The sequence below is a fragment of the Macaca nemestrina genome, chromosome 10, assembly GCF_043159975.1.
Source record: "Macaca nemestrina isolate mMacNem1 chromosome 10, mMacNem.hap1, whole genome shotgun sequence".
Taxonomy (NCBI): domain Eukaryota; kingdom Metazoa; phylum Chordata; class Mammalia; order Primates; family Cercopithecidae; genus Macaca; species Macaca nemestrina.
In genome coordinates, this window is record NC_092134.1 from 134957930 (window position 1) to 135102108 (window position 144179).

The 144179-nt window shown below is 49.2% G+C and overlaps 1 long non-coding RNA gene and 1 pseudogene across 1 annotated transcript; one reads left to right on the forward strand and one right to left on the reverse strand.

Moving 5' to 3' along the window:
* Positions 1–23487: 23487 nt before the first annotated feature.
* Positions 23488–64161, reverse strand: LOC139356895 (uncharacterized). Its single transcript, XR_011609406.1, has 2 exons — positions 63922–64161; positions 23488–23669 (listed from the first exon to the last, which is right to left on the reverse strand). It is a non-coding gene; the product is annotated as an uncharacterized lncRNA (long non-coding RNA).
* Positions 64162–73408: 9247 nt separating this feature from the next.
* LOC139356498 (zinc finger protein 669-like) lies at positions 73409–74341 on the forward strand (annotated as a pseudogene).
* Positions 74342–144179: the final 69838 nt, after the last annotated feature.

Below are 144179 nucleotides of genomic sequence, written 5' to 3' on the forward strand. Positions count from 1 at the left end.
GCGTTCGGATTTCAGCATGGGGCAGGCACAGCCCTGAACACTATCACTGAGGTAAGTCCCTGTGCGCCCTGCCAAGCGGGCGCCCGCTGAGGCTAACCCGAGGGCCCCGGCCCTTTTTATCTACCAGTGCGCTAGAAACAGGCTTTTACAAATACCCTGAATGAGAGCTTCTCGTTCTTTTCTCCCCCCTGGAAAAGTAGGTTTTTAGACTGAACATTTTTGATCTCACTCCCAAAAAAGTTTATCGCCTCTTCTGTGTGGCCACCGGCCCGGACTTAGCGTGGCCAAGACCCCGGATGTGCCCGTGAGTACCTGCAGCGCTGAGGATGGCTGGGCCGCAGTCTCCTGTGATTGCACCAGCATTAAAATCCGCTTTTTTTTTTTTTTAATGTTGAGCCTAAATTTTCTTTGAGCCTCCAATTCCCATTATGAGGAGCCCCTACCTTGATGCTGAGGGTAGAAATTGAACTGAATATTTTATAATTGTAGTCATTGTCCTGAACGCGCCATTGCATTTGTTGTCTCTTTGGTCTTGGCTGTTGACCTCATTTTCCCGTTTGTAAACTGGGGATGTTCAGTTACATCCAAGGCAATATTGGGGCTAGTTTAGTTTTTTTGCCAAGAGACAATAATGAAACAAACTTTTCTGTTGGTTTTTTTCTTTGTGAGACAAGGTCTTACTCTGTCACCCAGGCTTGAGTGCAGTGGTGTGATCTCGGCTCACTGCAGCCTTGACCTCCTGGGCTCAGGTGATCCTCCCACCTCAGCCTCCCGAGTACCTGGGACCACAGGCACATACCGCGATTCCGGGCTAAAAGAAATATATGCCTATCCTCATGTTTGTGTGTCACACTTGGTGATTCAGGTGGGAATCTGAAGATCCGTACCTAACACAGGAAGCATTTCATTTTTTTAAAACTTGATGTCTAAAATTTTTCAGAAATTCTCAAGTTTTGATTTTTCTTCTGCGACTTAGTTCTCACGAATATTTTTCAAAGTTTTTTTTTTTTTGTAAACCCTTGGCATGCAACTTATTTCTAGCACTGGTAGTTAAAATAACAAGCTTTTAACATACAGCTCATATGGTTAGAAATGCTTAGCACTCGTTTCTTGCTTTTCTGAGTGTCTTAAACTTTCTTTGTGAAGGAAACCTGCCCAGGTTTTCCCGTGTTCACTGGCTTTGGGGGCAACTTTCACCTTATTTTTGGCAGTCACTAATCTCTGACCTAGGCATTGCTTCAGTAATCCTGGTGACGGGCGTCACGGCTTTGCTGCTGTGGGTCCAGCCCGGCTCTGGACTGACCTTCATGCTGGGAACGTGAACATGAGTGTCTGTTTCACAGAGGGGATTCCAGCATGGCTTTCACTGCTCTTTCACCAGCTTTAGCTGGATTTTTGGGTCTGTGAAAGTTGGGTGTGCAATGGGAGGGATTGAAGCTTCTTTCTTCCCTAATCGTTACCTAATTGGCACTTGCCCAGAGGGAATGGGTGGAGAATTTGAGAGCAGTCACTGCAATTAGCTGAGCATCTGAAGATGTGGGACAAAGCTGGTGTTCATCTCCCTGTGACTTGTTATTTTCAAGTTTCCATACAAAGCGTAGATGCTTGTGGTATGTGATGTACACTTTCATTCAGGAAGAAAATCTCTCTTTAATTCCAGCGTCCTCTGCTATAAATAATTTTTTTTTTTTTTTTTTTTTTTTTTTTTTTTTTTAGATTGTAAATATGTAACAAACGTGTAGGGTCAAAATTTGAAAACCAAAACACGTGAGGCAAACACCCCACAAATGGTCAGTTCCACCCGCTTTGAGGGACTGTGTGATTTATTATGTGATTGTTTTAAATTCAGTTTTTCATTCATTCGAGTTTCTGAAAGCTAGGTTAAAAATTTTTGTTTTCTTTCTTTTTCTTTTTTTTTTTTTTGGAGACAGGGTGTCACTCTGTTTCCCAGGCTGGAGTGCAGTGGTGAAATCATGATTCACTGCAGCCTCGACCTCCCAGGCTTAGGCGATCCTCCCACCTCAGCCTCCTGAGTAGCTGGGACTATACGTGCATGCCACCATGCGTGGCTAATTTTTTGTATTTCTACAGAGATGAGGTCTCCCTGTGTTGTCATGGCTGGTCTCAAACTTCTGGGCTCAAGCAATCCCCCTGTCTTGGCCTCCCAAACACGGGGGTTACAGGGATGAGCCACTGTCGGACCTTAAGTTAACTGATTACAATAGAGAAAGAACTGGAACGTGTAGTTAGTTGAGCCTCCCGTTGGCCAGGCACAGCCACCTTAGTGTGTATGTGTGTCCTCATTGCCCTTCTGATCCTGAGCTCCAAGGAATGAGGCGGTCTTGGGAGTGCTGTGGTTCCAGTCTCGTGATGGGTGAGTGATGCCGGCTGAGGTGATCGAGGTCGCCCTGGCGAATGCTGCAGCTGCTCAGGAGCCGGGGCAGGGACGAGAAAGCCGCTGAGGATCCCTCTATGGACCCCTGAAGGGAGAGGGACCGAGATGTGAACATGGCAGCTGTTTTCTCCAGAGCCCTGTTTACTGACGGCCAAACAGGGTGAATCCTGAGAAGGTTTGAATTTGCGTCTGAACTGGGCTCGTCTGGTCGTAGAACAGGAGCTGGTGGCGAACTCGAAAAATGAGAGCATGAGGCGACTTGACGTGGGTGACTCCAGGTCACTCCAGCCACTGTCCTGAAGCCGTCAGAGGCTGAGGACGTGTGGGAGTGAGCGTCTCTTCCCTGTCTGGCCACACCCTCTGTGACCCATGACTCCTGGCCTGGCCCTGGGCAGCATTTATGTTTGGGGTCTGTGGATGGCTCCAGTTGTTCAGTCAATTTGGTGATTCTCATGGGGTGATTGTGCCCCAGGGGATGTTTGCACTGTCCAGGGAGGTTTCTGGTTAGAACTGGGAGAAGGGATGCTCCCAGCACCTGGGACTGGACACAAGGGACGCTGCGGAAAGTTCCTCCAAGCACAGGGCAAGCTCCATAGTAGGCGTCTGGCTCAGGACCTGGTCGTGTTGCACTTCAGAAGCCCTGGGCGGATCTAATGTGCTGAAGTCATCATCTGCTTTAGACACGTGTGTCCTCATCCTCATCCTCACTGATGATTTGCTTCTTGCCAGCATTGATGCTTAGCTGACGCCGTAGCCCCTCAGAATCTATGCGGTGCTGGCGAGTGGGTCTTCCGGGCAGAACGGAATGAATGAAATACCTCAGAGCAGGTGCTACATATTCTCAGGATATGGCTGCAGGGAGTTTGCGTTGGACTCCTTTCATTCCTTAGCGCTGGCTGGTACATTACTCTGTCCTGTAAGCTTGATCAGGTCACATCAGAAACACAGTAGGTGGGTGCCATGCTGCTGTCAGGTGTCGCGAAGGTGGCGGTGACCACAGCCTTGTAATTCCTTGTCATAGTGGCCCCACCACAGACCCAGGGGCCCGGGTCTGTTTGGTCTTGAGAGTTTTATGCTTTTCTGGGCAGGGTCTCCCCTGTCTTGAATCTTCCCTCCCCTTTTTTGGAGACTGAAGGAAGGAAAAAGAGCGATAGGGAAGAGGGGAGAGAGGATTTGCAGCAATGTGGCCATTCCCACAGATTTCAATGTGGAGTTAAGGAGCTGAGACCCCCCCACCTGCCCTCTTGTGTGCCTCAGGCCCCTCCTGGCCCCGGGTCACCCACACCCTCTGGCTTCCAGCCAGAGCTTCTTGGAGAAGCAGCCAGTTCCCCGCAGCCAGTCTTGGTCCAGCCAGTCTTGGTCAGTCCTGAGCTAGGGTATTCCACAGTAAAGGAGTGACATCACCTCTCTGAAAAGCATAAGATAGAGCCCCCCACATGGTGGTGCTGAGGGGGCCACATCCTGGGCACCAGGCCAGCGAGTATCCCCAGATGAGTGTTTCTGGCTGGGAAGCAGGCTGGCATTTGGATTGAAGTCCTGCAAAGACTGCCATGGCCAGAGCCTGTACAGAGCAGCCCAAGAGCTGGGCATGTGCAGAGCCTGGGTGGACGTGGAGGCCATGCCATGGGGCACAGGGGTCCCTGTTCACAGCTCACCTCGTGGTCACCCAGCACTGACCCACCCACCTTACCCTCCTACCCACAACGCTGTGAACTCACCTGCCACGGATCTCCAATCACTGTCCAAAGCCCTCTGCCCACACTCGGGCTCCTGGCCTTGGGATGCTTTGGGCTGCACCAGGGCTGCAGAGCCTGGGTCGCTCAGTGTCCAACTCTCCCGGGGAGATGTGGGCCCCACCCTGTGTCCCAACAGTAGCATTTCTGCAGCAGATGTGGGGATATTCACAGGAAGAGGGACACATCCAAGTCCATAAATAGTTGGTTTTGCCACCAAGTGGATGACAAAACACCTTGCTGTGTGGGGCCGCTTGGACGTGGGAACAGTGGGCGTGTGGACCTGTCCTACTGTTACCTTGGTTAACACCCTGAGGTGGAGTCTGAAAAACCCCGGGGCACACGGGCTTGAGAACCGCTCCCAGTTCTGACACCAGAGCCCATTTCCCAGTGGAACCCCAGAGCAGCAACTCAGGTTCTTGCTCGCGTGTGTGGCTTTGTGTGCGGCTTCCCGAGGGCAGAAATGGCAGCCTCCCGCCAGAGAGCAGAGATGCGGCCAGGGGCTGAGTGTGGCCCCCCGGTAATCCAGCTGCCTGCCTCCTTCCCTGCCTGCGCGTGGAGGCCTCCTCTGCACGATGACGGTGGTCACTTGGTGTGGTCCTTACAGCTGTGGGCCCCATCCCACTCATCCTTGCCTGCCTGCAGAAAGCTACAGGACTGGCTTTGCATTTAAACGTCCTGACCGCCCTGGCCTCCCTTACCCACAATGAGATGCCGAGAGCTGAGCTGTCCCGCTCGTGACTAACTCGCCACTGCCTGCAACCTGCTCTGCTGCTTGCCTCACACCCACCCTGCTGTGCTGCCTGCAGGCCTCCCCTTTCACGAGGACCTGGGCTGTGCCCAGGCAGCCTCCTGTGTCGCTGAGGCCTGTCCTGCTCCCACACAGCCTCCAGAGCTTCCCTGGGCCCCTTGACCCGCATGAATGGGCTTCCCCTGGTGACTCAGGCCCCTCCTGTCCCTTCCTGGACCTCAGTGCAGGCCCTGGGGCTGGCAGGTGAGCACCCAGCACCCCCGCTAACGGCTTGGCCCTGCTGCTTCAGGCTTACAAGAGCGCGTGCGACATGGCCAAGGTAGGAAGCCACCATCAGGAGCTTTGCATCCCCCGTGTGTGGTGCCGGCCACAATTAGCAACAATGTCCCGGGCACAGAAATAAGCCTGGGTGCGGACACTGGCCTGAATGCTGTTGTCCAGGTAAGAGAACCCCGTTTCCTTCCATTGCTTTCTTTCCCTTATTTTAGCAACTTGTTTCTTCTGTGCTAAGAATGAGCCAGATTTATTATTACTCTTTCCCCCCAACCCTTTGCTAGCTTGGCTTTATGTCGGTCACACTGGCCAGAACGGGGTAAATTTTTAGCTTCTCTGCCTTAGGGAGAGCCTATCTTTATTGATTGAAAGCGAGATGATATATCCAGTCCTTGGGGTCCTGTTTCTATGCCACCTAGACTAGGGGAGCGTTAGCACCATTTCTCTGGAGCCGGCCTCTCCTGCCTGCGTTGACGAGCGAGGCTGCAGGGCCAGCTGCGGGAGCCTGCAGGAAGGGGTTTGAGTGCCTGGTACCTACGAGCTCTGGGACAGAGCCGGGCCCACTGGGGGCTGCTGCCTGGAACCGTAGCCTTCCTGGTGTGATGAGAGGTTCTTTAGAGAGCTGAAATCATGCCCTCCTTGGCAGGCAGCTTCACCAACATGTGCTGTGGGGGGAGTGGATTCTGCTGGTCATGGGCGTGGTGCTGACACCTGCATGGTGGCCCCTCCAGTCCCTGATAAGCTGACCCACCTCTATGGTCAGGTAGTTCCACAGGCCTTTGCTGCAGAGAGGGTCCTCACTCAGCTGCAGACGGGATGGTGGCCACCTTGGCACGTGGGGTCACGTCAGTGGCTTGGCCGCCTGGCGCTTCCTGCAGAGCAGCCGCTGGCCTTTACCTTAGATGTTCACATCCAGAAGGGCTCCAGAGTTTGCGGTGAAAACTCCCAGCCCTGTTGAAGACTCCTTAGTTCAGCTTGGCACAGAACCTCGGAAAACAGTACTTCTGCTCCAGGTTCTTCCTTCAGAACTGAGTTCCAGTGCAGGGAAGGGAGCAGAGGGGCCGTGAGGTCAGCTGAAGCCTCGTGTGCCTCCCACTCGAGCTGAGGGCCGTCTCTCTCCTGGGCTTTTCCCTGTTGCTTTCCCTAGTGCTATGCTGGCCTTGCCGAGGCTGGCCCCGGCTCGTTTCCTGGACTTCCTTGGGCCCCGCGCTTGACTCCTGTTCGTTGAATGCCATTAGGGTCCGGTCATTGCTGACTTCACTCTCCTTCAGCACCTTGTAGATGTCCACACGTGCTTCCACCTTCGCACCCCGCACGTGGTGCAGCATTACCCCGGCCAGCCAATTTTTTGGTCAGACACTGTTTATCAGGCCGTCATAGGAGATTCCATAGAAAGGCCACAGGTCGAAGAGGCTATTACTCCCAATCACGCAGGGGCCGTGGCTCTACACCCCTCCTGTGATATTGTTAATATCCTAGGGAAGAGAGGATGATACTACACCCAATATCGCAGGGGGTGTACCCCCACCCAGTGATACTGTTCTTAATGTACTCCACCCCCCACCACCAGGGATATTGTTCTTAATATCCAGGGGAAGACAGGATAACATTATGCCCAATATTGCAGGGCAGTGTACACACCCTCTGTGATGTTGTTCCTCCTATCCAAAGGTAGAGACGATGATATTACTGGCCATATCGCAGGGGGTGTACACCCTTCTGTGATATTGTTTTTGATATTCAGTGGGGGAGAGGATAACATTAATCCCAATATCGCAGGTGTACAGACGCCTGTGATGTAGTTCCTACTGTACAGGAGAAAGAGAAGAATATTGCTCTCAGTATCGCAGGGGGTGTAACCACCCTGCCCCCTGAATATTGTTCCTAATATGCAGCAGGGTGGAGGCTGATAGTACTCCCAATATCCCAGAAGGTGCACACACACCTGTGATAGAGTTCCTAATATCCAGCGGGAAAGAGGCTGATTTTACTTTCGATACCACAGTGGGTGTACACCGCCCCCAACCCTGGGGCATCGTTCCTAATAACCAGGCGGGAAGAAGATGACACGGCTGACAATATCAAAGGGGGTGGACAATTCTTCTGTGATACGGTTCCTCTTATCCAGGGGGTGAGTGGACGACATTACTCCCAATAAAGTAGGAACCTTACAGCCACCCTGGGATTTTGTCCTTAATATCCACAGGGGAGAGGTGATATTACTACCAATATTACAAGGGGTGTACACCCCTCCTGTGATACTGTTTCTTATATCCAGGAAAGGAGAAGATGGCGTTACTACCAATATTGAAGAGATGTACAACCCCCATGGGATATTGTTCTAAAGATACAGGTTGAAAGAGGTTGAGATTCCATCCAATATAACAAGGGGTATACACCCCGCCTGTGATATGCATCATAAAACCTAGAAGAGAGAATGACATTGCTTCCAAAAACACACGGTGTGTACACCCACCCTGTGATATTGTTCCTGTCATCTAAAGGAAGAGATGATGATGCTACTCCCACTACCAGAGAAGGTACACACCCCCCTGTGATACTGTTCCTCATAACTTGTGGGCGAGAGCATGATATTACTTCCAATATGACAGTGGCTTGACAGCCAGTCTGTGACATTGGTTCTGCACACCAACTCCGCGCCCCTCGTTTCCCATGTGTTCTCTCCTCACTGTTGGAACCTCGGGGGAGGCTTTGTCTTTGGTTACAGATGAAGAGATGAAGGGTCTGAGAGGTTAAGTTACTGGAAAGGGGTCCCGATCCAGACCCCAAGAGAGGATTCTTGGATCTCACAGAAGAAAGAATTCGGGGCAAGTTCATGAAGCGAAAGTAAGTTTATTAGGAAAGAAAAGAATTAAAAGAATGGCTACTCTGGCCGGGCGCAGTGGCTTACTCCTGTAATCCCATAACTTTGGGATGCCGAGGCAGGTGGATCATCTGAGGTGAGAACTTCGAGACCAGCCTGGTCCAACATGGCAAAACCCTGTCTCCACTAAAATACAAAAGATTAGCTGGGTGTGGTGGCAGGTGCCTGTAGTCCCAGCTACTAGGAAGGCTGAGGCAGGAGAATCGCTTGAACCCAGGAGGCGGAGGTTGTAGTAAGCCAAGATCACGCCACTGCATTCCAGTCTGGGCAACAGAGCAAGACTCCATCTCCAAAAAAAAAAAAAGAATGGCTGCTCCATAGGCAGAGTGCCCCAAAGGCTGCTGGTTGCCCATTTTCATGGTTATTTCTTGATCATACGCTAAACAAGGGTTGGACTATTCATGAGTGTTCCAGGAAAGGGGTTCCAGTAATTCCCAGAACTGAGAGTTTCTGTCCTTTCCTTTTTAGACCATGTAGGGTAACCTCCAGATGTTGCCATGGCATCTGTAAACTGTGGTGGCGCTGGTGGGAGTGTCTTTTAGCAGCTAATGCATTATAATTAACACATAATGAGCCATGAGGACAATCAGACGTCACTCTCGTGGTCATCTTGGGTTTGGTGGGCTTTGGCCGGCTTCTGTACTGCAACCTGCTTTATCAGCAAGGTCTTTATAACCTGTATCTTGTGCCGACTTCCTATCTCCTGTGACTAAGAATGCCTAGCCTCCTGGAAATGCGGCCCAGCAGGTCTCAGCCTCCCTTTACCCAGCCCCCATTCAAGATGGAGTTGCTCTGGTTCACGTGCCTCTGACAAGTTGGCGTGGGTTGAGCGTTCCCTAGTGTGTGGTTGTTGGAGCTGTTCCTAGGAGTAAGAAGTATTGTCAGTAGGAAATAGGCCTCTATTAGCCCTGGGGCTGGCACTCTGCCCCAGTAGGTCGACCTCATTTTAGTGGTGACCAAACTGGGGCTCAGAGAAATCAACTCCCTCACCCCGCACCCCCAGACTGTGAGTGGTGGGCTGGGGTTTGAATGTGGGGCTTGAAGACCCATCATCTCCTCTGGTCCCCCAGTCTCTGCTGCCCAAGAGGAACAGGATCCCAGGATCCAGGGCCCTCATGGCACCAGCCAGGGTGGGTGGAGATGGGGAGGCACAGTTCCAAAGCCCCCCGGACTCTGAGGCAGGTCGGGGGCCAAGAGCAACCCGGACCTGCGGACCCCACCCTGAGAAGAATGGCTGCAGGCTGGGCCCAGCGGGCAGGTGGTCTGTGTCCTCAGTAAACGTGACGGCGCTTCCCGCTGCTCCAGCCAGGCCCAGCCGTCTTCATGTTTCCAATCATGTGGCCTCCAATTCCCAAGCTCAACCCACAGAGACAGCGATCTGGGGTCAACATGAATGAGGCTTGTCAGCAGGTCTGACCCACTGCTTCCCGCCAGCCCCGCGGCCGGCTCTGGAAAGCTCTCTGCTGCCCCCTGGTGGGGAGGCTCGGGGCAGGGCTCTGGCTGCAAGCATGGGGCTCCCCTGTGGCGCTCCCAGAACCTCCCGGCTCTGTCACCTCTGCTGGGTGGAAAACCAACCCAGGACTGAAGCAGCAGATGGGTGCCTGATTCCTTCTCAGAGCTCCGCCCACTGGCAAGTCTCCCTCCGGGCCTCAGTTTCCCCTTTCATTAAGCGAGGGGCTTGGGGGATACCAAGGAGGGGTAACTGCTTAGTAACGATGGGAGGTTTCTTCTGGGGAGATGAATACATTTTGAAAGTAGATGGCGTGAGTGGTTGCATAGGACTGTGAATGCACAATTGCCACCACATGATTTGTGTTGAAATAGTTAATCACATGCGATGTGAATGTCACCTCATTTAAAGTGTTTAAAAGAGGGGCCTGGGAGAGTGCAATGTATGTAAGAATCACGTGGGACACCCACAGTCTCTGAACCTCGGTTTCCTTGCCGTAAACTGGCAAAGAGACCGTGTGAGCTGTGTTCCCTGGGGCCAAGAGATTCCAAGAAGGAAAACCTGGGACTCCTGGGACTGGGATGAGGGCCGGGGGCCGGAAGAGGAGGGGTATGTGGGGGCGGCTTGGGGGACAGCCCAGATAAGGCTTTCAACACTGGACAGCAGTGTCTACACCAGGCAGTCTTTGTAGATCCCTGCATCTCACTTCCCGCAGGGCTGACCAGTGGCCAAAGGTGGGACTGGCCAGGCTTGGCCCAGCCAAGTCTGGGAGCAGAGGACACTGAGTGAGGGATCCCGGGGCCACCCTCACGGGCCTGTGGCTCTCCTGACATCACAAGAGAGGACAAGGAGTTGACTTTGGGTCCTAATGGGGGACACCTTCCTGGCAGCAGGCTGGCAGGGTGTTGTGTTGGTCAGTGTACTGGGCTCTGTGTCTCCCCCACTACCTGCTGTGTGACGGTGGGCCAGACACTTAACCTCTCTGTGCCCCTGTTTCTTCAATGGTGAACAGGGGCACTAGCAGCCCCCACATCTGGGCACAGTGGCCTGAAGGTTAAAGGCAAGGGCGGCACGAGACCTACAGCAAAAGCTCCGAGCAGGGAGCTGCCCAGGGAGTTCCACCACCATCTCCCCTCTGGCCGCCAAGGAAACCGAGGCTCATGGTGACCTGGCCCAGGTGTGTTGGACTCAGGGTCCTTCCCATCCCCAAGATCAGAGGGCTGCCACCAGAAAGGAGCTGGCCCCTAGACACGCCCCAGGAAGCACACAGGGAAGGATGCCCTGGGGACTTCGGTAGGTTATTGGGGAAAAAAAAAAAAAAAAAAAAACAACCTTTATTGCTATTTGACCCCTGCTTTCATGCCTCCATTTCCCAGAAAATGAGCCATGGAGACACCAGGAGAGGCAGGAGACCATCCTCCTTGCACAAAACCCACTCTCTCAGATGCTGTCCTCAGCGAGGGTGGCTGGGGGCCAACCTAAGTGGGCCCACCCGCAGAGTGGCAGAGGAGGCAGGTGGACCCTGCGGACATTGAGCTCTGTGGCGAAGGTCCTGGCCTTCTGGTAGAAGAAGAGCGACTTCTCGTGGTCCAGGAGAAAGTTGTGGGAGATGGTGGCCGGCCACGTGTAGATCTTCAGCTGTGCCTCCTTGTTGCCCAGGTCCACGGTGAGTGCCAGCTTGGTAGTACCTGGCTGCATCAAACGGGTCCTGAAGGGGACAGGCCATGGTCAGCAAAAGGGGGACTCGGAGCCTGTCTTCCCAGAGGCTGTTCCTGTCTCCGGGTCCTTCCATATGTCCAGCCAATCCTGGCTCACCCCATGAGCCCTGAAGCCTGTGACACTGCTGTGGTCTCAGCTGCAGGAGGTGGGGATGACCCTGACACCCCTGGAATACTTCCTGAGTGTCCCTACGCCCCCACTCACATGAAGCCTCCTGCCCCAGTCCCACCCTCTCTGCAGGCAGTGGCTGCTCTCCCCATGGGCTGAGGTCAGGGCCGATCCTGCCTGCTCTGAGAGTTCCATGCAGGACCCATGGCTCCAAGCCCCAGCAGGGGCACAGCGTTGAATGACCCAGGCTCCCCTCTGGCCCCTGTCCTTGCTGACCATTTCCAGGCCCTCCACGGGCCAGGCCAGGTACACAACCATCTCCCAGGTGTCCCCTCTGGCAATGTTCCCTGAAATATTGACGGAGTGTGACTCCCCAGACATCCACTCTTGTTTTCAATGCATCTTTGGCTCAAACTCACCATCCCTGGGTTGGCCTCCCATACCTCCTCCTTGACCGTCCCGTCCCCCACCCGGCTTCTCCCCAGGTGCCGCCTCCACATGGGGGTCACCCAAGGGACCTAAGACTCGAGCCTAGCCTGTCCCCCTTTACCATCTCAAGATGGCTCCTAGGGCCAAGGACAAAGTCCAAGATGCAGCAGTCCATTCCCTGACTGCCCCGCCCCACACACGGAGCAGGGGCGTGAGAAGGCCCTGAGTCACCGCCCAGCCGAACACTGGACTCTGTGCTGGGTGTATGGCTGAGCCTAACATCCTTGCTCCCAGGCTGAGGGACCTGGGAGTGAACACTGACCATACAGGGTGGCCCGGGCTGTGGTAGAGGGAAGCCCAGAAGCCTGTGGGGGGCCCAGGAGGCCCCAGACTCAGCCAGGGGTGGGAGGCAAGGGCTTCCTGAAGGAGTGGGGGCATCCCAAGTAAACAGGAAGGAGCCAGCCAAAGCATATGTCTCTGCGTATGCGTGTGTGTGCGCCTGTGTGTGTCCTCCAGGAAGGAGTTGCTCAGTGCAGGCAGGCCTGTGCCTGTGTGTATGCCTGAGTGTGTGTGTGTCTGTACATGTCAATGTGCCTGTAGTGTGTGCAGCAACTAGTGAGTGGCAGGCTGAGCCAGGACACACCTAATCCACCCTATTCCAGGGCTCACTCTCATGTGTAGACTAAAGGGGACCCCATTTTAGAGGCAATCGGCAAGGATGCCCATTTACCCCTGCCTCTCCGCCAGCCTTCCAGGCCCCATCCAGCCTGGCTTTCTCTCCCACTCCTCTGGGCCCTGGGTCCAGAGCCTCCTATACAAGGAGGGCGTGGCCTTGGAAAGACAGCCTCCCTTGGGAATTCCGAGGGGGCCTTCCTGTGGGAAGCTGGCCTGTGCTGACAGTATAGTCACAATGAGGCCCAGAGGGCTGTGCCCCTCGCCCCTAACCGTGGACTTTGGCCTCTCAGGTACTACTTGGCCCTTTCCTTCCTCCCTCCTGGGCAGGCGGAGTGGGCGGCAGGCTTGACCAAGAGAGAGAAAGGCCTCTTCTGGGAGGCCCGTCCCCTGGATTCCAGGTGAGCCCCTGAGCAGTGAGCAGCGTCCCTCTGGGCCTGACACCTGGCACCTCCCTGTCTGGCTGGGACTTGGGAGGCTACCTGGACAGCTTCTGAGCACCAGGTGTTGCCAGCACTGGGCGGGGGCCTCCCGGGCAGCCCCAGGCCTGTGGTGGGGGATTCGGGGTGGGGTCTTAGGGCTGCCCCTGCTCCTCATGTTGTTCTAAGGCCCCCAAGATCTCGGTCCCTGGACTGGAGCGCCCTGGCCCCTCAGCCCATAAGGAGCACTGATGCGGTGCCGGTGCGATGCTGAGGAGGGGCGGGCACCTGCTGGCCAGAGGGGTGCAGATATCCCAGGTCTGAGTCTGCCAGTCCCAGCTCTCCACCCTGCAGGGCTGGGGGCAGAGGGAGTACAGGTCCCAGCACCTTCCCTCGAGACAGACCCGACCCAGCAAGGCCTCAATCTGGCTGGCTTGGGCCCCGCCCCATTGCACCTGCCCTGCGCTGGGGTTTCCCTGTCTGTGAAGCACATGGTAAGACACTGGCCCCACCCCACCCTTCCTGGGTGATGTGAAGATTCAAGGTGTCTCGGGACTCCAGGAAGGAGTTGCTCAGTGCAGGCTGGCACCCTGGGCAGGCTTCCTAGAGGAGGCGCTGGGATTTGGGTTGGATCTTGCAATGTGGATTCAACATGAGGATGATGCCATCCTCCTAAGTGTCCTCCCCCCCGACCCTGTTTTTGTTAAATGCAACTTGACACTTGACTGTCAAGACTCAGCTTTGGCGTCACCTCCTCCAGGAGGGCCTCCCGACTACGATCCCCCTTTACCCAGAGGCCACCATTGCCCGCTCATGTGTCAGCCTCCCTGGCTGAGACTGAGTTCTTGAGGGTGGGGCCTGGCCACCTTGGGAGCTGGGTTGTATCTGCTAACCTTGCCGGCTCCTCCAGCTGGGTGCAGAGCTCCAGGGAGGCCACTGGGTCATTCCTAAGGAAGGCTGGAACCCAGGACTCTGGGGTCTGGGTGGAGATCCCACTCCAAGGGGACCGGGAACACCTGGAGCCCTGCCCCTCCCACCCACCTTCAGGTCGTAGAAGATGATGTCGCCGAGCACCAGGTACACCTTCAAGTAGTAGAGGGTCTCCTGGTCGAACTCCAGCGGCGAGTTGCAGAGCGACAGGGCCTTGAGGGTAGAAGTGCTCCGCCAGCTCGCCGTCGCCCAGCCGGTGGTGCAGGGCAGCCAGCCGGTGGTAGGCCACGTACTCATTCAGCCGGTCCCCTGGGGTGCAGGCCAAAGGGGCAGGTGTGAGGACGTGGCTCCCTGGGGCAGGCAGGGCACAGGCCCCTCAGGAGCAGGTATGCAGACCTCGGGCAGCACCTGGCTTGCCTCCAGGCACCTGTGGTCACCTGGGAAGCTCTGTCCAGTCCCTTCCAGGTTCCCAGACTCACTTTCCCATCTGCAAAGCAGAACTAATAAGGCCTGCCCCCGTCTACTGTGAGGCTTTGGCAAGTCGGACTTGGATGGCCCAGCTCTGCCTACACATAGCCACCTGCCTTTGCTCACTGGTTTTAACCAGGGGAGCCCAAAAGCCATGCAGTCCAGGTGCTCCCGGGCACCAGGGCTCCAGGCAACCCACAGACGTGACATCCGACTCCTGGGTGTGTCACGATCAGAGCCCCCTACCCTGGGAAGTCACTGCGTGCCTGAGCTCCAGGTCCCCCCACAGATGCGCAAACCCACCTAGGCTGTCTCTGATATCCTCCCCTTTTCAGGGCGAGTGCCGTGGAGCCTGCATTCAATGCATTCCCACACAGCTGCACACCTACTGTGTACTGGGACCCGGGGCACAAGGCGCTGGGGCATGTGGCCTGCCCAGGGCTCCCTGTGTCTGGAGGAAGACAGACAACCCTGGCACAGCACCAGGGGATGCCCAGCCTTAAGGGGCAGGCTGCTGGAAGGGGAACTGGGACTTCATCAGCCAGAGAGCCGTGTGGTTGATGAGGGTGGGAAGGGCACAAGAGAAAGGGAATATGCCATTCAGCCAGGCACAGGGGCCAACGAGATGCCTGGCATGTCTGGAAGGCAGAGGCCACACTGGGCAGCCCTTGTGGTCAGCAGCGGGAAGAGGCAGAGGAAGCAGAGCTCAGCCAGGCAGGGGGCTCTGCACCGCGTGAGAGACCTCGGGATGTGCCCCACGGCTGGACTGGGAAGCCAGCTGGGCAGATGTGCCTGCCTGGACAGGAGACCAGGAAAATCTGGCAGGTGTTTCAGCTCCTGCCCTGAAGACCTGGAGGCTGGGCTCTGGCAAAGTGTGGCTCCTGGCAGGGTGGGGGCTCAGGGGACTTACCCAGAGTGATGCTGAGTGCTAGGGCCATGTGGGCAAACTCCAAGCCCTCATGGGGCTCCTCCAGCGTGGCCAGCAGTGCCACCAGCTTGTGCACAGCCGCAGCTCCGCCTTGCGGTTCCCCGTAGTCACTGCCAGGAGCAGCGCCCGGTCCTACCACACAGGCAGGTGGGGTCAGGCGTCCCGCAGCACCCACCTTGCCCAACGCCCTCCTCAGAGCTCGAACATGTGCTTGGAGCTTCCCACGCCCCAGCTACCCCTGGATCTCGACACAGCTCTGTGCTCTGGGATAACGCACGGGTCAAACGCCCAAGTTAGGGGCTGAAGAGTCACCTGAGGCCCATCCAGCTACACCCGGCAGCCTCAGACCAGCCTCTCCCACCTGCGCACCGGGGGTCTGACTGGGGGGAGCCGGCACTCCTCTCTGCTCTAAAAGCACCACATTTATCTGTGCCCAGGGCTGAGCCACACCGTGAGCTCAGAGGAAGGGAGAAGCCGTCCCCGCTTCGGGCTGCATGCAGTCCTGGGCCTCCCACTGACATGCTGTGCCCTTTGACATGTCCCTGTGCCTGAGCCTCAGTTTCCTCATCTGTAAGATGGGACAGGACTTCCTGCTCATGGTTGCTTGAGATCAAGTGCAAGGGTAAGGCCATTGCCATGTCCAGGCTCCAAGCGTTTGTCCTGGGCAGGGGGCACAGTCAGTATCATTCCTGGTGAGACCACTAGGAAACTAAGCATGTGCATGGGTGGCCCTGCCTCCAGGTGCGAGGCCTCTGCCCTGCCACACCTGTGCCTCAGCCCTCCAGGTGCCCCCCTGAGGCTCACCCACATCAGCCCACAGGCCAGCTCACCCGGTAGAAGGACACGGCTTTCTCCCGCTCCCAGGCCCATTGATAAAGATGTCTCCAGCTGCCTCAAACGGCTCCAGCCCCAGGCTGAGGTCGCCTGTGTACAGGGCCACATTCTGTGCCCCTGAAAGGAGGCAGAAATTCTCTCAAGACCCACACCTGGCGAGGTGGCCATGCCCACCTTCACCAGCCTCCTTCCTGTCACACACTGCAGGTACACCTGAGCATTTATCAGACCCTAGGCATTAGGGCTGCCCCCACCACTGGCATGAAGACAATGAACTGATGAACCTGAGTGACAGGAGATGACTGAGCAGCTGCAGCCCGGGAGCCCGACACCTGTGAATCCTACCACCAGGGCTACCCCTAGCCCACTCTCCCTGCACTCAAACCAGTCTCCATGGCCCCCAGATTGCTGGAAGCCCATCCCCTGGCTCCTTTCTGCATTGCCACATCCCTGTCACAGCTCCGGGCCACACACCAACAGTGTTTGTGGGTGGGCCTGGTCCCTTCTTGGCCATGAGCTCTTGATCCCTCTCCTCAGCTCAAGGAGGTATACAGCACGTGCTCAATGATGAAAGCTTCATCAGGTTCGTGGGCTTCACAAGTTGTTCCAGATCACACTGTTTGGGAAAGCCTCTGTAAACAGCCGCTACGATAGATGCATTTTGTAAGGAGATGTGCCACGTGTCGCCTGGAGCAGGTTCTTCTGTGTGTTAACTGAGTGGCCACATTATTTGAGCATGTGCTGTATACCAGCAGGTGCTGGGCACTGAGGGGCCACGCCTCTGCCCTCAGGGAGAAGATGCTGGCCACTGGGGGAGGATATGAGGGAACCAGTTGGACGGAGGGAAAAGGCATACAACAGATGCTCAGCAGTGGCTTAGGAATGAGTGGATGGATGGATGGATGCTTGGGTGGATGGACAGATGAATGGGTGGGTGGTTAGAATGATGTGTGTATGTATGGGTGGGTAGACAATGTATGGATGGGTGGAGGGTAGATGATGTATGTACATATGGATGGATGGGTGGATAGACAAATGTATGGGTAAATGGACAGATGAATGGAGGGATGTATTAATAGATTGGTGGGTAGATGGATGGATGGACGAATGGGGGAATGGATGGAAGGATGAAGAGGAGGATGGATGATGTATGGATGGAAGGATGAACAGGTGAATGGATGGACGGATGGAAGGATGAACAGGAGGTGAGTGGATAGATGGATGGAAGGACAGACAGGTGAATGGATGGATAGAAGGATGAACAGCTGAATGGATGGATAATGGGAAAATGGATGAACAGGTGAACAGATGGATGGACAGGTGAATGGATGATAAAAGGATGGATGGATGATTGATGGATGGATGGACCCACAGGTAAACAGATGATGGAAGGATGAATGGATAGATGGGTGAATAGATGGATGATAAAAGGATGGATGAATGGACAGATGGATGAACAGGTAAATAGATGATGGAAGGATGAATGGATGGATGGACAGAGAGTGAACAGCACAGGGGCCCTCCTGCAGCCCTTGCCACTCACCTGGATGTACAGGTCCACCAGCTCGCTCTGCCGCAGGATGTAGTAGATCTTCCCTGCTTGCAGCCAGGCATGCGCCGCCTCCTTTTTCTTCTGGAGGTCAATGAAAATCCCCAGACTTCGTTTGGTGTAGTCCAGAGCGGATTTGTAGGCCCTGGAATCAGACACGGTGTCAGAACAAGGGCTCTCATCCTCCTGGAACCAGTCTGCCTCCTCCTGGGTCTGGTGACAGATGAATCTGGAATGTGGGGACTGGGAATGGCCCTCTTGTGTGTGCAGTGTTCTGCCCTTCCCAGGCTGCTGGGAGGGCCAAGGTGAACACACACGGCATGGAAAAGATGAAGGACATCCTTCTGAGGGAATCGAGCATCGTGCTGCCCTGTGGCAGGAGGAGTGTGCTAGTCCATCTCCCCTCCTCCCAGACATGGCCTGTGTCTTCTCCAGACGCACCAGGAGCCGTTAGTGTTCAGTGGCTATCTAGGCCGATGGTTCTTGAGATGTGCAGACATCGCAGTCACCCCGAGGCCTGTCTGTATAGCTTGCTGGCCCTGCCCCCAGAACTTCCGGCTTCACAGGCCTGGGGCAGACCCTAGAACTCCCACTTGCCACAAGCTCCTAGGTGACATGGATGCTGCTCTCCTGGTCCAGGCACCACACTTTGAGAAGCATGGCTCTAGCACACTGGCCCATTTTCCTTCTGTGAACCTGAGGCCAAGACTGGAGCCAGTCTCCCAGGTCGCCATGGAATCTGGCTCCTTCCCTGCTCTCTCAGTAAGTCTGACACTCGAGGAGGTGTAACTGCAGCAATGTCACCAGGCCCTGTGAGTGGGGTGACCAGGGCCATGGTTACCCCACCACATCAGGATGCTCGGGGGAAGCCGAGTGGGCCACATATGGGATGTGAGACCTTGAAACCCTGCCCCAGGGAAGCAGGTGACACAACTGGCTCTGTCTTCTGTGGAAAGAAGCCACAGGTGGCTGCTGTGGTCACATTTAAGGGGACAGATGAAGGCCAAGAGTGAAGACTTGGGGCAGGCAGAGGTCAGATGACAAAAGCCACCCTAGTAGGAAGAACAGCCCAGACTGCACGTACTGCCTCTGCTGGGGTTGAGATGACCTTTGGGGAGGTGTGCAGGCAGGGATGGGAAGACGTGTCACCCAACAAGGGAGGCTCAAGCTGGGACTCATGGGCCATCTGCAGCCCTGGGATGACCCCAGGCCCAGCAGCTCAAAGAATCTGATGCCAAGAAACCAAATGATCCCAAGGACAGGGGCTACTGGGGCCCTGGGCCAGCTTCCCTGTGCCCCCCTCCCTGCCCTGCTACCCCACCCCCTTTGTGCCCCTCCCCGCAGTGGGGGCTTGGGCGCTGGGTTCCTGGAGGGTCTCCTTCCAGTCAGAGAATGCCCCTGGGGAAGAAGCCTGGGTCTGAACCCCCACTCTCCTTGGGCAGATGTGTGGGACTGGGGCCCCTTCACACGATCCTTTCCAAAATCTCATCCCTCCTAGGGCCAGGAGTGGGTGACAGGCCTGTGCTGGGAAATGGGCAGATTTAGCCACAGCCCCTGGGGCTCTGAGCCAGGCCACAGGAGGCACCTCTAGTCTCACTATGCCATGACGTCCATCCTGGGAGGATGGACAAAGCACTGCAAGGCAGAGGGGATCCGCAACAGCATCCCTTGTCTTGGTCATTTCCCTAGACTCAACTTCCTCATCTATCCTCTGCAGCCTAGATTTCGGACAGCCCTGCCCACCTACTGTCCGTTCACTGCTCAGTCTGCAGTGACTGTTCTATAGCACTCCATGGCTCCCCAGTGCTCTTGGGGAAAAGGCCAAGCCACAGCCTAAGGCCCCAGGCCCTGCTTAGCTCTCCAGAAGAGCTTCTCACCATCCAGCACCCAACCCACCCACTCCCAACTCTGCACCTCCCTGCGTAAGCCCGACTGCTCACACAGGCTCACACTCCCGCTCACTCACCACCATTCACCCACCGCCACTCATCCTCACTAGCTCACCCCTGGGCCTTCACACAGGCTACACCACCAGCCCCTCCCCGCCCCCACCACCACCACCTATTACTTGACTAAATCCAATCAACCCTGTGGTCCCAGACTGAAGAGTCTTCCCGAACCCGGGGCCAAGTGCTGCCCCGCCATCACGCCACTCACCCTTTTGTGGCTTCTCTGGCCTGAAGCTCACATTCCTACATTCAGCCACTGCCACCTGAGGACCCCACAAGCCCCATTTGTGGGTGGGGCCTGGCCCACTCTGCACAACAAGCTTTTGCATGAACCGCTCTGCGGCTTTGGGCAATCACCTGCCCCGTGTCCTCTGTGAAGTGGGATGACAGGTGCACAGGCTGCCGAGATACCAAGCAGATAACACCGGCACAAGAACCGGCATTCAGGGCCTGGCTCATGGAGGGGCCCCAAGTCCCAGCTCAGCAGAGCCTGCCTCGACCCCAGGGTTATGTCTAGGGATTCCCAGCACGCAGGCCTTTCAGTGCTCAAGGCAGGATGGTCCCTGGGCAAACCAGGAAGAGCTGGCTGCCCCAGTAGGCACAGAGGGCCTGGCCCTGCATGGGAACGGCCTGTCTCCAGGGCACTTGCCAACATCTGCTGTTGGCCATGACTCAGCACTTTCGATGGTGGAAAAACCACTTGTTTCTGAATCACAAATTCCAGGTGTGCCCTGACCCGAGTGGCCCTGGAAGGTGCACAGGACAACCCGGGGTACCCACTCTCCACGTGGCCCATCTCCACGGCGACCAGACGGGCCCACTCGTAGTAACCCTTGCCCTGCTGAGCCGGGCCCTGGTGGGTGAAGTCCCGGCCACACTCCCTGCAGGGCAGCCTCGAGAACAGCCTCATGGCCTCCAGGAGGTAGTGCTGGGCCAGCCTGCTGGCACCCGCGTGCGGGCACAGGGCCCCGAAGTTGGCGAGCACCACTGCCTGGTTCCTCCTCTGGTCCAGGTCCCGAGCCACCCGTAGGGCGCGGTAGTAGCTCTCGGCTGCCTGCCTCGTCCGGCCCGTTCTCTTCAGAGCCACGGCCACCATGTTGGCATTCACGCCCTCCTGGTCCTCGCTGGCCACCACTGCATCCTGGACAGACTGCAGGATGTTCAGGGCCGCTGGGCTCTGCCCCTGAAGCACGTGCAGCCAGGCCACAGCCACCAGGCGGTCCATGATGGCACGGACTCCGGCAACAGCACTGGCTTCCACCGCCTGCGTCATGAAGGTGATGGCCGGGCCGTGATAGCCCCGGTGGCTGTACAGCTGGGCCAGGCTGGCGTGGAGAAGTCCGCGCATTGCCTGGCCTGTGCCCGGGGTTAGGGAGGCCAGCGCTCGCCTGAGGTAGTGGGGAGGCTGTGGGCTGAAGGACGTTCTGGAGCACCAGGTTCACGCTCCTCAGTGAGCCGGCCAGCGAGTCCTGTGCCCTCAATGAGGCCACCTTGACACAGCTCAGCACCAGGTGGGGCAGGCACTTGCAGCTGCAGATGTCAGCTAGGAGTAGGTGACAGTCTGAGAGCCACGCAGCCTCTGGGGCTCCCGAGTCCCTGTGCAAAAGCAGTAGCCGCTCTAGGACGGGCAGGGCCTCCTCGGGCTGCTTGAGGTGCACGTGGTGCCTGGCCAGCAGGAACCAGGCCCGGGCCTCGGCCTGCAGGCTCTGGCCACCCACTGCCCACCGTAGCACCAGCTGCAGGAGCTCCCCCTCCACCTCGGTGCTGCAGATGTGGCCAGGTGTCCCCAGGAGCAGGGCCACAGCTTTGGGAACCACCTGTGTACACTTCTCCCAGTTCTTCTGCTTCCAGTAAATACTGGCCAGGTTGGCGGACACAGCCACCACCAGGAACAGGTCCCCAAAGCTGCCCTCCAGGGCCCCCGGTGCTTCCTCAAAGTACACCCAGGCCTGGGACAGCTTGAGCCTCCTGCTGCACAGCCGCCCCAGGAGGAAGCAGAGCCTGGCCAGGGCCGTGACGAGGCCAGCTTTCTTGGCCACCCCTCGGGCCTGTGCCAGTTGCCCAGTCAGCTCCTCGTCGCTAAAGCTGCAGAACACGCTGCTCAGCCATGGCAGCGCCACGTCAGCTGGCCTTGTACCCGGGGGCGTTCAGGAACAGCAGCAGTGAGCTCAGGGCCTCTGGGTCCTCCCAGTCATCCTCAGCTTCCAAGCAGAAGGAGGGCTCCTCGGGGTCCTGCAAACTCACGTTGCTGGATGCTGGGGGCAGCCTGGGCAGGTCTTTGTTATATTGTTCCAGAACATTCTTCATCTTCTGCAGGGTCTCCTGTGGCCCCGGGCCCAGGCAAGGTGGAGGTATTTCTGCAAGTCACAAAAACACCTAGATAGATTAGAGTCCAGCAGTGAGTCCTTGGTCCACTGGGGACAGGGTCCCCGCATCCCCGCCCTCTGTGTCCCTGGTGCAGCTTGCCATGAGCCCTTGAGAATTATGTGCAATGCAAACCCAGGGCCTGGAGCACGTAGGAACTCCGGCACTATGGGGACAGAATACGCAGGCCTGTGGCCCGACTCTCCTACAAAATCACCCTCCTGTCCTGCTTTGTCACCCACCTGACGGCATGGTTTTAGGGCACTATGTCAGCTCAGTGATCCCTCAGAGATGCCTTTTCAGGCCCCCCGATGGGGTACAGGAATCCATGAAATCCTCAACAGCCAATCAGAGCTATTGATCAGCTCAAAAGTTGCTATGCAAAATTGGTAAAGCCACTGATGGCACAGGACAGGGGTGTTGTAGCCATGTACCCAGCTCCGTGCAGGGAAACGGACCATCCCTGCAGGAAGGATGGGAAAGCTTCCAGGCCCCTGTGGCCACCTTTACCTTGGATGGTCTGAAAACCTGAAGCCCACAGTTCCTAAAGGGTTAACAAAGGCCAGGCTGCTCAAGCAGCCCGCTGACGCCTGCTGGCTTCTTAGCCAAAGCCCCCTCCCAGAGGTGAGCAAACAAGCGCATTTCCTGTTGGAAAACCTGGGATGAAAGGAGGCATTACTGGGAAGGAAAAAACCTAGATTTAAACAGACTCTGTTTCAAGCTCACATGTAAAAGGTATTTTCAATACAAACTGTCTCCTTATTCGTCTGTAAAGCCTTGGAATTAAAAAAATAAATGTGATTCAGAGACAAATGTCTGACTTGACTACACTAGATTAGCTAAGAAATCTCCCTCACTCGGCAGAGGCACACAGCCCCTCCCAGCCACTACCCTGGCCTCCAGGGCAGCTGGAGAGCCACGTGCCATTGCTCCAGGGACTTTGGCAGAGGGTGGAACTACCCTGTCCCTGAGGCAAACCTACAACAGCCTTCCCTTCCCCAGTGGCTTCCCGGGCTGCCTCTGGGACCTTGTGCCTGCATCCCAAATGTACTGGGATGGATCCCATTCCCAGGGAACTTCCAAGGGCCCTTGGGGCGTCCACATCACCAGGCTGTCCACATACGGACCCTGTGTGATGGGAAGAGACAGAGCCATAGAGGGGAGAAGGGAGGGTCTCCCTGAATCAGCCCCTCAGGAAGGAGCAGACCCTTCAGGGACCTCAGTTGAGGCCCCTGGAACCTAAGGCTCTCAATTCTGCCACCCGCTGAGGGCAGTGTGGCCTCCCATCTCTGAGGCAGAGCACAGGGCGAGCTGCAGCTTCTCCAGGTCATGAGAAAGGAACCCACAGCTACACGTGGGCCCCAGCAGTGGAAAGGATGCCCCACCTCGCTCGGGGACCAGGCGGGGGCCAGCATGTTCACTGGAAGAAGTGTGGGACCCCACAGCCTCCAGTGCCAGAGTAGACGGGAGGTTCAGGCCCACCTCAGGTGACGTCCCCCAAGCCCCCAGCCCACACCGCAGAGGGGTGACAGCCAGATCCAATGCCCACCGTACTCAGCTCTGTGACTTCCCCCAGCATTACTCCAAGGCCCAACTCAACCAGAGGAAGCCTGAGCCACCGGCAAAACCCACCTCGTTCCTGCGGCTGCTCGGTCTCAGCTTCCTCTACTGAGTCTGGCAAGGGAGAAAAAAGAAGCCATCAACACCCCCAGCCAGCGCCTCTGGTCCCACGTCAGCTTGAGCTGGGTGTCGGTGCTGCAGGGTGAGAGCATTGCAGGGTGCAGGGGTTGAAAGTCATATCATCCTCTTCCCTCCTGGATCATGGGAACATCATCACTGGGGGGTGGACACTTTCTGCGATATTGGGAGTAACATCGTCTTCTGTGCCTTGGAATATTAAGGGCAATATCACGGGGGGGGGCGTGTACATCTTCTGCAATATTGGGAATAATATTATCCTCTCTCCCCCTGCAAATTCGGAAAGCTATCACAGAGTGGGTGTTCACCTCCTGCGATATGGGGATTAATACCATCTTCTCCCCTTCCGGATATCAGGAAGAGTGTCACATGGGGGTGTACAGTGTCCGCGATACTGGGAGTAATATCAACCTCTCGGCCTTGAGATATTAGGAACAATATCCCAGGCTGGGTGTATGCCTCCTGCTCTATGGGGAGTCATATCATCCTCTCCCTTCCAGGATATTAATAACAATACCACAGGGCGGGTGAACACAGCCTGTGATACTGGAATTATTATCCCCTTCTCCCCCTCTGGATACTAGGAACAATATCACAGAAGAGCTGTACCCTCCTTGCGATATTGGGAGTAATATCATACACTTCTTCTGTGAATATTAGGAGCAATATCACCGGGTGGCTGTCCGTTCATTGCTATGTTGGGAGTCATGTCATACTCTACCCCCCTGGATGTTAGGATCAGTGTCACGGGGTGAGTGTACACCTACTGCGATATTAAAACTAATATCATGCTCTCTGTCCCTGGATATTAGGAATGACATCACAGGTAGGTGTACACCCCCTGCGGTATTAGAAGCAATAATATTATAAATTAGTAAACATCAATGATCGATTTTAATAATTATCAGGCTGGTCTCAAACTCTTGACCTCAGGTGATCTGCCCGCCTCGGCCTCCCAAAGTGCTGGAATTACAGGCATGAGCCACTGCGTCCGGCCAACACTTCTTGACATCTCTTTTTGGACCTCAAATTTAGCATGCCCAAAACGTACTTTTGATTCCCTCTGCTATAACCCACTCCTCCCAGTCTTCCCGATCCCAATAACAGCATCTCTAGTCTTCCAGTTACTCAGGCCAAAATCCTTGACATCATCCTTAAAACTTCTTTTTCTCTCTCTTGCCATCCAACCCATTTAAACTCTTCTTTCAAAATATATGCCAGACCTAACCACTTCTCACCTTCCTCATCATTTCCAACCAGGTCCAGCCCTCATCATAGCGCTCTAGGTAACTGCAAAAGCCTCCCAATCGCCAGGCACAGTGCCTCACGCCTGTAATCCCAGCACTTTGGTAGGCCAAGGCAGGTGGATCATGAGAGGTCAGGAGTTCAAGACCAGCCTGGCCAACATGGTGAAACCCCCCCTACTAAAAATACAAAAAATTAGCCGAGCATGGTGGTGGGTGCCTGTAATCCCAGCTATTTGGGAGGCTGAAGCAGGAGAATCACTTGAACTCAGAAGGCAGAGGTTACAGTCAGCCAAGATCGTGCCATTGCACTCCAGCCTGGGAGACAAGAGCGAAACTCCATCTCAGAAGGTTTAAAAAAAAAAGCCTCCCAACCCACCCCTCTCCTTCCGCCTTTCACCCTACCCTGCATTCTACCTTCCACTCTCAAACATTTCAGAAAAAAAAAAAAAATTATATCCACAGAGAGAGAAAGAGAAAGTACAAATGGGGTGAAATGTTTGGGGAATCTGAGGGAAGAGCATACGGGAATTCTCTGTACTATTTTTGCAACTTTTCCAAAAGTCTGGATTATTTCGAATTCAAGAGTTAAACAAAGAAGAAAAATAAAAAACCCACTATCTCCCTTTGTGAACCCATCCTGTCTTTCCCCTGGCAACTGAAGGACGTTCTCAACTAACACATCTATTTTTTCATGAACAGTAAAAGAATCCTTGCCTAGATTTGTCTTTCTGTGCTTGGCAGTAGAAGTGTGTGTGTGTGTATTTCATATATATGTGTGTGTGTGTGTGTGTGTGTATGTGTGTGTGGTATATATAGAGAAGAAGAAATATATATGTGTGTGTATATATATAAAAATATATATTGCATATTGACAATGGTAATGTGTATATATAAATATATGTGTGTGTGTGTGTGTGTGTATAATACATACCCCATTAGCCTGTCCTTAACCAGTTCTAAACTTAGTGGGAAAAACAGATACCTAAGCAGAGGATTTCAAAATAATATGATGAATATTTTGACAGAGGGATGCGTTGCTATGGAACACGCTGCTAAGACACAAAACCTCCGAGATGGGACAATGAATGAACTAAGTTTTGTACCTATAGGCACCCCCACTGATATCCTCACAAACTTTTATAGTTACATGCATTTGCTTCCCCCGGGACCCCCATTTCATAAGGGTTAGTCCTAGAGCCTAGTAAGTTCCTACTACAGCTGGCACACGTATGCCATTCAAGAAACAGTGGCTGAGCGAATGACGAGTTAAGAACCATTTGTCAGCCAGTGCTCAGTAATACAACACGCACTGGTATGCAAATTATATTTGTGTTGAAAGCAAGGGCAGGATCACAAATTGTCATTCCAGAGAAAGCAAACCTCAAAAACTTCTTTACCCTACTAAAGCACATTATAAGAAGTTCCCCTTATATAACAGAAAACCTCCTCATTCGTTACCAATGGCACATAAACCTAGTACACCTCCGCCTCTGATGACATCTCTTCCATCCCCAGGGCTAGATAAAGGAGGTTCTGGAAAACCTGGTAGTTGTGAAGGTGGCTCCCAGCTCTGACAGTCTTGAACCCTGCGGGCGCGGAGGTCACACAGCAGAACAACAACCGAGGGAAGCATCAGCAGGCTCCGAATATGTTTGAACCTGAGACGGCAAATAAGCTGCAACCAACTGAAAACACCAGAGATTCACGGTAGCCACCTGAGGGGTTGTGCTTTTAAAAAACAAAAACAAAAACAAAAAATAAAAAGTAAAAAAGTGAAAAAGGAAGGGGTCAAGAATCCATCAGGTCTGACTGAGACATGTATCAGTGACTAACACCACATATGGCAAAAGTACTCCGGTGCACTTTGGGTCCCCACAGCTTCAGCAGTATTCAAAGGTGTGTGTTTCCCTAAGACTAAGCCACAGGAATACCCCCAGCAACTCTCCAAGGAGAAACAGCTCACATGGATTTGGCTAGAAATACAGTTGTCTTTAACAAATTAACACTGAATAAATCCTGACTTACTAGAGCCTGCGAGAATGACATTCTCAATGATAACAGTTATCACTACAATCTCCAAACATCTGCGATCCTGCAAGGAGGAACTGTGACAGCGCAGGCCACATGTCCAGAATGCTTCCCAGACTGCCTGTTACAGAATAAAAGAAATGAAACCCCCCCTAAGAATGTCTTCACTCACATTTAGCCAGTTGTTCCTTTGTGTATCTCTGTGCTAAAATGGCCATTCTTCCCCACAGCCTGAAGTCCTATGCTAAAATAAATGAGACTCACATGAAGCCAGAAACGTGCAGATGTGAGGAAACCCGCACAAACGAAATGGGCTGGAGAGTGTGGCCAGGAGGATGGTACTTCCCAGGAAGCAATTACTTCATCTCTGCCCACGAAGCAGGCAGCTGTCACTGTCCCCCAGGCCCACGCCAGCCACTCGAAGTAGGTTCTAACCAAACTACCTCCAACAATCAACGTAAATACACCACACAATTGGCTTCTGAAAGGACACCTTGCAACCAACAAGAAACTGTAAGCACAACTTTGAAAAACTGTGCAACTGAAAACCTTGGAAAGGGATAAACATTGCCACATTTTGACTCAAATACTGTTACATGGTAGCACTGCAATAATTCACTGAAACGAAAGAATGAATGAGGAATACCTTTATATAGGAATCAGAGGAAGCATGACTAATTATTTAAAGAAACAGGTCAAGAAACTGCTAGGTTCAAATGCTACCGTGAGACACTGTCATGGCCTTAGGCAAATTCACTTCTCTTGGTCATGTTTCTAGGCTCATCAAAAACCAGCTTTGGACTAAGGAACCTGTTGCTTTCCAATGCCTTCCTTCTGCGATTCCAGCCCAGATTTTAGGACTGCTCTCCCACTTGGTATATGAAAGCGCTTTCAGTGTATAATAGCAAGAATACATTTCTGTGTTGAATGCGGTTTGGGACCTACTCTATGAGGAAGAACATCACCATGTAACTGTAAGCATGACGACAAGGCGCACTCTAGATAAGGATAACACATAAGATGTGGCCACACGCCTGTGCGTGCCTGGCAGGCAGATGGGGAAGTCTCATTTCGTAAGGCCAAGGGGGCCGGCTGCACCTTAACATCCTCAATCCACGTCAAGTTCACAACGTCCTTCTGACATCAAACCACAGGTATCACATACTTTTCCATCCTTTCTACCCAAGATTAAAATATGCAGAGCACCGTGATAAAGACGCCTCCATCACCAGCATGTTGGCTCTCGTTCTGTAGAATTACATACTTTCAGTGCAAAATGATCACCAGGCTGCAGCGGCAAGCAAGACTGGCCTCCATGGGGACAGCAGGCCCTGCAGCAGCCACCACTCCTGTCACCACAGTCTGATGCAGCTGCAGAGAAGCTGTGGCTGAGGCCATTCACTTTGTGAGAGAACCGCACAGGAGGGAAAAGGTAGGGAAGGTAGGGAAGAGGGCCATGTCGGCCTCTGAGTCCAAGCCAAGCCAATCCCCTGTGACTTGCACGTATATGCCCAGATGGCCTGAAATAACTGAAGAATCACAAAAGAAGTGCAAATGCCCTGCCCCGCCTTAACTGATGACATTCCACCACAAAAGAAGTGAAAATGGCCAGTTCTTGCCTTAAGCGATGATATCATCTTGTGAAATTCCTTTTCCTGGCTCATCCTGGCTCAAAAACCTCCCCCACTGAGCACCTAGTGACCCCCCTATTCCTGCCCGCCAGAGAACAACCCCCTTTGACTGTAATTTTCCTTTACCTACCCAAATCCTATAAAACAGCCCCACCCTTATCTCCCTTCGCTGACTCTCTTTTCGGACTCAGCCCGCCTGCACCCAGGTGATTAAAGAGCTTTATTGCTGACACAAAGCCTGTTTGGTGGTCTTTTCACATGGACGTGCATGACAGGCAGGTGCAGAGCCAGGGAAAGACCTGTGATGAGAACAGAAAGGAATGCGCCTCCCTGTACACACTCAGATTTTATGACAATGTGGGCAGGGGGCTGAACTAGATGCCTAAGAACATTCCTCCAAGTTATTTTGCTGATTTGCTAAATATTCATGTAAAATCTGAACTCAGACAAAAATTTTTTAAATCGCTTCAATCAATATCTTTGTCTGGTGCTCAGCATCATGTCTACATGATCATCTAGAAAACCAACTTCTGTTCTAAGGCTCACATCTTCCTATGAAGTCCCAGGGACTTTACAAGGGAATGCACCTCTCATTCGCATCAAGAACACACACAACTACCATTAAAGAAATGCTTGATTTGCTTACACCATTTTTTTAAACACCCAGATTTGAAATACAATTGAGAAGACAACTTTTTGATAGCTCTGCTTTGGAACTGCGAACTGCGGATGGAGAAAATAACCTGCCGTGATTTCTAACCAGTCAACAACCCGTCTTCCGTGGCTGCAATAGGAGCAGTGTTTCTGAGCTCTTTCTCGGTTCTTTCTGAAAAAGAACCCAGCTGGTTAGGGGACAGATAATCATCAGTTGTCAGCGGGCTTCCTGGGTCCCACATCCCCATGTGATACGTGGAAGTAAAAAGCTACCAATGACCAAGCATCTGAAAGCTTATCCCACCTCGACATCTGCTTCTCCTGCCACGCAAATTTAAAATTAATAAGGCTGCTATTAGAGAACAGAGTTGGTGCTGCATCTGTCTTCCTAAAATTACGGATAATTACCAGCCCATAATGGCTTCTAATCAGATTTGAGTAGTCCCTTAGACAGGAAGCTAAAGTGCCTCAGCCCTAAACTGAGAAGAAAACAGAAACTAGAAGGCTCTAGGTTTGATTTTTTCCCCCTTGTTCTAAAGTTGCTGTTCCCGAATCTCCTTCTACTGTCTTGTTTATAAAATGTATGAGAAACAGGGAATTTAAAGACACTATAGAAATGGCCACTTTTTCTAGGTACAAACTTTGTGAACATGATTTTCAGCTGCTGGGCTTTTCCTCCACAAACTGTGAGCCTGGAGTACATTTTCTCCCTCGTGGTTACACATTCAGAGTCAGGGAAGGTGGCTTTAGCAGTAAAGAGGGGAGTGCAGTGAGAAGTGACCGGACACTGAGAAGGGCAGACAGGGACTCTACCTCGGTGGCCTGCAGTGCTCCCGGGCCTCGGCCTTTACTTTTCTATCTGTACAAGGGATCTAAAGGCCCGTGATTCTAGGCCACGACAGCTCTTCATACACACACACGCAAACATCACACGCCTATGTCAAAAGCTGTGACACGCGGCTGATTTCCTGAAGAAGTTATCTTGTATCATCTCTACTCAAGTACTCCACCTCCTTCCAGACAAGTATCTGAAGATGATGGGCTATCCCACAGCAATGTGTGTAACCTCTCCTGCCTACGATCCCTGTTCACATAGCATTTTTCAAAAGCATTTGGCGTGAAGTGACAGAAGAAAGAAGAATAAGGTTCTTTCAGCCCATTCATTCATTCATTCATTCATTCAACAAATACTGACTAACTATCTACGTGCCGGGTACTGGTATATCACCAGGGAGATATACATAGATCTCAGATATAACAGGGAACATATATTTTTGTAGGTGGAGACAGACAGCCAAAAAGTATGTTCAAGAGTGATCAATGCTGTAGAGGAAAATACACCAGGAAACAGGAAAGAACAATACCTCTAGCCACCCTACACTGGGGTGACGCTAGCATTACAAAATGGAAACAGTGACCAGGCGCGGTGGCTCACACTTGTAATCTCAGCTCTTTGGGAGGCTGAGGCAGGCAGATCACCTGAGTTCAGGAGTTCAAGATCAGCCTGACCAACACGGCGAAACCCTGTCTCTACTAAAACACAAAAATTAGCTGGGCATGGTGGCACACGACTGTAATCCCAGTTACTCAGGAAGCTGAGGCACAAGAATCACTTGCACCTGGGAGGCAGAGGTTGGAGTGAGCCAAGATCGCACCACTGCACTCCAGCCTAGGCCGAGATCACACCACTGCACTCCAGCCTGGGTGACAGAGCAAGACTCTGTCTCAAAAAATAAAATATAAATGTAAACAGAGAATAAGATACCAAAAGAAAGAACATGAAAGATTAATTGTAACAAAAGGCTTTGTAAGCTGATACTTTCCTTTCTTGTCCCTTACAAATGAAAAAAAAGGGCGGGTAGGGGGTAGCATCAAAATGATGGTGATGTTTTAAGCTGGCTTCGGGTTTCAGATGTCTGACAGCCATACTCATGTACTTCAAGAAAAAGCTCTGTAAGCCATCTGGGCAATGGTTTAATGTCTTTTTTTTTTTTTTTTTTTTTCCAGAGAGTTTTTAAAATACAGGAAAACGTGTGTGTTTCTTTGGCTGCTCTGTGCCCGCACACGTGCAAACTGTGCTAACAGATTTTTCCACGTTTTGCTGAATTTGCCAGCTTGCCATAAACAGGCTTCCATGTCTTTTCTTAATTGTCTATAAATAGCACAAACACCCAAAAATGCAAATCAAGACAAGCTGTCCCTTCAACTGCTGCTGCCACGATGACAGCGAGCGACAATTGGCCAAATCAATACGCGGAGACTGAAGCTGTCGGGCAGACAGCACAGGGCCGACTGCTTTTCCCATAGCGTTTACAGAAACAAGCGGAAACGGCTCTCCACACAGGACAGACACGTCCTTTGTTCTTTGAATAAATACTGCCAATGCCCAAAATACTTTCTCCATCACACCATCTATATGGAATTCAAGTTCCTTCCAATACCATGAGTAACGCCAGTGATAGACTATGTTTAGCCATAATGACCCATTAGCATTCTTTTTCCTCTAAAATGTTGAAATAATAACTTTGAGTGTGCACTCACGAGGTGCCAGGCTCTGAGTTTTATCTCGTTTAGTTCTTGTTGAAATCCTGTAAGATCAATACCATATTCTCTCATTTTTCATCAGTGAGGAAACTGAGGCCTAGAAAGGCTAAGTAAGTTGTCCATGGTCACAGGTTATTTAGGAACTTTTCTCTAAACTTTCAAAAGTTAACTACTGCCACTATTACAAATGGGTTTCTGTTTGTTTGTTTGTTTTGAGACAGGGTCTTGCTCTGACCAGACTGGAGGGCAGTGGTGTGATGATGGTTCACTGAAGCCTCGACCTCCCGGGCTCAAGTGATTCTCACACCTCAGCCTCTCCAGTAGCTGGGATTACAGGCATGAGCCACCACACCTGGCTAATTTTTTAATTTTCATTTTTTGTAGGGATGGGGTTTTCACCATGTTGCCCAGAGACTAGTTCTGAACTCTGGGCTCAAGAGATCCTCCCAGGTCGGCCTCCCAAAGTGCTGGGATTACAGGTGTAAGCCACTGTGCACAGCCCTACAAATGTGACTTATACAAAGTCAGAGCAGTGAGCAGGAAGAGAACAGAGACTTCAGCGAGTCTCCTGGCTGTTGCAACACCATATCCCTCCTCCATACTGTAATGTGTCTACACCCACCAAGCTCCTAGACGTTGAAGGCAGCTCAGAGACGAAACAGCAGTAAAGAGAAGATGCAGACATGCATCTTGATTTCGGCTCGAGCGTGCCTCTTTGCAACTGCACAGGCAGAAACCAGCGGCCGTGAGTCTGAGGCAGTGCGTTTGGTTCCTGGCAGGTAATCTTTTGGGAGACAATCCCATACAATTAGTGTTACACTTCTCAAAAAGGAAGTGTCACTTTTATAGAAAAATCGATTCCATTTGGAAGAGAGGTTTAATAAAACCACAAAAGGATAATACATTCATACAACAACAAATTAAATTCATCCGCTACAAACTGAAATCCAAAGCCCTCTGGGCACACAGCTGCTTTTCTGAGCTGAAATTCAACTCCAGTTGAGAAACAGGTCAACTTTTCTAAAAAGATTTCTTTTTCACATGCCTTAAATAAAAATTCCTTTCCCTCACTTGTCATTTTCCAGATTTAATGGCTCTGTTGGCCTTCCTCTCATTTAGGCCATGAGTACTGACTGCATGTCTGCTACAGCCGGGACTCCAAGGGAGGCACCCTAGGGAACACAGATGACCACAGCACAGCGACACCCTCAGGGAGCACACACGGGGAAGGCAAGATGATACAATCGCAGCCTTCACACAGAAAAGAACTTGGCATCCATACCCTGTCCCATTTCTAGAAAACAACGATGCTGAGTCAGTAACATTTACCAAACAGCCTGCAGTGTGGAGGGGGCTCCATGCGGGGAAGAGCACCTTCAGAAGGGGGCATACAAGCAACATGGAGGCAGGAGATGCCCCCACCCACAAGGGCCAGCCTGGGGGTCTGCAGAAATGCCCATGCATCTGGGAGGAGGGAGAGAGAACAAGATACTTAAATGCTCCTAAATGAATAGAAGCCTCCCAAGATCCTCCCCCGAAATGGGGCAGGGATTTACAAAAGACCAAACCGAGCATGCGCAGTTACCTGAGCATAGCGCCACGAGAGCGAGCTATCGAGGAAGAAACAGGGTCCCTAGAAGCCTGAGCCTCTACTCCCAGCTCTGCGACTCATTCACCCTATGACCTTGGTGAAGGCTCTTAGCTCCTGTGAGCCACAAGAGAATCACCGGAAAACAGAAGATACGAAAACTGCTCTGTCTTTTTCACAGAACTGCTGAGGGAATAAAATCAGATAATGGATTTTAAAATTCTCTGTGAATTACGAAGCAAAATACAAACGTATGAAATCATTCTTACCATTAATACCAGCACTGTAAAATTAAGAGCAGAGTTAAGACCACAGCATTTTCCACCCCCCTACTCCCGAGAGAAACAGTGAGTCCAGCCGATGTATTCGGGCAACTCCAGTATCTAGGCTTCCAGAGCCTCAAACAGCTCATGAACTCTGACAATATCACTCCAGCCCAGTGCTCATTAAGTTCTCCAAGAGAGCCAACTGACAGAAAATACTACAGCTTTTTCAGCTGGGCTTGAAGCCCTCCAAGCTCACAGCACAGCTAAACAATGAAGAAGAGGTTTTCTGCCACTAGGCTCAAAAGCTGGCTTTTGTAGATTCCCATAGACAGAACATTCAAGGCCAGGCGTGGCGGCTCATGCCTGTAATCCCAGCAATTTGGGAAGTCGAGGTGGGAGGATCACCTGAGGTCAGAAGTTCAAGAACAGCATGGCCACTATGGCGAAGCCCCGTCTCTACTAAAAATACAAAAATTAGCAGGGCCTGCTGGCGGGCACCTGTAATCCCAGAAACTCGGGAGGCTGAGGCAGGAGAATCGCTTGACCTCAGGAGGCTGAAGTTGCAGTGAGCTGAGATCACGCCACTGCGCTCCAGCCTGGGCGACAAGAGTGGAATTCCATCTCAAAAAAAAAAAAAAAAAAAAGCATTCTTTTTTGCTGATGTTAAATTTCCTGTGCTTAACACAGAGAAATCATACAACACTGAAATCCTGAAAAACATATCATAAAAAGCATTTAGTGACTGAAAAGACATTCAATATAATCTGTAACAGTGAGTTCCCCTCCTCTTTCCAGCCAGCTCCACTAACGCTGTGACCCTTAACAATGCTTTCACTAACACAGAGGAAAATTAATAGGACTGCTTACCCCTCTCAGCTGACAGCTAAAGCAGTGCTTCTCCCTGGGCTCACTAAAGATGACCTTTACCCAAAACCAGGCTGCAACGACCCCGTAAATGTTGACTAACAATTTCAAAATTCCCATGTTCTTTGTCCACTCCTAAGGAAGATGAACTAAAGCCAGGTGTCTCCAAGTCAGAACTAACAGAGGCCTTAAACATCAGATGGCCCATCCCCTTCTTTCACAACCGGGGGATCTAAAGCCGAGATTATGGAAGAAAACAGCCTGTTTAGTAACAAAGCGAAAACCAAAGCCTAGTCACCTAACCTCTGGTCCAGAACTGCTGCGACAATCCAGCACCCACACAGGATGAGTCTCCCTAACCGGAAACTCTGAAATCCACAACTTTTTGAGTGCTGACGTGATGCTCAACGAAATGTTCATTGGAGCAGCTCAGACTCTGGATTTTTGAATTCAGGATGCTCAACCAGCAAGTATAACACAAATATTCAAAAATCCAATAATGTAAAAAAATCTGAGACACTTCTGGTTCCAAGCAGTTTGGATGAAGGATATTCAACCTGCATTTTTTCTTTTTTTTCCCTCTAATGAAGGAAATTTAAAATGAGGCCAGAGCAAAGCCATTCAATCCATACTAAAGCCATTGAATAGTTTAATTAGTACCCATTGAAAGTTAAGTGCTACCCACAGATATTTAAAAGGATGAATACATACATGCCTATAATCCCAGAACTTTGGAAGGCTGAGGCAGGAGGATCACCTGATGTCAGGAGTTCAAGACCAGCCCGGCCAGCATGGTGAAACTCCATCTCTACTAAAAATGCAAAAATTAGCTGGGCCTGGTGGCTCACACCTGTAATCCCAGCTACTTGGGAGGCTGAGACACGAGAATCACTTGAACCTGGGGGGCGCACGTTGCAGTGAGCCAAGATCACACCACCGTACTCCAGCCTGGACGACAGAGCAAGACTCTGTCTCAAAGAAAAAAAAATAATAATAATAATTTGTGTTTTCACATGGAGCCTATGTTCTCAGAACACAAGCTCTGCCCTATGCTCCAAGGGCACACAGGGTGCCCCTTTATCTTAATACTCACCATATTCTATGGCAGCCGTTGGCACGTGTCTGTACATCACACTAGACTTCCTGTGCATGAGGCAGGGATCATATATTATTACTTCTCTGTCCCCAATGTCTGGCCTAGAAGACACTCAGTAAATGATTAATGAACTAAGTCAGTTACCAAGACATTTTAAACTTGTATTAACAAAATTGATTTAATAAGTTTGCCAATGCAGCGTTCATACCACACAGCTTAAATCTCAACCTGCGGATTTATCTTGTGTTCTGCTAGATTATCACCTATTAACATTCAGGAGGCACCTAGTGTGTGCTGGGCATTACTAATTGCTGGGGACCTAGCAGTGACAAAACAATATTCCTTGTTCAAAGAAAAGTTCTAGTGTAAAGAGGAATAGAAGGAACAGGCTAGATTGATGAGAGAGCTAAGAAAAGGACAGGCTGCCATGGGAAGCACCTGGTCTTGTCTGGATGGTACACAGTTAACGAAGTCTGAGTGCTTCGTACAGCGTAAGATCATCTCCTCCAAAGAAGCTAATAAAGCTTTGATTCCCCAGTACCACAAGTCACCGCAAAGGTGCGCACAGCCACATGCTTAGTGTAGGAAGTGAAACGAAACAAACAAACAAAGTTCCAACTTCCAGAGGCAACGGTCCAATTATGAAATCCTCTGGCTACGTTCAATTGAAATTCAAGAGGCCAATACTTAAGTGATAAATTAACCCAACCACTTAAAATTAAAGTAGTCTTTGGTTCAAGGGGTAAGGGTATACTACCTTTTACAAATTTATTAGCTCTTAATATTTACATTAAAATATGATGATGACAGTGTAATAATAACTTCACTGAGTAGTTACTATGTGTTAGGCACCAAACTAAGCACTTTACACACACATTTGCACAATCCTGTGAGATGATAATGACCCCTTGTCATCTCATTTCACAGATGAACGTCAGGTTTATATAAGCTTAAAAACTTGCCCCAAATGACACAGCTAGTTAGCAAAACCCAGGCAGCCTGACTCCATAGGCCTTGCTTAAAGAAGTAATATTTATAAACTGTCCAGCACAGCGGTGGTACAAACAAGAGTTCAATAAATGCCTAAAGAGCACTTCATACCCAAAATCGTTTCCCGCCAATCAAACTACACTTACTCTGGTTCTGCAGAACCAACTGTCAAATTATTGTTCCATGAAGAAAAGGTGGAATGGGTAGAGGTCACAACAGAGTGAATAACTGGTAAATATACTTCATGGCAGGTAGTAACAGGATGTGGCATTTAGGCTATTTCCACATTTGTTTGCATAACACTTTTTTTCACAGTTCTAAAGCACAAGAGCCATTCTAAGCTGGTGAAAGCATAAGGCATGTCTACAATCCAGGACTCCAATTCACTGTGGATCAGTGGATCTCAGCCTTTACGGTATATCAGAACCACCTGGGGGATTTTAACAGCACTACAGCTGCCCAGGCTCCATTCCTGCAGATTCTATTTCAACTGGTCTGGAGTAAGCACGCATGCTTTTTTCACAGCCCCCCAGACGCAGCTAGGTTTGCAAACCACTGTCCAAGACGCTCTCACACTTCTGTTCAGTTCAACACACACTCATTGAGATTCTAAGCACTAGGAATCAGGCTAAGTTAACAAGTCAGGCTCCACTCCCTAATAATGCTGGCAAAGAAACCAATATCAGAGATTTATTCCAGTCCAAACCAAATAAATTGCCAGGTGAAAAAAATGCCCTGGCATAGTTTGCCATACAAAACAACTTCCTGTATCTTCCCGGTCAGTAGCCTGGAGACTGACTCTGAGCCACGAGAATTCAGAATCAGGGGAAAATGCCAGTTTGAGGCATCTGCCACACTCCTAGCACACCCCCAAAAGTGCCCAGCTACATTTCACACCCACTGTCCTAACAGGGGACGAAATAGGGAAAAGCAGTGCAATACAGAAAACAGAGCCTGCTGGACATCAAAAGGCTGGGGAATTCCAGTCCTAGCCCTGCTACCAATCGGTCTGGTCACTTCTCTCTGGTCTTGATGTGGCCAACAGTTACACGAGAGGGGGAGGCATAAAAACACAGATGTTAGGCAAGCTCCAGTATCCAAAATATATAGAAATTAAAAAGCATTAGGGTGATATCAAAGAATGTATACCATCAACCAGAAAATAACTGAAGTAGTCCTTTTCCCACTCTTAAGAAATCAAAAGTGAGGCCGGGCGCGGTGGCTCAAGCCTGTAATCCCAGCACTTTGGGAGGCCGAGACGGGGGGATCACGAGGTCAGGAGATCGAGACCATCCTGGCTAACACGGTGAAACCCCGTCTCTACTAAAAAGTACAAAAAACTAGCCGGGCGAGGTGGCGGGCGCCTGTAGTCCCAGCTACTCGGGAGGCTGAGGCAGGAGAATGGCATGAACCCGGGAGGCGGAGCTTGCAGTGAGCAGAGATCCAGCCACTGCACTCCAGCCTGGGCGACAGAGCAAGACTCAAAAAAAGAAATCAAAAGTGGAAGCAGAAAATTGAGCAATCAGCCTACCAAGTTGACTGGGGCAACAGAATATACTCACGGATTCTGTTCACAACAGCAGGGCTGACAGACCAAAAGGAGAACTGCAGAGCGTCCCTCTCTCCTCTGTCCACCCATGCCACAAGCACGTGAATGCATCCACACGCAGCGCCCAGTCTCCTGTCCCATTGACGCCAGCGTCCACTCACCACAAGCCTACTAAGTGCCACATGTGCTATGATGCTCCCTCATCTCATCACCATAGACATCCCAGCTGGAGGTGAGTACGTGACAGACGAAAATCACGGAGGCCTAGGGAGGTTGAGACCCGCATTCCCACTGCAGTGAGGGCGTGCTTGAGAGGGACCCCACGGCTGGGCCCTCCATGCCGCTCTCCTCAGTGATCACTCCCAGACCAGAGCAGAGAGGGTGGATTTTCTTCCTCTCACTATTTTCAGCCCCTTGGCTGACCCAGCATTCCCCAGAAAGCTATGGAGTCCTGCCAGCTCTGAGGCCACAAAGCCATAAACGCACGGGACACACAGCCCATCTGTCTCTAAAGGGTCTTTTACTTGTCATGCTGGTCATTTCTAAGAGCAGATGGGTTAAGAAGGACTTGGCAAGTTATCACGAAATGACCCCTCCACTCCTCCTCCCTGGGGGAAGGCTGACTAGCGAGCAGTCAGGCCGGCTTTCTTCCCCCACTCCCTGCATTCCTGTCCCTAAGGAGCCACAGACAATCCCACCAAATATAGGCAGGAGACAGCCGCCTCCTTCCTACAGCTGGAGGGGGGAAGGGTCCTCTCAGGCCTTTCAAACCGCATGAGAACCAAACTGTGAGCTGTACTGACCCGGGCCTCACCCATGTTGCAGGCATGTACAACACAGGTGCCCAGTGGTATCATCAGGCAGAGCTACGAATGTGCTTTCCATTGTTTTCATACAATGATTCCAGAACCGCTATTCACACAGCTCCACTTCTCACACATACGACGTGCTTCACGGATTACACACAGCATGTTCACCATGCCCCTCATCCGCTCCTCCCAGCAGCCTTGTGTGATCCCTTGAGTATGCTTCCTCATCTCCGCTTCTTAAGAAATGGAGTTTCTGAGGTTATGAAAACAAAACTTTCCCAAGAACATCCAGCTAGAATTAGAACCAGGATATGAGGGCTTCAGATTCTAGAACCAGTATTTGTGCCACTATTCCACATGGGCCCCTCCAGGGATTTCTGCCTAATATTAAAATGCAGACAGCAAATCCGTCTCTCTACAGTCCTGGGGTTCCCTATAGACAAGAAGTCAAACTTCTAACAGAAAGCTTGTACTTATTTGGAAGCCTACTTGGGATATTTCTTTTAAGTTAGTTTGTTCATGTTTTGGAAAGATTGTTCCAATGGCAATGCAGGGCATGAAGTGTAGAAAGGATTCCATGATGAGGCAGAGAAACAATTCAGTGGCTCTTACAACAGTTCAAATCAGGCATGAGGCACAACCAGAAAGGACAGAGGGAAAATGCATTGGAAAGAAATGCAAAATGAAGTCCACTCAGACCCAGGATGGAAAAAAGGGGATTAAGCATGATGGTGGTTTCTAGTTTGAAAGACTGATGAACAAGGATGTCATTAACTACTGCAGAGTGGTATCTGGGGCCTGGGTGCACCAGTTTGTTTAACCATTCACCTGCTGAGCAGTCTCCGGGCTGTTTCCAGTTTCTAGCCTTTATAAATGCTGCTGCTATGAACAGATACATAGAGGCTTTTGTGTGAACATAAGTCTTCATTTCTCTGGGATAACCGCCCATGAATGTGAGTGCTGCATCCTACGGCAATTGCACGTTTATTTTTTAAGAAACTGTCAAACTGTTTTTCAGAATGGCTGTACCATCTTCCATTCCCACCAGCCAACTGTGAGTGATCCCATTTCCCCGCATCCTCACCAGCATGGTCTTGTTACTACTTTTTATTTTAGCCATTCTGACACGTGTATAGTGACGTGGCTTTAGTGTGCATTTTTCTGATGGCTGATGGCGTTGAACATCTTTTCATGTGCTTATATGTTATCTGAAATGTCTCTTCTGGTCTTTTCTTCATTTTCAAAGTAGATGGTTTGGTTTCACTGCTGAATTTTGATAGTTCTTTATAAATTATAGATATGAGTCCTTTATCAGACATGTGGTTTGCAAATAGTTTCTCCCAGTCTCTAGCTCCTCTTTTCATCTTTATTTTGCATTTTACATTTTGGTCCATGATCCATTTTGAGTTAATTTTTGTACGAGGTATGAGGTTTAGATCAGAGTTCAGGTTTTTTTCCTATGAATAATCAGGTAGCCAGTAATTTTTTTTAAGAGACAAGGTCTCACTCTGTCACCCAGGCTGGAATGCAATGACAAGATCAGAGCTCACTGCAGCCTCGACTCCTGGGCTCAAGTTATCCTCCTGCCTTAGCCTCCTGGAGTAGCTGGGACCACAGGCAGGTGCCACCATGCCCAGTTAATTTTTTTAGTTTTTGTAGAGACAGGGTCTTGTGTCATGTTACCCAGGCTGGTCTGGAACTCCTAGGCTCAAGTCATCATCCCACTTATATGGGGCCAGGCAGTGGCACATGCCTGTAATCACAGCACTTTGGGAGGATGAAGCAGGAGACTCACTTGAACCCAGGAATTCCAGAGCAGCCTGAGCAACAGAGGGAGGCCCTGTCTCTGCAAAAAATTTTAAACATTAGTTGGGCATGGTGTTGTACACCTGTGGTCCCAGATACTTGGGAGGCTGAGGTGGGAGGATCTCTTGAGCCTATGAGGCTGAGGCTGCAGTGAGCCATGATCACACCACTAGACTCCAGCCTGGGAGACAGTGAGACCCTGTCTCCAAAAAAAAAAAAAAAAAAGCTAGAGCATCACTCATATTAAAGACAGATATTATCTTTTTGAAAATTTAATTACAGTTATATAATGGACATGTAAAATGTCCAGTTTGAAAGTTTGAAAATATATAACTCTAAGTATTCTTACCTTAAAATTCTGATTCCTATCTAAGATATCACATACTGCTTATGTAAGTATCACAATGCCTGGACAACAACTAAAAATGTGTAAGAGGAAGAAAAATGAGCATGTATGCCTATTAATTAAGGCACATTTCCCCCTTATTACATAAAAAATTCATCACTGCAAACCCCTGTGACTGTATCCAAAGCAAGCCGACAGTTGTACTTCTCTGTATTAGAAAATGCAGGGCTAAAATTCAAATACTCTACATTTCCTGAAGCCAAGGGTAGTTTACTTAAAATAAATGCCTAGGGTCTATATCAAAAATATGAAAAAGCTAGCTACTTCATAGCCATTCCAATCTACGTTCAGCTTTTCCTTTTTTAATTGACACGTAATTGTGTACTCTACATATGTATGGAGTACACATAGTGATGTTATAATACATGTAATGTATGTGATCAGTGTAATTAGCATATCCACCATCTCAATCATTTATCATTTCTTTGTGTTGGTAACGTTCAATGCCCTTCCTCCAATTATCTGGAACTATATACATATATATATTTTTTGAGACAAAGTCTTGCTCTGTTACCCAGGCTGGAGTGCAGTGGTGCAATCTCGGCTCACTGCAACATCTGCTTCCCAGGTTCAAGCTATACTCCTGCCTCGGCCTCCCTGGTAGCTGGGGTTACAGGTACCCACCACCATGCCCGGCTAATTTTTGTATTTTTAGGAGAGACGGGGTTTCACCACATTGGCCAGGCTGGTGTCAAACTCCTGACCTCAGGTGATCCATCCACCTCAGCCTCCCAAAGTGCTAGGATTAGAGGCATGAGCCACAGCGCCCAGCCTGAAACTATATATTCTTGTTAACTATAGACATCCTATGTTATAGAACACTAGAACTTATTCCTATCCAGCTATAATTTTGTATCCTTTAACAAATTTCTCCCTATCTCCCTCTTCCCCCACCCTTCTCACCCTCTAGGATCCTCTGTTCTGCTTTCAACTTCCATGAGATCCATTCTTTTTTGCCTTTCCCATAAGAGAACATGTGGTGTGTAACTTTCTGTCCCTGGCTTATTTCACATAATATCTTCCAGTTTCATCCACGTTGCTGAGAATAACAGGACTTCATCCTGTGTTATGGCTGAATAGTACTCCACTGTGTATAAAGACCACATTTTCTCTATCCATCATCTGCTGTTGGACACCGAGGCTGATTCCATATCTTGGCTATGGTGAACAGTGCTGCAGGAAACACAGAGGTGCGGATGCCCCTCCGACACTGGTTTCCTTTTCTTTGGGTATCTACACTGTAGTGGGACTGCTGGATCACACTGTAATTTCATTTACAGTTTTCTGAGGAACCTCCATACTGTTTGCCATAGTGGGTGCCCTAGCTTACGCTTACTCTTTTTCTCTTTTCTCTTTGAGAGTCTCACTGATGCCCAGGCTGGAGTACAGTGGTGCAATCTCGGCTTGCTCACTGTAGCATCCACCTCCCGGGTTCCAGTGGTTCTCATGCCTCGGCCTCCCAAGTAGCGGGGATTACGGGTGCCCGCCACTGCACCCAGCAAATTTTTGTATTTTGTAGTAGAGATGGGGTTTCACCATGTTGGCCAGGCTGGTCTTGAATTCCTAGCCTCAAGTGATCCGCCCACCTCAGCCGCCCAACAGTGCTGGGATTACAGGTGTGATCCACCGTGCCCAGATAATTTTTGTGTTTTTAGTAGAGACGGGGTTTCACCATGTTGGCCAGGCTGGTTTCAAACTCCTGACATCAGGTGATCTGCCCACCTCAGCCTCCCAAAGTGCTGGGATATCAGCGTGCGCCCCGCGCCCAGCCAGCTGCTCTAGTTTACACCCCCCTACAGGGTGTAAGAGCTCCCTTATCTCCATATCCTCGCCAGCACTTGTTATTTTTTGTCTTTTTGATAATACCCATCCTAACAGGTGACATGATACCTCACTGCAGTTTTGATTTGCATTTCTCTGATTATAAGTGATACTGAGCATTTTTTATTCACATATTTTTTGGCTATTTGTACGTCTTCTTTCAAGAAATGTCTGTTCAGTTGGGTGTGGTCACACAAACCTTTAAGCCCAGCACTCAGAATGCTAAGGCAGGAGGACAGCTTGAGCCTAGACCAGCCTAGGCAGCATAGCAAAACCCTAGCTCAAAAAAAAAAAAAAGAAAAGAAAAAGAAAAAACGAAAAAAGAAATATCTGTGTCTGTTCAGCTTTTTGACCTCCAAAAATTAAGAGCCCATTTTGGAATCGGACGACCTGCCTGATTCAGAGACAATCTGTGTTTGGTTCTACTCTGCTACTTCCTATGTGACTTTGGGAAGTTCCCTTAGCCACTTTTACCTCAACTTCCCCAACATTAACCAGGAATAAATAGCACCTGCCTCTGCTGGTTAACGCTGAGGACTGAAAGGAGAACCTCCACAACGCCACTTGACAATGCCGCCTGGCGGAAGCCCCTCAATGCTGGACTGCTAGGATCATCTGAAGCCAAGTACAACTTTCCTTTCCACTGTCCCAGGCTCACTCTACATACGATTAGCAAGGAATAGCGAATAAAGGAAACCAAAATAATTGCTTAATTTTTAATAAGAAATTTTTAAAAAGTGGGGGTGGTGGAAAAATAGGAGGGAGAGGAGGGGAAGGAAAAGCAGCCGGTCACAAGTTCTAGTCCAGGGCTCATCCCCGGCCTCCTGACTCAGGTAATCACCAGTCCCCACCTCCTGGGGAGGGGTACTTTCTCGGCTGGCTTCACCCACATGGAAGGCACTGCCACAAGTGTTCAGAAACCAGGAGCACCTTGAAATGGGCAATGTGCTTTGGGTAGGAGACCTACAATTTCCCCAAAGAAACCACGGCACAAAAGTGACCCACATAGGAGGTACCAACGGCTGTAAATACTTAGTGGCAAAAACTGATGTCATACCTTCTGTACAGGAGACACACACCCAAATAAAACTTGCCAAAATAGCAGAGAAAAAAACACAGCAGACATCCAGTGCCATTCTGTTACAGAAATATTTATATCCCAAAGCCAGGGACCTCTCTGGAACACTGTCTTTATTTCCACGTTTCATGGAAGATGTTTGAGTGTACTCACCGGTGTCTCAACAAACTTCCAGCCCCTGCTCTAAACCCTGTGGCTCCTCAGCAAAACCCAAAAACAAGCATCAGTTTTCCTTCCAAATGGGAAACTTCCTGACCTAGCGAAACCAGCATCAAACCCACTTATTATGAGATAGTTGATTACAGGCGAAGCCCTCTAGTCCAGGATGACTCCCCTCCTGCAGGAGCGGGAAGGGTGGGCACAGCACTGGCCTGCCAGACCACATCTCCAGGCAGTTTGAAACCATGGCTGCTCAGGTGAGCCATGACAAAAATCAGAACCAAGTATCTCTGAAAAGTATGTATGTCAAGAACCAGACCTCGGACCAGACTCAGCAGAAATGGATGTTGCAAGATTTGTTCAGAGACCTCCTCTCCATGCCCCCTCTCCCCGGGACCTCCCTCCTTTCACTAGGGGCCCAGGGCCAATGGACCGCTCCCTTTACCTCTAGTCCAGTGCATTTTCAGGAATAGCTCCCAGACTGTACCAGACCCTGAAATGTATTCACTGAATGCACTATTTCTTGAAATGATCGTAAATCACCTGACTATAACAATAATTGTTTTAAAAGTGTTCTCTCTCTTGGGAATCGTGCCATGAGTTTGAGCAAGCAGCTTTGCTTCTCTCTACTGCAATTCTATCATTTGCACAATGTTCACAATTACTGTGTTCACCCATAGCATTGTTGTAAAAAGCCTTAAGAACCACTTCATGTAGCCTGCCTGGAGCACAGACCCTGTCACACGGCAAACGTCCACTGAAGGTGAGTTATCTGTAGCTATTATTACCTAGCACTCCAGCGAACAAAAGGAGTCAATCAGGTCTCATTGTATCACCATGAAAGGATGTCCACGTAGACTGCAGAGTGGGAGTAGGGGGGCTCAATGTTTATCAGGCACTATTTTGTTTTTTACAAAGTGTACATATAGATTTGTAGGTACACTGGAAAAGATCTGGAAGGAAACACACCCAGTGTTAATAGTGACTACCCCAAAGACACATTCATCCAAACACACAACAGAAAAAATTCACCTTCTTTCTGTCTTCCATATCATTTGAACTATTTTCAATAAGCATCTATGGCTTTTGTAAAGTTTTTGAAAGGAATTTATTGCAATTTTTTCTGGAGAAACAAGCAGGAGCATGAAAAAGGTGGAAACAGAAGGTAAAATGGAATGGGACTCAATGGAATTGAGTCCCAGCCAGGCTCAGCAGGCACACGAACCACGGACCTCTCACTACAACTCAACACCAGCTCTCTCTTCTCTTGGTCCAATGGCCCAAGACTTAGAGATAAAATGTCTATTGTGATCACATCAATCACACCAAGGAGCTTGGAACTACCCTTCCAAACTCCTGTGGTTCTGTGTACCTGCCCGGGGCTGTTAGCTTTCCTCCTGTGTCTTCGGCTGGCCTGTAATCCCCTAGTGGTGGAAATGCACCCTGACACTTACCATCATCCCCACAACACTCAGCACCGCAGAGACCAGGGCAGTGATGCCCACTCGGACTGTGATTCTACTTATAAAGCAAAGGACCAGGGGCCAGATGCGACTTGTCTGTGGTAACTCACCAGCTGTTGCCTGAACCAGAACAAAGCCAGGTCTCCTGATGCCCAGAGAAGAGCTAGTGCCTGTCCCCCTAGAAACGTGGTGAAAATGTTTTCCTTGCTGTGAAAAGATGAACTACTGGAGAAGATGGGTGCAACTTCTCACGGAGCCACTCAGCCCAGATCAGCAGGCAACAGGGCTGCCAGATGAGACACTCAGCCCAGATCACTAGGAAACAGGGCTGCCGGATGAGACACTCGGCCCAGATCACCCGGACACAGGGCTGCCGGATGAGACACTCGGCCCAGATCACCAGGAAACAGGGCTGCCGGATGAGACACTCGGCCCAGATCACGAGGACACAGGGCTGCCGGATGAGACACTCGGCCCAGATCACTAGGAAACAGGGCTGCCGGATGAGACACTCAGCCCAGATCACTAGGAAACAGGGCTGCCGGTTGAGACACTCGGCCCAGATCGCCAGGAAACAGGGCTGCCGGATGAGACAATCAGCCCAGATCACCAGGAAATAGGGCTGGCGGATGAGACATGGGGCCCAGATCACCAGGAAACAGGGCTGCCGGATGAGACACTCGGCCCAGATCACCAGGAAACAGGGCTGCCGGATGAGACATGGGGCCCAGATCACCAGGAAACAGGGCTGCCAGATGAGACACTCGGCCCAGGTCACTAGGAAACAGGGCTGCCGGATGAGACACTAAGCCGTCCACCAGAAAGCAAATCTGGCAGGGCAGTGGAGGGAAATTCACACGGGTTACCCCGGCCCAACGGCAGCAACATGAACAAAACAAAAAATACCTGACTGGAAAGTCGTAGCCTGGCTAGCAAATTCGAAACAGAGCCACAATCTCCTAGCAGCACACATCACTGCAACACAGAGCTTCAGTCAGTATGTGCACGCTTTAAGTAGAAATGTAAAATGTCCGTGTTTTTGGAACAAGGGGGCTATTTTTGTGTGTGTGTGATGTTAAACAAAACAGCTGAGAAGAAACTGTTGGCAAGGAAATAGAAATAGGCGCCCTTACACATTGACAGTGAGATAACAGTATGGCCCTAATGGAAGGGAATCCAGCAACACCCATCAACATTTAAAATGCGCAGAACCCTGGATCCCACAATTCCATTTCTAGCAATGCATCCTATGAACATATTCTCACAAATATGCAAGAATTACGTACAACTCAGCATTGATTAATCCAAACGGTTGGGAACAACCTAAATACTTACCAGTGGGGAACTGGTGGAGAACAGTGTTTATCTTATGCCAACATCTATGTTTTTAAAAAGAAGACACATAGGCTGGGCACAGTGGCTCACGCGTGTAATCCCAGCACTGAGAGGCTGAGGCAGGTGGATCACGAAGCCAAGATATCCAGACCATCCTGACCAACATGATGAAACCCCGTCTCTACTAAAAATACAAAAATTATCTGGGTGTGGTGGTGCACGCCTGTAGTCCCAGCTACTCAGGAGGTTGAGGCAGGAGAATCGCTTGAACCCGGGAGGTGGAGGTTGCAGTGAGCTGAGATCACGCCAGCCTGGTGACAGAGCAAGACTCTGTCTTGGAAAGACAAACAAACAAACAAAAACTGGCAACAGTGGTCACAGGGCAGTGATGGGAGTAGGACTTCCTTTCACTCTCCAGGACCTTTTGAATGCCGCTCATATTACATATTCAAACTATATGACTACAGTAAGTATTTTCAAAGTAACTATGAAAAACTGGGGGAATAATGATATCTAACACACAGGACTGCTGTATAATTAAAGGATGAAAAACATTAAGCACTATCAGAGTTCAAAGGAAGAAAGATTAATTCTAGCTTGGATGTCAGAGCGGGGATCATGTAAAGGAAGTGAGTGTTTCAAGTCTTGAAGGATGGAGAAGATTTAAAGAGGCAGAAGTGTGGAGATGATGTCCCAGATGGAGATAAGAACATAGGCGAAGACGATGTCCCAGATGGAGATAAGAACACAGGTGAAGAAGATGAAGAGATGAGAAGGTATAAATTCTAAGTGCAGTTCTCAGGCTGGGCTTCAGAACAGGGCTTAGGCAACAAGCTGGAGTGCAAGGCTGATGGTGGGAATGGAAACACTGAAACCCAAACTTGCATATCACGCCCAGATCATGAGCCTTGAATGTCAAGCCAGGGAACCCGTCCTTGATCTTAACAACAAAAAATCACTGGGCCGGGTGCGGCGGCTCATGCCCGTAATCCAGTGCTTTGAGAGGCTGAGGCGAGAGGACTGCTTGAGGCCAGGAGTTTGAAACCACTCTGGACAACACAGCAAGACTCTGTCCTTACAAAAAATTTAAAAATTAGCTAGGCAGGATAGCAAACCTGTAGTCCCAGCTACTCAGGAGGCTGAGGCAGGAGGATCACTTGAGCCCAGGAATTTAGGGTTACAGTGAGCTGTGATGGCGCCTGCATTCCAGCCTGAGCAACAGAACAAGGGCATGCCTCAAAAATAAAATAAAATGAAATAAAATCACTAAAAGTTTGTATAAAGTATAAAATCATACCATATATGATTTAATCCAGATATATAATATAAATTAGAGGGGAAAAGAGAAATTAGGAAGCTATTATAAGAAGACAAGACTCAACTAAGACATGAGCAAAAGCCCTGGGCTCACAGCGCTATCTTTATATAAAGGAATGAACTACCACATTTATTTTCATGGCATCACCAACTTAAATACAGGCTACATTATTCTGGAACCATCTCTGTATCAGTCAAATCAGATGGCCATAATACCACAGGCAAATACCATAAAAAACACCATAGGCTGTGTGGTTTAAACATTAGTCTATTTGTCCAAGATCAAGGTGTCGGCCAACTCAGTTCTGGGACAGGGACCTCTTCCTGGCTTGCAGACAGCCACCTTTCTTCTTGTTTCCTCACACGGGGGCAGTGGGAGCTCTCTGCTTTCTCCTCTTTTTTTTTTGAGACAGACTCTCGCTCTGTCACCAGGCTGGAGTGCAGTGGCACAATCTCAGCTCACTGCAACCTCCGACTCCCTGGTTCAAGCAACTCTCCTGCCTCAGCCTCCCGAGTAGCTGGGATTACAGGCACGTGCCACCACACCAAACTAATTTTTGTATTTTTAGTAGAAACAGGGTTTCAGGCTGGTCTCAATCTCCTCACCTCGTGATCTGCCCACCTCGGCCTCCCAAAGTGTTGGGATTACAGGTGTGGGCCACCACACCTGGCCTGGTTTCTCTTCTTCTAAGGGCACTAATCCTGTCAGACCAGGGCCCACGCTCATGACCTCATCTAACCCTAATCACCTCCCAAAGGTCCTATCCCCTAATACCATCACACTGGCAGTTAGGGCTCCAGTACAAGAATCTGGGGGAGACATAAACATTCAGTTTATAACAATGTCTTTTCAATCCTGTTGAAAAAACAACCAACTGAGTAGGCGAAGAAGTACCTTATATGTAAACAAGTCAGGACTTTTCATATTGCTGCTAACATATTAAGGTCAATTTAAAATGTCTGATAACAAGAGTCAGAAGCAGAGATAAATGAAAGTCAGTTACTCTGCATTTTAGACCCACATTGAGCTGTCTTTCAATGACATTGTGGCACAAAGAACACTGCTTTCTATTCTCGGTTTTGTCACCAAAAAAGCTGGAACATTTCCCTGTGTTTCCATTTATCTCTAAAATCACTAGGCTGACCTAGCAGACCTCCAAGGTCCCTTCCATTCACAAATTCCACAAATAACTTCCTACCAACAGAGGCTACACAAATAAACTACACTGACGAGGGGGGAAAGCTAACACCAGCAAACAATGAGATGCACACAAGACAAGACGTATAGAGAACTGGGTCAACCACAAACTGGTGGACGATGAGCCGGCGGTGGATAAAAACACATTCCCTAACGATGGACAGACAGGCAGTGGTGCCGAGGTAGTATTGTTGAAGATCTCCTGTTTTAAATCTTCAAGATAAATGGCCCAATTGTTTGTATTCATTCTGATTAAATGTGAACGTGAAAACTTCCTCCAGGGGACACAGACATCTAAAAAGTTCCCAATGTATCCAATTTGTCATTTGATATTTTTAATGACAAGAGAAATGAGGGACTGAATATACAAACAGACCATGCCTGATCATATGTATAAAGACAGAACTCAGACCACAACCTGTAGCTGCCCACCTAGGAAACCAACCCCCTATCTACAGTAAACAGCCAGGAGGCCAGCCAGGCTAGCACATCAGACAGGAAGCCAGACTGCTCTCTCTCCATACCAACCCAGAAACTAAACCGCAACTCTGTCCCACGTGGCCAGGACTTGACTCAAAACTAACAGCCACCCTAATTTTGGCACTTGTTTCCCAGGTAGGATCATTCAGAGAAAGCCAAATATGCCCCTAACCAATCACATAGGACACCCCGCTTCTGCACAGCCATGTCCAGCTCCCACAACAGCCTCCACTGGGAGCCGTTCTTTTCCATCCTGAAGCTTCCCCACTCCTCATCTGCCACTCACTTGCATGTCAGTCTCTGCCACACGCAAGTGACGGTGCCGACTCCCTTACCACAGCAGCTCTGAGAAAGTCGCCTCTGCCTGTCTCATGTGGGCGGCCTTCCTTTATTTCCCCCAAAGAATAAGTCTTAAATGAGGGGATTCCCTCTATATGGCCAAGCTACACAATTCAGAAGCCCAGCATGGCAGATTCCAAGCCTGGAAAGACCATACACCCCTCAGGTCCTCTTTCCACAAAACACAGCTTCCTGAGTCCTTCAGTCACTCCCCGCCAACCAGGGAAGGAACCACGTGTTATGGAAAGATCAAGGGCCTTGAAGTCAAACTTCTGAGTTCACCAAGTACTTCATCTTTCCATTTAAGAGATTACATGGCCTTGGCCAGGCGTGGTGACTCACACCTGTAATCCCAGCACTTTGGGAGGCTGAGTCAGGCGGATCACCTGAGGTTGGGGGTTCAAGACCATCCTAACCAACATGGAAAAACCCCGTCCCTACTAAAAATACAAAATCAGCCTGGTGTGGTGGCGCATGCCTGTCATCACAGCTATTCGGGAGGCTGAGGCAGGAGAATCACTTGAACCTGGGAAGCAGAGGTTGTGGTGAGCCGAGATCGCGCCATCGCACTCCAGCCTGGGCAAGAAGAGCAAAACTCTCTCTCAAAAAAAAAAAAAAAAAAAAATGGTGTGACCTTGAATAATCTTCTTAACTTCTCTAAGCCTCTATCTTCATCTTCAATAAAATAATTTTACCTCCAAGATTGCATTAAATGGAATCCCACATGTAAAACAGCTGACAAATATTAGGGGCCCAACAGCTGTGCGCTCCTACTGCCACCCCACTTTACCCCAAGGGAGAAGCACAAGATGTCCAGAAAAAGCCTGTTGATCCCTACACCTCAGCATCCTGTGTTCACACAAGGCACAGTGGTATCCAGACTTACCGGGGTCGCCCAAATACAAGACATGTTTTGATTTTTCAACTTAGGTACACATGGCTTCTAACATTCACCATATATGATCCACAATTTAGAAGAGATTTTCCTACACTACCCCGAGGTTCTATTTTAGCAGACTTAGATGTGCCATAATAGCTCACTCTCTTAAGCCCTCTTCAGTATCAAAAACAAAACTTTAATCTGTAACACAGTTATCAGCAGTGAAAGTGGAAAAGGTACCTATGAGTCAAAATGACCCTCTGCTCTGCCCCGCCCCACAAAAAGCCGTTCAGGAGTATTTGGGCTGGTTATGAGAATGTTGTCTGTATTCCCAGGGACAGACAAACGCCTACCCTGGTTAGAAGCTGCGCTGCTCAGCCTCCAGGGTAGAAAGCTCCCCACACCCTCTACCCAAGGAGAAGAGAAGCAAATGGGGTGGCCAGGCTCCAGGATGTGGACTGTTTTGTGTGGTTTCTGCAGCCCAGGTCACCGCCATGGGTGAAGCTCTTCCTTCCTTCTTTTCCACCCAAGTGGCCAAGGTCCTATGGCTGCTGTAGGGCCTCTTCCCTAGGATGAGTCAGCCCAGCCATTCCCCTTCCTTTTTTTTTTTTTTTTTGAGACGGAGTCTCACTCTGTCATCCAAGCTGGAGTGCAGTGGCGCAATCTTAGCTCACTACCACCTCTGCCTCCCGGGTTCAAGCAATTCTCCTGCCTTGGCCTCCCAAGTACCTGGGATTACAGGCGCCTGCCACCACACCCAGCTAATTTTTATATTTTTAGTAGAGACAGAGTTTCAACTTGTTGGCCAGGCTGCTCTCGAACTCCCGACCTCAGGTGATCCACCTGCCTCGGCCTCCCAAACTGCTGGTATTACAGGCATGAGCCACCGCGTCTGGCCGAGTCAGCCCAGCCATCCTGACTTTTTGTTCTGGCAAAATTACTCTCTTCCACGTCTACCTTCCAAGTAGCTAAATCAGAGATCTGGCCTTGGGGCAGGCTTGAAGAATCCCTATTTTAGTCCTCAAGAGGTCCTAACAGGGTCTGGGACAATTCCAAGGCTTGTGTTCTTAAAGAGGAAAGAAACCTCATATACACAGCTGTCGCAGAGCTCAGGCGAGCCCGTATCGGAGGCAAGGCTTGGGAGGCGGCCCTAAGGTTTGGGTGTGCATCTATGGTAACAGCTAAGAGATCTGAAGCCAGCTGTCTGGGTTCAAACCTCAATTCCAACAGCACTGGCTGTGTGATGTTAGACAACGTCCCCAGCCTCTCTGTGGTTCCGTTTCCTCACGATAAAAGGGCCACAATAATAGAGCTGCTCTCAAAATTAAGTGAATTAGTGCATATAAGGTATTCAGAACAATGCTTGGTACATGGAGGAGTTCAACAGACACGTATTGAACAGAGTAACTCAGCAATTAGTAAATATACTCATGCAGGCCAGGCGCGGTGGCTCACGCCTGTAATTCCAAAACTTTGGGAGGCTGAGGTGAGAGGGTCACTTGAGCCCAGGAGTTTGAGACTAGCATGGGCAACACAGCAATATTCTATCTCTAAAACGGTGTTTGTGTAACATATATGTATATATACACTCATATATTCACAGTGTATTTATAATATACAAAATAGTTGGAATACAGACTTAACTATTCACAATGGTTACTTCTAGAGAAGGGGGAATGCAAATTTCAGCTTTTTACCCCACACATATATTCTTGTATCATCTGAAATATTTAAGCCAATTGTATGTATAAATTTGCCCTGAAACACATAGCAGAACAATGTAGTTTTGACACAAAAATCTTCAAATCATGATGGAATTGTTCTGTGAAAGTTAGAGAGATGAAAAGTCTCCCTCCAGCCTAAATGCTCTTTCATATGACCTATGTTACACACACCAATGCAGACACCCCAATCCTTTCCCCACTGTCACAAGAATTTTTCAGTGAACTGCATTCCCCTTTACAAACTAGATGATAGTTAGAGTTACCAGGCAAGAACGTGGATCCAGTTCTGCTTTTTCAAAGCCCAATGTTCCTCACATAATAGCAATGCATTCTTCAACCGGTCAACTGCCCCCAACACCTGAGCTCTCTGTTGTACACAACTCAGCGAGGCCTGGGAGAAAGCAGGTGCAAATTTCACTTACTCAGTAACAACACATCCCGCCTGATTCCTCTGCTGGGCTAGTTCTCAAGTCATCTTTTTCTAAGCTTTCATTCGGCTCTACCACACATACCTAGGCTGGGTCAAATACTTTACCAGGCTTTTTTTTTTTTTGAGACGGAGTTTCACTCTGTCGCCCAGGCTAGAGCACAGTGACACTATCTCGGCTCACTGCAACCTCCGCTTCCCGGGTTCAAACGATTCTCCTGCTTCAGCTTTCCAAGCAGCTGGGACTACAGGCGTGCCACCACACCCAGCTAATTTTTGTATTTTTAGTAAAGACGGGGTTTCACCATATTGGCCAGGCTGGTCTCAAACTCCTGACCTCGTGATCTGCCCGCCTCAGCCTCCCAAAGTGCTGGGATTACAGGCGTTGAGTCACCGCACCTGGCCTACTTTACCAGTTTTATTCCTGAATTAAACCTGTTATTACTATCAATAACGTCAATCAGTGCCATTTCATTCACCGTATGACACACACACAAAGCACTTCATACTCGCTCCACCTATCTGCTTTTCTGCAATGGCCACAGTCTTCCCCATCTTACATGAGAGGCACAGACAAAGACAATGACTTCTCCAAGGTTCTGTAATTCACAATCAGTGGCAGAACCAACATGCCCAACCAGGTCTGGTCAAGGCCTGTGTTTCAGCCACACCACCTGGTTGCTGCCCCGAAGGTTCAGTGGGCAAGTGACAGATCACTCCGATGCCAGAGGCTTCAGAAATGCCCTCCGCCATGGTACAAGGGACGGTTCGCTCTCAGGAGGGGAGGCAGGGGTGGGAATCAGCACACAGTTCTGCTAGGTTTCTCATGCAGGGCACAGACTACGTATTTTGTGCCTTGCTTTGCAGGTGAAATGTCTCCTGCCCCCTGTACAACAGCTTTCTTTGTCCTCTCCACATAAAAGTACAACTGAGTTCCTCAGGGGCAGGCAGTGATCACTGCCCTGTGCCACACCTGACTGATGTCCAAACAGGCGGACACACAGGCTCTTCCCTTATGGCCCAGGCTGCCCCCATCTGCTAAGCATCGAAAACTACACACAGGATTCGCAGAACATGAATGACATGGAGGTGACTGCTTTATCTCTGTTGAAAACTTACTGCACTATACTAAAAAAGAGAATTCAGGAAAAGCTGAGCATTTGAGGCTGGCTGGCTGTAATCTTCAGCTGCTGAGAAAGCCTCAGCTGCTCGGTTCCACTTTGGAAATCCAACTCCTCCCTCAAAGTCCAACTCAAGTACATCTCCTCTGCGATACCCGCCCCCTTCCTCCCTTTCACAAGCATGTGTTCTCTCTGCAGTCCCAGAGCATTCTATCGTCACCTCTGGAGCCACACTGTCCCAGCCTACAGCCAGCTCAGTGCACAGCTGCCTCTCCCTGTGTGTACCTGCAGGCCCCACCTGGGCTGGAAGGCTGCCTCCTTCTCCTCCACACAGAGGCGGCACTCAGGAACTACTGAAGGAGGGAGGGAGTGGATGAGGAAGATCACCCAAGGGCCACAGGGAGTGGCCTGCAGCTCCCAGCAGGAACAGCCCCTGCCCTGCCAATCCGGAGGTGCTGGCTCTGTTCTCAGCAGGGCCGCTAAAAGCTCCGTTATAACAGCTCTAGGCCACAACGGTCAACTTGGTGTCAGGCCCCAGAGACACCAAAACTCCTAACAAATAAAGAGGCCGCGTATGCAGCTTGCTGGTTAAAAGCACAGGCTTTGGAGTCAGAGCTTGAATTCCACTTATTATGTGACCTTGAGCAAGTTACTCAATGCATCAATCTCATTTTGTCACTGGCAAAATGAGGACATTATCTGCCACACAGTGTTGCTGAAAAAGTTAAGAGAGGTGACAGATGCAAAGTGCTTGGCACTTACTTACTCTTACTGGTTTATTACAAAGAAGAGAACACAGGAACAGCCAAATGTAAGAGACGCACAGGGCACACCACGGGGCAGAGAGGTCGGGGCTCCCATGCCGTCCCTGGAAGTGCCGCCGTCCCTGGAAGTGCCACCTCCCCAGCACCAAATGAGTTCACCAAACCAGAAGCTCTCCAAACCCAATATTTAGAGGGTTTTATGGAGTTTTCATAACATAGACATGATTAAGTCATTGGCTACTCGTGACTAGCTCAATCTCCAGCCTGTCTCGTCTCCCCTCCCAGAGGTAGGGGTGGGGCTGATATGTCCAACTCTTTACTCATGACTCATCTTTCTGGCAACCAGCCCTAATCCTGAACCTGTCCAGGGACCCGAAGCCACCTGTCATCTCATCATACAAAAGACACTCCTAACACCCCAGAGATTCCAAAAGTCTTAGAAGCTCTTGTGTCAGGTATTGAAACCTAAGACCAAATATTATTACCAATGATGTTCCTATCACTCAGGAAATTACAAGGGTTTTAGAAGCTCTGGGCCAAAAACCGGGAAGAATACTAAATACATACACTATTGTACTATGTAGCCCACATCACAATAATTTTTTTTTTTGAGAGAGTCTACCTCTGTTGCCCAGGTTGGAGTACAGTGGTGCAATCTCAGCTCACTGCAACCTCCACCTCCCAGGTTCAAGCAATTCTTGTGCCTCACCCTCCTGAGTAGCTGGGACTACAGGTGTGCGACACTACAACTGACTAATTTTTGTATTTTTTAGTAGAGACGGGGTTTCACTGTGTTGGCCAGGCTGGCCTTCAACACCTGGCCTCAAGTGATCTTCCTGCCTCGGCCTCCCAAAAATCTGGGATAAGTCACAAGCCACCATGCTTGGCCTCACTACCACAATAATTATACTGAGAGGATGGGGGAGAAAAACGTGGGCGCCGGGCGCGGTGGCTCAAGCCTGTAATCCCAGCACTTTGGGAGGCCGAGACGGGCAGATCACGAGGTCAGGAGATCGAGACCATCCTGGCTAACACGGTGAAACCCCGTCTCTACTAAAAAATACAAAAAACTAGCCGGGCGAAGTGGCGGGCTCCTGTAGTCCCAGCTACTTGGGAGGCTGAGGCAGGAGAATGGCGTAAACCCGGGAGGCGGAGCTTGCAGTGAGCTGAGATCCGGCCACTGCACTCCAGCCTGGGAGACAGAGCGAGACTCCGCCTCAAAAAAAAAAAAAAAACAAAAAAAAAAAACCTGGGCAACAGGAGCAGGGGGGAGTGTAAGCAACCTGAATCCTTGTCTTCCACAGTAGGACATCTCCCTGTCTTTCACACAATCTAGAAGCACCAGCTAAAACATAAACATAGTAACCTCCAAGGAGCAGGGATCAGGGTGAAGAAGGGTAAGGTAGGGGATTGCTGGGTTTTGTTCTAAGCCTTGTTAATTTCTGATTCTTAGAGCTGTATGCCTGTACACCTTTGCTAAAAATGAGTATTTACCTGTAATCCCAGCACTTTGGGAAGCCAAGGTGGGCGGATCACGAAGTCAGGAGATGGAGACCATCCTGGCTAACACGGTGAAACCTCGTCTCTACTAAAAATACCAAATATTAGCCGGACGTGGTGGCGAGCGCCTGTAGTCCCAGCTACTCAGGAGGCTGAGGCAGGTGAATGGTGTGAACCTGGGAGGCAGAGCTTGCAATGAGCTGAGACCACGCCACTGCACTGCAGCCTGGGTGACAGAGCGAGACTCCGTCTCAAAAAAAAAAAAAAAAAAAAGAGAGAGAATTTAATGTTTAAACAAAATCTGATACTTGACCAACAACAATAGTATATTAAGTGATATGGTTTTTTGTTTTTGTTTGAGAGAGGGCCTTGCTCTGTTGCCCAGGCTGGAGTGCCGTGGTGCAATTCTAACTTACTACAGCCTCAAATTATTGGGATCAGGTGATCAACTTCCTGAGCAGCTAGAACCACAAGTGTGCACCACCACGCCCAGCACTTTTTTTTTTTTTGGTAGAGGTGGAAGTCTCACTATGTTGCTGGTCTTAAACTCCTGACCTCAGTGGATCCTACTGCCTCAGCCTCCCTAAGTGCTGGGATTACAGATGTGAGCCACCACACCAGGCCCAAGTGGTGTATCTAAAATTTTTTGGAATCCAACCACTTTGTAAATGTATGGAGAGCTATAAATAGTCTCCCCATAAACACACATGGATGCATATACACAAAATTGTTGCACAGGATTTTGGGGACTTCATAAATTTCTGAAAGCCAGGTTAAAAACCTTAGGATTATAGATTCTGGTTTCTCTTTTTTTTTTTTTTCTTTTCTTTGTTGTTTTTCTTTTTTTTGAGACCGAGTCTCACTCTGTCGTCCAAGCTGGAGTGCAGAGGCCTGATCTCAACTCACTGCAAGCTCCGCCTCCCATGCATTCTCCTCCCTCAGCCTCCGGAGTAGCTGGGACTACAGGCGCCTGCCACCTCGCCCGGCTAATTTTTTGTATTTTTAGTAGAGGCAGGGTTTCACCATAGCCAGGATGGTCTCAATCTCCTGATCTCGTGATCTGCCCTCCTTGGCCTACCAAAGTCTGGGATTACAGGCGTGAGCCACCGCGCCTGGCCCTAGATTCTGGTTTATTAAAGGAAATGTATTTCAAGTCAGAGCTTGTCATTTATTGCATAGGAAAATAAAAACTTAGTTAAAAAAATCAAAAACACCCACATGATAAAATGAGGTCCTGCTTGGTTTTAAACTACTTGGTGACCATCAGTTGTTTTCTTGACCACGGGATGCACCTAATTCCTAACTATGAATAAAGGTGCAAACATTGTTTATTGGGCTTTTGGCTTCAGCCTTGAAACAATCAGATTCTCTCAAACTCAAGAATGTGAATCGCTGTTGGGTTGATGCAGCTGTTTGCATTCTAGAAATGGACCTGGAATCATGTACTTTTCGCCCATGAAGAGTCCTTTGTGTAAAACTTGAAAAGGCAAGGTCCCAAATTCCCCATATGGGTGTTTCTTCCAGTAGAGGAATTACTCTAATGACTTCTTAGCAAAACTCACATAATCAGAGCAGGCCATCAAAATACTCCAAAACACAAAGTTTAGCTCCGTTTCTGATGGACCTCTCTCCACTGCTATGAATCTCACCAACAGCCTCACATCAAGTCAGAGGAATGGTTTTTTCATTTAAGAAGGATCTTCCTGGCTGGGTGCGGTGGCTCACGCCTGTAATCCCAGCACTTTGGGAGGCCAAGGTGGGCGGATCATGAGGTAAGGAGTTTGTGACCAGCTTGGCCAACCAAGTGAAACCCCGTCTCTACTAAAAATACAAAAATTAGCCGAGCTTGGTGGCTCGTGCCTGTAGTCCCAGCTACTCAGGAGACTGAGGCAGGAGAACTGCTTGAACCCGGGAGGTGGAAGTTGTGGTGAGCCAAGATCGTGCCACTGCACTCCAGCCCGGGCAAGAGAATGAGACTCCGTCTCAGAAAAAAAAAAAGAGGGATCTTCACGTTCCTGCCAATTTGCAAAAAAAAAAAAAAATTGGTATCTGTTAACCAGAGGCAATGAAAAGCACCTCCCAGGCTGCTGTAGTAAGTGGATCGGTAACTGTGGTGGGAGATTCCAACCCCCTAGACCTGTGACTATGTCACACAGCAAAAGAGCTTTGCCACAGGCCTTAGGAGGAGTATCCTGGGCTATCCAGGGAGGTCCAATCTAATCCCATGAGCCTCTAAGAGCATAGAACTGGCCAGGCACGGTGGCTCACGCCTGTAATCTCCACACTTTGGGAGACTAAGGCGGGTGGATCACGAGATCAAGAGATGGAGACCATCCTGGCTAAAATGGTGAAACCCCATCTCTACTAAAAATAGAAAAATTAGTCGGGCGTCATGGCGGGCACCTGTAGTCCCAGCTACTCAGGAGACTGAAGCAGGAGAATCACTTAAACCCGGGAGGTAGAAGTTGCAGTGAGCTGAGATCATGCCACCGCACTTCAGCCTGGGCAACAGTGCAAGACTCCATCTCAAAAAAATTTTTTTAAATAGGGCATAGAACTTTCTCCGAGTGGAAGAAGAGAAATGCACACATGGGAACTGGAGAGCCTGACCAGGTCCCTGGCCTAGCTAGTCCTGAGCTGATGAGACCACATGCAAAGACCAGATAGAGGCCTCAGGAGCTGAGGGCAGCTCCCAACAGATGGCCAGCAAGGGAACAGACACCTCAGTCCTGCAACCACAAGGAACTATATTTGGCCAAAAGCACTTGGAAACAGTTCTACAGTGAGGAATGCAGCCCAGCCCACGTGGTGATTTTTGCCCAGTGACACCCACGTCAGACTTCTGCCCCACAGAACTGTGAGATGATACAATTTCGATTGTTTTAAGCCACTAAATTTGTGGAAATGTGGTAAAGCAGCAACAGAAATGAATACAGTGATTTACGTGGAAACCCCTAGAAGAGTGTCTGGCACGGTGTTGACACTTGACAAGCGTTTCCTGATTTCCTTACATCGCAAGGCACGGCTGGCCACACTCCATCCAAAACAGTAGATGATAGACTTGTTCTGACAAAACAGATTCAGTGAATTATAAATGGCCCAGAACACCTACAGATTTTAGGTTTCAGGTCAGTGATTGCCTTTCCTTTCACTTAGAAACCTCCCAATGCTCATCTTACTGATAAACTCTAAGTACCATGCAGGAGACTAAACACCAGACAAACCCAGCCCCAGATGCCCCGAGGGAGCCCATCCCAGCACTCACTCCGCTGCACTGAAATGATGTCCAGGTCAGTTGATCCCACTAGACCAAGAACTCCAGCTCTCCATGTGTGAGTCACCAGTGCTGCCTCTGCATCTCTGCTTCTAGGATGGTGCTTCTGCACTTCACAGGAAATCTGTATCAATGTTTGTCAACACTATGTATGACAGTGTCACTTAATATCTGCACAGAAAACATAAATTCTCTGAGGACCAGGGCCGGGTTTATTAGCCTTTGTACTCCCACTGCCACTGTCTGGGACATCAGAGGCACTCGGTAGAAGTAGGTGAAGAGAAAGAAAAGGCAGAGGAGAGAGGAAAGCAGGACCAACACTGCAGACACAGATTCTGAGGTGGCTGGAGGACAGACAGTGCAGAGAAACTTCCTGGATGCTGGAATGGGGTTCACTGTGATACCTGCTGCTGGATTTCAAATGTCAAAGGTGATGCTTTGCTGACCTTGACCTCTGACTGCCCTTCAGCTTTCCCAACCTCAAGACAGGGCACTTAGAAACTGCAATGTCAAGAAATTATGCTTCATTAAAGCATGGGAATGTTATTTACATGGACGTTCATTACTTCATTTTTTACGTGGGAATGTAAATAATTGAAGAGATTGTTAAAGACTAAATCATGAACATTCAATAACTTTGTAAAATATTAATGATACCTGAAACACAAATTTTGATGTTCCCCAAAAATGCTAAAATATAAAACAATACTGGCCAATTAAAGATAGAAAACAATCCTAATGAAGCTCCCCAACAGACACATTAAAACTTCTCTGTACATTAAACACTTGGGATTTCAAAGGAAAACCCAGATTCATTCCATTCTTAAATACAGTGTTTTTGTTTTGTTTTGTTTTGTTTTTATCTTAGGTAATACAATATTTCATTTAAAATTTACAAAATTCCATTACATTCATGATTTCATTTGATCCTCAAAACAATCTCCTGAGTTAGGCAGAATAGATGTTATTAACAACTAACTCCATTTTATAGGTAAGGGAACTGAAGTTCAGAAAGTATTTGGACTTAACAAAAGCTTTAATAGGGCCACATATCGAAACCAAATCCTCTGCTCAAAAGAACTAGAGTAAGTTTTTTGTATTTTTAGTGGAGATGGGGTCTCACCGTGTTAGCCAGGATGGTCTCCATCTTCTAACCTCGTGATCTGCCTGCCTTGCCCTCCCAAAGTGTTGGGATTACAGGTGTGAGCCACCACACTCGGCCACAAGTGGTAATTTTAAACTATGCTTCAAACCATTACACAAAGCCAAGTACATCTACTCAAGGCACTCTCAAATTTCCATTTATTCCCATTTTACTCAACCAAATAAAATGTTAAATTAGAACATATTTCACATGACACTTAAAAGATCAACAAACTGCTCCTGAAAAGTTCTGAGCTCAACAACTCCATTAATGAGAAAAAAACAAACCAACTGGATATAGTGAAGATGCTGCACATAAAACACAATTGTGAAGAATATGCAAGATATTGCCAAAAAGCTGCTTAAGCTTTCATCATAGATACTTGTCCTTAACTCCGAGATAAAGTATATACTCATGTAACTAAACTCGTTTAAAAGGAAAAAAAGGGGAAGAAGAAAAAGAATTTCCATTTTAGAATCCACATTTTCAAAGGCCTCCATTACTTACACCATTGCCGGGAAGAGAATTTTTCTCTGCTATATTTGCTTGAAAGAATTAAAGGTGTAGGGCAAAGATTCTTGGAACTTATGTAGTTTACCATCCTCAAAAGTAAGAAAAATGAAGCCCAGAAGAGAAGGCCTTCCAGGAAAATTCCAAAGCCGGAGGTAGACCCAGTACATTGTTTTTGTTTTTGTTTTGAGACGAAGTCTCACTCTATGGCCCAGGCTGGAGTGCAGTGGAGCCATTTCGACTCACTGCAACCTCCGCCTCCTGGGTTCAAGCTATTTCCTGCCTCAGCCTCCTGAGTAGCTGCGATTACAGGCGCCCACCACCACGCCCAACTAATTTTTGTATTTTTAGTAGAGACAGGGTTTCATCATGTTGGCCAGGTTGGTCTCGAGCTCCTGACCTCAAGTGATCCGCCTGCCTAGACCTCCCAAAGTCCTGGGATTACAGGCGTGAGCCACAGCGCCCGGCAGACCTGGTAAGTTTTAATCAAGTGCTCCGAACTATGCAACAAACACTAGGAACTAATAGAAAAAAAATCAATCTAAAAGCCCTCTGGAGAGTCAAAGAATTGCAGATTTAAAATAGCATGAATACTTGGATTCATGGTATTGAAAAAGAACTTCGCATTTACCCGCATGTACAAACTGCCTGCCCACCTCTATCAGAGCATTTTTCAAGCTGTGCTACAGTTAACTATGTACTACCCAAAGCCAATCTGTCCCTGCAGATCATAAGCTCTTAAAGACCAGGACTTCAGGAGAACAAGCAAAACTTCAGAGAGAAGGGAGCCACCGAAACAGAGTTCATAGCAATGGGTCCGCAGGAGCTGATGACTGGAGGTGCGCGTAGTGTTGGGGTCTGGGACAGTGGAGGGCAGAGAAGGCAAAAGGGTCTGCATGACACGCTACAGGGCTAGGAGCCACAGCTGCGGTGATTAGTTCAGTTTTCTCTTGTATGCCTGTTATTTATACACCATCTCTTGTTCAGAAAGAACTTCAGGTTGAGTATTTGGACTCCTTGAACCTTCTGCTGTTTGTCTCCGGGACTTTTAACACTCTTAAAAGGGGGAAACTGTCTAGTTTGATTTTGCTTCCTGGGACATTACAGGTTTTTCAAAAGTTTGATGAAAGCATTCACTAAGGAGTGATTCCACTTTCTTTGGTGGCTGAGAAATACAGCGTCTGAGGGGCAGCATCAGGTCTTCCCATCAAGCTGAGGTCGGAGTCTCCCCACCCATGGACCTCACCCTGGCTCTCTCCTCATAAATCTGACCTCTAGCTGTAACTGCCTTGGCCTCATTCCCTGCGTGTGGATGCTCCTGCTTGAAACGCATTTTCCGGCCCGCCAAATTTTTGGGAGAGTTTCTTCCACTCTCCAGGCGCTGAGAGCTACAAAGTTTAATCTGGCTTTCCAGATTTTTTTTTCTTCCCATTACTAACGGAAGAAATCAAGAAGCGCCAGGCAGAAGGGCCCTGCTTCCTCCAATCAGATCTCAGCCCGGGGCCAGAGCTGGAAGCGCGGCGGTGGGACGCGGTGACAGCCCCTCGCCCCCCCCCGGACGCGCCAGCCAGGGCAGAGGTCTGTGCGGCCGCTGCGCGACAGCTTCGGGCGCGCGCCTCTCGCTTCCTCCCGCCCGGCAAGTGAGAGGATAAATCACGGGTTGGGGGCAGTGCGCCCCGACCAACAGCGCCCCCAGGGCACAGACAACCACTACACCCGCGTCCCAGGTGGGGTCGACCCAGACGAGCCACGGGGCGGCGCACAGCCCCACTAGCAGGGCGGCCAGGACCCACGCGCGCGGGTCCACGCAGCCACCTATATAGGTGACAAAACACTCAGGAAGCCGTCATGCTGGCCGGGAAAGAGCCCCCACCCAGAGTCACGGACTCCCTCGTTCGAGGGTCCGCGCAGTCCCTTCGGTGATAGCCAAGCAGTCTCGCTGCGAGGGAGGGCGGGGAGGGCGACGGAGTCTCCCACTCGCGGTGACCCGGACCCGCCCCACGAGTGGGTCCTCGCAGGACGCCCTCTGCCGCACACGGGGACCAGCCACGCCGCGGGGGTACCGGGCAGAAGTCAGCGCCCGGGTCCATGCAGTCCCCTCCGCGGCAGACGCGGGGAGCCGGGGAGCAGTGGGGACCGGCCCCCACCCGCAGGGCGACCGGGACCACCGCGCGGGCCCACGCGGTGTCGCAGGAGGCGCGAAGCCCCCGGTGGCACCAGAGGCCGAGACAAAGCCCAGGCGCACGGACCCCGGATCCCGACCCCGGACCCTAAGGAGCCCAGCTCCAGGCCGCCACGCCTGGGGCAGAGACCCCCGCCCGGTCCGGAGACCCGGTCGCCGGTCGCGCCGTCTCACCTCAGGCCGCCGCCTCGCAGCGCTCGCTCCTAGCCGCGGCGCCTGGGCCGACTGGAGGGCAGCTGAGCAGCCGACAGAGCCGCGGCAGCCTCAACAATGAAGCCCCGGGGCGGGGCCGCAGCCTCCGCTTCAGCCCGTGTTCCCCGCTCAGGATCCGGCTGGGATCACTGAGCTGCAGCTGGCGCTGGGCTGCCGCGGGGACACACACACAGCGCAGGCCACAGGGCCCCGACCGCCGCCCCGCCCCCAGTGGAGCCGGGCGCCCAGGGCCCGCCCCCCGGCCAATGGGGAGCGAGCTGCGCGGAGAGGGCGGGGCCTGGGGAACAAAGGGAAGTTGGGAGGGGGCGGCGCTGGGACTGGGCGTGCGGGGTCCCTCGGGAGGACCGGACCCTAGAGCTGGCCGGATTCTGGCCTTCTAGAAGACCCAGCTCAACGTCCACTTGGAGTCTGCTCTACGGGACCCGCTCATCTCAAGCCCAGAACTCAGGCTTTTAGGGCAGAGAGCGAGATACAGGCTTGCTTTACAAAAAGGGAAACTGAGGTCCAAGGAATAGGATTGCCTGCTGCCCAAAGTCACCTAGTCCCATTCACTCGTTCACCTTGTCATTCAGCAAACATTTGGAAGCACGTATGGTGGGCGTTAGGAGTGAAGTAGGGCCGGGCACGGTTACTCGCGCCTGTAATCTCAGCACTTTGTGGGGCCGAGGCAGGTGGATCACTTGAGGCCAGGAGTTCGAAACCAGCCTGGCCAACAAGATGAAACCCCGTCTCTACTAAAAAGACAAAAACTTAGCCGATCGTGGTGGCACGTACCTGTGGTCCCAGCTACTGGGGAGGCTGAGGGAGGAGAATCGTTTGAACCCGGGAGGTGGAAGTTGCAGTGAGCTGAGATTGTGCCACTGCGTGCACTCCAGCCTGGGCGACAGAGTGAGACTCTGTCTCCAAAAAAAAAAAGAAAATTAATAGACGGGAAGTAGAAGCGAACTTAGGCCTTCCCTGAAGGAGCTCGGCCAAAGAGTACCTGAAATGTCTCTGCATCTCTTTAAGGTCTGATAAAGGAACGAGGAGCGAGCACTAATCACTTCCCTTTCCTGCCTCAGAGCTTTCATGTGTTTGCTGTTCCCTGCCTGAAATGCCAAGTACCAATGATATTTATTTGTTTATAGAAATGGGGTCTCTCTATGTTGCCCAGGCTGGTCTCAAACCCCTGGCCTCAAGCTATCCTCTTGTCTGAGCCTCCCAAAGTGTTGGGATTACAGGCATGATCCACTGTCCCCAGCCCTGATCGTTTTTAAGACCTCTTTCCTCATCTTATTTGAGCTTCCTGCATCATGTGACCCCACACCCTTGGTTTTCCTGTACCTCTATAGCGGCTCCTCTGTGGGTGCCGGGGACCCACCCCTTTCTCTGCCCAACTTGTATATGTCTGGGCTCACGTCAAATGCCCTTCCATTTGCAGTGTGCACTGCTACAGGAAATCTCTTGCCCTTCCGGGCTTCACAAACCATCCACATGCTCTGCTGCCTGCCAGAGACATCCATCCCAGTCAGATGCTCAGCCCTGACCTTTCCCAAAGCCCCAGCTGGACACAGGGAAGCATCTCAAATTTTCTGCGGGCCAAAACAGAGTGCTTTATTAGTGCCCTAACCTGCTCATCCACATTCTTGTGATTCTCTGTAAACAGCCCCTCCATCCACCCACCTGCTCGGGTGAAAAATCTCAAATCCTCCTTCAGTCCTTCCTCCCCGAACCTCTCAGCAGCCCTCTGCCTTCCTAGGACGCTGAGCACCCCTCACTCCCAGCGCCAGCTGGGGTGCTGTCTGAGTGGCTGCCTCCCACGTGGCATGAAGTGTGACCTCTCGCCCAGTGTGGTGGCTTACACCTGTAATCACAGCACTTTGGGAGGCTGAGGCGGGCAGATCGCTTGAGGCCAGGAGACTGGGACCAGCCTGGCCAATATGGTGAAACTAAAATACAACAATTAGCCAGGCATGGTAATGCATGCCTATCATCCCAGCTACCCTACCCAGGAGGCTGAGGCAGGAAAATTACTTGAACCTGGGAGGCAGAGGTTGCAGTGAGCCAAGGTCACACCACTACACTCCAGCCTGGGCAACAGAGTGAGACTGTCGCAAATTTAAAAAAACAAAGAAGAAGAAGAAGAAGGAGAAGAAGTGTAACCTCTCTAAGGCAAGGCCGTGTCCCACTCTGATTCACTTCCATGTGCAAAACAGGACCTGCACCCTGAAGGCACTCTCTCAGGGAGGCTGCTGGGATGGGTGGATGCACAGTTAAGGTCTTCATGGTGGCTGGGGCTGACCCCATCCCCATCGCTCTTCCCACACACACCTGCACACTCATCACTGCCACACTTGCACCCACCACTGAAAGCCTGGCCCCTAATCTGATTTGCCTAACAAGGTCCCCGGATGAACAACACATGCTTCCCTACATCTCCCCTGCTAGGGCCCCACCGTGTTCTGGGATGTACTCAGGGATCAGGAGAACAAAACCTCAGGGAGTGAAAGGACATTCCAGGGTGCAGGCCTCTGCATCCCCCTCCATGCCCTAACCCCTGCCTGACACACCCTCACCCCTGTACCTGGCCGGCTCCTACCAACCCTTAAAGTCTCACCAAGTTCAATGGTGGCAGCCACACCCTAAAGTGACTGACCCCCCAATGACCTATGCCCTTACATAGTCTTCCTGACCTTGGGTACGAGCAAAACCGGTGACTGGCTTCTAACCCACAGAGCCTGGCAAAAGCAACGGGATGTCACTGTCACAGTGCATCACCTTCGCACACTAGAGAGAGAGGTTCCGCCTGCAGGCGCTGCAGGAGGGAGATGCTGTGCTGAGAAAGGACCTTTGAGGGGGCCCCGTAGGCAAGGAAGCAAAAAGCTGGGCCCTTGCCAAGCGGGTCCGAGGAAATGAATTCTGCCAATAACCTCAGCGGACCTGGAAATGGATTCTGCCCTGGTTGAGCCTCAGATGAGGATGAAGCCCAGCTGCTTAGCGTGAGATCCCAAGCAGAGGACCTGCTAAAATGTGCTCAACTCCTATCTTGCCAAAATTGGCTTAAAGGTGTGTGTTGTTTTAAGCTTCTAAGTGTTTAGTTATTGCCTATGAAAGTGTTAAAGTATGAGACAATAACTTAGGTCCCCTCCCCATCACACACACTCTTCTTTCTGGCACTCATCACAGTTATACTTATTGATTTAAAATCTCCCTCTTGGCTGGGCACAGTGGCTCAGGAGTTCCAGACCAGCCTGGCCAACATGGTGAAAACCCATCTCTACTAAAAATACAAAAATTAGCTAGGCGTGGTGGTGCATACCTGTAATCCCAGCTACTCAGAAGGCTGAGGCAGGAGAATTGCTTGAATCCAGGAGGCAGAGGTTGTAGTAAGCCGAGATTACACCATTGCACTCCAGCCTGAGTGACAAGAACAAAACCCTGTCTCAAAAAAAAAAAAAAAATTGTCTCTTGCCACTAACATAAAGGTCCCATGAGAAGAAAAATGGAAACTCTTGCTCATAACAGTGCCCCAAATGCCCAGCACGGTGTAGCTCTAGGGCAGTTGGTCGATGGTGGACGCTGCTGGTTGGAGGGCCCAGCTGGCCCTCCCAGCTGCCTTCTTCCTGGTCACATTCCATTATAGAGAACAGAATAGTTTCTTGCCTTTCCAGAGTCCCTCTTAGTGGGGATTGGCCAAGTGACATTGTCCTGCCCCGGGAGACATAAGTGGAAGTTGGCTGAAAGGTTTCTAGCTGTGGTGTGCTGGGGCGATTTGAACCAGGACATGAGAGCTGACCGTCCATTGTTCGTGAATTCTGCAAGTTGGCTGTTCAACACATTCAGTACTTAAAAATATTAAATAATATAAACTCACAAACTAAAAAATGCATTAGACCAGATGCAGTGGCCCACGTCTAACACATTGGAAGGCTGAGGCAGGAAGATCACTTGAGCCCACAGTTTAAGACCAGCTTAGGCAAAAAAGGAAGACCCTGTCTCTACAAAGAATTTTAAAATTAGCTACGCATGGTGGGGTGTGCGTGCAATCCTAGCCACTCAGGAGGCTGAGGTGGGGGCATCGCTTGAGCCCTCTGTGCAAGGCTCCAGTGAGCTATGATAGTGTCACTGCACTCCAGCCTGGGTGACAGAGCCAGACCTTGTCTCAGAAATAAACATATTTTATATATTAATAAATTTATAATAAATGTATTTTATATATACATTTGTGTATTATAATTATATATTTAGACATAAATATATATTTTTTGTTTTATTTATTTATTCATTTCGAGATGGAGTTTAACCCTCTTTGCCCAGACTGGAGTGCAATGATGCAATCTGGGCTCACCACAACCTCCATCTCCCGGGTTCAAGTGATTTTCCTGCCTCAGTCTCCTGAGTAGCTGGGATTATAGGCACGCACCACCACGCCTAGCTAATTTTGTATTTTTAGTAGAGATGGGGTTTCTCCATGTTGGTCAGGCTAGTCTCGAACTCCTGACCTCAGGTGATCTGCCCACCTCGGCCTCCCAAATTGCTGGGATTACAGGTGTGAGCGACCGTGCGCAGCCTATATTATATATTTATATATTATAATTATGTATATTAATTTTATATAATTATATATAAATATAAATATAAAAACTTTCCCTGCCTTCTCTTGTTTCTACCTACAGTCAGTCCCATGACTTCAAATACTATCAACACGTAGTAATTTTAAATGTATATTTTACATATATACATATATATATATTTTTTTTTTCTTTTTTTTTTTGAGACGGAGTCTCACCCTGTCGCCAGGCTGGAGTGCAATGGTGCAGTCTCCGCTCACTGCAACCTCTGACTCCCGGCTTTAAGTGATTCTCCTGCCTCAGCCTCCCAAGTAGCCGGGCTTATAGGTGTCCACCACCACGTCCAGCTAATTTTTGTATTTTTAGTAGAGACAGGGTTTTGGCATGTTGGCTAGGTTGGTTTCGAACTCCTGACCTTAATTGATCACCCGCCTCGGCCTCCTAAAACGCTGGGATTTCAGGCGTGAGCCACTTTGACCAAAATATTTTTCTGTTTCCAAACATTTTACATGACAGGAAAGCGGAGAATAAATCATCTGACACTCTACTGTAAAAAAATCTTTGCGCCTCTCTTCTTTTCATCTTTCCTAAGTGTACATATTACCAAAATGTCTTTAGGTTGAGGTCCCCCTGTGAAAACTTTACAGGGTGTTGTGTCCTCAGCCACCCTCCTGTCTTTTCCTAGTCCTGGCATTTTAGAACTGTCTGGGGATGACCCAGGATACCCACTGTGGCCAGGTCTATTGGAGGGTCTAGTGAGTATGAGTATCAGCCCCGGGGTCATCTCATCACCAAGGACAGCCTGAGGTAGGGGGTAGAGTCTCTCAGGGGAGCAGCTGGATGCTCTTGGCCTTAGAGGAATCTCCTGGTATAGTTTCATCTACAGTGGTGACCCCTTAGGGTCATTAAAATTTGAGGACATTAAAATTATGGACAATACAATGTAATGTCATTAAAGTTAGGTCTTTAAAGTTGTTCCTCCAGCCCGAGTTTTTATTCATCGGAGACACGTTGATGGTCTGCCAATCGGATGCTGATATTGAGAGGAAAAGGCAGAAATGATTTCTGCTCTCTAGATTGTCCCAGACTTGTGAAGAGAGAAAAACTGTCCCAAAGGACAAGGAAAACCCACCCCAGAGAGGATGTACAAGAACCTGAATATTCAAATGCACTTAAGGCACACAGGAGGACAAAGAGCAGTGCCAGTGCCTCCTAGGTGGTCACTGAGTACTTTACTGAACAGGATGGGTGTCCCGAGGGATAGAATGGCCTGCCGTGACACTTAGAAAGGTCTGCGTTGGAGTCAGCACTGCCTCTCCCTGAGTTTGTTACCTTGAAAAGGCTTGTCCGCTTATTTGAGTTTCAGTTTTTCATTGAATGTAAGATACATTTTGTCAGTACAGCTTGAAAGATAAAAATACTATTTCCAAAGAAGCAAGGTAAAATGATATATTTTATTTGCTAAAAATTCATATTTATTTCTTCCCCAGAGTGAGTGTAGTAAGTTTTAAAGGTCTGTTCTATTTATGGATAATTTCAAATGGAATTGTATTACTTAGCTTTGTAAATGCTACTAGTGTAATAAAAGTGTGATAGATAAATTGATGATTTACAAAGATTCACCAAAATGTCACTTCCCCTCTTGTAGCGTGGTGAAGAATTTATAAGAGTGGACACATCTGTATCCTCTTATCTGGATATATGGGGGTTTTTGTTTTGTTTTGTTTTGTTTTTTTGAGACAGAGCCTCATTCAGTCACCCAGCCTGGAGTGCAGTGGCATGATCTCAGCTCACTGCATCCTCTGTCTCCCGGGTTCAAGCAATTCTCCTGCCTCAGCCTCCCAAGAAGGTGGGATTACAGGCGCCCACCATCACACATGGATAATTTTTCATATTTTTAGTGGAGACGGGGTTTCACCATGTTGGCCAGGCTGGTCTTGAACTCCTGACCTCAGGTAATCCAACCGCCTTGGCCTCCCTTAGTGCTGGGATTACAGGTGTGAGCCACTGTGCCCGGCCTCTGAGGGTTTTTGTTGTTGTTGTTGTTGTTGTTTGTTTTTTTGGAGACGCTGTCTTTCTCTGTAGCCCAGCTAGAGTGCAGTGGCGCCATCTCTGCTTACTGCAACCTCCGCCTCCCAGGTTCAAGTGATTCTCCTGTGTCAGCCTCCCAAGGAACTGGGATTATAGGCACCCACTACCACACCTAGCTAATTTTTGTATTTTTAGTAAACACGGGGTTTTAGGCCCGGCACAGTGGCTCATGCCTGTAATCCCAGCACTTTGGGAGGCCAAGGTGGGTGGATCACGAGGTCAGGAGTTCCAGACCAGCCTGGCCAACATGGTGAAAACCTGTCTCTACTAAAAATACAAAAAAATTAGCTGAGCATGGTGACAGGCACCTGTAATCCCAGCTACTCAGGAGGCTGAGGCAAGAGAATTGCTTGAACCCGGGAGGTGGAGGTTGCAATGAGCCTAGATCTTGCCACTGCACCCCAGCCCAAACGACAATGCGACAATGCGACAATGCGAGACTCTGTCTCAAAAAACAAACAAACAAACGAACAACAAAAAGACGGGATTTTGCCATGTTGGCCAGGCTGGTCTCAACCTCCTGACCTCAGGTGATCGTCCACCTCAGCCTCCCAACGTGCTGGGATTACAAGCGTGAGCCACCACTCCCGGCCCATTCCATTTTCTTTTTATTCCCTAAATTTTAATATGTTTGAGTTTGTCTGTTCCTTTATCACTTTTTTCTTACATAAAAAAAATTCTGCCTAATCCTTCATAAAAAAAAAAATGTTGCTGTGACTTCTGAAAGTGTTTTGGTTTTTTTTATCTTTCATATTTGAATATATAATAAGTTGACTATTGTTCATGGAATAGAGAAGAATGCAATGCATTTTCCCAAGTAGATGCTAGCCTGGTTTGCCTCATATTTTAATGTGCATGTGATTTCTTTTTCTATTCTACAGTGCCTATTCTCTCATTCATCAACTTTCCATATAAATGCTGGGTCATTAAGACTTTCTCTTCCCTTGTTCTGCTTGCTCATCTCTCTGCTAATACTGTGCTGTCCTGAATATTTTCGTTTGAAAATCTTAGAAGTATGTTAGACAAGCAATCACTCTTTTTTTAGATGACTAAAAATCATTAGACATTTGTCATTTTTACTCTGTATGAAAAAGTAGTTTTTCTTGCCTAAAACAACCTGATTTGGGAATTTATGTGATTTCATAGGATTAACATCTGGAAGTGGTGACATTAATGTCATTTTAAAAAACATGTGTCATATTTCCTCTTATTCCTTTCTGCCTTGACATTGTGCAATAGAAATTTTAAAAATTATTGTATTAGTATTATTAAATATCAACTATTGGTTTTATTTTCTTCTCAATTGAATTTAATAAGCTTATTCTCTCTTGGTGTAATCACATGGAATGGGCTCGACTGTCCAGTTAACAAGCGACAGCACATGTAAAATATTGTCTACCAGGGAAAGTCATTGAACACTTACTGTTCAGACTGTGTTTTGGCGTCTGGTTCCCTAAGCACCACTGCAGTGACACAAAATAATAGATCTTCAGCAGAAAAAGTTCTGGCAAATATATTGCATAAGTAATTCTTATTCTTATTACTTGGGTTGGTGGAATCCCTTTCAAAATGTAAGTTACTAATACAGACGAAGATTGAACTTTGTGAGCAGGCATTTTTAAGAATAAGTAGTCTCAGGACTGATAATATTAACTCACTTATGCACATCAGGTAGGACTTTATTATGGCAGCTACTAGAAATGTACAAAGTGAAGTTACAAGGTAACTCCTGGCAGCACATCTTACTCCCTGGATTCTCTAATGAGATGGGTGTTTCTACTTTGCTGTTGTCTTTTTGAAGAGTTCAATTCTAGCATTAGTACTGCCGTGTGGGAGGGAGTATGTGTGAACAGAGTAAGAGTTGTGACAATCAAGTCATAGAATATATGCTTGGAAATTTTAGAATCATGTACATAGCTTATGAATTGAGTATAGGTTCCCAGTGCTGTCAGTCTCACCTATCCTTCTATACATATGTGTGGAATGTTCTAGGACTCCGTGGCTTTTGAGGATGTGGCTGTGAACTTTACCCAGGAGGAATGGGCTTTGCTAGATTCTTCTTAGAAGAATCTCTACAGAGAAATGATGCAGGAAATCTGCAGGAATCTGGCTTCTGTAGGTGAGAATGACAACACCTTTCACTTAATTACAGAAGTATTTCCCTATCATCAGTGCTATTTGTGATTTGGAATGTGGCAAGGGAATGATTTGGTGAAGAAATCAGACATGGGCACTGTGTACAATGAACATGAAATCTAGTAATGTTTCTACAGTTTGTAATAATTCATGATAATTTTGTGGGTCTGCATTTTAGGAAACAAATGGAAAGACCAGTATATTGAAGATCACTTTGAAAAACCTGGGAAAAATATAAGATAATTTGCACTGAGACGAGGAAATAAAGTCCTCTCAAGGAATATTAGCATGTCATGAACTTAAAAACAAGCAATCAAAACAAATAAGAGTCACTGTAAATTTATTTCTTTTTAGAAAAATTTCACCCAAAATGTAACGTACTTCAGTGTAGCAGTCAGTGTTTGGAAAACAGTTTACTTGAAAATAGTACTACAAAATTGTGTATATGAATCTTACTATGTTGGTCATAGCCATGCAGGTGGTAGCTGTGTTTTCAGTAGTAACCCATTTACTTTCACATAATTCGGTCATGGCAAAAAAAAAAAAAAAAAAAAAAAAAAAAAAAAAAAAATGCATTTTCCCTGGTATTAGCAGCAGTGTAAGTCCAAGACCTATTAATAAGTAGAAAGTTACTAAACCAAGCAATAAAAATGTGCTTGTCATTTTTTTACAGAAATCATATGGCACAGAGACTGTGTGAAAGCAAAGAAGGTAGTCAGTATGATGGACAAGTTGTCAGCCAAATTCCAAATCTTGATCTGAATGAGAACATTTCTACTGGATGAAAGCAATGTGAATGTAGTATTTGTGGAAAAGTCTTTGTACGTCATTCCCTCCTTAATAGGCACATCCTAGCTCACTCAGGATACAAACCATATGGGGAGAAGCAATATAAATGTGAACAGTGTGGGAAATTCTTTGTTTCTGTTCCAGGTGTTAGAAGACACATGATAATGTACAGTGGAAATCCAGCTTATAAATGTACGATATGTGGGAAAGCTTTTCATTTTCTCAATTCAGTCGAAAGACATCAGAGAACTCACACAGGAGAAAAACCCTATAAATGTAAACAATGTGGTAAAGCGTTCACTGTTTCTGGTTCTTGTCTAATACATGAATGAACTCACACTGGAGAGAAACCCTACGAATGTAAGGAATGTGGGAAAACATTCAGATTTTCTTGTTCTTTTAAGATGCATGAAAGGACTCACACTGGAGAAACACCCCATAAATGTACCAAATGTGATAAAGCCTTCAGCTGTTCCACTTCCCTTCATTACCATGGAAGCATTTATACTGGAGAGAGACCCTAGGAATGTAAACAATGTGGCAAAGCCTTTAGTCGATTGAGTTCCCTTTGTAACCATAGAAGTACTCATACTGGAGAGAAAGCCTATGAATGTAAACAGTGTGACCAAGCCTTCAGTCGCCTCAGTTCCCTTCACCTCCAGGAAAGAATTCATACTGGAGAAAAACCCTATGAATGTAAGAGGTGCGGTAAAGCCTACACTCGTTTCAGTCACCATACTCGCCATGAAAGGAGTCATGATATAGAGGCTGCGTGTAGTGACTCAGCCTATAATCCCAGCAATTTGGGAAGCTAAGGTGTGTGTATTGCTGGAGCCCAGGAGTTCATAACTAGCCTGGATTAAAACAATGTGAAACAACCTGGGCAACATGGTGAAACCCTGTCTCTACAAAAACTAAAATAATGCCGGGCACGGCGGCTCACTCCAGGTACTCAGGAGGCTGAGGCAGAAGAATGGCGTGAATCCAGGAGGCAGAGCTTGCAGTGAGCCGAGATTGCACCACTGCACTCCAGCCTGGGCAACAGAGTGAGACTCCATCTCGAAAGAAAGAAAGAAAGAAAGAAAGAAAGAAAGAAAGAAAGAAAGAAAGAAAGAAAGAAAGAAAGAAAGAAAGAAAGAAAGAAAGAAAGAAAGAAAGAAAGAAAGAAAGAAAGAAAGAAAGAAAGAAAGAAAGAAAGAAAGAAAACAAAGAAACAAAGAAAAGAAAGAAAGAAAGAAAGAAAGAAAGAAAGAAAGAAAGAAAGAAAGAAAGAAAGAAAGAAAGAAAGAAAGAAAGAAAGAAAGAAAGAAAGAAAGGAAAGAAAGGAAGAAAGGAAGGAAGGAAGGAAGGAAGAAAGAAAGAAAGAAAGAAAGAAAGAAAGAAAGAAAGAAAGAAAGAAAGAAAGAAAGAAAGAAAGAAAGAAAGAAAATAATTAGCTGGGCATGGTGGCACATTTCAGTTGTCTTAGTTCTTTTTCAAGGACATAAAAAGGCACGGGGGGTTGGGGGGAAATCCTGTGCATGCCGATCACGGGGTCAGGAGATCGAGACCATCCTGGCCAACATGGTGAAACCTCGTCTCTGCTAAAAATACAAAAATTAGCTAGGTGTGGTAGCATATGCTTACAATCCCAGCTACTCAGGAGACTGAGGCAGGAGAATCACTTGAACCCAGGAGGCGGAGGTTACAGTGAGCCGAGATTGTGCCATGGCACTCCAGCCTAGCGACAGAGTGAGACTCCATCTCAAAAATAAATAAATAAATAAATAAATAAATAAATAAATAAAGCCCCTTGAATGTAAGAAATGTGGTAAAACATTTACTCTTTCCCATTCCCTCAAAAACATGAAAGAGCTCACACTGCAGAGAAACCTTAAGAATGTAGGAAATGTGGTCAAGCCTTCAGATTTTCCTGTTTTTGAAGATTTGGGAGGACTCAGAGTGGAGAAAAGCCTTTTTAAATTTTAAAAATTTTAAAAATTTAAATTTGTGGTAAGGCCTTCAGTTGTGTTAGTTCCATTTGAAGACATCAGCTCATTCCTGAGAAAAACCCTATGAATGTCCCGAATGTGGGAATGTTTCATTTCCCTCATACCCACTGAAGGACATATGAAAATGCACACTGTAGCTGGCTGGACCTTGTAAATACTAGAACGTATACAGGATTAAAACTCTAATAGTTTAGCAACTGCAAGAATATTTTCAGTTTTCAGATTTACTTGAAAAGTCATGTGAAAACTCCCACTGGAAAGAAGTTCTATAAGTGAAGCTTTTCTAATTTGGAAAGCCTGATGCAAATTAATTATCGTGCAGTGCTTGAAAAAAATGTATGAAATTTAACACAAGTGTATTGTTTTTATCAGTGGCTCATTCTTAAAGAGTCTTGAGTATGCATTTCACCTTGTTTTGCAGGGAAACCTTGAGGTGAGAGTTCTGTCAATGCTCTTTAAGCAGTAGTACTTGAATTTCAGAGATAATGATATTTTCTTAAGTTTGTTGGTAGAATGTTTGTCTCTTCATTTGATAATGTGCTGGATTCATGGTTGAATTTTGATGTTTTTCTAATATGTAAATAATTTTTTTTTTTTTTTTGAGATGGAGTCTCACTCTGTTGCCCAGGCTGAAGTGTGGTGGTGTGATCTTGGCTCACTACAACCTCCGCCTCTTGGGTTTAAGCGATTCTCCTGCCTCAGCCTCCTGAGTAGCTGGGACTACAGGTGCCCACCACTACGTCCAGCTAATTCTTTGTATTTTTAGTAGAGACAGGGTTTCGCCATGTTGGCTATGCTGGTCTTGAACTCCTGACCTCATGATTTGCCCGCCTTGGCCTCCCAAAGTGCTGGGATTGCACCCAAAGTGCTGCCACCGCACCCGACCAGATAAGTTTCATTTGTATGTATTGTCCTCTGATTAATGGACCAGTGAACAATGATTGTGAATTGTTAGGATTGTCTTACTAGCCTCATTTGGCAAATTTTGGTTATCCCTTGTCCATTACACATATTCCACCATTTTTTATTAAAGGAAAAACTACTCTTGATGTAAAGATGTTTATTTTTTGCTAATAATGAGTTGGTATTAATTCCTAAGTACATAAACTTTACCATAGAGTATCATCTCGTGAGTTCTTTGCATCTGTTGCCCTTTATTCTTTATTATTTCTGTCGTTATTTGGATCGTTCACTTTGAATGAAGGAGAGAGAATTGTAATAGGACAATATGTTGCAACCAATCAGAGGGAAGAAACATTCAGTCTCTCAGTCACATATGATAGTGTTGGGCTTTTCATCAATGCCTTTGGTATTGTAGTAGATAGTATTACACCATTATGGTATTATAATTTATATACTGTATTTTATAGTATTACAGTCTTACCAGTCAGTGTCACATGATTCAGTTCCCTACCAATCAACAGACAAGCCAATCACATCCTCCTGTAGGAACAAAGGAGCATGCTCGGCCGGGTGCGGTGGCTCACGCCTGTAATCCCAGCACTTTGAGGGGCTGAGGCGGGCGGATCAGGAGGTCAGGAGTTTGCGACCAGCCTGACCAACATGGTGAAATCCCATCTCTACTAAAACTACAAAAATTAGTCGGGCGTGGTGGCATGTGCCTGTCCTCCCAGCTACTCAAGAGGCTGAGGCAGGAGAATCTCTTGAACCCAGGAGCAGAGGTTGCAGTGAGCTGAGATTGTACCTTTACACTCTGGCCTGGGTGACAGAATGAGATTGTCTAAAAAAAAAAAAAGAAACCATTACAATGAACACATTTTTGCCAATGAGAAATAAACTTGTTTATTCCATGTTTTCAGGGTTCAATGAACTCTTGGAAAGCATTTTCTGCATCCTGCTGGTTGTGTAAGTGTTTTCCCTGCAAAAAGTTGTCAAGATGCTTAAAGAAGTGGTAGTTGGTTGACGAGAGGTCAGATGAATATGGCAGATGAGGCAAAACTTCATAGCCCAGTTTATTCAACTTTTGAAGCCCTGGTTGTATGACATGTGGTCAGGCGTTGTGGAGAACTGGGCCCTTCCTGTTGACCAGTACTGGCTCCAGATGCTGTAGTTTTCTGTGCATCTCATCCAATGGCTTGGCATACTTCTCAGATGTAACGATTTCACCAGGATTCAAAAACTGTAGTGGATCAGAAGACCAGCAGCTGACCACCAAACAGTGACCATGACCATTTTGGTGCAAGCTGGACTTTGGGAAGTGGTTTGGAGCTTCTTCTCAGTTCAACCACTGAGCTGGCTGTTGTATGAAATCCACTTTTCGTAGCATGTCATAATCTGATCAAGAAATGGTTCATTGTTGTTTCACAGAATAAGAGAAGATGGCACTTGAAAAGGATGCTTTTTAAAATATTTGGTCAGCTCATGAGGCACCCACTTATCAAGCTTTTCCAACTTTCCAACTGGCTTCAAATGCCAGATGACCATAGAATGGTCGACATTCAGTTCTTTGCCAACTTCTCGTGTGGCTGTAAGAAGATCAAATTCACTGGTTGCTCTCAATTGGTCGTTATCAACTTTCGGCGGCTGCCCACTATGCTCCTCATCTTCAAGGCTCTCGCCTCCTTTGCAAAATTTCTTGAACCACTGCGCTGTACATTAATTAGCAGTTCCTGGGCCAAATGCGTTCATATTGTGCGTTGTCTCCCCTGCTTTAGGACCCATTTTGAACTCAAATAAGAAGGTTGCTTGAATTTGCTTTTTGCCTGACATCATTTCTATAGTCTAAAATAAATAAGTCATTAGAAAAAAAAAAAAGACAAGAAATGCCAAATAAAATGATGAATAACATAACCACATTTATTTAAGAGTGTATTCCAGTATCAAACAGCAAATTCCAAGAATGCAAAAACTGCCATTACTTTTGTACTCACCTTATAGTAATTTGTGTGATTTCTTCTTTTCTTTGTTAGCCTGGCTTGATAGTGACCAATTTTGTTGATCTTCATGAAGAAACAGCTTTGTTCTATTGCGTTCTTCTGTTGATTTTCTGTTTTCAGTGCCATTGACTTCTCATCTTGTTTTTATTTCTTTTGAGTGAATTTGGCTTATATTGTTCTTTTTCTTTTTCTTTCTTCTTTTTTTTTTTTTTGAGACTTAGTTTCTCTCTTTCGTCCAGGCGACCTTGCTCTGTCGCATGAGGTCAGGAGATCAAGACCATCCTGGCTAACAAGGTGAAGCCCCGTCTCTACTAAAAATACAAAAAATTAGCCGGGCGTGGTGTCAGGCGCCTGTAGTCCCAGCTACTCAGGAGGCTGAGGCAGGAGAATAGCATGAACCCAGGAGTTGGAAATTGCAGTGAGCCGAGATCGTGCCACTGCACTCCAGCATGGGTGACAGAGCAAGATTCCGTCTCAAGAAAAGAAAAAAAAGAAAATGTATTAGCTGGGCATGGCGGTGCATGCCTGTAATCTCAGCTATTCGGGAGGCTGAGGCAGGAGAATTTCTTGAACTGAGAGCCGGGAGGCAGAGGTTGCAGTGAGCCGAGATCATGCCACTGCAGGCCAGTGTGGGCTACAGAGCGAGACTCTCTCTCAGAAAAAAAATAATAATAATAACATATATATATATATACACACACACAGACACTCACACATTTTTACATATATATATATATGAAGTATATCCTATGAGAGCAGGTGTTCCAGAAGACCTCATTTACACACAGAGTCTGAATGGGGGCCCATGTCACACCTGCCATTTTTTCATCTTTGCAGCTGGGCGTTTCTCCTCTTCTCTGCTGGACTCTGCTGTTTCCCACAAGGTCTTCAGATAGTCTTCCCTGAATCCTACAACTAGGAGATGAGAAACACAGAGTGACACCAGCAGGAGAACATAACCATGCGGTGATAGTTGTCCTCCTCCTGCAGACTCCAGTGCAGCTGGTGCCCTAGCTAAACCTGGGGGCCAGCATGCCCGATGGTAGTCTGGGAGTGCTGCAGTCAGGGTCCCCACAATGGGCACCCAGCCTGTGCCCTTGCACTCTGCATGACCGTGACCATTGTCACCTCAAAGTCCCTGGGTACAGATCAATGCATCCTACCAGAGCTGCATGTGAGGAAGGACCACGTGAGTCCCGGGAAAGAACTGAGGCCCTGCAGGGGGAGGTGGCCAGGACCGAGACCTGATGCCTGTGTGGAGAATCGTCTGTGGGTGTGAGTGGCACTGTGGGGTCAACTCCCGGGTTCTGCTGCTCCCCCTCCTCAAAGATTAGGTCCTGAGCTGGGGCTGGCGTGTGTGTGGCACCTGGAACTGTAGGGCCACCACCCCCGTGTGAGGCCATCATGGGGACCTGAACACGGTGTCGTCTGCAGACCCCACCCGTCCATTGGCCCCAATTCCTGGCCAGCTTCTGCCAAGGTGAGAGGGTGGAATTTGGAAGGTGGGTGTAAGCTGAAGCCTGTCCCCCAGTGGCTGACATACAGGGTGACACTCTCTGTGTGGGGGAAAGAGAGATCAGACTGTTATTGTGTCTATGGAGAAAGATGAAGACATAAGAAAGTCCATTTTGATCTGTACTAAGAAAAATTCTTCTGCCTTGAGATGCTGTTCATCTGTAACCCCAGCCCCAATCCTGTGCTCACAGAAGCATGTGCTGTGTTGACTCAAGGTTGAATGGATTTAGGGCTATGCAGGATGTGCCTTAGTGAAAATGTGTTTGCAGGCAGCATGCTTGATAAAAGTCATCACCATTCTCCAGTCTTGAGTACCCAGGGACACAGTGCACTGCGGAAAGCGTCAGGGACCTCTGCCCAAGAAAGCCTCGGTATTGTCCAAGGTTTCTCCCCACCGAGGCAGCCTGAGATATGGCCTCCTGGAAAGAGAAAGACCTGACCATCCCCCAGTCCGACCCCCATAAAGGGTCTGTGCTGAGGAGGATTGGTGAAAGAGGAAGGCCTTTTTGCCCTTCAAGAGAAGGCATCTGTCTCCTGCTCATCCCTGGGAATGGAATGTCTCGGGGTAAAACCTGACCATACATTCTATTTACTGAGATAGGAGAAAACCGTCTTATGGCTGGAGGTGAGACATACTGGCGGCAATACTGCTCTTTACTGTATGGAGATGTTTGTGTAAAGTCAAACATCAATCTGGCCGACGTGCACATTGAGGCACAGCACCTTTCCTTAAACTTATTTATGACACAGAGTCCTTTGCTCACATGTTTTCCTGCTGACCCTCTCCCCACCACTACCCTGTAATCCTGCCACATCTCCCTTGCTGAGATAGTAGAGATAGTGATCAATAAATACTGAGGGAACTCCAGAGACCGGTGCCAGTGCGGGTCCTCTATATGCTAAGCGCAGGTCCCCTGGGCCCACTTTTCATCCTCTATACTTTGTCTCTGCATCTTATTTCTTTTCTCAGTCTCTCGTCTCCACCTTTTGAGAAATACCCACAGGTGTGCAGGGGCAGGCCCCCTTCACTCATGCCACCCTTGCCCTCACCTAGCTCTCTCATACCTGGGATTCTAAGGGGTCTGCCCCAGGGTTGCATGCCCACTGCCAATCAGAGGTGAGCACGTCGATGCCTCCTGGATGTGGGGTTACTGGTGGTCAAGGCCTGGCAGTGTGTGGAGGATCTTCTCAGAGGGGCCATGGGGCCAGGGATGGGGCACTAACTCCACCCTGCACAGGAACCACAGTCCCCAGCCAAGCCGGCCCAAGTATTCCAGGTGCTGTCCACCCCGCATGCACACGTCCAGGCTCCAGGTGGCCTGGCAGAGAGGGATGGCCTGGTGGGCAGCTAAGAAGCCAGAATGAAGGGGACGTGCACTGCCATCCGCAGTCTGGCAGCCAGGAGCAGGGAGGCTGTGGTCTGGTGAGCGAGGGGGATTGGGGAAGAGCGGGCAGCCCAGTCGGCCTGATTTACCAGTGAATGAGCTGTGGGCGGAGCTGCTCCTGGCTGAGGGCTTGGGTTGGGGCAGTATGTTTGGACCTCCTGGGCTCCAGGCTGCCAGGTGCCTACCTAGGGTCTGAATGTCCTACTCTGACCTGTTTCCTCACCTGGCCCAGAGGACAGATAGGGAAGGCTTGTTTTGAGGATAAGGCAGGGTGATCCCTGTAAGCCCTCATTAGCTTGCCTGTCCTCCAGGTCTTTTTGATTTCTTTTTTCTCTTCTTTGTTATGAAACTCTGGAGAATTGTCCTCCAGCCTGTCTTCAGCTGGGGAGGTGGAAAGGCTGGACCTTGCCCTTGGCTTCAGGGCCCCTTCTGGGTGCCCCCTCCTCCTAGGGTTTTTAAAAGCATATACTTGGCAACATACCCTGTACCTGAGAGAGCTGCAGAGAACCTCCTGCGTGTCCAAACCAGAACACTTTGTTCCCTGACCCTCATCACACCCCAAAGCCCAAATCCTTTCAGGTGGCCAGCTTCAGACAAGAGTCTGAACTCAATGCTTGTTTTCTGGGGTCTACACAGGCCCGTATGATGGGGCTATCTCCATTCTACCCCTGTGCCTCCCCCAATCCATTAGGAGCCTCAATTCCAGTGATCCCTAACTGGGAGCAAGGTTCCCCAGGCAAGGAATGCAGCCCTCCCCAGGATGCTGGCCTGGCCATGTCCCAGTGGACATCAGTCCTGGAGCAAGAGGTCCAAGGCAGGGAGTTTCACCCCCCATTTCACCAGGTGTGGTGACCTTTCTGGGTTCCTAGCCTTCAAGATGGGATTTTTACACTGTACCACAGTGGGGGAAACTGAGGCACAGGGCTGGTGAGCAGTAAAGAAAGAAAACCTTGGTGACTAGGAAACATGTCCCTTGCCCAGCACAGCCACTCCAGGATAGCACCCTTTGGGATGTACCGCTGAGCTGTTCTTGGCACGTGGCATGGCAGCTTGTGGAGTTGGGGGTGGGGGTGTGGCAGGAGCAGGTAATTTTGGACCCACCATGGGGAGGAATGGGACATTGCCCCTTTCCCCACACCTTGGTCACAGCAGCAATTTTCTTCTCTGATGTGTGTGGGCACCAATGCCTATGTGGGTGTGGGTGCGTCCTCCCCTTTTGTTGATGAAGAACCTTCCCGCAGCCATTGGGGTGGGTATGGGCACCATGTGTGCCTGGCAGCAGGGTGGTGCCTGTGGAGGCTTGGCTGCTATATGTCTCACTGCCACCTCCCCAGGGGAAGCAGACCCTGTGCCCTTAGTGCCCCTCATGCCCAGTCCCTCACATTCTTCACTTGGCATCCCCCTGCCTGATTCTCCCAACTCAGCCCCTGCCAGGTTTCTCCAGGGGCTGTGGGCCCTGGGATGGGATCAAAGGAGGCAGCAACTGTGCTGCCTGCCTCTACCTGAAGTCGGGGATTCCTGGTCGCTACTGGCATCTGGTGGGCAGGGTAGGTGGGGAGGTCAGGGGTCAGCTTTTCCACTCCCCAGCCTGCACTGCCTAAGTCACTAGGTGTAACTGGCCTGGAGGCTGATCTGTGTCCTCCACAGTCCCTTGATGCATTATATTGAAGCCAGCCCTTGTGTGAATGACAAGACCTGTTGTTACCACCCGGATGAAACCAGAACCGAAAGACTGTTGCACTTGGGCCCAGAGCCTGGGGCTGAGGCTGCCATGACTACCCTGTTCTCTTCCTTCTGGGGTCCCCAGGAAGCTCCCAGGACTGAATGATCCCCACAAAACACAGTGGCCAGGATGGGAGAGCTGGAGATCAACTGCCCCCCCCCGCCCCTACCACCACAACCAAGAGGCCCCCATGGAGGTTGGCCCTGAGCTGTGGGTCCCTGTGGGATGCAGGCTCCCACGGATACTTCAGGGGATGAGCATGGGTCCTCCTGACTGACAGGAGCCTGGTGGGCACTGGGTGTGTGGGGTCTGTGTAGGTGGGTTGGACAGCACTGGGCCTAGCCAGGGAGCCAGGGACTAGTGTGGCCAAAGTGGGCAGCAATATGTTGCCAGAACCAAAACTACAGTGCAACCAGCCCAGCTGGTAGGGAGAAGGAGGCCTGCCTAGCAGGACCATCCACTCCTGTCCCGGTCCCAAGCCCAGACTGCCTGCCTGTACTGGACATTGCCTGGTCCAGGAGGCCTGGGTATGATGGTCAGGTGGTGTGTCCCTGGGTTCCAGGCCTGGGTGTTCCCTTGGGAGCTGAGCATCCTCTGGGCAGAAGGAGGGTCTGTGGTCCACTGTTTGCATCTGCCCCTGGGGGTTTGCCCCCACCTCAGCTTCTCAGCCCACATGGGGACGTGGCCAGGGCTCCTCACCTGCTCTGTGGCTCCAGGTCTGATCAGCTCACTTGGTGACTCTGAAAGCTTCCTCCCCAAAGCTTGGGTCCTCATCTGTGGGAATGGGGTGTCCCAGGCCCCCTGCAGGCAGGAACCCACCCCCAGCTCCTCTGGTGGGCCCTCCTGGGCTTTCTTACCTACTGGCTTCTGAGACCCAGCTGGCCAAGCTTGGTGTCCTATTTTTATTTTGGCCTTTTTCTCAGTGTGTGTTTTCTATAACTACTGCTGTGTAGAACCTCTATATGAGTTTTAGGTAGAGAATCTTGCCCATCCAGAGGTCCCCCACCCCAGAGAGCCTCCATTCAGCACCCCTGGGCTGGTCCTGCCTGTGCTCCGCTTGGTGTGAAAGTTGAGTGTGACCGATCCACTCGGCTGCTTGACCCTGCATCTCCTTCTTTCTTGTTGCTGAGGCCAGTTCTGTTCTCTCTTTCTCCACCTGAACTGCACTTGAAGGTAAGATGAAGGATGAGAAGTGGTTGCTAAGAAGGATCCTCCTGCAGCGAATCCACCGTGAGGAGGCTGCACTGGCCCAGCCTGTCCTTTCCTTCTCTAAGCTCATTCCAGAGGTCGGCAAGGGGCAGCCTGTCCCTGCCTGCTCTTCTGGCCCGTAAATCAAGAATGGATTTTACATTTCCAAATGGTTGAACAAATAAAAAAATAACAGTTCATGATACTGAGAAGTTTCCATGTCCATAAGTAAAGTTTGATGGGGGTGCAGTCATGCCCATGTCTTCATAGGCCACCTGCAGAAGCTGCTGTCGTTCAGCCAGGGCAGAGATGCATTCCTGAGAGAAAGATCAGCTGGCAAAGCTGAAAATACTGACTCCTGGCTCTTTAGAGAAATAGTTTCCAGTCCCTGGTTTAAAGGCTGTGTGGCAGGAAACCAGGCTCTTGGTCAGATTGTTCCTCATTCAGAGCCTGCTGTGGCCTTCGCTAGTATGTCTGCAAAGTTTGAGTGCTATGGTGCCTCTCATGGGGGCGTTGAGCTCTGTCGTGCTAGATTTAAGGATGTCTGCCTCATGGTCATGTCTCACCAACAGAGACCCTGTGGCCAGGTTCAAACTAGCAGGAATAGTTGGTCTTTGGCAGCAGGGATACCTTAGAGCTGAGCTGCCACCCACCCTGAGGTGGTCCCATGACACCCACTGTCTGGGTCAAGGTTGGGGCAGGGCTAGTGTCCTGAGTTGCTGTGTGATGTGGATCGTAATAGCCAGGGGGGGGAGAGGGGGCTGCTATTACTCCCCATATCACGGGGGGTGCTTCACCCCCCTGCGATGTGGATCGTAATAGCCAATCACTCCCCCTTGCAATGTGTGTCCATTATTAGCAGTCTCTTTTGTTCAGGATATTAGGAACAATTTCACAGGTTGTGTGTACACAGCCTGCGATTGGAGAACAAATACCATAATCTGCACCTCCGGATATTAGGAACCATATCACACAATGGGTGTACACTTTTTGGGAGATTTGGGGTAATGTCGTCCTGTGTTTCCCTAAATATTCGGAGACACATCACAGGGCGGCTGTATACCCACTACTCTCTTGGCAGGAACATCATACTTTACCTACTGGAAATTAGGAGCAATATCACAGACTGGGTGTCAAGCCACTGTCATATTGGAAGTAACATCATGCTCTTCCCCACACGTTATGAGGAACAATATCACAGGGGGGTGTGTACCTTCTCTGGTAGTGGGAGTAGTATCATCATTTCTTCCTTTAGATGACAGGAACAATATCACAGGGTGAGTGTACACCCCGTGTGTTTTTGGAAGCAATGCCATTATCTCTTCTTCTAGGTTTTACGATTCATATCACAGGTGGGGTGTATACCCCTTGTTATATTGGATGGAATCTCATTCTCTTTCAACCTGTATCTTTAGAACAATATCCCATAGGGGCTGTCCATCCCTTCAATATTTGTACTACTACCATCTTCTCCTTTCCTGGATATAAGAAACAATATCACAGGAGGGGTGTACACCCCTTGCAATACTGGTAATAATATCACCTCTCCCCTGTGGTTATTAAGGACAAAATCCCAGGGTGGCTGTAAGGTTCCTACTTTATTGGGAGTAATATCATCCACTCACCCCCTGGATAAGAGGAGCCGTATCACTGAAGAAGTGTCCACCCTCTTTGATATTGTCAGCCATGTCATCTTCTTCCCACCTGGATATTAGGAATGATACTCCAGGGTTGGGGGTGGTGTACACCCACTGCCATATCGAAAGTAAAATCAGCCTCTTTCCCGCTGGATATTAGGAACTGTATCACAGGTGTGTGTGCACCTTCTGGGATATTGGGAGTACTATCAGCCTCCACCCCGCTGCATATTAGAAACAATATACGGGGGGCAGGGAGGTTACAGCCCCTGCGATATTGAGAGCAATATTCTTCTCTTTCCCCTGTACAGTAGGAACTACATCACAGGGGTCTGTACACCTTCTGTGATATTGGGATTAATGTTATCCTCTCCCCCACTGAATGTTAAAAACAGTATCACAGGAGGGTGTACACTCCTCGGGATATGGCCAGTAATGTCATCGTCTCTACCTTTGGATACTAGGAACAACATCACAGAGGGTATGTACACTGCCCTGCAATATTGGGTATAATGTTATCCTCTCTTCCCCTGGATATTAGGAACGATATCCCTGGTGGTGGGAGGTGGAGTACATTAAGAAGAATATCACTGGGTGGGTGTACACCCCCTGTGATATTGGGTGCAGTATCATCCTCTGTTCCCTAGGATATTAAGAACAATATCACAGGAGGGGTGTAGAGCCACAGCCCCTGCATTATTAAGAGCAATAGCATCTTCTCCACTCTCGATATAAGGAACAATATTCCAGGGTGGGTGTACATCCCTTGCGACACTGGGCATAATGTCATCATCTCCCAACGTGGATATTGGGCATAGTGTCACAGGGGGGTGTATGCCTTCTTCGATATTGGGAGCAATATCATCCTCTCCCCTCAGGATTGTAGGCAAAATACCGAAGGGGATTTACAACTCGTGCGATATGGGCAGTAATATCATCCTCTCCCCACCTAGATGTTAGGAACTATATCACAGGCGGCTGTACATGTCTTGCGATATTGGGAGTCATATCATCCTCTCCCATCATGGATATTAAGAACAATATTACAAAGGTGGTGTACACCCCCTGCATATTGAGAGAAATATTATGCTCTCCCCTTCGGGATATTAAGAACAATATCACAGGAGGTGTGTACAGCCACTGCGATATTGGGAGTAATATCATCCTCTCCCCCTGAATATAAGAAACAATATCACAGGAGGATGTACACCCCTTGTGATATTGGGAGTCATATCATTTTCTCTCCCTCTGGATATTCGGAACAATATCACAGTGGGTGTGTACACCCCCTACGATATTACCACTAGTATCATCGTCTCCCTCCCAGGATATAGGGAACAATATCACAAGGGGCTGTATACCCCCTGCAATATTGGGAGTAATATTTTCCTCTCCCCCGCTGGCTATTAGGAGCAATGTCACAGAAGGAGTGTACACCCCCTGCTCTATTGCAAGTGATATCGTCCTCTCCGTCCCTGGATATTAGGAACCACATCACTAGGGAGAGTACACCTCCTGCAATATTGAGACTAATATCATCTTCTCGCCCCCTGGATATTAGGAACCATATCACAGGGGTGGTATACACCCCCTGCGAAATCGGAAGAAATATCATCCTTTCCACCTTTGGAACACTTTTTAACAGAGCTTTGTATGTGGGGAAGACTCGAGTGATTAATCGAATGTTTCATCAGGTGCGGTTCTTCTCTTTCCCAGTTTTGACACAACTTTTGGTGAAATTTCCAGAGACTCCTGTGGTCAGCCTCACGGTTTCACTCTGTCACTTTCTAATGCAGTATTCTTTGGGAGTCTTTTAAATTAAGCGCCGTCATTTAAAAATAAGTTTTATAATATGCAGTTTCAGGTTAATTCTTTACCTTTGTGTCTCAGACGGTGGCTCCCCACCTGTGAGTAGTCAGAAAGGTTCACGCAGCTTTCCAGGGCGGCCTTTGCATTTACTGGAACTAATAAGAGCGAGTTCCTGCTTCCGCGGTGATTGGCACGCAGTGTACGTGAGGCCTTGTGTGGCTTAGCCTCTTCTGCAGACTTAGAGGTCACTTTCTGTTCTTCCCCAAGCCTGCTGTGCTGTGCCAAGTGTTCACTGCGGGCGACGGTCACACTGTCTGGCACAGGCCACCGAAGCCACAGGGCAGACTCCACGTAGTGGAGCCTGCAGAATCGCAGAGCCCGGCACCCGCGCCGCCCTTCACAGGGAGCAGAAAGCGCAAGCCTGTGATCAGAGCTGTGCTAGCCCAGAAAGCCTCCGAACAGGTTTAATTGAGGACTCGGCTCCTACCAACTGCCCATGTTTAGGATGTGTCTGAGTTTTTGTGATTTTTCTTGCACTGAAGCTACTGGGCTGGCTCTGAGTCACCGTCATGGGACTTCACGTTGTTCCGACAGGAAGCGGCGGGGGAGGTGGGCCGCACAGACTCTTGCGGCAGTGACAATGAAGGGCTTGTTGCCTCTTGGGACAGTGAGTTCAAGCTCTTTGTAATTGTCAGCGTAAACAGTGAACCGCTGAGGAAACGGCTGTAATTTAGGGTGGCATGATTGATTGTCATCCTTGGTATCAGGTACCTGCCTCTAAAGTGACGGTACCCATAGTCATGCTCCAGGAGGGCAGCTTCTGCCAAACATGCATGCCCCTGGTCCCCTGCATCTAAGGTCTTGCTACCAGCCAGGCCTACAGCTGTGTGTGCAGTGGGGTCTTAATGGCAATGAGTGCCTCTCTCGTTTGCTTGTGGGGTCCAGCCCTCTGTCCCTCCCAGTCCCCAGTGCAGCTCCTGTGTCCCACCCCCCGTCGATGGGTCCCCCGGCCGCCGTGGGTGCGGGTGGGGGCGGCGGCCGGGGGGCCGATCGCGGGGGGTGTCCCACCCCCCGTCGATGGGTCCCCCGGCCGCCGTGGGTGCGGGTGGGGGCGGCGGCCGGGGGTCCGATCGCGGGGGGTGTCCCACCCCCCGTCGATGGGTCCCCCGGCCGCCGTGGGTGCGGGTGGGGGCGGCGGCCGGGGGTCCGATCGCGGGGGGTGTCCCACCCCCCGTCGATGGGTCCCCCGGCCGCCGTGGGTGCGGGTGGGGGCGGCGGCCGGGGGTCCGATCGCGGGGGGTGTCCCACCCCCCGTCGATGGGTCCCCCGGCCGCCGTGGGTGCGGGTGGGGGCGGCGGCCGGGGGTCCGATCGCGGGGGGTGTCCCACCCCCCGTCGATGGGTCCCCCGGCCGCCGTGGGTGCGGGTGGGGGCGGCGGCCGGGGGTCCGATCGCGGGGGGTGTCCCACCCCCCGTCGATGGGTCCCCCGGCCGCCGTGGGTGCGGGTGGGGGCGGCGGCCGGGGGTCCGATCGCGGGGGGTGTCCCACCCCCCGTCGATGGGTCCCCCGGCCGCCGTGGGTGCGGGTGGGGGCGGCGGCCGGGGGTCCGATCGCGGGGGGTGTCCCACCCCCCGTCGATGGGTCCCCCGGCCGCCGTGGGTGCGGGTGGGGGCGGCGGCCGGGGGTCCGATCGCGGGGGGTGTCCCACCCCCCGTCGATGGGTCCCCCGGCCGCCGTGGGTGCGGGTGGGGGCGGCGGCCGGGGGTCCGATCGCGGGGGGTGTCCCACCCCCCGTCGATGGGTCCCCCGGCCGCCGTGGGTGCGGGTGGGGGCGGCGGCCGGGGGTCCGATCGCGGGGGGTGTCCCACCCCCCGTCGATGGGTCCCCCGGCCGCCGTGGGTGCGGGTGGGGGCGGCGGCCGGGGGTCCGATCGCGGGGGGTGTCCCACCCCCCGTCGATGGGTCCCCCGGCCGCCGTGGGTGCGGGTGGGGGCGGCGGCCGGGGGTCCGATCGCGGGGGGTGTCCCACCCCCCGTCGATGGGTCCCCCGGCCGCCGTGGGTGCGGGTGGGGGCGGCGGCCGGGGTCCGATCGGGGGGCGTGTCCCACCCCCCGTCGATGGGTCCCCCGGCCGCCGTGGGTGCGCGTGGGGGCGGCGGCCGGGGTCCGATCGGGGGGCGTGTCCCACCCCCCGTCGATGGGTCCCCCGGCCGCCGTGGGTGCGGGTGGGGGCGGCTGCCGGGGGGCCGATCGCGGGGGGTGTCCCACCCCCCGTCGATGGGTCCCCCGGCCGCCGTGGGTGCGGGTGGGGGCGGCTGCCGGGGGCCGATCGGGGGGCGTGTCCCACCCCCCCGTCGATGGAGCCCCCGGCACCCGGGCGCAATGGGTGGCAGCTCTTGGTTTTGAGATTACTAGGGGTGCCTTGCAGATATCACAGAATTTATGTTCACCTTTTACCGTAAGGGGATTGGTGGCGTCCTCTCCCTTTCCTGATATCTGTAAGAATATCACAGTTTGTACCACTGTGTCTTCCATTCTGGGAGTAAGATGGAGCTGTCTGCCTTGGAATATTAAGTAGAATGTTCCAGGGTGGCTGTACACCCTCTGCCATGTTGGGAGTTATAATAACCTCTCCCCTCCATGGATATTAGGAACAATATCCCAGGCTGTGTGTTCCCCTCCTTCTATACGGTATGTAATAACACCCTCTCCCTTCCACGATATTAATAATGATGTCGCCCGGGTGGTGTACACAGCCTGTGCATTATTATCATCCTCCACCTCTCCAGGTACTGGAAACAATATCACAGAATATCTGTACACTTCCTGCGATACCTGGAGTAATAGCCTAGACATCTTCCGGGAATATTAGGAGTAATATTACCGTGTGGTTGTCCATTCATTGCTATGTTGGGAGTCATGTCATACTCTACATCCCTGGATATTAGTATGAGTGTCACGGGGTGAGTGTACACCTACTGCGATATTAAAACTAAAGTCTTGCTCTCCATACCTGGATATCAGGAACCATATCACAGGTAGGTGTACACTCCCCGTGGTATTAGGAGTAATAATATGGTTATTAATCATCAATGATCGATTTTAATAATTATCAATGATTCTAATTATTAATTGGATACAATTATTAATTGTGGATAATTCTTTTAAACACATGATTATGCATGCCTGAAATTAATTATTAATATTAATGTCATTGAACAATATTATTAGTCTCTAATACTAATTATTATTTCATTTCCTGCATCAATGTGTATTGATTTAAGGAACATTAGTTGTTGATATCATTATTTAATTATTAATATTCATATTATTATTAATTATTATGACAAATCCTTAATATGTGAAACCAGTATTAATTTTCACTATGTTTTCTGTGATCATTAATATTGATAACTACTAATAATTTTTATAACATTTATTAATATTAATAATTAATAGACTTGTTCCTGATATCCACTGGGGAGAAGATGATATTACTTTCAATATCACGGAAGGTGTACACGCCCCCTGTGATAGTACTACCAATTTCCGTGTGGGAGGGGATGATATGATACCAAATATAACAGGGAGCAGGTACTCTCACGGGATAGTGTTCTGAATAATCAGGGAAGAGGAGGTTGATATGACATCTGATACACCTGGTGAGGGTGGACACATTGAGGGTCTACACCTGTTTGTGAATGACATCATAATTTGCAGAGGGGATGCTATAACTCATAACTCACAATATCAGAAAAAGGATGTGAGGGCACTATGGCCTGCAGCAGCTGAGGGGACGGGTGGGGGCAGCTGCTGGGAGGCCGATTGCGGGGGGTGGCCGACGCCCCGGCGATGGGGCCCCCAGCAGCCGGGGAATCGGTTGGGGGCAGCTGCTGGGAGGCCGATCGGGGGGCGTTTCCCACCCTCCGTCGATGGGTCCCCCAGCAGCCGGGGGGTCGGGTGGGGGTGGCTGCTGGGAGGCCTATCGGGGGGCGTGGCCCACCCCCCGTCGATGGGGCCCCCAGCAGCCGGGGGCAATGGGTGGCAGCTGTTGGTGTTGAGATTACTAGGGGTGCCTTGCAGATATCACAGAATTTATGTTCACCTGTTACCGTAAGGGGATTTGTAGCGTCCTCTCCCCTTCCTGATATCTGGAAGAATATCACAGGTTGTACTACTGTGTCTGCCATACTGGCAGTAAGATGGAGCTGTCGGCCTTGGAATATTAATTAGAATGTTCCAAGGTGGATGTACACCCTCTGCCATGTTGGGAGTTACATCAACCTCTCCCCTCCATGGATATTAGGAACAATATCCCAGGCTGGGTGTTCCCCTCCTGCTATACAGAGTGTAATAACACCCTCTCCCTTCCATGATATTAATAATAATATCGCCAGGGGGGTGAACACAGCCTGTGCATTATTATCATCCTCCACCTCTCCAGGTACTGGAAACAATATCACAGAAGATCTGTACACTTCCTGCGATACCTGGAGGAATAGCCTAGACGTCTTCCGGGAATACTAGGAGTAATATTACCGGGAGGCTGTCCATTCATTGCTATGTTGGGAGTCATGTCATACTCTATACCCCTGGATATTAGGATCAGTGTCACGGGGTGAGTGTACACCTACTGTGATATTAAAACTAAAGTCTTGCTCTCCGTCCCTGGATATCAGGAACCATATCACAGGTAGGTGTACACTCCCTGTGGTATTAGGAGTAATAATATGGTTATTAATCATCAATGATCGATTTTAATAATTATCAATGATTCTAATTATTAATTGGATACAATTATTAATTATGGATAATTCTTTTAAACACATGATTATGCACGCCTGAAATTAATTATTAATATTAATGTCATTGAACAATATTATTAGTCTCTAACACTAATTATTATTTCATTACCTGCATCAATGTGTATTGATTTAAGGAACATTAGTTGCTGATATCATTATTTAGTTATTAGTAGTTATATTATTATTAATTATTATGACAAATCCTTAACATATTAAACCAGTATTAATTTTTACTAAGTTTCCTGTGATCATTAATATTGATAACTACTAATAATTTTTATTACATTTATTAATATTTATAATTAATAAACTTGTTGCTGATATCCACTGGGGAGAAGATGATATTACTTTCAATATCACAGAAGGTGTACACGCCCCCTGTGATAGTACTACCAATTTCCGTGTGGGAGGGGATGATATGATACCCAATATCGCAGGGAGCAGGAACTCTCCCGGGATAGTGTTCTGAATATTCAGGGAGGAAGAGGTTGATATGACACCCGATACACCTGGTGAGGGTGGACACATTGAGGGTCTACACCTGTCTGTGAAAGAGATCATAATTTGCAGAGGGGATGCTATAACTCATAACTCACAATATCAGAAACAGGATGTGAGGGCACTATGGCCCCCAGCAGCCGGGGGATCGGGTGGGGGCGGCTGCTGGGAGGCCGTTCGGGGAGCGTGGCCCACCCCCCCCCACCGGCGATGGGGCCCCCTACAGCCAGGGGCAATGGGTGGCAGTTGTTGGTTTTGAGATCACTAGGGTTGCCTCGCAGATATCACAGAATTTATGTTCACCTGTTACCGTAAGGGGATTGGTAGCATCTTCTCCCCTTCCTGATATCTAGAAGAATATCACAGGTTGTACTACTGTGTCTGCCATACTGGGAGTAACATGGAGCTGTCGGCCTTGGAATATTAAGTAGAATGTTCCAGGGTGGATGTACACCCTCTGCCATGTTGGGAGTAATATCAACATCCCACTCTATGGATATTAGGAACAATATCCCAGGCTGGGTGTACCCCTCCTGCTGTACAGAGTGTAATATCACCCTCTCCCTTCCCCGATATTAATGACAATATCCCTGGGCGTGTGAACACAGCCTGTGAATTATTATCATCCTCCTTCCCTCCGGGTACTAGGAACAATATCACAGAAGAGCTGTACACTCCCTGCGATATTGGTTGAAATAGCCTAGACTTCTTCTGGGAATATTAGGTGCAATATTACCGGGAGGCTGTCCATTCATTGCTATGTTGGGAGTCATGTCATACTGTATACCCCTGGATATTAGGATCAGTGTCACGGAGTGAGTGTACACCTACTGCGATATTAAAACTAAAATCTTACTCTCCGTCCCTGGATATCAGGAACCATATCACAGGTAGGTGTACATTCCCACTGGTATTAGGAGTAATAATATGGTTATTAAACATCAATGATCGATTTCAATAATTATCAATGATACTAATAATTAATTGGATACCATTATTAATTATGTATAATTCTTTTAAATACATGATTATGCATGCTTGAAATTAATTATTTATATTAATGTCATTGAACAATATTATTAGTCCCTAACACTAATGTTTATTTTATTACCAGCATCACTTTGTATTGATTCAAGGAAGATTAATTGCTGTTATCATTATTTTATTATTAATAGTGATATTACTATTAATTATTATGACAAATCATTAATGTTTTAAACCAGTATTAATTTTCACTAAGTTTACTGTGTTCATTAATATCGATAATTACTAATAATTTTTATTACATTTATTAATATTAATAATTAATAGACTTGTTCCTGATATCCACCGGGGAGAAGATGATATTACTTTCAATGTCACAGAAGGTGGACATGCCCCCAGTGATAGTACTATGAATTTCCGTGTGGGAGGGGATGATATGATACCCATTATCGCAGGGGTTAGTAACTCTCCTGGGATAGTGTTCTTAATATTCAGGGAGGAAGAGGATGATATGACTCCCGATACACCCTCTGAGGGTGGACACATTGCGGGTATACACCCATCTGTGAAAGAGGGCGTAATTCCCAGATGGAGAGATGATTTTACTCACAATAGCGGAAACAGGCTGTGAGTCCAACCGAGAGAGATAGAAAAAGTCAGAGAAGCAGAGACACAGAGAGACATAGAAAGATGGAGAAGGAGATGAGGGGAAGAGAGAAACAGAGACATACACAGAGTCTTAAAAGGAGACAGAGAGAGACAGAGCAACCAGGAGAGAGACGCACACAGGGAGAAACAGAGACAGACAAAGTGAGAGGCAGAGAGAGATGGAAAGAGAGATGGGGAGAGGGACAGAAAGAGAGAAGCAAAAGCACAACATTCGTTGAATTGCTTCTCCCTGAAGTCAACATTCTATTTCTGCACTTTCAGTCACCACCAAGAATCTTTCTATGTCACCTGTCCTCCTTCCTTCCCCATCTTCCTCATGCCCTCTTACTAAAGCCTCCTGAAATCTGCCTTCCCAATGACAGCTCCTCCTTGAAATGTCACCACTGACTTCCAAACCACCAGCAAATAAAAAAGGTTTTTAAAACAATTACTTCCACCTCTTTCTCAGTTTTGCTAAAGGTTATGGTGCTGTTTCTTAATACCTCTCTCGAAAATCTTTCTCTCTGTTTTTTATTTCTTTGCATGAATTAACATCGAGATAGAGCACAACATATCATAGTGAATATAGACTATAAAGGATGTTTTGTGCATACCTTATTTTTAGTGATATACACTGTATAAGTAATTTATTTTTGCCATTTGTTTCTTACTATGGTTTGAAAGTGTCCCCCAAATTTCAAGTGTTGGAAACTGCATCTCCCATGTAGTAGTGCCGAGGGGAGGGATCTTTAAGGGGTGATCAGGTCATGAGGGTTTCACCCTCGTGAGTGGACTAATGTTGTTATTGGTGTAGTGGGTTCCTTATCACAAGAGTTGGTCTGTTACAAAAGTGAGTTTGACCCCTCTTACTCCTTCATGCTCTCTTGCCCTTCCACCTTCCTGTGGGCTGACACAGCACAAAGATCCTTGCCAGATGCCCACCACCCCTTAACCTTGGGCTTCCCACTTCCAGGACTGTGAAAAATGAATCTTTGTTTTTGTAAATTACCCAGTCTCAGACACTCTGCCAAGAGAAGCAGAAAACAGGCTAAGACAAAATGTTTTAGGATCCTCTTCCCTCACAGTTGCAGTAAGAAGTTTATAGCTTTGTTTTGCTTTGTGGAAGATATAATGCTAAATAATAGGCATAATTTTGAAGGTTTCTCCTTCCATCCAAATATTTGATTCATTTTAAAATTTCTATTACACTGAGCTGTTAACCCTTGCTACTGATGCCTCAGAGATGTCTGGAAGAAAACCACGGAGGAAACCTTGAATGCCATGTAGTCTGTCTTATCTAAGTGCTCTCTGGACTTCGAGAAGGCTCTTTCTGTGAACCAGAGAGCTAACAATGTAGCCCAGCTCAAGACACTTTCCTGGAAAAGCTCTCAGAACATAGCCATTCCCGGGGAGCATCACAGCTTTTAAACTTCACAACAGGCACCAGAGAGCAGTCAGAAGACCATGGAACATTTTGCCTGAATTCCTTCCAGCATTGTGTTCCAGGAACCTTGAAACTCCCTCTCCCTCTACATGGGTCTTAGGTTTCTCTTTCCAAATCCAAACAGACTTGTTTTTAAACAATCCCCAAGAAGACGACATCTTAGCATTACATATAATTGAGTTGTAAATCTTCTAAATTCAGAAAGAAAGAATGTGGAAATCATTCAGAAGCCCTTGAGTTTTTAATGAGAAGAATCTGCAGTGAGGGGAAGACTCTTTTTATCCTGCGAATTCCTGGCGCACTTCTTCCACACACGATCCTTGCTTGTGTCTCTCTCCAAACCTCTCTGTGAATAACCCACTCATCCTTCCAAGCTCAACTAACACGCTATGTGACAGAAACAGTTGCTTCAGTATCCATTTCCTCCTCCTCTTGTGACCAAGGCTCTGCACTAAATGCTTCATTCCCCAGCTGTCTTTGTGCACCCATGTGGCCATGTGGGTCCATTCTGGCCCATGTGATATAAGTAGAATTGTTGAGCAGGACGTCCAAAAGGACTCCTTACAAGGAGCCAAGCTACTGGGTATGGCTCTTTCTTATTTTTTCTTTTTCCTGCTGCTTTGAATGCAGCTGTGATTGCAGGAACAAAGCTGCTATCTTGGGGCATGAGGTGATCTAGAAGATACAACCACCTTCAGTCAAAGTGCCTGAGGGAATGATAGGAGAAGCTGGGCTCTCTGATAAGATCACAGATCCAGTGCACAGGGGAGGACTGCCTGCTTTCAGATTCCGTTCATGTGAAAAGACAGACCTTTATAGGTGTGAGCCTCTGTCAGCTTGAGTCTTCTGTTTTATGCAGCCAAACTTAACCCCTAACTGTCACACACCGTCTACTCATATTTTATGACGCTCTCTCTAATCTCTTAGGTAATTGTGTCCCCCCAGAAACCAATGGAGAGCTGAAGGGGTTTTAGGGTCATGGAATCCACCCTCCTCCTTTGGTAAAAGAGGACAAAGAGCAGAGAGCTGAGCGATGGCTGAGGCATGCGATTGTAAACCAAAAGGTACCTGAGACCGATCTCAATCCATTTAAAAGTTAATTCTGCCAAGGTTAAGGACGTGCTTGGGAGAAAAAAACATGGAATCACAGAAACAGTCTGTGGTCTGTGTCTTCCTCCCAAGACGATTTTGAGGGTTTCAGTAGTTAAAGGGGAAGGGTGGGCTGGAGGGAAGGGTGGGCTGGAGGGGAAGGGTGGGCTGAAGAGGAAGGGTGGGCTGGAGGGAAGGGTGGGCTGGAGGGGAAGGGTGGGTTGGAGGAAAAGGGTGGGCTGGAGGGGAAAGAGGGAGTCTGTGGTCGTCCTCAGGTTGCAAGAGAAAGAGAGCAGGTGGGGAATGGTCAGTTACGTCTTCATCTCACATGCAATAAATCAGTCCTTTACATAAGATAAGGTGAACATAGAACAGCTTCCTGTGGAGATACGTAACCCTTTATCTGTAGCTACCTGCTTAGGAACAAAAGGAAAGGCAGTTTCTCATATGATTCAGCTTCCAGCTTAATGTTTTCTTCCTTTTTGGCTGTGAATTGGGGTGCTGAGGCTTTATTTTCCCTGCACACTATGTTGTGTGTGAAAATTGTTGTTCGGGACCCAGAGTTGTTAACTTCCTCCAGCTACATCCCTTAGCTCAATTTCCATTTGGAGTGGCTTCTGGAAGGCTGGAATTGAAATCCACCAGTGCCCATTTCAAGGTGTTCCCAGCATCGCCCAGATACGATTCCCTGTGGATGCAGGTCAGTCATCATAATGCACAGAAACAGCGCTGACCTCAGCCTGGAGCCATTGCCCTGAAAGGGGATTCTTCCCAGCTCGGGCCTGAGACTGATCTCTGAGAAGTGGCCGCTCCATCTCTGAACACTTCCTGCTTGTGTCTCCTTACTTCCTAGAGATCACGGCATTCAGGCTCAGAATGCCGCAGGCCTATCCCACTGGAAGCTGCCGAGGTGCCTCCTGGCACACAGGACGCCCGGCACGGCAGCAGCATCAAGGGACCAGCAGGGGAGAGGCTGCAGTGATTTGGGGGAACAGCCTGAAAATCACCTGGAGCCTGGTGGCAGGTGGTCCCACCTCCTCCCAATATTAGGTCCCAGAGAAAATGACAATATGAGCAACTCATGTCACCATTATTAGCAGAGTCTTTTTATTCTTTCCTTAATTTTTTGCCATTAAGTTGAGCTCTATCGGTCCATTCTCTTTTCTTTTCTTTTCTTTCCTTTTTAGACAGAGTCTTGCTCTCTTGCCCGGGCTGGAGTGCAGTGATGCGATCTCTGCTCACTACAAGCTACACCTCCCGGGTTCACGCCATTCTCCTGCCTCAGCCTCCTGAGTAGCTGGGACTACAGGCACACGCCACCATGCCTGGCTAATTTTTTGTATTTTTAGTAGAGACGGGGTTTCACCATGTTAGCCAGGATGGTCTTGATCTCCTGACCCCGTGATCCGCCCGCTTTGACCTTCCAAAGTGCTGGGATTACAGGCTTGAGCCACCCCACCAGGCTTATAGGTCCATTTTCTGCTTTTAATGCCACCAATCCATGAAATTCCAGATCTGCTTCTGTAAAAAAAAGTTTCATTTTCATTATTTTATTATTCATTACATTAATTCTATTATTTTATTCTCTTTGTTTTTTTAAGAAGAATTTCAGCGTGAGAGGGGCTATCCCTGCTGCCTTGTGGCTGTAGAAGGAGAGAGAAGGAGCCTCTCCAAAAAAGGGTTTCATGAAAGCCCTGAGACGAGATATTCACTTTAGAGGGTTCAGGACAAGGACACTCACTTTGTTCTGTGCATTGTAGAGATGCAGGTGAGCGTTCCTCAGTGGCACCACCTGGTTCCCTCTTGTCCTCAGCTGCCAGTGTGCCCTGGGACACGTCATTTGAACAAAACACTTTTCCATGTCTGCCCTCCATTCCACGGAGGCAGGAGAAAAGGGTCTGGAGGCAGGAACAAAAGTCCGATTCACCCTGACTTCGGAGAATTAATCAAATGGAAACTTTTGGGCTATGACAGGAAATATCCTCTCCATTTACACAGGGCATACACTGAGTACATGACTTTGTAATTTTACTTCATCCTCTTCATTTACATAGGGTACACATCAAGTAACCAATGGAAACCTCTAAAGGGGATTTGAACCCCAGAAACTTCAGTAACGGGCTCCCTGTGCTCAGGTGCTCCCACCCTGTGGAGTGTGCTTTTATTTTCTGTAAATCTCTAATTTGCTGCTTCATTCTTTCCTTGCTCCATTTTTGCATTGTGTCCAAGTCTTGGTTCAAGACACCAAGAACCTGGACACCGTCGACCAGTAACATTATCTTAATATCTTGTTTTAAAACTGAATTCTGTTTTTCATCTGTTCACCTAGTTTTTAGAAAATTACAGTAAAATACAACTTAGAACTTACCACAGCTTAATACGGGGGTCACTATGAGCTATACAACAAGTTTGATGTTTAAAAGTTTGCAGCATTTTTTATTGCTCTTTCATTTACACACTACAGTAAATATTTTATTTTTTATGTTTAATTATGAAATATATGACACAAAGGAGTCTATAAAATTTGGGTGGGCACGGTGGCTCATGCCTGTAATCCCAGCAGTTTCGGAGGCTGAAGCAGGCGGATCATTTGAGGTCAGGTGCTCGAGACCAGCCTGGCCAACCTGGTGAAACCCGTCTATACTAAGAAAATACAAAAAGTTAGCTGAGCATCATGGCAGGCACCTGTGATCGCAGCTACTCGGGAGGCTGAGGTGGGAGAGTTGTTTGAACCCAGGAGACAGAAGTTGCAGTGAGCCGAGATCGTGCCATTACACTCTAGCCTGGGCTACATGAGCAAAACTCCACCTCAAAAACAAACAAACAAAAACTGAATGTATAATCCGATAGATTAATAATTGCTCTGATGTCATCATCCATTAGCATCGAGTGTCTTGAAAGGCTACAATATGCCCTTCCTTGATAACCTGGGTCTCCCTTCTTCACCCAGACATAGGACTAATGTGTTAATGTTTGTCTTGCTTTTCATAAGGTTTATCATTTCTGTGTATATTATTAAGCAATAGCACATACTATGGTTTGTGAACTGTATAGGGAATAGCAGTGTATTTTTCAGTAATTTCCTTTGTTCACTGTAATTTTTCATTGTTGATGCTTCTAAGTGCCGTTAATTTTCACTTCTGTATCATATTCCACAATGTGACTAGGGCAGCTTTTTCCCTTGAGAGAGGTGTGTTTGGATGGCTTTCAGGTGTTTTCTATGTCTACAATCACTGCCTAAATATTCTTGCCCCGTATATGTCTCTTGGAGAAGACCGTGCAAGGGCATTTCTAGGGCAGACATGCCGGAGAAGGCAAGTGTGAGGCCACAGAGGGGCGTGTCTAGCTTTTTATGAAATACAGTCTCTTAACAGGAGCAACAGCAGTGGATACTTTGCCAGCAGTTGATCTTTTCCACCTTTTGGATTTTTGTGGCTCTGCTGAATTTGTTTCTTGAATTACTGGATGTATCCACAGTACTTTGTTTACTTAAGTTTTGTAACGTTTTGCACGCGGACTTATCTTCCTTGGAATTTTATGTGGGGAGATATTTTGAGGACAGGGTTGCATTGTTTCAGCAAAGATGTTCACTCACATGGGGTAGGGGTGAAGTGAGCAGCCGCCTGGTGCCGCGTCGATTTGACACATGCTCTCAAGGTCTTCCAGCACAAACTCTTGGAGGACTGCTTCTCATCAGTTCTCAGGGTCAGTGGTTTCCCCCCCCACCCAGCACCAATGCAGGGACAGCTGCTCTCCTTGCTGCTCCTGCTCTGAGGTGGGCTTTTATTTTAAGTCTAAGATGTCAGATTTCTGACCTCATTTTGGAGAGACATCCGGTTTTGTTTCTGATGCCCCATCCTCTGTGCAACTGTCTAAACAGAAAAAAAAATTCCACTTTGGTTCCTGCCAATTGCTTATTGACTGCTGTGGATTCCATCCTTCAATGCCAGCTCAGTAATGCACTTACAAAGATGCATTTTGGTGGGTTTTACTCCCCCTTTCCATCATCTTCATGCTGGGTCCAGGACTTCTTTTCCTCTGTGATTAAGATGCCACAATGGGCTTGGCATAGTGGCTCTTGCCTGTAATCTTAGCACTTTAGGAAGCCAAGGTGGGTGAATCACCCGAGGCCAGGGGTTCAAGACCAACCTTGCCAACATGGTGAAACTCTGTCTCTATTAAAAGTGCAAAAAATTACCCGGCATTATGATGCATGCCTGTAATCTCAGCTATTTGGGAGGCTGAGGCAGGAGAATTGCTTGAACCGGGACCCGGCAGGCGGGGGTTGCAGTGAGCCGAGATCATGCCACTGCACCCCAGCATGGGCTACAGAACGAGACTTTGTCTCAAAAAATATATATATATATGTATATGTATATTTTTATATATATATATATTTGAAGTATTATCCAATGAGAGCAGGTGTTCCGGAAGAATCTGATTGGGGGCCCATGTCACACCTGCCATTTTTTCATCTTTGCAGCTGGGCTTTTCTCCTCTTCTCTGCTGGACTCTGCTGTTTCCCACAAGGTCTTCAGAAAGTTTGCCCTGAATCCTACAACCAGGAGATGAGAAGCACAGAGTGACACCAGCAGGAGAACATGAAGATGCAGTGATAGTTGTCCTCCTTCTGCAGAGTCCAGAGCAGTGCACTCCTACTGCTGGTGCCCTAGCTAAGCCTGGGGGCCAGTATGCCCGATGATAGCCTGGGAGTGCTGCAGTCAGGGTCCCCACAATGGACACCCAGCCTGTGCCCTTGCACTCTACTTGAGCGTGGCCATTGTCACCTCAGAGCCCCTGAGTACAGAGCAATGCATCCTACCAGAGCTGCATGTGAGGAAGGACCACGTGAGTCCCGGGAAAGAGCTGAGGCCCTGCAGGGGGAGGTGGCCAGGACCGAGACCTGATGCCTATGTGGAGAGTCGTCTGTGGGTGTGAGTGGCACTATGGGGTCAGTTCCCGGGTTCTGCTGCTCCTCCTCCTCAAATATCAGTGTCTGAGCAGAGGCTGGCGTGTGTGTGGCACCTGGAACTGCAGGGCCACCACCCATGTGTGAGGCCATCATGGGGACCTGAACATGGTGTGGTCTGCAGACCCCACCCATCCATTAGCCCCAATTCCTGGCCAGCTTCTGCCAGGATGAGAGGGTGGAATCTGGAAGGTGGGCGTAAGCTGAAACCTGTCCCCCAGTGGCTGACATGCAGTGGTGACACTCTCTGTGTGGGGGAAAGAAAGAGAGATCAGACTGTTATTGTGTCTATGGAGAAAGACGAAGACATAAGAAAGTCCATTTTGATCTGTACTGGGAAAAATTCTTCTGCCTTGAGATGCTGTTCATCTGTAACCCCAGCCCCAACCCTGTGCTCACAGAAGCATGTGCTGTGTTGACTCAAGGTTGAATGGATTTAGGGCTGTGCAGGATGTGCCTTAGTGAAAATGTGTTTGCACCTCCTGGGCTCCAGGCTGCCAGCTGCCTGCCCAGGGTCTGAATGTCCTACTGTGACCTGTTTCCTCACCTGGCCCAGAGGACAGATAGGGAAGGCTTGTTTTGAGGATAAGGCAGGGTAATCCTTGTAGGCCCTCATTAGCTTGCCTGTCCTCCAGGTCTTTTTGATTTCTTTTTTCTCTTCTTTGTTATGAAACTCTGGAGAATTGTCCTCCAGCCTGTCTTCAGCTGGGGAGGTAGAAAGGCTGGACCTTGCCCTTGACTTCAGGGCCCCATCTGGGTGCCCCCTCCTCCTAGGGTTTTTAAAAGCATATACTTGGCAACATACCCTGTACCTGAGAGAGCTGCAGAGAACCTCCTGCATGTCCAAAGTAGCACACTTTGTTCCCTGACCCCAGGCCCTCATCACACCCCAAAGCGCAAATACTTTCAGGTGGCCAGCTTCAGACAAGAGTCTGAACTCTATGCTTGCTTTCTGGGGTCTACATAGACCCATATGATGGGGCTACCTCTATTCTACCCCTGTGCCTCCCCCAATCCATTAGGGGCCTCAACTTAGTGATCTCTAACCGGGAGCAATGTTCCCTAGGCAAGGAATGCAGCCCTCCCCAGGATGCTGGCATGGCCATGTCCCAATGGACATCAGTCCTGGAGCAAGAGGTCCAAGGCTGGGAGTTTCACCGCCCGTTTCACCAGGTGTGGTGACCTTTCTTGGTTCCTAGCCTTCAAGATGGGATTTTTACACTGTACCACAGTGGGGGAAACCGAGGCACAGGTCCGGTGAGCGGTAAAGAAGGAAAACCTCTGTGACTAGGAAACATGTCCCTTGCCCAGCACAACCGCTCCAGGATAGTACCCTTTGAGATGTATTGCTGAGCTGTTCTTGGCACGTGGCATGGCACTGTGGTGGAGGTCAACAGCTTGTGGAGTTGGGGGTGGGAGTGCTGGCAGGAGCAGGTAATTTTGGAGCCACCATGGGCAGGAAGGGGACATTGCCCCTTTCCCCACAACTTGGGCACAGCAGCAATTTTCTTCTCTGATGTGTGTGGGCACCAATGCCTATGTGGGTGTGGGTGCGTCCTCCCCTTTTGTTGATGAAGAACCTTCCCGCAGCCGTTGGGGTGGGTATGGACACCACGTATGCCTGGCAGCAGGGTGGTCCCTGCGGAGGCTTGGCTACTATATGTCTCACTGCCACCTCCCCAGGGGAAGGAGACCCTGTGCCCTTAGTGCCCCTCATGCCCAGTCCCTCACATTCTTCACTTGGCATCCCCCTGCCTGATTCTCCCAACTCAGCCCCTGCCAGGTTTCTCCAGGGGCTGTGGGCCCTGGGATGGGATCAAAGGAGGCAGCAACTGTGCTGCCTGCCTCTGCCTGAAGTCGGGGATCCCTGGCCGCTACTGGCATCTGGTGGGCAGGGTATGTGGGGAAGTCAAGGGTCAGCTTTTCCACTCCCCAGCCTGCACTGCCTAAGTCACCAGGTATAACTGGGCGGGAGGCTGATCTGTGTCCTCCACAGTCACTTGATGCATTACATTGAAGCCAATCCTTGTGTAAATGACAAGACCTGTTGTTACTGCCCAAATCAAACCAGAACCTAAAGACTGTTGCACTTGGGCCCAGAGCCTGGGGCTGAGGCTGCCATGACCACCCTGTTCTCTTCCTTCTGGGGTCCCCAGGAAGCTCCCAGGACTGAATGATCCCCAAAAAACCCAGTGGCCAGGATGGGAGGGCTGGAGGTCAACTCCCCCACCCTGCCCCTACCACCACAACCAAGAGGCCCCCATGGAGGTTGGCCCCGAGCTGTGGGTCCCTGTGGGATGCGGGCTCCCACGGATACTTCAGGGGATGAGCATGGGTCCTTCTGGCTGACGGGAGCCTGGTGGGCACAGGGTGTGTGGGGTCTGTGTAGGTGGGTTGGACAGCACTGGGTCTAGCCAGGGAACCAGGGACTGGTGTGACCAAAGTGGGCAACAATATGTTGCCAGAACCAAAACTACAGTGCAACCAGCCCAGCTGGTAGGGAGAAGGAGACCTGCCTAGCAGGACCATCCACCCCTATCCCGGTCCCAAGCCCAGACTGCCTGCCTGTACTGGACATTGCCTGGTCCGGGAGGCCTGGGCATGATGGTCAGGTGGTGTGTCCCTGGGTTCCAGGCCTTGGTGGTCCCTTGGGAGCTGAGCATCCTCTGGGCAGGAGGAAGGCTTGCGGTCCACTGTTTGCATCTGCCCCTGGGGGTTTGCCCCCGCCCCAACTTCTCAGCCCATACGGGGATGTGGCCAGGGCTCCTCACCTGCTCTGTGGCTCCAGTTCTGATTAGCTCACTTGGTGACTCTGACAGCTTCCTCCCCAAAGTTTGGGTCCTCATCTGTGGGAATGGGGTGTCCCAGGGACCCTGCAGGCAGGAACCCACCCCCAGCTCCTCTGGTGGGCCCTCCTGGGCTTTCTTACCTACTGGCTTGTGAGACCCAGTTGGCCAAACTTGGTGTCCTATTTTTATTTTGGCCTTTTTCTTAGTGTGTGTTTTCTGTAACTACTGCTGTGTAGAACCTCTATATGAGTTTTAGGTAGAGAATCTTGCCCACCCAGAGGTCCGCCACCCCAGAGAGCCTCCATTCAGCACCCCCGGGCTGGTCCTGCCTGTGCTCCGCTTGGTGTGAATGTTGAGTGTGACCGATCCACACGGCTGCTTGACCCTGCATCTCCTTCCTTCTTGTTCCTGAGGCCAATTCTGTTCTCTCTTTCTCTACCTGAACTGCACTTGAAGCCAAGATGAAGGATGAGAAGTGGTTGCTAAGAAGGACCCCTCCTGCAGCGAATCCACTGTGAGGAGGCTGCACTGGCCCACCCTGTCCTTTCCTTCTCTAAGCTCATTCCAGAGGTCGGCAAGGGGCAGCCTGTCCCTCCCTGCCTGCTCTTGTGGCCCGTAAATCAAGAATGGATTTTACATTTCCAAATGGTTGAACAAATAAAAAAAATAACACTTCATGACACTGAGACGTTTCCATGTCCATAAGTAAAGTTTTATGGGGGTGCAGTCATGCCCATCTCTTCACAGGCCACCTGCAGAAGCTGCTGTCATGCAGCCAGGGCAGAGTTGCATCCTTGAGGCAAAGATCACTTGGCAAAGCTGAAAATACTGACTCCTGGCTCTTTAGGGAAACAGTTTCCAGTCCCTGATTTAAGGGCTGTGTGGCAGGACCCCAGGATCTTGGTCAGATTGTTCCTCACTCAGGGCATGCTGTGGCCTTCGCTAGTATGTCTGCAAAGTTTGAGTGCTATGGTGCCTCTCATGGGGGCATTGAGCTCTTTCGTGCTAGATTTCAGGGTATCTGCCTCATGGTCATCTGTCTCACCAACAGAGACCCTGTGGCCAGATTCAAACAAGCAGGAACTGTTGGTCTTTGGCAGCAGGGATACCTTAGAGCTGAGCTGACACCCACCCTGAGGTGGTCCCATGACACCCACTGTCTGGGTCAAGGTTGGGGCAGGGCTGGTGTCCTGAACCGCCGTGCGATGTAGATCATAATAGCCAGCGGGGGAGAGGGGGCTATTACTCCCCACATCGCGGAGGGTGCCTCACTCCCCTGCGATGGGGATCTTAATAGCCAATTAATCCCCACCGCAATGTGTGTCCATTATTAGTAGTCTCTTTTTTTCAGGATATTAGGAACAATTTCACAGGTTGTGTGTACACAGCCTGCGATTGGAGAATGAATACCACAATTTGCACCTCTGGATATTAGGAACCATATCACACAATGGGTATACACTTTTTGGGAGATTTGGGATAATGTCATCCTGTGTTTCCCTGAATATTCGGAGACATATCACAGGGCGGCTGTACACCCACTACTCTCTTGGCAGGAACATCATAGTTTACCTACTGGAAATTAGGAGCAATATCACAGACTGGCTTTCAAGCCACTGTCGTATGGGAACTTAAATCATGCTCTCCCCCACAAGTTATGAGGAACAATATCACAGGGGGTGTGCACCTTCTCCAGTAGTGGGAGTAGCATCACCATCTCTTCCTTTAGATGACAGGAACAATATCACAGGGTGGGTGTACACCCCGTGTGTTTTTGGAAGCAATGTCATTCTCTCTTCTTCTAGGTTTTACGATTAATATCACAGGCTGGGTATATACCCCTTGTTGTATTGGATGGAATCTCATCCTCTTTCAACCTGTATCTTTAGAACAATATCCCATGGGGACTGTCCATCCCTTCAATATTGGTACTAATATCATCTTCTCCTTTCCTGGATATAAGAAACAATATCACAGGAGGGGTGTACACCCCTTGCAATACTGGTAATAATATCCCTCTCCCCTGTGGTTATTAAGGACAAAATCCCAGGGTGGCTGTAAGGTTCCTACTTTACTGGGAGTAATGTCATCCACTCACCCCCTGGATAAGAGGAACCATATCACTGAAGAGGTGTCCACCCCCTTCGATATTGTCAGTCGTGTCATCTTCTTCCCGCCTGGATATTAGGAATGATACCCCAGGGTTGGGGGCGGTGTACACCCACTGTGGTATCGAAAGTAAAATCAGCCTCTTTCCTGCTGGATATTAAGAACTATATCAATGGTGTGTGTGCACCTTCTGGGATATTGGGAGTACTATCAGCCTCCACCCCGCTGCATATTAAGACCAATATTCGGGGGGCAGGGTGGTTACAGCCCCTGCAATATTGAAAGTAATATTCTTCTCTTTCCCCTGTACATTAGGGACTACATCACAGGGGTCTGTACACCTTCTGCAATATTGGGATTAATGTGATCTTCTCCCCCACTGAATATCAAAAACAATATCACAGAAGGGTGTACACTCCCTGCGATATGGACAGTAATATCATCGTCTCTACCTTTGGATAGGAGGAACAACATCACAGAGGGTGTGTACACTGCCCTGCAATATTGGGTATAATGTTATCCTCTCTTTCCCTGGATATTAGGAACGATATCCCTGGTGGTGGGGGGTGGATTACATTAAGAACAATATCACTGGGTGGGTGTACACCCCCTGCGACATTGGGTGTAGCATCATCCTCTCTTCCGTAGGATATTAAGAACAATATCACAGGACAGGTGTAGAGCCACGGCCCCTGCGTGATTGGGAGCAATAGCATCTTCTCCCCCTCTCTATATAAGGAACAATATCCCAGGGTGGGTGTACATCCCCTGCGATATTGGGCGTGATGTCATCGTCTCCCAACGTGGATATTGGGCATAGTGTCACAGGGGGGTGTATGCCTTCTTCGATATTGGGAGCAATATCATCCTCTCCCCTCAGGATTGTAGGCAAAATATCGAAAGGGTTTTACAACTCGTGTGATATGGGCAGTAATATCATCCTCTCCCCACTTAGATGTTAGGAGCTGCATCACAGGCGGCTGTACACTTCTTGTGATATTGGGAGTCATATCATCCTCTCCCATCATGGATATTAAGAACAATATTACAAAGGAGGTGTACACCCCCTGCCATATTGAGAGAAATATTATGTTCTCCCTTTCGGGATATCAGGAACAATATCGCAGGAGGTGTGTACAACCACTGCGATATTGGGAGTAATATCATCCTCTCCCCCTGTATATAAGAAACAATATCACAGGAGGATGTACACCCCCTGTGATACTGGCAGTCATATCATTTTCTCTCCCTCTGGATATTTGGAACAATATCACAGTGGGTGTGTACACCCCCTGCGATATTACCACTAGTATCATCGTCTCCCTCCCAGGATATAGGGAAGAATATCACAAGAGGCTGTACACCCCCTGCAATATTGGGAGTAATATCTTCCTCTACCCCGCTGGCTATTAGGAACAATGTCACAGAAAGGGTGTACACCCCCTGCTCTATTGGGAGTGATATCGTCCTCTCCTTGCCTGGATATTAGGAACCATATCACTAGGGAGTGTACACCTCCCACAATAATGAGACTAATATCACCCTCTCTCCCCATGCATATTAGGAATCGTATCACAGGGGTGGTGTACACCCCCTGCGAAATCGGAAGAAATATCATCCTCTCCACCTTTGGAACACTTTTTAACAGAGCTTTGTATGTGGGGAGGACTCGAGTGATTAATCGAATGTTTCATCAGGTGCGGTTCTTCTGTTTCCCAGTTTTGACACAATATTTGGAAAATTTCCAGAGACTCCTGTGGTCAGCCTCACGGTTTCACTCTGTCACTTTCTAATGCAGTATTCTTTGGGAGTCTTTTAAATTAAGCGCCGTCATTTAAAAGTAAGTTTTATAATATGCAGTTTCAGGTTAATTCTTTACCTTTGTGTCTCAGGCAGTGGCTCCCCACCTGTGAGTAGCCAGAAAGGTCCACGCAGTTTTCCAGGGCGACCTTTGCATTTCCTGGAACTATTAAGAGCTCGTTCCTGCTTCCGCCGCGATTGACACGCAGTGCGCGTGAGGCCGTGCGTGGCTTAGCGTCTTCTGCAGGCTTAGAGGTCACTTTCTGTTCTTCCCCAAGCCTGCTCTGCTGTGCCAAGTGTTCACTGCGGGCGACGGTCACACTGTCTGGCACAGGCCACCGAGACCACAGGGCAGACTCCACGTAGCGGAGCCTGCAGAATGGCAGAGCCCAGCCTCCTTGCCGCCCTTCACAGGGAGCAGAAAGCACAAGCCTGTGATCAGAGCTGTGCTAGCCCAGAAAGCCTCCGAACAGGTTTAATTGAGGAATCGGCTCCTACCAACTGCCCATGTTTAGGATGTGTCTGAGTTTTTGTGATTTTTCCTGCACTGAAGCTACTGGGCTGGCTCTGAGTCACTGTCATGGGACTTCACGTTGCCCCGACAGGAAGCCGCGGGGGAGGAGGTCTGCACAGAGGCTTGCCACCATGATAATGAAGGGCTTGTTGCCTCTTGGGACAGCGAGTTCAAGCTCTTTGTAATTGTCAGTGTAAACAGTGACCCGCTGAGGACACGGCTGTAATTCAGGGTGGCATGTTTGATTGTCATCGTTGGTATCAGGTACCTGCCTCTAAAGTGACGGTACCCGTAGTGCGGCTTCAGGAGGGCAGCTCCTGCCAAACACACGTGCTTCTGGGCCCCTGCAGTCAAGGTCTTGCTGCCAGCCAGGCCTGCTACTGTGGGTGCAGTGGTATCTTCAGGGCACTGAGTGCCTCCCTCATTTGCTTGTGGGGCCCAGCCCTCCATCCCTCCCGGTCCCCAGTGCAGCTCCTCCCTGGGTTCTCCCAGCCCCATGCACACCTCCGTCTTCACAGCTTCCCTAGTTTTCTCGTGGGCGCCATAGGTGGGTGCCAGGGCAGGGTTCGTGTGTTAGTTGAGTTCTCTCCAGCCTTCCCTGGCTCGTGGTTCAGCAGGTCCCTTCAGATGAGTCAGCCAGCTGTGTGCCTGCATGTTCAGGATACTTGTCAGGGGCTCCTTCAGGTCAGAGCAAGACCCAAGCTCACCTCCTCCAGGGGACTTTGGAGCCCGCCCTGGAGAGACGCCAGCCACGTCCAGAGGGGCCGCCCAGGTCCCCGCGGGCTGGTGGGAGTGACTTCTGAGCCACTCGAGGCCCCACTTTGTGTTCCTACACCCCACAAAGACACTTAAAGCGCCATGTTCTGGTGCCGTGTGCCTCTCCAGTGTGGCACACAAGCCTGGACGGGGATCTGAGCGGGCGCTGCCTTCCTCAGGCTGCGCTTGTGTTTTGGGGCTCCTGGAGCACTCGTGGCTGTGATTCCCGCCGCTGTCTGGGCTCCCCTAGACAGTCTCACCCGCAGCCTGAGGGCCACATCAGCAGCCACCGAGGAGCCGGCAGGTCCGGCGTTGGTCCCACTCAGTCCTTCTCGACTTTGGTGACAGAGGAGACAGCAAAACTTCAGCTGGGAGCCCCAGGCCTTCTCTGCTTAGGGCCCTGGGACTGAGATAGCACAGATCCTGCCATCCACTGCTGGGGGCCCCGCTGTGCGCCTCCTTCCTCTGGTCAGGGGCCGCGCCCTTGAGCTGGGCAGCTCCAGGTCCTCACACTCAGGGTCTCGGGGCGGGTCCTGGCTGCAGAGAGAAGGAGAAGGGCGGCGTTTTGAGCCCAACTGTGTTGGCTTCATCTTCTGCCTCTTGTCCCTAAATGCATTTGCAAAGTTTTCCAGATGAAAACTCAGACGGGATTTTTAATGACTGGAATCTGTGAATTCCATGGAAGCCAAGTCTGTCCACCTCTTTCACCCACCTCACTTCTCCCCATTGGGGCTGATTTGGGCAGTGTTCATAGGGGCATGGACGAAAGGGGTGGTGGCCAGCCCTCAGCCCTGCGTCCCTCCCCTCCTCCCCTCAGCGCCACAGCATTTCAGTGTCATCCCCTTCCCTGCACGCGTCCTCATGAAAACCAAGTGCGGCTGGAGGGAGATGCCTGTGCCCGCTCCCGTGACCTTCCCGGCCAGCCCGGCTGCAGTGGCCCCTCAGCAAGCATATGCCTGGTGCTGCCTCCGTGCCCCTCCCATCACCTGACGCTCCTGCTCCCGAATCTTCACGCGTGTGCTCCGTGCAGCCACCTCACGGGCTCCCCAGGAACGGAGACAGTGTCTTACGCAGGTCAGAATGCTCTTCTCTGTCCACTGAATACTCCAACACAGAATCATTCCTCTGTGATTATTTATGCTTTGTTATGTAGAACTGGAATAAAGAAAAAGTGAATTTAGACATTACGGCCATCAGGTTGAAGCTAGGTAATTGCATTAGGGAATTAAATGAAAGCATTTGAGCTTCTCGAGCTCTAATTCCACATCTTCGTATCTCCATCACCCCATAGCCAGTGTCTAACACAGCTCTTGGTCTAGGAGTTTCTTGATAAATGCTTATTGAATTGAACGGGACTGAGCTTAACATTCCCACCCAGAGTTAGAAGCCAGTCCCTGAGCAAATTGCATTTAGAACGTGAATTCGATGTTACTGTGGTAAGGGGTGTCCTACACGTCATAATTCCTAGTCAATATCTGGTATTTAGTCAAATAGACTCAAGTATAGAGAGGCATGGCCCATCTGGTGAAAGGGCAAGGCACAGTGCTTTAGGTCCAAGTCCCCAATATCAACTATGAAAATAAAACATTGTCACCTCCAATTACAGCCCTGTCCTCTGCTGGTCCCTGTTTACGCTACCAATTATAAACAGCTTGAACTTGCTGTCCTGAGAGGCAACACACCCTCCATTCTCTCTGCAGTGCGGCTGCCTTGGTGGATGGAACACGCCCCTCCTCCCTCCCTCCCCCCTCCTCTCTCCCTCCCTCCCCCCTCCTTCTTCCTGTCTTCTCTCACCTTTCTCCCCCAACCTTCTCTCCTGGTCGAGGGGCAGAAGAGAAGAGACCTCTGGAATCTTCTGCTTCATCCAAGCAGCTTGGGGGCAGCATGAACAGCTGCAATTTGGCTGTCGCAGCAGGTGCCTCAGGGCAGCCTTTCTAATGGGAATCCTGGAATTGTGTCTTTCCTTAATGTGTCCTAAAGGCTGGAGGGGGCCGGGCGCGGTGGCTCAAGCCTGTAATCCCAGCACTTTGGGAGGCCGAGACGGGCGGATCACGAGGTCAGGAGATCGAGAGACGATCCCGGCTAACACGGTGAAACCCCGTCTCTACTAAAAAATACAAAAAAAATAGCCGGGCGAGGTGGCGGGCGCCTGTAGTCCCAGCTACTCGGGAGGCTGAGGCAGGAGAATGGCGTAAACCCGGGAGGCGGAGCTTGCAGTGAGCTGAGATCCGGCCACTGCACTCCAGCCTGGGTGACAGAGCAAGACTCCGTCTCAAAAAAAAAAAAAAAAAAAAAAAAAAAAAAAAAAAGGCTGGAGGACATGAAGTGAAACAATGTTCCATGCTCAGTCCTATGATTTTGTGTATTTATTGGACTTACTTTGAAATTAAACTAAATGATACCCAAGGTAGAGCATTAAAAAAAAAAGAAAAAACAGGCTATGGTGTTTGAAAAACAAACAAAGCCATTTGGTTTGTTGGTTTGTTCTTAGATATTCACAGGCTCCTAGTTCACACATTTCAGTTTCTCAGCGAGTGACATTCTCTGCAGAAGCCATGTCAGCCTCTTGTTTGATGATGTCAGCCACAGCAGAAAGAAGCACTCCGTAGGCCTCATGCTCAGCACCTTGGCGTGAGCTCCTGCCGTCTTCTGTTCATGCTCATCACAGCTCTGTGCAGTGGGCGTCCTCCTGATCCATGTGGGAGGGTAGAGGATGGAGGTGGAAGGGTGAGTGACGGCAGGATCACATGAGGGATCTCTCCCGAGGTAGAGAGGGGAACCGGCCCAGGACCTCAGTGCCCATCGCGTCCTTCCTCCTCCTCCTATGCTTCTCTGTGACTGTTTGACTCAGGCTGCAGGGACATACGTGAGTATGTGCAGAGTGTGTGTGCACTCCTGGGGTGTGTGCTCATATTGGCTGGGAGGGATGTGAGCGTGTACAGAGCATGTGTGCACACCTTGGGGGTATGTGCTGGCGTTGGCAGGGACAGATGTGAGCATGTACAGAATGTGTGTGCACACCTTGGGAATATGTGGTGGCATTGGCAGGGACAGATGTGTACAGAGCGTGTGTGCACACCTCGGGGGTGTGTGCTGTCGTTGGCATGGACAGACTTGAGCACGTACACAATGTGTGTGCACACCTTGGGGATATGTGGTGGCATTGGCAGGGACAGATGTGTACAGAGCGTGTGTGCACACCTCGGGGTTGTGTGTTGGTGTTGGCACGGACAGACGTGAGCGTGTACAGAGAATGTGTGCACACCTGGGAGTGTGTGCTTATGTTGTTTTGTAAGCGGCAAATACGTGGCCCATTGCCTAGGGCGGCCCTGCGCCCGTGCTGAGTCCAACAGTGGCCCTCGGGTTGGGGCTACCATCTCCCCAGACAGCACTCGAGTGTCTTGAGGTTTCAGATTCTTCCTCTCCGGGTACTTGGGCGTCCTCAGGACCAAGCATCAGAACCAGCCAACTGCAAACTACAAGAACGTTCAAATGCATCTTCAGTAGGAAAAACAAAAGCAATTGGAATAATTTTCCAACATGACCCCATGGTTAAGCCGTTAGAAGCTCCAGACAAGAGATTGAGTCACTTTAAAATTCACACCAATTAAAATGGTTGTGAGAGTTGCAGAGCTTTACCGCTAAACCTTGAAATAATTGAAGCGTTCTGCTCCGCTTGCTTACAAACTAGGGTTGGGGATAACTTTCAGTCCAAAGTAGCAACCTTCTAAATCCAGCTTAGATGCGAGGCTCCCACTGACACAGGAAGAGACAGTGGCCCTTGTTTATTCTCCTGTGTTCAGATACTTTGTCATTTTTTCTTTGTATCCTGATCATCACTTCTGCTTTTCCAATTCAAACTAAAGGGAGTTTAGTTCTGTTTTAGAGAAGCTGTGGTTAGTGGTCTCTTTTCATGGTTTGCTTAATCTCTTCAGTTTGGTGCTTACATTTACCCAAATGAACTTTTCTTTAGTAAGACGGTGCCGTAGCCCAGGGCTTCTCCTTCCGTATCTGCTCCCCAGGAGGCCCCCCAGGTATGGGAGCTGGAGATCCAGCCCCTCTCCGTGTGCCGTTTTCTTTGAGTCCAATGTAGGTTTGGCTCAGAGAAGAAAACAGGCCTCCGGGTTGGGTGCCTCTGACGGCTTGCTTGTGAAATGTGTAATGATAAGGCGCCTTCCAAACTAATTTTACACATTGATAGTTGTAGCTTGAAGTATCGCTGCAGTCATAAGAATAAGAAACACTCCCATAAAGTAGATAAACAGAAAAAAGCCATAAAAGTTTAATAAAGGGCAAATAAAATGGTGTTGTAAGAAAGTACAGTGGGAAATGCTCTCAGTCCACCCAGATCGGCTGTGGCGTCCTCCTGTAAATACATTCAGCTACGTGTGGCCCTGATCACAATCACTACTGTGAATCGTGATCCAGAATGTTCTTGGGGGCGGATGCCTGGACTGTGCCAGCAGCTGAGTCTGATTGGGCGTCACGGAGGTGATGTGCTTAGCGCGGCCAGCTGGGCTGAGGGGTGGCCACCCGTGCACTCGCCACGTGCAGCCACTATTCTGGTGATGGAGTTGCACGCTTCACAGCTTGTCCACCTGGGCTCCTTAAAGTACCGGGAACCCAACCGCTGGTGGGTGCCTCCCGACATGGGAGCTTTCTTTTTTATCCAGGGCCCTCTGGCGCTGCAGACCCCAGCCACCGGTCCCTTGAGCCCACGGGGAGGCACCACAGGACTCCGCTGGGCCATGGAGGTCCCCGAGCAGGTGGTCATTTGTTGCTTATGAAGTGGTCCATGGCCTGTGAGTTTATTCCCGGGGTCTGTGTGGGTGAGAGTAACCAGTTCACAGCTGGGCACTTACCCCTTACACAGGTGACACTAGTTGAAGTGGAATCTATATTAGCTCGTACGGGAGTACGTGAGGAGCTAGGAGGTTGGGGAGGCATGGCCCTAGCGTTAGAGTCCGGGCTCCTGACATTCTGTGTCTTCCTGTTGAGGGGCCGTCAGGGCCGCTGTGGGTCCTGAAGACAGTGGGTACCATATGGACCAGGGGGTGCGGAAGCCTCTAGAGGTTGCGGGAGGCAAGGAGACGGTCGCTTTCCCAGAGCCAGCCCTGCCGACACCTCGATGTTAGGTGGTGGGACCTGTTTTGGACTCCAGCTTCCAGAAATGTGAGAAAATAAGTCAGTGTTTAGGGCGCTAAATTTGGGGTGATTTAGTGGAGAAATAGAAAACTAGTCCACGAAGGTGCATGCATTGAAATGTGCTCTGTCCAGGTGTTCACAGTGGCGTGAGGGGGATGGCATCAGGGTTCTGGGAACCGTGCAGTTTTACTGAAGGAAGGGAGCTCGCCACGCCTTTCCTCATGTAACTGAAGGTATGTATGCCTGCCACACCACCGAGGAGACAGGGACTAGAATTCTGACTTTATTTCTTACGGGAACCAAGCCACAGTCAGAACACAGTGAGGGCTGCAATGAGCTTCCTACAGCCTGAACTGGGAAGAGGAATGGCAAGTAGTTTGTGTTTTTCTACACAGACCTGTCCTTTCAGGTTTTAAGTTCTGGAAAAAGGGAGAAGCCACACACCTCGGCGAGGGACAGTGTTTCTGGAGGTGGTGTGGCTTCAGCCAGAACGTGGCCATGTGGCTGGGAGGCTCAGAAGCTGCCCTCCAAGGGCACTCATCTGTTCCTTATTGCACTAATACCTCATTTATAGAAATCCACAGAAATTCCAGAGCAGTGCGGGAGGCCTCTGGTCTGGATGGGTTTGTGTGGACCGAGGGCACGGGGTGTTGTCCCAAGTGCTTATCCTGATCTGGCAGAGGTTCTGTTCCCAAATAATTCCACAGTTTCAGAGCCTATATGTGAGGGATAGTCTTGTAACTTTGTTGCATATAAAGGAAACAAAGTATGTCTTGAGGGTCAAAAAATCCATTTAGTAGTCATGGCTGTAAACTCTCACATGGGGCTTTGGGATGGAGTGAAAAGCACCGTCACCTGGCGTGGACGCTGCGTGGTATTTTTAGTGTGGTGGCTTGCTCGTGCCTTGAGCGCCATCTGCGGTGTGAGCAACAGCTGTGCAGTTGAGAGATGTGGGCAGGTCAGCTTGCTCCTCCAGGTGCGTGCAGGCATCCGGGTGAGGGGCCTGGGATGAGGCCACGTCAGTGGCAAGGAGCTTGGTTGTGTCAGCAGATATGTCTGCCTCTACGGTCCAGCAAGCCAGCCAGAACCCAGTTTTCCTTTGGTCATCTAATGCCAGAAAAAAAACTGTTTCTTAGAGATTCTCATAATTTATATTAATGAACCATTTGACCATACATAAAATGTTATAAATGCATGAGGCTTTACAACTTGGCAGATATGTAACTCACATGTTATGATTGAATCAAACTGTTGAAGATACTTGTTTCACTTGAAGGTTTTTAGCATTTTATGCACAAACCAAATGCCAATAGCATTTTGAAAGAGTGTTTTGGAATTTTAAACAGTGAGACAGTACTGGGTCTCTGGGATGCTGGTGAGGTGGACGTGACCTCAAGCTCTTGGAGCTTGCAAGCAAGCAGGATTCCTAAATTGTCACACCTGCAGTGCTGGAAGTCAAAGTGGATTTCTGTAAACGAGGTATTAGTGCAATAAGGAACAGATGAGTGTCCTTGGAGGGCAGTTTCTGAGCCTCCCAGACACCCCAGGGGGAAGTAGGGGAGGGGCGCAGTTACCCACCAGAACCTGGACAGTGGAGCCGGGTTTGCAGGTGGCCCTACGTGGCAGGTCATTACGTGCAATAAGGAACAAGTGAGCGCCCTTGAGGGCGGTTTCTCAGCCCTCTTCGGAACCGCAAGTGGAAAAAGACCCAAGGTGGGGGGTGGGGGGTCAGTTATTCCCTGGAGCCTGAATTGTGGCACCAGGTTTGCTGGTGGTCCTGCGTGGCAGGTCATTACGTGCAATAAGGAACAGGTGAGTGCCCTTGAAGGCAGTTTCTCGGACTGCTTCAGAACTGCAAGTGGAAGACGCCCCAAAGTGGGGGGAGGGGGGTGATGGTCAGTTATCCAGTGGGACCGCGTTTGCTGGTGGCCGCTGCATGGCAGGTCACTGAGTGGAGCCATGGGAGGTTAGTGGAGTGGGAATGGAGGACGCACCCTCCACAGCTACTTCTGGGAGTTGACTCTGGTAGCAAAGGGGGCATAGAGGGATTCCCATCAGGGGCAACACGGCTGGTGTCCCACGTGTACTGGACGCCGAGGTGTGGCTATATGTGATCTCAGTCTCCACAGTCACCCTGGAACGTGGGTTCAGTTACTTTTCCATTTCTCATTTGAGAAATCTCACAGGCTCACATCACAGCTGGGTGGGTTAGAACTCATGTCTCAGGCAGGACGTTGGTCCCAGAGCTCAGCTCTTACCCCACCTGCTCTTTTCAGTCCACCAGTCTTGAGAGGGATGTGTGGTGGTGGTGATGGGTGGCCGAGAAACCAAAACAGTAGAAGGGGGGGCAGGAAATAAACCAGGCAGGAGACACAGGCAGTGCTTGGGAGGTCTGCGTGGGGTCTGGGTGTGGGGGGGCACCTCTGGGCCTGTGAACCCCATTCTGTGCTCCTGGCTTGCCCAACCTTGGCCCTCAGCCACATGCTGCACACTTCAGGTGAAATCTCAGTCCCTCGCGTGGTGTGGGCATCTTTTCTCCCTGGCTTTGCCTCTCCTTTAATCACAGTCTCAGTGGGGGTGGCAGGGTGGTTGGTGGTCCCTGTAATTTGCCTTCCACCTCCCCATCCTTGTCCTATCTGGCCTTTTACCAGAATCTGTCTCTTCAGAGCCTGCAAATGAGTGGAGGCCACGGCAGCCTCTCACCGGCCTCTCAAACTTGTTTATTCATCAGAGTTGTGTTAAATGCTGATTCCTAGGCACCCCATTAGACACTCTACGCCTGCCTGGCATGGGTACTTTGAGGAAAGTACAGAGGGTTGTTGGGCTGTTGCAGGAGGGAATTTGCATTTGTAGAATGTCCACTGTGGTCCTTCCAACAGTCTGCACGCACACGTGGCATTAAGCCTGGAAGGACCTCTAGGTGCTGTGCTGGTGAGGAAGCCTCAGCTGGACGAAGGGCTGCTGGGGCTCGGACTTGATTCGTGGACTGGGGGCTGCGGGCTTGTTCTCTTCAGTGGGCCTGCTGATGGGATGCCCTGGGAAGTCCTGCTGTGCACTCGGGGGAAGGTGCAGAGACAGGCTCAGGGAATACAGACCATGGATTTAAAAATTCCTACTGGAAAATCTTTTATGAGCAAATTTGCATCTGACTGAAGACAATCATTGCTTGAATAGTTGGTTTATTTACAAAATTGATCCTATGAACAAACAGATTAAAGTTATCATTCATGCCTTGTCTATAATGTAAATAGGAGCTATTACCACAACGTAAATTAGCTTTACATTTTGTATCAGATTGCAGTCCAGATTACAAACGGCTGCTTGATAATCTAATTGAGAAAATGGAGGAATTTAGTACTTGGAACCCAGAGTGAAGAGAACAGAATTGCTTTGATTTCTCAAAAGTGTGTGACTGAGGGGGTGACCTGGGGTGAAGAGAAGTGGGTGGAGTCATTACACTGGAGGAGATGATCTGCCCCAGCCTTTCTCAGCTGTCTTCTGGATAAAACAAAGGGGCGATAAATGGAAAAATTCAGCACTGAGTTCGTCTATGCCCTGAGCTTCTCATACGGTCATTAATGTGACCGGGCTGTATCTGTGAAGCCTCCATAGAGGCACAAAGGAATTAGGCTGGAGTAAGGCAGCCGGCGGCCTCTGGCGTTTGGACCGCGTGTCATTTCCTAAAGCCCTTTTGGGTGAAATGACAGTCACAATGTCTGTTCAGAGGAGTGTAATCTCACATATGAGATGCAGAATTTAAACACCAAAGCCAGGAAGCTTGGTGGGAGTGGCTGTCTCCCAAGTGCTTTTCTGTGCTGCCGTGGATGAGGCCTGGATGTGTCATCTGTTGGTAAGATCCACTGGTGAAGGGGCTAAGCAAACCCTGGGGGGTGGGGGGGTGGTGTGTGAAGTTACATCTTTTCTGGCATCCCAAGTAAATACATTTTGTAAAACTTGTGAATTTGACCCTGACCCTAACCCTGAGTGTTGAAGTCTGGTGCAGTGTCTTGAGCCCTCTTCTGCATTGAGGGTGAGTGACTGTAAATGACCGATTCCTCAGTGGTGAAGGTTCAAATTTAGCTTCCCTGAGGAAGCCAGACCTCAGTCACACGTATCTCCATTGTAAACACTGCGGCCCCTACGCAGGTGGCTGCAAGTTTCCAGGCTCCCCTCGGAGAAGCAGCCATGCGGTGCTTGGTGACTTGATAACATCAGCTACCTTCTATCTTCTGTCTAATCACGGTACTAAATGATTCTCCTACAAGGAAACGGATCTGGTTTCTTCCCCAATCGTTGGAAGAAGCAGCCTGCCTGGGGACTGCACCGTCCTCTGCACTTTCACAGCGAAGCTTGTGTCTGTCTCTGAGGAGTGTCACGTGTGTCGTGGGAATCGCGGGAATTGCCTCCTTAATTCTTTTGAGGGCTCAGGCAGCTCTGCCTGTTTCACCCAGGATGAGCAGCGGGTGGTCTCTGGCTGCTGTGGGACTAGGGCTTGGGGTGCCTCATCACATCCGGTGGCCTGTCCAGGTGGGCATCATTGTCTTTTGCCTGTTGGCTGAGGCAGCTGTGATGCCATGGGAGTCATGCTTGTGTCAGGGCCAACCCAGTTCTTCCCGTGCACACCTCTCCTGCTGGAGTGCCTGTCCTTATGATGACGTGTTGAATTAGCGTGGAGAATACAGAGAGGCTCTGGGCCTCTCCTTCCCATTTTTACTCCCTGGAGCTGTGATGCCCGACAAGGGAGCCCATAACCTGAGACTCCTTTAATTAGAATAAAGATTTGATTACATAGCTAATCACACTGGAAAAGAACTTCACAGGTTAAATTCCAGATTCAGCCCTTTGGGTCTAGTGGCCACGTTTCGGGGCTCAGCAGCTATAGGTGGCTGTTGCCTTTGAGTTGGCTGAGCAGTTAGGGACGTTTCCAGTTCAGCAGGCAGTTCTCTTGCATGGCTCTGCCTGTGGTGAGGGCACCTCAGCTGGAGACCCTTGTGGGGATCCCTTAGGCATCTGGCTGCAGCCAGGCTGCACGGTTCCTGTGCCCCGGGTCCTCTGCAGGCCCAGATGGATCCCACCACAGAGCCAGCACTGCTAGACTTGTGGTACTGTGTGCAGACACCAGAGGGGCAGGTCCAGGCCTTGCAGGGGCTGGGGTGACTGGCCTCTTTGGCCAGGCTCCTGTCTCCGAGTCTTCATGGGAAATGCATCCACTATCCACACCGTGCACCAGAGGAAAACTGCAGGCTTCTCTGTGGATGGTGAAGTGAGATCATACAGAGTGACTAGGCTTGGGCTCCTGACCAGCGAGGAACCTGATGATACCTTTAGGTGGAACCTGACATGCCTCCGTGTGTACATGGCAAAGAGAATGCAGCATTGTCAGTTTGAATCCAGACGTGCTCCCGTTTTGAGGTGGAAGGTTCTGGGAGTATTGACCGTTGGTGATTGTCCTCCGTGGAGGACTTTGAATGCAGGCACTGGTTTAGGATAACCCTAGTTTCCTGGTCCTGTATGTGGGCATCCCTGAATATCCCGGGCTGGAGGAAGGCAGGGCAGATGGGAGGGTGATAAGCGGTCAGGTGTTTCCAGCTGTGGGTAGTGATGCCATCAGATGGCAGAGAGCAGGAGGGTGGTGGCCGGGGGACCAAAGCAGGGGTGCGTGGAAATGCCATGTTTCCTGGGGCGTGGGGAGGACCTGTTGAACTCTATTCCTGGGCAACAGTTCTTCCATTATCAGGAATCGGTGCCATTGTAAATGAGTAGCAAATTCTGTAATTGCTCTAATTACTTACTGTTAAGTCCCCATCCCAATTACCGTGAATTAGCAACAGTGATAACAGCTTGCCTGGTCAAGCCTTGCCAAGAAAAACAGTGGAACTGGTTTTAGTTGCCTTGAGTTCCCTCTAAATCAGATTCCTTAGCGACTTGTGTCCCCACAGCTGCTGCAGTTCCTCCTGGGCGTGGCAGGCACATTCCAGACATTCACATCTCAGCTCAGATGCAGGTGTGCACGTTATTTATAGAAAATCGCACTGCGCTGTGATTGGCTTGAGCTGACATTTTCTAGGTGGGAGGTGGAGGCCAAGGACCTGTGAGGGACTGTCCTCGTGTCCGAGTGTCCTCTCATTGGAGCAGGTGCACATCTGTTATTCAGTTCTAATGGGATGAAATTAGAAATATGAGTTTTTAAAATTCACGTGTTATGAACTCTCTTCAGTGATTTCCTCTGAAATGAGAGACTATTTGTGGACAAGGCACTTAGCCTGCAGCTCTCCTGAGAACTGTCCTAGACCTCGATGCTGTCCTATGGCCTCTTCCTGGGTGTGGGTTGCTCTGCTTGAAGCAAAACCAAAGGAAAGAACATGGTCAGTGTGCATCACTACTGCAGCCAGCTCAATGCACACCCACTGGGAGGGGGGCCGGACCACTGAAAATTTTAAATGCATTTAACATTAAACCAGCAAGTCAGCCAGTGCTTTCTGTAACCAAGCTGCCTGGCTCATGGGAACCTGACACTTTTTGGAAGAGAATACTTGTGTCTGTGGAGTGTCTATTTGTCTCATTTCTTGAGACTTTGTTCAAAGTGATGAATGTGTGTAAATTAGGACATTTTTGTGTAAATTGGGCCACAGAGCTCTCTAGGCACAGTCAGGGGAGTAAATGGCTATGAAAGATGCCACCTGATGTGAACCATGGCCAGGCACTTTGGAACCTGGGATCCCATCTCCAGCTTTTCAAAGGACGTAGAGGAATATAAAATGCAGATGGGAGAGTTCATATTTTGGGCATCTCTGTTCTTTTGAAATTAAAGTGCAAAGAAAAAGTTTGCCTTGAGTTCTTGCCCCATACTTGTTTTTCTCCTGAGGTTTTAAAATTTTCTTAACTGTGCTTTTTTCTCCCCCGATCCTAGGGGAACTTCTATCTTCATATCTTCTTAAAAGATATGGTTAAATTCAACACTGAAATTTAAAAACATGCTTTCATACTATTTTTCTTTTAACCGATGTATCTGACATTGGTGAAGATGTGAAGACATAAGTGGATGTGTTGGTTTATTTTTACTTTTTTGTGAGAGTCTTGCTGTGGTGCCCAGGCTGGAATGCAGTGGTGTGATCTTGGCTCACTGCAGCCTCACCTCCTGGTTCACGCCATTCTCCTGCCTCAGCCTCCTGAGTAGCTGGGATTGTAAGTGCCTGCCACCATGGCTGGTTCATTTTTGTATTAGTAAAGATGGGGTTTCAACATGTTGGTCAGGCTGGTCTTGAACTCCTGACCTCAGGTGATTCACTCACCTTGGCCTCCCAAAGTGCTGGGATTACAGGCAAGAGCCACCACACTCGGCCTGGGATATTCTTAATTGTAACTGTAACAGATCCCTTTAATAAAAACAAAACAGAACAACAACAACAAAAAAACCCAGCTGTCTGAAAAGTCCCAAAATTAAAGAGCTCACTTGGACACGGATTTGGACACCAGTGGAGTGGCCCAAAACAAACCATAGTTACATGGGCCATTCGGCCTGTTAGATCCTTAGGGTATTTGAGGTCGTGGGGATATTTGCATTTCTGCCTCTGGATATCGTGCTAGTATGAATTCTACTAGTGTTTGAGGGCCAGGCTCAGATCTGGGAAAACAAGAGCCCCTGTCCTCATGGTTCTTCTCTTCTGTGTGTGTGTGTCTTAGGAAAATAGAAAGCATAAGAGATTTTTTTCAATGAACTGGGAAGATGGAAAAACAAGCTTAAGATGTTTACTTATTTAGAAGAAGGGAAGTGCAAGGAATACTCAGATTTGCTGCTACAAAAAGAGGCTCCTGGCGGAGGCTGTTTCAGAGGTGGGATCTCTCTGAGAAAGGTGGTAAGAGGCAAATAGGATGCCCCATCTGGTTTGCCAGAGATGGGAAAAGTTAGTATCCCCAAAACAGCCTCAGCATTCTGGAAAAGGCTTCGGAAAACCAGCTAGGGTGTGGGACCTTGTTGGCCGCTGGGTAGAAGGAAAACATTGCTGGTCCTGAGGACTGTACTGTTCTTCAACTGCTATAAAGAGCTACTTGAGGCTGGGTAATAAGGAAAATAAGGTTTAATCGGCATACAGTTCTGTGGGCTGGACAGGCTTCTACATCTGGGGAAACTGACAATCAGGGTGGAAGGTGAAGGGGAGGCAGGTATGTCTTCACATGGCTGGAAGGGGAGAGAGTGAAGGGGAAGGTGCCATGCACCTCCAAACAACTAGATCTCAGGAGAACTATCATGAGGACAGCACGTGGAGGATTGTGCTAAACCAGTAGAAACCACCCCCATGAATCAATCACCTCCCATCAGGGCCCACTTCCAACACAGAGTTACAGTTCAGCATGAGGTTTGGGTGGGGACACACAGCCACACCATGTCAGGCTTCCCATTCTTCTGCATGTGCTTGGCAAATGCTTCTGTCACTTGTTTTGGTTTTTGTTGATACATAATATATGTACATATTTTCAGAGTGCATGTGATATCTTGATTCATCCCTATATTGATCAAATCTGGGTACTTGGGATGTCTTTCACTTGAAATACTTTCTTTTCCTTGTGCTGGTAATGTTCAAGTTATTCTCTCCTAGCTGTTTTGAAATACACAGTAGATGAACCACTGCCATCCCCCTGCTGATTTATCAATAGTAGGTCTTGTGCTCCTGTTAGGCTGTGTGTTTGTGCCTGTTACCAGCCTCTGCCCATCCTGCTTATGATTGGGCTCTGCTGGGCCCTGTTGGCTACCTACTCTTGGCCTCCATGAGATCTGCTCTCAGCTCCTGCTTATGAGTGAGAACATGCGCCGTTTCTTTGCCTGGCTCATTTGCTTAACGTAATGTCCTCCAGCTCCATCCATGCTGTCGCGGATGACAGGGCTCTCCGCTGTGTGGTGGAATATTGCTCCTGTGTAGGTTCAGGCCACATTCCCTTCATCCCCTGTTGATGGGCACTCAGGTGATTTCGGACCTTGGCTGCTGTGGATGGTGCTGCATTGAAGCCGGGAGCAGTCACTGGCTTTATACTCAGGGGACGTGAGCCACTTTGATGTTCTCAAGCAGCCTATCCCCAAAATCCTCCGTGGAATGCCGCATTCCTTTGTGCCCATGGCTTCCACTAGGATGAACCGCTGGGAAGGGGCTTTGAGTGAATGCTTGGGTTTCTGTCTTTAACTGGTACCTGACTGCACTGACCAAGCAGGGGTCCCAGTGACCCTGGACACTGCCTCACATAAGGTCCAAAGATGCAGTTAGGTTCTTTTTTTAACTTTAAAAAAAAAAAAAAAAAGCTTTTGACCTGGTTAAGCTATAGCATTATCCGTGTTTTTCATATTGGAAAGATGTATATTTGATTTTCTAAGAAGGAAAAAAATCCTGTTAAATACTCTAACCACAGATTAAATCATGTCAAGGAAAGAGGTACTATTTTGGGGGAAAATCACCCCTTCATGTCAAAGATGAAGGAGATTACTTACATAGTTTGAGTTAATTATGAAATCTTAAGTGGTTTTGAGAAGGCAAACTGTGGATGCTGCAAGACATGAGACTGAGGCTGATTTAATGTTAGTCAGCCCTGATAGAATGTGGCTATTATTGAAAGCTTGCTCCAGTATTGCTTGATAGATTGTAAGTTAATGTAAAGATCTGTTTGATGCTTTTATTTTACAAAATATTGAGAAAAAGTTTGACAGCCAAGGAACAGCCTTCAACCAATTTCTATCACCAGAAAAATTTGTCCTGTTAATTCTAGAATTTACTTTTGGAAAGTTCCTCTCAGCAGAGCAGAGGTATTGGTGGTAGAATGGTGACTTGAATTTAGGTGAAGACCGTTAAATATTTCATAGTCATGTTTGTCTTGGTGGTTTTAGCAATTTTATATTATATTTAGAACTGCGAGTCAAACCAAATGTGTTCTTTTGCTTTTGTGATACTCCTTTGTTTGTATGACTATATGGTAAAGAATGATAAAATGTGTATAGGTTATTTTTTCTTTGTAGATATTAGGATTTTTAGGGGAACAAATTAATCATTCTAATAGACATTGTGCTGTATGTTGGGTCCTTTGTATATTGAATCAGTATAATGAGGACCACTTGAAAGTATGTTTCTATACAAGATCTTTTATATATTGACTTGTGTTATACAAAATCCTTCATCCTCTAAGACTAAGCAATGGGTTGGAGGAGAGGTTTAATCCCCCATTAGGTCTATTCCAAATGCCCAGAATTGAATGCAAGTAACAATTATGCTTTTGAAGTGGGGTGGGTGTGTGTGTGTGTGGGGGGGTGGACTCCTTTTTAGGTCATGGGACAGAGGTAAACCAAAGATCAGATTTGCTGATGAACATTTGTGCATATTCAAGTGGAGAAGTCATATGACTTGACTGCACCTGCGTACTCTGATTTTGGTTTCGTTAGTGTCCATAGCCACAAGCCTCAGCCGCCTCTGGGAACCACACTGAGGGGCTGTGGTGAGGGTTATCACAGAGTCGTGTGTCTTAGTGAATGGCACAAATGGCCTTGTGGGCCTACTTTGGGTTTGCTTGAACCTGTAGATTGTTAAAGTAATTTTAGTTTAACATTTTGAGGATTATAAATTGTGATTCTTGTCTAAGAAGATGTTTCTATTGTCTCTGAAGACAGGAGCCACAATACAGATGGTCCCTGGCTCACAATGGTTACATTTGTGAGTTTTTTTCTTTTTTTCAACCTTGTGATGGTGTGAACTAGTCACACTCAGTGAATTGTTCGACCCGAGATGGGCTGCCTCTGGATGAACCCGTTGTAAGTTGAAACTATTATGTCAAATGCACTTTCTATTTAGGATATTTTCAGCTTACACTGGGTTTATTGGAACAGTTTCATCCCATGGTAAGTCAGGGAGCATATGTGCTCATAAAAGTAGAGACGATCTCATAGATACCATGAGATATAATGTCTCTGATGTTATCGAGATACGATGAAAACAATCAAGTGGGACTTGGAAGCCTTGGAGGGACTCACATGGGTGGCTCCTGGAATGCAAACGTGGGCGCCACTGGCTTGTGGATGTGAGGTCTGTGCCTTCTGTTTAGTCCAGTGGGTTATCGGCTGCTCTCCAGGGCAGAGAGGTCCGGTGTTCCTGTGTTTAGGTGTTTGAGCTGCCTTAAGAGGCTAGGTCAGTTCTCACTGGTGTCTTCAGGGCTTTAGGCCTTCGGAACAAGCGCAACGGACTTCAGGGCCATCCCCTTGGCAGGAGAGAGCCCCACTGGAGGCGAGCAGAGTGCCCTGCAGGCCTGTGCAGGGCCCAGGAATGTACGGACGTTGTGAGGGCCACAGGACACAGATCGGTCTTGGTTCACAACTGGTGTGATGGCCACGCAGCATTTCTGGCAGGTATATGAGTGCGGGGACTTGGGTTTTGGGGTGTGTGTCCTGGTTGCCTAGTTGCTTGGAAGACCCCTATTCAGACCCCAGCCTGAGTCACCGTGACAGGCCTCCCGTTTCACAGGCCACAAAGAAGCCGTGGGGTCAATCACTGGACGCCCACCAGATGTCAGATGTGCGTGTGTATCTTCCCTGGTCTCGGGATGGGTCTTGTTTTGAGGTTATAGTAAACGTTCTTTAAGAGCAGTTTTTGGATTTTTTATGTTTGCGAGGAGGCAGCAGGGAGAGCTTGAGCAGTGAGATCCCCTTCCCAACCAATGCGATTTCAGATCACAGTAGGTAATTACGGCAGTGGAGCTGCAAGATCACCTTCCCAACCAATGAGAATTCAGATCACAGCAGGTAATTAGGGCAGTGGGGCGGGTGGCAGAACCCTGAACTGTGGCTGTTTCTGGTGTCTTGCCCCCGCGGACAGAGCGTGCTGGAGCCTCCGTGGTCCTCTGTGGGGTGGGTGGAGCGCATGAGCTGGGTGCTGCTGGGCCGTGACTGGCTCCCCAGCCCGGGGTTTGTGCAGGACTCCTCCTGAAGACAATTTGGAACCCAGAAAGCAGCACTGAGGAGAACGGGTTTGTGCGTTTCTGGATCCTTGGTGCCTCCCAGTCTCAGACGCTGCGCAGACTCTGAGGGGTCTCACCAGGGAGACTTGCACAGTCGGCCCCGGGGTGGAGTGGGGCTGCAGCGGGTCTTGCAGGAGCTGGAAGGTGGGGGTGAGTGTCTCTCACAGGACCTTTCAAATGGGCCCAGCAGAATGCATCTGTGGAAATGGTGCCACCTAATGCTGGGCTGTGGCCAGCAGGACCTGAAAGGCTACAGCGGGCTGTGTTTCTGCTCTCTTGAGAGTCTCTGCACAGTTTTCCTTGGTTTTTGTCTGTTTGGAGGATGCTTCCCCTTTTCTTGGGCTTACCTAGCCTTCTGAGCGTTCTTGTTAAGTATGACAAAACCATGAGAAGGCATTTTTATGGCATAATTATGTTATCCTGGTGGCTGGGTAAATGACCTGCAAATGCGGGTGACTCAGTAGCTCTGAGGGTGTTCAATATCCAAGACAGAGGTGGGAAGGAAATGTTCAGGCAGGCGTCAGAGGATCTGTTCTCTGCTTTACACTGGGGCCCTGGTTCCCTGACAGTCTTCACACTCCATCCAAAATGGGGATAATGAAGTCTCACGGATTCGGCGTCAGCTGAGAGCTGCCTCCAGCACAGTCTTGTGTGAGTAACAGTTTATATGTTTGGTGCGAAGGGCGGGCGTCATTTGATCTTATTTGTGGTGGTGCTTATTGGTGGCTTTTTCCTAAGGAATTTAGACTTTATTAGCTTTGGCAAGGGAATCCTGAGTGATAAATTGGAAGAATGTTTCAGGAAATTCTGGAACCTGCAGTGAATCTGGATGAAATTGAGATTTGGATTCTCATGATTTCCTAATGCTACCCCGAAACCCAGTAGTTGAGACAGTCGTAGAGCTTCAGTTGTGCTGCCCCAGTTCCCCATTTTAAAAGGAACACGTTGCTTTCATCTAGAATGTTCTGAGCTCTGAGTGCTGCCGGCGGAGTGACCAGCCCTCTGCATCAGAGGGGAAGCCAGGGCTGCGCTCACGACGTCGCAGCAGCTGGGAGCTGACCCTGGACCTCAGGCATGTGTGCTGCTGACCATTTTCTGTAAACTCCAAGGGTGCAGTGGTCTCCTTGGCGCTTTATAGTCTTCTGAAGCTTTTGATGTGTCTGCACCTTACAGATTTTTCCGAAGTAGACGGCCTTTTCCCACACCCTTGTGCTGAGTTTTGTCAGAGGCTGGTGTGTGGGAAGCACCACATCCACATTCTGACAGGGAAGACTCTGGTGCCCAACTGAGGTCAGAGTGGAAATTTGTTTTTCCTTCCCTCCAGTCTGGTCCAGCTGCTCCCTGCTTGGCCAGAAGAAAATCATGCTTATCCAAGTCGTAGGAAAACCCCCTAAGTCAAACATTTGTCTTTTTTCTTTAATATACTCATTTAGTTTATATGTGAATGATAGAGAAATGTCTTTTTAGGGGAAAATTTCTTTAATCACAGAGAACTTTTTGGATTAAAAACTGCAATCAAGAAGCTATTTTGTAATAAGATCTAGTTAAATACTACAGTTGAAAGCTCCTTGTATTAGATCTTAAACTTGGGCCCGGTGTGTGTGTCAGCACGCTCGTGCTCATGAGACCAGGCTCAGCTATGAACTACAGGCACGGTACATACTTTCTGGTTGCTTTTTTGAAAGTCTTACTGCTTGGCCTCTCTGACTCAAATGTCGAGTTACATTGATTCTGTTCAGAATGATCATCCTTCTATCTAGGGTCCAGTCATCTTCCTCTTCTTTGTCTCCTACAGTACTGTGTATTTAATAGTCAAATATTTTATAGGCTATATGGGTGACTGATCTGTTCATTAGGAAAACAATGCCAATTTTTACATCATTATAATGGACTTATTAAATGATTATGTTAGTATAATGAAGTTTACATGGCAAAAGAGGCTTTGCAGATGTGACTGTAATGGACAGTGAGATGGGGGAGGACCCTGGGTTGTCCAGGAGTGGTCCAGTGTCCTCACATGTGCCTTGATGAGAGGGAGTATGAGAGTCTGCCTCAGGAGGAGACCTGAGGATGAGATAGGGGCCAGAGGGCTGTGGGGCTGAGGGCAGGGGTGGGGCAGGGGCCGGAGGGGCATGGGGACAAGGGTGGGGCAGAGGCCGGACGGGGGTGCAGGGCTGAGGCCGGGGCAGTGGTCGGAGGGGTGTGGGGCTGTGAGCCAAGCTGCATGGTGGCCTCTATGAATTGGGAGACTCCAGGCAGGAACACAACCTACTGACCCCTTGGCTTCAGCCCTGGGACTCCTGACTTCCAGGGCTGAGAGGAGGTTTGCATTTGTGGTAATTTGTTGCAGCAGCAATAGGAAGTTAATGTATTGTATCTGTTCTTCACCTCCAAACCTTTGAAAAGTAACCGTGTTGTATCGGCCTTTTGTGTGCCCTAAATTATAATGAGATGGTTTGTAGGAAATAATGGACACAAACGATGGCAGAACAGAAAGGTGGAGAGAAGCAGTGTCTTCTGTGGTTCTGTAGTTTGGGTCTGTGAAGTTAGATTTCGGTCAGAGTGTGTGGTCTTGTTCAGTGTATACCTGGAATACTTGTTCAGAGCTCCTGGGGGAGTGGTCTTTAACACTGTTAGGATTAAAGCTTCAAGCACATCAGGGACAGAGTTCCTGAGTCAGTGTTAGGTGACCTTCAAGTAAGAGTTGGCATGTAGAATCTGCCCACTTTACTAGTATGAAGCAGCAAAATCTTTTTTTTTTTTTTTTGAGATGGAGTCTCATTCTGTCACCCAGCCTGGAGTACAGTGGCGCGGTCTTGGCTCACTGCAACCTCCGCCGCCTGTGCTCAAGTGATTCTCCTGCCTCAGCCTCCAAATTGCATGATTTATTTTCCTGTTTTATATACTTAGTATATGAAAACTCTGCAAACTTTATTAATACAAATGACATGCCAGAACTTATGAGAATCCAGCATTTTCCCATGCAAATTAGTAGTGATGTGGAATTCTGGGCTGGTTTGGTTTTATAAGACTTAGCGGTGGATTCTTTGCCTAATTTCTGCGGAGCTAACAATTGTTAATCACCCAGCACTCTTACCTCCCCCAACAGCTCAGGTGAGGGGTGCTACCCGCGCTGTCGTGTTGACAGGTGGGAGACTGAGGCTTAGATGAGCAGGTGACATGTTACTGTCCAAACCCACCCACCCCGTAGTTTCCTGCCATGGCTCAGTTATCTTCCTGCAAGAAAGGATAGATGCCCTGATGCTGGGTAGAATTCTTTGGGAACCCCTTTCCATCCTCCAGGGAGTTCTTGCTTTATGGTGGTGGCTCACGGGGAGGCCTCTGGCCCACTGAGAATGTGATTCATGTTGTAACATGACTGTCTCTCTGTCCGGCTGCTGTCGATTGGGTGATTTGTAAACAGACATTTATTGCTCACAGTTCTGGAGGCTGGGAGGTCCAAGGTCAAGGCACTTGCAGATCTGCTGCCCCAGGACCTGTGGCTCACAGAGGGCAGCATCTCGCCGGGTCTCGCGTGGCAGCAGGCGTCTCCTCGGGCCTCATGTGGTGGAGGAGCAGGAGGGCTCCTTCAGGCCTCCCAACAAGGACACCAACCCCAGTTCTGAGAGCGGGGCCTCCCAAAGACCCTCCCCACCTCTTAGTTTCCAATCACTACTGCATCAGAGCCACAGCTTCTCATCTGCATTTGCTGCAGGAGGAAGATGCAGGTGCCTGTGCAAGTTGGGGTTCGGTGCAAGAAGTGGAGACTCTCTGGGAGTTTTAGCAGGAGGAACCTAAGGGCTTTGAGAACTGACACCTTAGGACTGTAGTTTTCTTCAGACTGTTAAAACCTTGGTGTGTGACAATACTGAACATTGCCTGAGCCTTGTGATCCTGTAAAACTGATGGTTAAGACATTCCCCCTCCCCACAACTGCGCCCCCACTTTGTTTACTGCAAGAAGCCCCTTCCCATGTGGCTTAGGCTGACTTTCAGATGACCATTTACCGAGGACAGGGCGAGACACAGGCCTTCAAATCCCCCTTCTCTGCCTTATAAGTGATTAGCTAAACTGCCTGTTCCCACTGATGAATCAGAACAAAACACTTGTTGGCCAAATCTTGGTCCCTCCTCTTCTCTCCTTACCCCAGCCTGAGGCCCCTCTGAGGAAACCTCTGATCCCCAATCAGCCACCCCTTGGCTTCCCCAATCGCTTCCTCCTGGCCTTGTTTCCCCTTCCCTGTGAAGGAGGGAGCAGTTCTGGCTGCTCTGAGATGCCGGCAGGCCTGCCATTGGAGCAGTGGGTACTTCCCACCTTGAAATGGTTCTTCGTGGTGCGGTTGCGCCTAGGGGGGTGGACTTGTCTTTGACTGTTGCCTTCCACAGAGGACGGTTAGGGTGGGCAGGAAAGAATTCTCTGCTACAAGTCTGCATTCCAGGCTGTTTCCAGAAGTGGGAATTCTCATGCCCTGCAGTCTGGGAATGGATTTCTAGTGTCCCAGCTTCAGGTGGAGTTGAAATTGAGTGAGGCAGCCCAGCACACATCTGGAACCAGGAACTAGAGCCGTTTTTAAAGTGGCAGTTTCTCCGTAAGATTACCAAAAAAATGCACTCGGCACGTTTCTTTCTTTCTCCTATGCATTTGGCCTTCTAAAATGGGAATGGTGGTTTTTTGAAGCATGGATAGAGTTTTAAATTTTGGGTATTGTAAACCTTAATGTAGCTTCTTAAAATGTTTGCCTGATTATCTGGAGATTTACTAAACCTTTGGAGTGGTAATAAGTTGATCTATATGACTCTGCTTTCTATGATGCAATGAAAGTAGTATAGTTAAAACCTCTGCAGTTGGGTGCAGCAGGCGATTGGCCAAAACAAATTCTGCCTTTTGGTTTTCTTGAACCAAACAAGGGAGTAGAGTGTAGGCTGAAGTGGCAAATTCATTTCAGAGCACGCCAGAGCCATCAACGATTGAGCAGCCTTCTCAGGTGAACGTGTAACGTGCCGTGAGTCTTGACAAGCCTGCCTACTGATGTGTGCACGTGACACCATGGAGCCACACCTAGGAAGATGTGGTTTCTGTAAGAAGCTTTGGAAATCCAAAGTTCAACTTAATTATCCGACTTTGTTACAGAAAAAGCTTTGACCAAGATGACCAAAGACCTGATTGTCTCATGGTCGAGACGTGGTTGTAAAATTGCCCTTACTTGGTGCCCATCAGTGTTGGTCCACAGTGATACTCCTCCCACCTCACTGAATAGTTTGGAGACTGAAATGAGACTGTGAACATCTCCTTAAGGTGAAAAGGGCTCTGGGGCATCCGGGAATATCCGCACACCCGTGACCATTCCCCTTTAAGGTGGAAAGGATGGCTGGGTCACGCGGGAGCATCCGCACATCTGTGGCTGTCCTCTTTAAGGTGGAAAGGGCTGCTGGGGTGCCCAGCAATATCTGCACACCCGTGGCCATTGTGGCTGTCCCCCTTTCTGCTCAGTCACCTCTGGGTTCCCGCATTCAGGCTTTGGGACACTCATGAGCAGCTCATCCCCCTGGGCTGGTGAGGATGTAGTGGGAGTTTGTTCTGAGGCTCTGTCACCGTCTGCCCTGTCATGAGCTGGGCAAGGCAGCGGCAGTGACCCCGGAGGAGTCTGGTCAGTGAGGGCTCCGGCAGGAAGTGCCGAGGCTTGAGGTGGCTCTGCCAGTCGTAACCAAATGTCTTTCCTCTTATTTCCACGATTCCTTCTAGTTCTGCGCCATGCACTGCAGAGTCTGTGTGTGTCTATAAATACACATTAATTACGATACAGGTGTCTCTTTCCCCTCTGGGGCTGGGCCTAGGTAGTGAAGTACAAGACCCCCTTACTGCTGGATGCCCATCAGCACGAGGCACTGCCTGCCCTGCTGACGAATGCCTACAGCGAGTCCTGGAAGCTCCCTCCTGAGCACCTGGCCCTGTAGACGGTGTACATGGGAGACAGATGAGCTCCCCTTGCCCCGCCCTGAGCAGAGACTGGGGAGGCGGCGGCAGTACTGTCCCCCATGGTGCATCCTGGGAGCATGGAGGAAAAGTCTGTTCATGCTTAAAACAGCCCATCCTCTCAAAAGAAGGGTGACAACCACATTTACATCTGGAATCTTATAAAAGGGCCCGTCTCTTTGAGAGAAGAACTTGGCATGTGTGTGTGTACCTCTTTTTTTTTTTTTTTTTTTTTTTAAAGGACAGTCTCCCTCTGTCGCCCAGGCTGGAGTGCAGTGGTGTGATCTCAGCTCACTGCAAGCTCCGCCTCCCGGGTTCACACCATTCTCCTGCCTCAGCCTCCCTCCCGGGTAACTGGGACTACAGGCGCCCGCCACTATGCCTGGCTAATTTTTTGTACTTTTAGTAGAGACGGGTTTTCACTGTGTTAGCCAGGATGGTCTCGATCTCCTGACCTCGTGATCCGCCCGCCTCGGCCTCCCAAAGTGCTGGGATTACAGGTGTGAGCCACTGCCCCGGGCCATATGTGTGTACTTCTTTACAAGTCTTGCCCGACCTTTGCATTTAAAAATTATTGAAAAACTTAATGTAACTGACAAGAACTTTATATGTTTCCCCAAGTAAAAATTTGGAAAAGTTAAGTGAACCCATAATGGATTTATTTCTGAGTCCCACACTTGGGTTTTAAAGGTGGGCAAAACATCTCTCAGTTCTTCAGCCTGATTTCCGTGGAATCGTGAAGGAAACGTGCTGAAGTTGCCACGCGGATTTTTTTATGTGGCAGTGACAAGTGGGGCTGGTCATGAAACAACTGGAGCGATCCCTGTCCTTTCTGTGCTCCTGTTGGACACTAGGCACGTGCTTGGGTGTTTTCTGTGTGTATGGACAAGATTAGGATAGAATTTCCGGATGATCCACACGGTGGTATCTTCTCCCTTTTCTGTTATAACGTGTCTTCTGCTGCTTCTACATAGACCAAGTATTTCTCTCTTGCCTGTCTACATAAACGCTGTTTAACAAAAACTGTATTGTAGACATGTGAAGCAGAATTCCACATGATAAAGCAGATAGAGATGACTGAATATACTGTTTTGTGGAAGGAAGGTTTAAAATGATTTTTAGCTTTTCCCTGAAAGAGGGAATAATTTTAAGTTTTTCCCTGAAATAGGGAAGAATGAAATGGGAAAATAAATTTTTCCATTTAATTGTTAGATTATATTTAATTATTTGTTAGATTATTCATGTATTGCAAGGGAAAAAGGAACTAGATCACCCCATGTATCCAAGTGAAAATTTAAAGGGTATGGGCAAATTCGTTTGAACTCCTTTAAATTTTTTTTTTTTTTTTTTTTTTGGACAGTCTCACTCTGTTTCCCAGGCTGGGTGCAGTAGTGCAATGACAGCTCACTGCAACCCCATCCTTCAACCCCAGGCTCAAGTGATTCTCCTGCCTCAACCTCTCCAACTGCTGTGATTTACAGGCATGAACCACCACACACAGCTTATCACCTCTTGGAGACTAACTTTGAGTTTGGGCATTCAGTGAACTATATTTTGGTTAATTCCCAAAGTTTCTCACTGTTTATCTTTAATTTGCTAAAAATCTAAATGTATTGTGAAATGGATTAGATTTCCTTAGCATTCACGGATTCCCTGTTAATGGGGCAGAGACGCAGAAGGCGTTCGGACATCATCAGGGTTACAGTTGAGTGCTTGCCCCGTACACACTGGAGCTCTGGGCTCTGTGGCCCCACGGGGGTCCTCTGTCCACTGAGGGGGCCGGGTTACCTGGAAAGTCCCTCCAGCCTCTGCGATTTTGCCCTTTTCAGGTTAACATCTCCTCGTTGTCCTGGACAGCATTGCCTTTCGTTCACTGACCCACGAGTGAACAGCTGGCCAGTGGCCAGGGCTGCTTCCTTCAGCTGGGAGGTGGTGATATGATTTCACTTCCGTGGAGCTTGGTTCTTGGTGTATTAAGGGTTCAGTTGTATCTTGATTTTTAATCTGCACCTCTGAATTGCTCTTTTGATTGCAAAGAGATTGCTTGCTGGATTTGTTTCTGAATATTTCGTGGATAACAGGAGAACTTTGCTTATCTGTGTGTTCCTTTAATGTGTTTTTGCTGGGCATGTACATGGGTGTCTTAGCCCTTAGCCCACTTTCTGTGTGTGGTGGATTCATTCTAATCATTTATGTGAAGTCTCTCTTGTATTAAGGCCAGAGGACGTGGGGTGCTGTCTCCCTAAACTAGGGGGAAATGGCATTGTTCTGCCCTCCTCGCTGGGAACGCTGGGGTTTCCAGGTCTCTGGACTTGGCTCCCACACTGGGAGAGTGGCTGTGGCTTCTGGAGCTCGTTTTGTGTGGGACCGACTCCTTCACTGGCTTTATTTGCCGCCGTCTTTGCTACTTTATGAGAAGGGATGAGGGAGTTGGGCCCGGGGGCGAGGCCTGTGCCTGAAAGGCTCGATGCAGAAACTCCTGGTGGGAAGGATGTTCCCTGAGGGCAGCTTGGAGTCTTTTGCTACTTTTAATAGAGAAGTAACTATTCACATGGTTCTATTCTGCTAGTGATGTTTCAAAATAATTGGTGTAGAGTTACGAAGACGTCCGAGACACCCATGATCCACTCCAGGCCAGTGCCGGGCATTGTGCTGAGATGCCTTCAGACCACATTCAGATGCCAAAGATTCTTGCTTGGTTATTCTCAAACTTATGAGAATCTAAAATACGGGCCACGGTGTGGGTTTTCTCTTGAGCCCCCGTGCCTTTGCTTTGTATTTTGGGAATGAATGACTTCATCAAGGGGAAAGAATTTGAGGAAGGAGCCTCTGAAGCTAGGAGGGGGTGTGGAGGGGCGGGGGCAGAGGGAAAAGGAGTTGTAGGGGGAGGAGCCAGGCTGGGGCTGGGGCGTCTCCCCATGATGCTCCCCCACCCCTGGCGCGAGGCCCCAGGGAGGGACTGACTTTCCCACAGGAAATGTGTATGATTGCGTGTCTGTTTTGTGGGTTGGCCATTTGGATTGAGGGAATGTCCGTGTTGTGATTCTTTATTGATTCGAAGGTTGAAAAGGTTTGTGCTCAATACAGGGGTCTCTTAGTGCGATGGGAAATGTGATCACAGCCACCTTCGGGGTGGGAAGGGTCCTCAGTGGTGGCCGGTGCTGGCCTTCACCTCCCTGGGTGAGCTGCCTTCAGAGTGGGAAGGGAGGTCCTCCGTGGTGGCCGGTGCCAGCAGGCCTTAGCCTCCCTGGGTGAACTGCCCTCAGGGTGGGAAGGGAGGTCCTCAGTGGTGGCCGCCGCCGGCCTTCGCCTCCCCGGGTGAGTGCTGCCCCATCCCCGGCGTCTCCGACTCCTTGCCTGGCACCTTCCTCGTTGGAGGCCGTGATCCATCAACCTTGTCCACGCGTATCCTGCAGACTAGTGCTGACTGCAGGTCCAGGGGTTGTCAGAGGAGGCCAGAGGAGGCCCTCGTGATGCAAAGCTAAACACTTAATGAATGCACTGCTGAGTGCATGAGCCACGTCAGCCCAAGAGTCTGGGTAGGAGGGAACCGCGGGGTGGAGGGAAGACTGGACAGATGGATGCTTTCCTCGGCCCCTGGGGGCATGGCCAGGTCCATGCTCAGACCCTCCTGGTTTCTCCCATAATTCCATAAATAGCAAGGGAAGGACTCGGGGCACCCAGGGACCTCATGGGTATAAGCTGTGTCCTCGCGTGGCCCCAGCTGTGGCCAGTGACGTTATTCTCTTTAATCTCAGGCTTATTTTGTATAAAAACACAAAGGAACAGAAGTAGTTCAAGGGCCTCTAAAGACTTACGTAATTGCTAATAGGCCTACTTTTATGATTTCTTATGTATTAAGAGCAAATCATGAAACTCATTTCTGTTTGAAGAAATCTTTACTGATCTCTTTTGTGGAAAGCAACATTGATTCTTTGCTTAGTGAGAGCGTTAGTGCCCTCCTGTCCAGCGCCGCTGTCCTCGGCACACACCTCTGTCCACTGGTCTCCGTTCATCTTTCCGTTTAGAATTGTAGGAGGGGCGCTGGGATCTTAGGGCTATGAAAGAAACTCTGAAGACCACTCGTTTTAGGGGCAGCTTTTAGTCAGGGCCCTCCAGAGAGACAGCCAGCCGCGTGTGCGTGTGTCTCCAGGGGAAGGCTTGCTGCAGGGGCTACGGAGTCCAAGAAGTCCCAGGACCCACAGCCTGCAAGCTAGAGTCCTGGGACGGTGTGGCTTGAAGACTTGAGGAGTAGAGGGTGCAGATCCCACCTGGGTCTGAGGAGCTGAGACCCAGGAGCACGGGTGGCAAAAGACGGATGTCACTGGCCCATCAGCCAGACAGGTGGAGTGAGCCCAGTCTTCCCTGCCTTGCTGTTTTACTCGAGCCCTGGGTGGATAGGTTGGTGCCCCCTACACCGGCGAGGATGGGTCTCCACTCAGTCCAGAGGCAAACATGCATCTCACACAGAAATAATGCAGAACCAGCCATCTGGGAACCCAAGGCACGCTCAGGTCGAGGCACAAAACGAACGCTGCGCGTGGCCCTGACGTCTGCGTGTTCGCATCACTCCACGCGCATTGCTCGGTCATCGCCTCGGTGAGTTTGTAAGCTCATGCGGTTCTGGGGGTCTTTGCCCCGGGTGGTGGTGGTGACAGGCTCCCCACTGCCCCAGCTGAGGTGCGGAAGGTGATGCCACCAACGGGTCCTTATTTCTCAGACACTTGAGCGGGTGCTCTGTGCAGCCAGTTCCACCTGCAGCAGCATCTGTGTTCCCTACGCCAATTCCATTCGCAGTGTGTGCCTGCCTTCTGTTGGGGTGCAGCCTTCCTTCAGGGAGGAACTGTGTCCTGTTCGCCTATGTCTCCTGTGGTGTATCTCATGGCTGAATAAGTAGCTATAGGATACCTCGGTGGCTGAATGATAGGTTCATTGGAAGGAAAACTTTACACTTTTTTTCTTTTTGAGATGATGTTACACACTCAACGCCCTGGCTGAAGTGCAATGGTATGATCTCAGCTCATTGCAACCTCTCCCTTCTGGGTTCAAGTGATTCTCCTCCCTCAGCCTCCCAAGTAGCTGGGGTTACAGGCGTCTGCCACCATGCCTGGCTAATTTTAGTATTTTCATTAGAGACGGGGTTTCACCATGATGGCCAGGCTGGTCTTAAACTCTTGACCTCAGGTGATGCACCCACCTCGGCCACCGAAAGTGCTGGGATGATGGCCATGAGCCGCTGCACCCAGCAACTTAATACCGTTTTTGTTTTTGTTTTTTTTATTCATAATGGGCTTGTGAAATGCTTACATCAATGTTTATTTTTTAAAATGTTATCTGTGACCTTTCAGCTTTTCATAGCACTTCTCGTGTGAATATTTTTAAAAAGCCCTTTCATTGTGGGGGAGAAGGAGTTATTCCTTTCAGCAGAGAGATATGGAGGAACAGGCCCTAGTGGGTCTGAGCACAGGCAGTCACCCCAGCCTTGGTGCTTGCTTAGGTCTGTTCTCCATTCACCGTAGCAGCGTCCACTCTCATTGTCAGCTTGTTAAAATAAGCTTCTTCCTCTTATCAGAATGAACAGTTAGTTTAACTGTCACGTTAAGGTATCGAGAATGATGGCTTTCAGGCCTCAGATATGACACAAGTAGTAAATGCAGCTGACCCTGAACGACATGGGTTTTGAGCTTCGAAGGATCACTTCTGTTAATTTTTTTTTCCAACCTAACCCTTACTGAGAAAACCTGGCTTTGTGGAGGGCCGACGTTTCCTACATGCGGTTCCATAGGGTGGCCGCGGGTCCTGTGGATACATAGATTTGGGTAAACTCGGGGAGTGTTCTGGAATCCATGTCCCAGTGTATACAGAGGGACAACTGCAGCTTTTTAAAAGTTTGTGTCCTGCCTTGTCCTAAAAAGGCTCCAAGGTGGATGCAAAATTATTTCATTCTTTTGGTTTCCTTGGTGGGATATTGATGTTTATTCTTCAGTGTCTAAAATCCTGAGTGAAAAGAGTTGGTGCTTCAGGAACAAAGCCAGTCTGGAAACACATACTGAGATATCCACCTTTTCTTCATGGTTTCACAAAAGGTCATGATCATATTTTATTCGGTTGAACCGTAGCAAACTGCCAATATTTGCTCTTTTTGGCCTACAAAATGGCAAGTTCGTACAATATTAAAAGCAAAGCCTTCCTGGATGGGGAGAATAGGAATCGGTAAAAACCTGAAGTTGTCTGTCATGGCCTGTGAGTCACAGGTAAATAAACCTGTGTGAGGGGAGGTTGGCTGTACAGTATTTTCTTCTGTTTTGAGACTGTCGGAAAAAGGTCAGTTCTATTCTGTTGGGTCCCTATACCTCACCTTTGCTGCAGAGGGGACTTGCCATTACACTTCATGTCCCCAGTGCCCAGGAGGCTGATGCCACATAGAAGACCTGCAGGTCGCTGAACGTGAACAGACATCGGACATGCTGTGCACCTTGGGACGCATCTGAGAAGTGTGTGCTTTTGCAGCAGGTCTGGGGTGAGGGCGTGTTCCATCTCCTCTCCCTTGTCTGGCTTTGCAGGCCTTTGAAGTTGGTCCTGGAAAGTGAAATTAGTTAATGCTGATGAGCTCGAGGTCAAAGCCGGAATCAGGCTCATCATTTCCTGCAGTGTTCACAGCAGCAGGTTGTAAACTCGACATGACCTGAACCCAGAGAGTCGAGGTTCCGCCCTGCTTTGTGACTCGGTTGTGTGTGGTCTTGAGAAAGTGAACATGGGTTTTCTTGATTCTGAGGGGGCCGAAGAGACCCGCTCTTCACTAGGGGTGTGAAGCATTGGACCTTCCCATCAGGAGGCAGCAGGGACTCGAGAAAGCCCCACATGCCCTCCAGTTCCCTTATGTTGAAATGGTTTGTACTGGGCCATGCTGGGTCATTTTGGGAGGTAAGTGTGGCGTTCACATGGGGGTATACACTATTCTTGGTGTCAGGTGCGAGAGTTGAATTTGTAGAAGCTGTACAGATAGGAAAGGGCCTGGCAGGGAGTGCTGTTTACACGTAACCAATTTAACGCGAGGTCTGCGCTCTCCCTGGGTCCTCGTGTGACCGGTGTCTCCCAGTCTGCAACGGGATGTTCACGTGACTCGGCGCTATCGTCCCACTCTGTAGATGTCTGAGGATCTGTGCGCGGCTGCTCTGTTAGAGTGAGTTGTGATAATGAACTGAGAAACAGTGAACAAACCCTGAATTGGTTAGCACTGGTTCCACGGCCACTTCTGCCATGGTTGGAGTCATTCATATTAAAGTGTGCTGGACTCCTACGCAGAGCTCTGAATTCCAGAGACCCTTTAACTCGGCAGCTAACCAGCTGTTGCCTTCAGAAGACATTTGAGTCCCCTTTACCTGCCAGGGTGACCCTGGGAGTTTGAAGATGAGTGAGACAAGCCCTCCCCGTCTTGTGGATTTTACTGTCCAGAGGGGGAGACAGATGTGGATGGTGAAGGAGGCCCTATCAGAGGTCAGCGCACATCGGTTTTATTTCTTCAGCACTTACTGTGTTCAGGCGGTGTCCCGGGCCATGTGCAGAGCATCTGGGGACCCTGCCCATGGCATCCCAGGCACAGTTAGCATCTGCGCCATCTTCATACTTGGCCTGAGTTTTGGGGGAAGTACCGAGGATGGCTTCTGCCTTTGCCGGAGAGGGTTGGAAGTCAGGGCAGCCCTCCACAAGGAGATGATCGCCAGCTGATTCCTCAAGAAAGAGAGGTGGTCCCCACATGGGCGGAGCAGGGCAGCATGCACAGACCTGGCTGTGGGGTCTGGGGCAGGTGCATCTGAGTGGGGTCTGCTGTGAGACAGCAGGGGTGAGGTGTGAAGGCAGTTGGAATTTACAGGATAAATTATCACTAAGGCGATGCTGGGTTAACAGATAAAATCGGGACTCTCTGGGGTAAACTTGGACTTAAGGTTATCCTGGGCATGGGTGTTATCAGGCTCTGAAGGCAGAGATTTAGGAAATTGGGGCAGAGCTGAGCCCCAGACGAGGATGAAGACCACCCTTGGGGGGATGTTGAATGAGACAGGGGTGGAAACCCAGTGAATGTCTTGGGGTCAGTCCAGCAGGAAGGCAGCAGAGGACACCAGTGCCCTCAAAGGCCCTGTGGATTTTACAGGCATGAGCCACTGCTCCCTGATGCTACTGGTAAAATTTCTAAGCAGCTCTCTCTCATACCCACTCCTGTATTTTTTTGTTTTTAAACCAGGTTTATGGCTGTATTTTTTCCAAGAAAACTAAACAGTTACCTGTTTGAAGTACAAATAACACCTGTTTAAAAACCAAAAATGTCAATTTGCACAGAAGTTTCCAAATACCCAGCTGGTTTGAGCCTTGCATTGCAGTGTCACTACCTGCTCTTAAATTTCTACACGATGTATAGATAGCAAGGCAGGGACAGCTCGTACATCTTCAGGTTTCGATTCTACTATCTTGGGCTATATTTTCATTTATTTTGGCACACCTGTGGGTGTGGGGAGCAATGCCAGGTATTTATTTTGAAGCTTGTCAAAGGAACAGTTGGGAAGATGTTCACATTTTTAGAATTTTCATAGTAATAGTTATAATTTACAAAGTATTTAAAATTGTGTAGTCATCATTCTGCTTTTTGCTAGATGTACCCCTCAACAGGGTTGCTAGCTATAATTCTACATCACAGGATTCAGAACAGTACCCTTTTGGAGCAGATGCCTGTAATCGAGGAATTCCGCCTAGTCAGTTCACTTTAAGCGTGTTTAAAAGATTTTCTTTATCCTAGTTGGCACCTGTGGCTATAGTTGGTTTTCACTGCTGTGGAATATTCCATGATGGAAACAGTAATTCATCTCTTTTTGATATCGGTGGACATCTGGATTATTTTGGGAGTATGTGTATGTCTATTCAGCCTTCATTTTTTCAGGATTTTTTGTAGAAGATAGTGTAACAGTGTAATATCCTCTGCTACGGAGCCAACACGAACCCTGATTACAGCCACACAGACTCTCACACAGACTCTCATGCCTTGTTACCAGTACACAGAACCAGTTTCTTAAGTTGAAACCCAGTAGCAGAACCTGAAGTCATGTGAACGTGTCCTCCGATCTTACACTTGGAATTCACTTTTTATTACTATGTCTGCTAATTAGGAAGCATATCAATTATACAGAAATCTGAGAATGTATAATTATACATTTATAACAGAGAAAAGCTTATTTAATACCCCGGAACACATGGCTATGTTTTTCCCTCACGCCCCACCACTGTTTTCTTTGCTTGAAATGTGAAATGACACTTGAATACAGTTTTCCAGTGACTGTTAGACTGACATAGTTCTTCAGAGACAGCGCATGTAAAGCACATGGAGAATTTCTGTTTGTGGAATGTGATTTCCCGGTCGCCTCATTCAGGCTGCCGCCGCCTTCCCCTTTGGCCGCCTGCACCGTGGGACGTCTGAGGAGGTCCCTGTTTCATCCTCTGGAAGTTCTGAAAAGGAAGGAGGAGAGGAGGGCGTCTCACGCTTAAAGTGAACTGACTAGGCGGAATTCCTCGATTACAGGCATCTGCTCCAAAAGGGTACTGTTCTGAATCCTGTGATGTAGAATTATAGCTAGCAACCCTGTTGAGGGGCACATCTAGAAAAAAAGCAGAATGATGACTACACAATTTTAAATTCTTTGTAAATTATAAGTATTACTATGAAAATTCTAAAAATGTGAACATCTTCCCAACTGTTCCTTTGACAAGCTTCAAAATAATATCCCCTTTATGTTGGTCCTTCGAGCTTTTATTTGGAGTCTCGGCTGCCTTAGTGGTTGCTGCCTTTATGTCCCTAGCTTGTGGCTTGGTCCTTCTGTCTAACTCACAGGCAGACAGATGGATAGGAAAGTTGTGTTCAGCCAACAGCTTGATCATACTCTCAAGGCTCAAATCGACTGGGTATTTGGAGACGTCTGTGCAAATTGGCATTTTTGGTTTTTAAATATGGTGTCTTATTTGTACTTCAAATGGGTAACTGGTTCTCTTGGAAAAGAGATAGCCATAAAGCTGGTTTAAAAAAAAAAATGGGAGTGGGTGTGAGAGAGTGGCTTAGAAATTACACCAGTAATGGCAGGGCGTGGTTGCTTACGCCTGTAATTCCAGCACTTTGAGAGGATGAGGCAGGTGGCTCACCTGAGATCAGGAGTTGGAGACCAGCCTGGCCAACATGGTGAAACCCCGTCTGTACTGAAAATACGAAAATTAGCCGGGCACGGTGACGGGGACCTGTAATCCCAGCTACTTGGGAGGCTGAGGCAGGAGAATCACTTGTACCCGGGAGGCAGAGGTTGCAGTGAGCCGAGATCACGCCACTGCACTCCACCCTGGGGCGACAGAACAAACTCTCTCAAAAAAAAAAAAAAAGAAAGAAAAAGAAAAACACCCCGGTAATGGAAACCTGACTGCGTCATCTGTGATGGAGATAGCGGATTATTTCACTTTTAGTGACAGGATGAATTGGATATGTTTGCAGTATTGATCTTGACAAGTGAAATGGTCAGAACCAAATGTGCCCCTCAGCTTGGGCCTCGCGGTTGGCAGAAGACTCTGGAGGGCAACAGACTGGAGACTCTGAGACCGAGGGGAGAATTCTCACGCCCTGACGCTGTTGCAGTCACTGCTTCTGGACTCCTGCTGGAGTGAGCGGCCCCTTCGCCTTGCAGGTTTTGGTGCAGTGGAGACCTTAGGACCTGCCCCTCCTGGCACACCTGTGAGTGTGGTGAGCAGTGCCAGGGCTGAGGGATAGGTGCTGAACCCGGAACGTGGGACGGGAGAGGCTGCACACACCGGGCAGCAGGCATCTGCTCCAGCAGCCAGGGTTTCCGCAAAGGGGCGGAGCGATGGTTTTCTTCCTTGAATTTGGGTGGGGAGGGTGTCCTGGGGTACTGTGTCTGCACTTGTGTTGCTCTGAGGTCAAGGTGTGGCCCCGAGTCCCTGTCCCTCTGCCAAAGTG